The sequence below is a fragment of the Peromyscus californicus genome, unplaced genomic scaffold, assembly GCF_007827085.1.
Source record: "Peromyscus californicus insignis strain IS unplaced genomic scaffold, ASM782708v3 Scaffold_19__1_contigs__length_69161282, whole genome shotgun sequence".
Classification (NCBI taxonomy): Eukaryota; Metazoa; Chordata; class Mammalia; order Rodentia; family Cricetidae; genus Peromyscus; species Peromyscus californicus.
The window spans coordinates 33,331,236-33,475,414 of NW_026294491.1; the positions used below are offsets into that span (position 1 = coordinate 33,331,236).

At 42.7% G+C, this 144,179-nt stretch overlaps 2 protein-coding genes across 2 annotated transcripts in view; one reads left to right on the plus strand and one right to left on the minus strand.

Moving 5' to 3' along the window:
• Nucleotides 1-64,350: 64,350 nt before the first annotated feature.
• Tmem182 (transmembrane protein 182) lies at nt 64,351-114,656 on the minus strand. The gene is made up of 5 exons (XM_052743945.1): nt 114,136-114,656; nt 113,825-113,924; nt 112,288-112,386; nt 82,064-82,201; nt 64,351-66,417 (listed from the first exon to the last, which is right to left on the minus strand). The coding sequence occupies exons 1-5, from the start codon at nt 114,265-114,267 to the stop codon at nt 66,197-66,199; spliced, it is 690 nt and encodes a 229-aa protein (XP_052599905.1). The 5' UTR covers nt 114,268-114,656; the 3' UTR covers nt 64,351-66,196.
• A 16,993-nt stretch (nt 114,657-131,649) lies between these two features.
• Mfsd9 (major facilitator superfamily domain containing 9) overlaps nt 131,650-144,179 on the plus strand; it is a 24,383-nt gene continuing 11,853 nt past the window's right edge. Inside the window, exons 1-4 of the mRNA XM_052745003.1 lie at nt 131,650-131,837; nt 135,986-136,073; nt 137,241-137,284; nt 141,142-141,271. Of these exons, the coding sequence (XP_052600963.1) occupies nt 131,703-131,837; nt 135,986-136,073; nt 137,241-137,284; nt 141,142-141,271 (397 nt within the window). The 5' untranslated portion in view covers nt 131,650-131,702. The remainder of the gene's footprint in view (nt 131,838-135,985; nt 136,074-137,240; nt 137,285-141,141; nt 141,272-144,179) is intronic.

Below are 144,179 nucleotides of genomic sequence, written 5' to 3' on the forward strand. Positions count from 1 at the left end.
GTTCATACAAGATACAAGTGATCTGACTGGGGGAATGGGGAAAAAGAAGGAAGCTCTAATTTTCGGGGAGGGTAAATGCAGGAGAAGGAGAATAAAGTAACAGTAAGGATGTCTGAAACAATCATGAGGTATCATACTATTGACCACCTACCAAAAGTTTTAAACAACTGTAATATATGTAAATCTGTGTATAAATAAATATGTGCATATTATTTAAATAAAATTTTCTCATTTGAGCTGACAATGCTCTCGACAAGAGTCAGCGACCATCTAATAAAATCCACAACACTGGGTGTAAGAAGCCCTCTTTGGAATTGTTGGTCAGGATTGTCCAAGAGTCTCCCAAAATATTACAAACTATTGCTAGTGTAGTGCCCTTGGTTGGCACTAGTGGTATACGGTAAATCCCTGTTGCTGATGACACCATACACTTCAGACACAGGGCAAAGGGGTCCCTGAGCTGGAACTAACCTGACTTCCTCCTCCATAAGGACTAGCTTCCATGGTACCAGAAGACATCATGTAAGCTTCCAATGGAGGGAAGCAACCAACAATCCTACCTAGCTATGATGCCTCTAAAGAACATTTTCTTAATCAAAATCAAAAAAGATAGTGGTAAGTGCTGTGCTGGTTAGTTTCTGTCACTTCAATACAAACTGGAGTCACCTGGGAAGAGGGAACCTCAGCTAACAAACTGCCTCCATCAGGTTAGCCTGTGAGCATATCTGCGGGACATAGTTTTCATTGCTAATTGATGTAAGAAGGCCCAGCCCACTGTGGGCGGTGCCATCCTCAGGCAGGTAGGTCTGGGCTATAGAAGAAAAGCAGATGAAACGTTTAGCTAAGGAGCTATGGGACTTACATAATAATTATCCAGAAATGGACAAAAGGGGATTTTAAGAGTTCTGAGGGGAAACGAAATGAAAACGACAATCCTTACCCTTAAGACAAATGCTAGAATTGGGTTTGTGGTGATGTCACCGCTGGTTTCCTGTAGTCTCAATAAATTTTACCTATGGATTTAGAATTGTTACAGATTTTTAAAGGTCTTTTTTTTTAAACCACAGTAAAATATTCATTTTTCCTCTTACACATTATAGTAGTCGGTTTGGTTAATGCAATGAGACTTCTGCTAAGGAGTAACATGGAATGCTGTGCTGTTAACCTCCAAATGCTCCACAAGACACCATGCAGAGTTTCAGAAGCAAAGGGCACACTGAAAGGAAATCACCCTAAAGTGTTCTTACAGGTTTGTACCCTACAAAAGCAATCACCACGCTGGTTCAGCCGTTTCTTTGGAAGTACTCAGTAGCTGAGGTTAACTGCCCGGAGGCCAGTTGAAGGTCAACAGTGCCTTTCAGCTACTCATTAGTCCCCAGGAAATCTCCTGCTTTTTCGTGGTTATTGTTCAATCTTTAATAGACAATTTTGCAAGTACTCTGAGTACTTGCTCTCTCCTGGAACACCTGCAGCCAGCCAGATCCCGTTTGTATAGAGAAAGAACTTTTTTTCTTAAAAGGGGATTGAATTTCAGCTTTCCTATAAAGAACACTTACGGGCCAGTGGCTCAGAAAAAAGCCACTTTAATTGGGTTTTGGCTTTACTTTCTTTCTTAATGGGGAAAGGGGATGAAGTGAAGGGAAATGAAGGAATGGAAAAGAGGGAGGTAGGTGAGGCAGAAGGACCCAGCTCTCAGATTCTTGTGGGCTCCCAGAAATGTAAGGGCTCCCAGTAATGTAATGAATGCAGAATACAGTAAGGCTGCTTGGAAGGAACCAAAAACCCAGAGGCATACATGCTCTGGGTGGGAAGGTCAAGAAGGACCTCAGACAGGAAACTCTGGGCAGGACCCTGACAGCATGAGCACAGAGTAGGACCCAGGAAAACTGGAGTCCAGACTCAACTCTAATCACCTGATTCAGAAAACTGAGCAATCTCTATCAGGATAAGCCACAAATGCCGTTTTAATATTGTACTGGATAGCAAAGAGTCATTCATCGATAGAGGGTACTAAATCAGACCACAGTTTCACAGTCTCATCCAGGTAAGATGTGATCTTTTACGTTGGCATTTCATGTCTTCTAAGTCAAGTTCCAAAAGTTAAAAGCTGTGTGGATAAGAGAAACTGCTCCCTTACCATAGTCTAGCTATAGTTCTCCAGTGTGAACTGAACTCTCAACATGTTTTAATTACCATGTCCACAAGAACGCAGAATCCACCGAAGTCAGAGTGACCACTTCTGTTAATATACCTTACTTCAAAATGGCTTCCCTGATGCTTATATGCCCCATAAGAAAAAAAGACATTCTCCAATTAAATTACATAATTTCCTAAATATATACCAGGAAGAGTCAGTGCATCTCTATTCTGACTTCAAAAACTTAGATTCTCTCACTAGTCACTTACAGCCTAAGACAAAATCTAGGTCCACAGAGGAAAAAATAAAACTCATTATTTTGTCTATAAATATAAATAAACCAAACTGTAAGTGTTCTATTTCAAAGTAGCATCAGTAAATTTTCTCAAGTGGTCATCATAGATGAATCTCCAATGAGCCTTCTATAGAAATGAGAATGGCAGAGAAAATATTTACACATCAGATACCAGTTAGCCCAGATTGTCCCAAATCTATATAAAGATGATATAGGGATCAGACTCTTGCCCAGCATTTCTTAACTGGACTTATAAACAGCACCTCAAGTTACTTCAAAGCAGTCTAAGCTAGTCTTGAGTAGTCTAAATTAGTCTAAAGCAGCAAAGGAACACCAATTGGAGGACCTTTTACCTCTTATACAGGAGGAATTTAAAGTGCACCTGAGTTAGTAAAAGCAGAGGGAATTATGGGAGCTCCCTGCTTTAACACAGTGGAGTCCAATGAATTTTTTTTAGTATTTCCAAGCAAAATGGGATTCATTATTGCAACATTTTAGATGTTGACAGAAACACATAACAATTCAGCCTAACAACACAGCATTGAATCCAATCGTTGTCGGGTTGGTTTGGCATGCCTTTCATGTTAAAATGCCTTAGAGCTGCTGCCAAAGTCGTGGTCGAAGGAGACATTCCTGCACCATCAGGCTTTATGACTCCTGCCGTAGATAGAGGGAAGCGAGCAGTTCAGCTCAATTGCATTTCCTTTGCTCGGAAAACAACTGGAATCCTTGAGTTAGAAGGAGAAATACTGTCGGCAGCAGGCTTCAGTTTTACAGGAGGCCACAGTCTCCCTGGAGGCTTCTGGGTGACTAGCTGAACGAGGAGATCCTGGTGAAGCTGGTACAGTCGGTATAAAAACAGATGGACCAGGACTTCCGCAATTACTGTTTGGATGGGCAGGTATATAGTTAATTATTATGTTTTTCTTCACCCTTTCAGAATTCATAAACTGTTTCTCAAGGTCATGTCATGGTTGTTCTATACTTTTTAACAGGTCATTTATTCCTAAAATGTTTTTAGACATTTTTTTTTTAAAGAAAGCACAAGAGAAATAGCTTTATAGCTCTAAGGGAAACTTCAACAGCCCAGTTAGAAGAGACAACGAGGAACAAAAAAAAAAAAAAATGGAGAAAACACTCTTTGCTTAAATATTTTATTGTTTTGTCCTTTTATAAGCTGTGCTTTTTAAATTATTATTGTATGCCAATAACCCCACTAAGAACCCTACTAATAATCTTTATTTTCACTGAAGATTTACAAAGCATAGATTTTATTATCATTCTTGTCTCTCATACAAGTCCAAAAATATCACAAACCTTTAGTGAGGTCAAACACTGATTTTTTTTTTTTTTTAAGGTGAATAGGTTGATGTGATGGTGCATATTTTAACCCTAACACCTGGGAGACTAAGGCAGGGGAATCCAAAGTTTGAAGGCAGTCTAAAATAAACAGCAAGATTCTGCCCTCCCTACCCCCCAAAAAGAAAGAAATCACCAAAGCTGAGATTTGAACTCTGTATCTTAATTATTGAGGACTTTTACAACTGAATTGTATTTTGTGGTGGATTGCCTCAGACAACAAGATCATATATGTATCCCTCCCCCTAGGATCATGCTCAAACAAAAGGTGAATTCTAAATGCTGAAGCAGATGTATATTGGCCTGTCTATTATGGCCATTTGCACCTCAGTTCTGTTGGCCCTTAAAGGCGTGTTTTTTGTTTTGTTTTTTGTTTTGTTTTGTTTTGTTTTAAGCAAGAGAGTGGTGATCCCCATTTTTGCCCCAGTAAAATTCTAGGAAAACCATCACAGCTTTATAGAAGCACACTAAAATTATCTAGACTTTCTTCCCTTTTGGGGCTGGTGAAGTACATACAGATGAGAAAATGCAAAGCATCAGTGTTGAAGTTGAAATGCATAGAATGACTAAATTAAATACCATGCTCCTTTTGGAAATACTGGACTGTGTGCATCTTTGTAAGTAAAGCTTTTTTGTTTTTTTTTTCTCCAGGACTCCTTGAAATAATTATATTAATATCATCAAATCTCCACTCCCAACAGAAACACACACACACACACACACACACACACACACACACACACACACACGAGAGAGAGAGAGAGAGAGAGAGAGAGAGAGAGAGAGAGAGAGTGCTCATTCATAAGAAGAGAAACTATAGTATTTGATTAAGCAGCAGCTAATTAAATGCACTTAGCCTACATTGATCTCAGTTCTCCATTCAGCTTAATGTATGTTATAATCAAGGACTGTACCTCGGGCTGTCAACACCTCAGCCCAAATAATCAAAGTGTTTCCCACCTAATAAAGAAACAATATGCAAACAAACTATATCTTACAACCTCATGAATTTCTCTATGGCTAGAAGTTCTCCAATACTTTTTTTTATGAAGTTATGATGCTATTGTCATTGCCTTAAAAATACCTATATGGCCGGGCAGTGGTGGCGCACGCCTTTAATCCCAGCACTCGGGAGGCAGAGCCAGGCGGATCTCTGTGAGTTCGAGGCCAGCCTGGACTACCAAGTGAGTTCCAGGAAAGGCGCAAAGCTACACAGAGAAACCCTGTCTCGAAAAACAAAACAAAAAAAAAACAAAAAAAAACAAAAAAAAAAATACCTATATGATCTTGTATGCCAATTTTTAATACTATCCAAACATTTACTTGTAAGCCCTTTATGTGTTTTTAAAGAGTCCTCATAATAAAGTAGCACATGCAGAAGAGTGAAAACACATTCCTTTCTTTTCTCAAAGGATGTCTTCAAAAGGTAATAACCATTAGAATCACTGCTTCAGTTATTTTAATGTTTTCACTGCAGAAATGATTTTCTATTTGTTCTATAAATATATTTTACACTGATTGGCAGATCTTTATCAGCCCAAAAGGCATTGTTTTACCAATAGGTAATAATTTTAAAGTCAAAGTCATCCTTGAAAAATAAATGCATAATAAAAGGCATTTTGTGGATGCCTTGTGAGCCAAAAGCAAACTCGCTAGCTAACATGTGACCTGTGTGCATCCCGACAGTTCAAAGGCATGGGGAAGATTCAGTTGGTAGCAGATGGGAAGGAAAACTATAGGTTCATGAGACATGATGTGATATTTCTCCACTATGCCCCAAATATGAAAGTGCATAAGACAGTGTGAAGTGCTTCCTGATGAACCACTGACCAGCACTAATGAAAGAAACACACTACTGTCAGTGATAGCCAGGGGAAAACGGTCCTAGGGAAATTACTTTCTTAGATAAACAGTGCTGTGCAGGTTTATATTTATGTGTTTTACCGGTGTGGAGAACAGACTATGGTCTATGTACACTGCAAACATTCAGGGCACACAATCCTTTTAACAGGACGTGCTCTGCCCCAGGGACTTAGGCAGTGACATGAAGGCAAAAAAAAAAAAAAATCAGTGAAAGTCAATAATGCCTGAAGAAGTGTAAAACGAAATCCTAAGTTCTAATGGGCCACCTGAAATGATCAGCGTTAGAGGCTATCCCAAAATCAACCTCAGAATTTCAAAGAAATTCGATATCTCTCTTAGTGACACAGCATTTAAAAATGCCAAAAAGATTGCTCTTTGAGACCAATATAATAGACTCTAAATCAAGCTACCAAAACTACCGTTAGAAAGTTCTCTTGCGATTCTCTATCTTACATTCTCACTTGCCCAAGGACTATCTAGAAACCTTTCTATTCAATCACCTGTATTTTGAAGCATTCATCATCTCTTGTCTTGGGGTAACCACTGCAGCATAGAGCCTGGGGACTTTGACTTATGCTTAGAAGAACAAAGGAAACTTTGGTTCACTAGGCTTGGATGAAATGTATCCATATCATTGCAATATTAGAGCCTTTTAATCGTCTTTCCATAAGATAAGATTAAAATGCCTTAGTTACACAAGATTAAATGCTTACTCCATAATTGCAATGGACAGTATGCTTTCAAGGTGGGAGAATTAAATTAAAAGAAAGACAACTCTAGAAAATGTACTAGTGGTAGAATTAGAGACTGTTTCATCAGATCCTGATGTCTCTACAGTAATGAATCTGCCAAAAGATAATAATATTTTAGTGAAAGGTATGATTGGATAAGTCACATTATTTATTAACTGTTACCCTAAAATATCACTTTTGTCTTATTATTAAGAATGGTTAGAGGGCAGCAGGGATGCCTGACAGAAGGAATTAAAAATGGATTGTGTCTATCAGAGATCCTAGAGTTGCAGAACTGTATACTGTGTGACAGACAGCTAGCAAACTCACAAGCCAGCAACTAGAAACGTCTCAGCCAAGTTCTGGAATCATTCAGCAATCACTTGGTCCTTTCCAGTCTACCAAACAAGACCTTTACATTTCTAATATTTTTTTAAGTACCAAATGAATAGAAGTGTCCGAGAAGACAGAGAACAGGAACATGAAGATTCTGATAATTGATAGGAAAAATCTCATCAAAGCTATTTCCCAAGGTTATTCACACTCCCCTTCATACAAACAGATCAACTTACTGATTAGATTTTTAAAGAGTGTGTATTATAAGGATTATCATGGCAGAACACAAACCCAGTCAAGTAACAAAGATTATATACTAGTTTAAGGAAAGGGGGTCTGGAGGTTGAGGAAGCAACAGACAACCCACCATCCCTCAGGTTTCCAAGACCCCAAAACTAATGGGATACAGAGAGGTCACACACACACACACACACACACACACACACACACACACACCCCACCACCACCACCACCACTCAGGACTCCCTTTTGTGAAATATTAGATGTGTCTTAAATTCACAGAAGTCTTCCTCCAGTATGACATGCCTTTCTCTAAATTGTAGTGCAGGTCCAAATTCACAGTACTTCCTTGCCTGTGCTCTCTGGGTGATAGAAATGTAACCAGTTCCCCAGTGTTCTCCAGGTGGTTAGAGGCAAAGCCAGGCTACACTGTGTCCACCTGTGTTCTCACACTACTGGTGTTGCCAAGACACTGCACAACTACAGACCACAAGTCTGTTTTAGTCTTCCTGAAGTACCTCACATCTCAGAGTTTTGTCACACCTTATCCACACTACGAAATGTGCCTCTCACTCTCTTGGGTTATATTGTTAATGTGCCTCTTATCTTCATGTCTTTCCTACTGATCACAACTTCAAATATTGGCTTATACTTCAGACTGCTGGATTCTGGCATATATAAAATGCTAACTTTCATGGAACGGAACTCTTTAGTTAATCTGTGTTTATAGGTTGTCACATCAAGAGCCAAAATACTGAAAATACTAAATTAACTGGTCACTTCATGTAAAGCCAAACTGGACGAAGAAAAACCTATTATTTCTCTTTCCTGAGCATCCTCATTGTTGTGTGGCCTTTTGTTGACTTCCCCAATGTAGCCATTTTATATTTATTTTATTTTTTACATGTATGGTGCATAGATGGAGTGCACATCTATGCACGGTATGCATGTGTGGTGCCCACAGAGGCAAAAAAAATGGGCATTGGATCACATGGAACTGGAATTGCAGACAGTTGTGAGCTGCCATGTGAGTACTGGGGACCTGACCCAGGAAAGGAAAAGTATCCAGTGCTCTTAACTGCTGAACCATCTCTCTAGCTCCCTGGTACAGTTGTTTTAGAACACATCAGTATCAATGGGTCTCAACATTTCTATATCAAAGTTTCAATGTACTGCATTATCCATGGGACAAAAAAGTATTTTTCTGACAAATCTGTCTCCTAAACTACTTTTATTTAAAAAAAAATGAAGTTTTCTTCAATTATTTTCAAAGGAGCATCAGTTTTGATTGCAATGAAGCAGCCATGGCAATTACCATGAGAGAAGTTTCCACCAGGTCAACCATGTAATTTGTAGATTCTGGCACAGAAAAAAAAAAGTGAAACCTTGGTTCAAAACAGAAAACTAACTTCTTCTCTTCCACAGCCTTTCTCTTTAAATTTCACAGTATTTTAATGGGCACCATTATTTTATTATTGCTAATGTGGCAATAGTGATGCTTGCCAGCTGAGTGGAAACAAGTCTGTAGTTCTCTGGGGAAAAACGAGAGGTTGACAGCTTGGAAGGCAAGATGGTGGAATGAAGCCAAAGATAATCTTTTCACAGTCACTAGCAGCATACAATGAAGAAAGGACAGACAGACATACAGAAAAGTCAGGACTGGGTAGTCTGTGCTTACACTGACAGAGCAGCGCCAACTGCTGCACAACAACCCAGAACGTCAGCAGGTTGGCTCTGGACAGCACCAGAAGGAGGGGTTGGCTAGTCTTGGTGAGAGGTTTCTAGAGGGGAGCAGTCTCAGGCTCTAAACATCCAGGAGGAGGAAGCTGTAGTTGATGCTTTCTGTACACTCTGTCAACATTTGCACATGGACCAGAGGAAGGTTTTTCCAATTCCAGAGCATCTTTCTCTACATGATGGAAGAGGCCCTCCTCTCATTGGTAATATTAGATCAGGTTTTTATGCAAGAAATGTTGTGATATCTAAATCACTGAGATTGACTCCTAAAAAGTCACGAATAAGTATGTAAGCTCATATCAACCCCCTGAAAGAGCTTTAGACCAGATAGGAAGACATAGGCCTCTATGATGGAGCACCATGGCACTAACACTGGGACAAGAGCTCAAGCCTGTCAGGTGTCATACAGTCTCACATGCACCTCATGATGCCATGGATGGCACATCCCTATAGCACCTGAATGGTGGCCTTCTCAGGGAGGATTGAGCACTCCCAACAGAAAATAGTCATGGGTCAAGACCATGGCACATCCTGCAAGATATCTCAAAGTCTTCTGCTTCTTAGTTTAGAAAAGCACAGGAAAAAGGAAGGAGTATGTCCCTGGTTAAGGGAGAGAAAATACTATCCAGCAATCGAAAGTGGTAGGTGAAAGTCAATTAGGTCCCAAATCTAAAGGAAGCACTAATAAAAGAATTATAAATACATTTCATCAGAGATGACAATAAAAAGATCTTGTCATATGTAGCCACACAGTTGGATCTGGAGTCATTATACTAAGTACTGCAAAACTTTACAAGACCTACTTATTCAAGGATTCTAAAACAGCTAAAATTGTGAAAGAAGGAGGAGTCTTAGTCTTGGAGGAGACAAGAATGGGGAGGCCTTGGTTAAAGGATACCATGTCTCAGTTGCGCAGAATGGCGAGGACCTACTGAGCCACATCACACTGCAGTGCTGTTAGGTAATGATAATAGGTGATGGTGATAGGCTCACCAAGTGGATAAAAGGGAAGGACTTATGTTAAATGTTAGTAGCACCAAAAAGTAATAATACTAAACAAAGGAGGCAGAAATTTGGGAGAGAATATGTGCGTAGGGGATGATATTTGGGACATGATGGGCATGTAGGGGCATGTAGGGGCATGTAGGGGCTTATGGGTATATTTGCATCATACAGGTGTAAACAAACCTATCTCAGACTTTCCAAATCACATGTATTAAATACATACATATATAGATATCCCTATCACAATTTAACAGAAAAGACATTTTTGAGATCATTTGAAGTTTAGGGACAGACTTCATACTGTACCAGTTTTTTTTTTTTTCAGAGATTTCCTCAGATGAGATCATGGTGTAGTGATTGTGTGGGGAAATCTTAGTATGTTGTGGTGCTTCACTACCGTATCAATGATTTGATGAAAAACTAAGAGAGTCGGGGAGAAAGAGGAAGAGGGGCACGTGGGAAAAGATGCTCCAGGTGGCTGAATGTAGGAAATAACTGAGTTTCTTGTGTTATACTTTTAACATTCCTGTGTGCTTGAATATTTTCAAAAATGATAAATCAATAAATAACTAATTGAAGATTTAATAGCACTGAAAATTGTGTAGAATTGATGGTTTGTTTCTTTATACAACATTTCATTTTGAAGTTGTGATCTTTTAAAATTAGGCTTTCTTTAATTACATAGTATTTGATCTCTTTTCTGCTTAGGTCTGATGCCGTGTTCACCCATCAGCTCAGTGGTAAACTCATAAGAGATGGACTATACACCATGAAAAAAAAATTTTTGTCTTCTTAAGACCATAGATATTTCTTAACCTTCCATTCATTTATTTTAAATTTTACTCATTTTTATTTATGTGTGTTTGTATACCTGAGTGGGGGCTCTGTGTGCATCTCACGCATGCAGAGTCCATGGAGGACAGAAGAGAGCATCAGATTCCCCAGGATCTGGAGTTACAGATAGTTGTGAGCCTCCTGGTGTGGATACTGGGAACATAACCTGGGTTGTCTGGCAGAGCAGCAATCATTCTTAACTGCTGAGCCATCTCTTCAGCTCCAAACTTCCATTTATTTTAAATCATCTTGGGCATATTTACCACTGTTTACCTAAAGAAACATGTCCAATATGCCTTTAGAGATCAATTCCCCCACGGGTAATATTTTTCTTTCTTTATTGACAATCTTTTCTCATCTCCTTCCTTACATTTTTTAGAAAAGTCATCTTTCATAATGTTCAATTCACTATATTCACATTAATCCAACATACAATTATATTTACATATACAATTATGTATACGATTATACATATTATATACATTATACTCCGTACAATTATAACTCTATCTTATTGCTTATTCACAGACAATGAAGGCAAATACATGAGCTTACTGCTTACTGTGCCATGAACTTTGGGCTCCATTCAGATCATCTTACACACTGTAGACAAACATGCTAGAATGTTCATGGCATTTGTAGGATGGACCAGGTGGTAATCTGGACCTACTTAGGAATTATAGATTGACAATCCGTATGTGCAAGATACAAGCACATGTTTTCTTGCATCCCTGCTCCTAGAACCAGTTTCTAATTTCTTCATTCGGCACCAGGCAATTTGATGAGCTGCAGATGACCTTCCTGGTGTCACGACCCCTTTCTTGCTTCATAGAAGACTTTCCACCAAGATCTGTACTCTGTACTTAGTGCTCACCACATCCCCTCCATCAGATCCTGGCCCCAAATACTCTCCCCCATTTCCTGTGAGATCCAGCACAAGGACTATGTTCTCCACAAGTGGGTATTTTTTATGTTGGAAGCAGGGTGTGAGGTTTGGTGAAGCCAGTGAACATCCTGGAGCCAAAGACTTCCATCAGAAGAAACCCGGCTGTGGCAGAAGTACATTCACTTTGCCAGGTCCTTAACAAAGGAAGCCTATGAAAGCAGATCATGGCAGCTATGCAGTGACAGACAGGACAGCAGCTGGTCCCGGAGCCAAGGTCAAGTGAGCTCTTTGTGATGGGTACATTATCACCACCCATGCCATCTGAGTGCCAGCTTCTTGCCCTTTTTCAGCATGAGCAGCCCTGCTGTGAGTTTCTCTTCAAAAAAGCTTGTGTTACAAACATCACTCCTGTCCTTGGTATCTGGACATGCCAGGATCCACTCTGAGCTCCCCTGCACCCAAAGCGATGCCTCTCTCTCATTCATATGAAAAACCGAAACCATCCTCTGACCTTAGATGAGTGCTCCTACATCCTAACATTGGCTTCATGATTTTTTAAGATAGGGTCTTACTATATTACCTTGGCCACCCTAGACTTCACTATGTAGATCACAGAGATCCACCTGCCTTTGCCTCCCAATTGAGTGCTGGGATAAAAGGCATGTACCACCATGCCTGGCTGTGACTTTTCAGTAAAAATCCTGTGTATATTTGAAACAATAGTTGTCCTGTGACAGAGTCTAAAATGTTCAAATCAGGCTAGCTTTGAACTCAGGATCCTCCCACGTAAGTCTACAGAAGCTTTCAGTTGATTGAATGAGCCTCCACAACTCTCTGGAGTCATTCAGCTTTGTTCATGTCTGCCAATGGAGTATTAATATCTTCAAAAATTTAAAGCAGAGCAAAATAAAACAAGGATCCCTCACAGAAATACCAGTATCAAGAGTAAATTTTTGGCTAAATGTTTTTCTCCTTCTGGGACTGCATCTTGTGGCCTTTCCCAACCTCTTTCTATCCTTCCAGGGCTTTTTATTTCAAGAAATCTTTTGTTCATAGAACACCACATGTCTGGACAATGCATAAGACAGGAGGCTTGTGTTTTATAGCTTAAGAGGGAGGAGCCATGACCATGATAGATCAGAGTAATCTGGTTCCTAAGTCTTCATGAAAACCAGCTTATTTGTGTACAGTTGCACAGCTAAATCCGTACATCAATGAACCATCCAGCATTCAAACGTACTCATCACTTAGAAATGGGGTGGCTAAGTACCCAAAGCAGCACCCTCCTGGTCAAAAACTAAAATTAAATGAAAGGAAATGAAATTAACTTCCAGATTAAGAAGGACTCCTTCAAGTCTCCCAGATGAAGAAAAGAAGGTACCAGAAGACCAGGGTCTTAGAAAGGGAACTAGAGAGATGGTTCAGGATGCTTTTCCAGAGGACCTGCTCCACATGGGGTGGCTCGCAACTACCTATAACTCTAGTTCCAGGAGATGTGACACGTTTTGGCCTTCAAAGACACAAGTACACTTGTATCAGACACACACACACATGAGTATAAATAAAAATAAAAACAAATCTCTTAAAAAGATTCCTGCAAAATAGTTTTTTTTACATAAGAAAAGAACTTCAATTTTCCTCAAGTTAGATCAAATATGTAATGCAAAGAAAAAAATGTATTTTTATAAAATATTAAATGAAGCTCACCTATAATTTTGTGAAATTTTGTGATAAGCTTTGTTCTTTTCATTCTAAGTTGTGTGAGCTGTGGGCCCAGCTGATGAGTCCACCACAGACTGCTGTCTGCTAGAAAGTACAACCCATTCCCAAGAGTCCACACAACTGTAGTAACCAGTACAATAAAGCCTCTTTCAATTTCTCCCTCCCTCCCTCCCTCCCTCCCTTCCTCCCTCCCTCCCTCCCTCCTTTCCTCTCTGTCTGTCTCTCTGTCTTTCTCTCTGTGTCTCTCAGTCTCTGTCTCTCTGTCTCCCTCCCTATTTCTTTCACACACACACACACACACACACACACACACACACACACACACACACACACACACACAGCAGTTCTGTTCCTCTGGATAACTCCAAATAGTACAGATGGAGAGGAACTTATGGCATAGATGGGCCCAGTATTCAAAATGCTTTTTTTTTTTTCCAAAATAGATGTGATGCTGGTCCTTTGATATGTAGTTTATTTACTCCCATGTTACATAAGACATACTTCTCAACTAACCAATCCACAGTTCCAGGGGGCGCCAAGGACTCAAAGCACACTTTCTACACAATGGAGACATTTTAAGGGTGTCTGCATCTCACCGAGCAATCACATCTCTTGCTTCTTTACAGTCAAGTTGTTTTGCCACCTTTATCCTAAAATTATAACCCACTTACACTGTCACCAATGTATCCAACCAGTTGTGAGCTGTTACTACAAAATGGATTGGTAGGAGACATTCCCTAGCTGGCAGAATAAAATAAAAAAAAAAAAAAAAAAAAAAACATTTAGAGAGCATTTGCCAACCAACTTGCCACCTGATTCCAAACTCCAAAAGCCAGCTTCAAGCTAAAGATGATGTTTGTTCATTTGATGGGAAAGACTATTGAAGCAAGTTCCCAACTCAACTCACAGCGAGGTGCAGCCAAATATATGCATTCATGAAGTTATTAAAGATGTGTTTATGTGGGACGCTGATGTTTGCCATGAAAATTCCTACAATTAAAATTTGATTAAAAAATAGAAATATTTTCCCCTTTCAAAGTCAGTTTCAAGAAACCCTTGATAGGATCGGCTCATTAATTCCTGGCCCCTTTCACTAATACCTCGTCTGAAGTCATGTGTTATAAATCAGTTTCAGTTGAGATATTAAAATCAGATTATAAGAGAAAAGCCTTGTAAATATTTGCCTCCAAATGAGTTAGAGAATAAATATATATTCAGTAATCCGTCCATATTTAGCAGATATTAATAAGACAAAGCATAGCTTTACGTTCACTTATCATTTAATACAAAGAAGGAAATGGGAGACTGGGCCTGATTAGCTTGTTTGTTCTTGGGCTTGGTAATACCTAATTAAAATTTGAACTTCAAAATTGATATAATCAGTCAAATGTCAGCAGAAGTATTTATTCTGTAAATGAAGCTTTAGTTAATAGAACGTTAATGTGAAGTATTTTACATGCTCTTCCCTACAAGGAGAAGAATGGGTGTGGGATCCCTTGATAGGAATGGAAATTGGCTCCTGGGTTTTCCAGGTGTGTGCGGATACTAGAGGTCAGGAATCTTCCAGTGATGACACAGGAGTCAGCCTTTAAGAGATTTTGGATTAGAAAGCAGTTTTAATGCCCTAATTTTATGTCAGCTTAGAACTAAACAGATCTGCTGATGTCTCAGGGTGTGGCTATCCCACATTTATACATATAGAGGACTAAACTCATAGCCTAGTGTTGATAATGCACAGGAGAGATGATTGCAGTGGCCACCAGGATCCTGGGAATCTAAACGCAAAGTTCCACAGTTAGGAATAATTTGGATAGTGTTTGAAGGGACAGCGGCAACAAGAATAATTGGAGGGTTAGACAAGCACAGACCTTAGAAGGAACACTGGAATGAAAAAAAGCTGAGAACTATACAGATGGCTCAGGTGCCCACTGTAGAGGTGCAATTGGGCTCTTCTTGACCTCTTCTCCAGTGAGTTCCAGGCCTTAAACCTTGAATTCCCTTATTTCCAAGTCACAGAAAAAACATTTCATGGAGACATTGCCTCTAATTCCTAACTAGCTTGGATCTCTATGAGGTGGATGGCACTCAAAAGAGTCCAGGAGCCACCCATGTGACCTTGAGGCAGGACTTGCCATCTTGATGCATAGGAAGGTGGCACTTTTCTTGTAGATCAGCCAATCAGCTGTGATACCAGGCCCTCCTTTTCCGTGTCACATATCATTAATTCTCTTCAGTGGAGGCATCTGTAGAGATGGAGAAACGACTGCACGGGCTTCAGGCACCCAGAATCCACCTGAACACTGCCCTGGCTCTAGGTAGGCCATTTCCCTCAAGTTACAGCCTTTCCTTATTCAACAGACACATTACATACTCATAAAATAATGGTACTAATTGTATCATCTCAGATGGTTGTAGAATGATCACTAACCAAAATGTTTGGAACCAGAAATACTTTTGATTTCATATTCTTTCATATTTGGGAACATTTTCATATGCAAAATGAGATATTTAGGGAGGAACTCAGTTCTAACCCTGAAATTCACTGTGTTTTGTGTCTTTCCTTCCTAACCTGCAGATAATCTTATTTCCTGCTCTTGGTGCACAGGTATCTGACTGCTGCCTGGCACATGAAACCTGGTGTGGCATTTTCTACTGCGGTGCCAGATCACCATGTTGACCAAGTTCGGGAATCTGGAGGATTTTAAGTTCAGAATTCCATGGCTACTCAACTTACAGAACCGGGCTTCTCCATAACTGAAAGAAAACGGATTCAAAGTTTCCTACTAAATACCTACTGATTTAGTAGAGCGGGAGGAGTCTGGGCACACAGGTGCTGAAGGAGGACAGTCCCTGAGCCTCTGCATAGCACTTAGCTCATTCACGGACAGTTCCTGCAATCTACCCTCGATGGACACCTGGATAAAGAAGTGGAAATGTTGGGACAGGTTTGTGAGTGACCTACTGTGAGTCAGCAGATGACACTCGTCTTTGCTGCTGCTGCCCTTACTCTGAGTCACATTTCCTGACATCTTGGTCATTTCAGCAAGCTACCTGTGGCATTTTACTACAGAAAAGAAAACAGAGGTTCTTGCAAGTCAAGAAGTATGGGTCCATGAATGAGATAGTAGATTTGTCCTTGAATTCTCCCATCCTTCCTGTTTAGCTTAACTGATGTTTTTGTTATTTCCTCATCCACCTGACACTTTCTTTTAGAATTACAGAAGACAGGTTTTATTTTAAGACTTCTGAAAACAAAAGTTGAACACTATAAACTCAGATATTTGATGATGATGATTCTCAAAAGATAATTATCCAGTATCATAAGGCGATAAAGTCAAGTGAGCCAATTCGAATAAAAGTTACTGTTCAATTACGGAAGTGGATAAACTACAAGAAAGGTCAGTCATTTGATAAGCAGTTTTCCAGAACAATCCATACCTTGTACTTCTTGCAACAAAACATGAACACAGGGCTAGGAAGATGGTTCAGAAGATAAATGTGCTTACTGCCCAAGCTTGAAGACCTGGGTTCAAATTTCCAGAGCCCATGTAAATACCCATGAGCACATGTAGTGAGGGCTATGGTGGGCAGAAGGATCACTGTGGTTTGCTGGCCACTAGGCTAATTCCAGATTCAGTGAGAGACCCTGTCTCAAGGGGATAAGGCAGGGAGTGACAGAACAAGACCCCGGTGTCTTCCTCTGACTTCTGTACTTCTGTATGGATACACACACTTACACATATGCACACATGCACACACACACTTACACAGACATTATCATACACATGAAAGAAAGAAAGAGAGAGAGAGAGAGAGAGAGAGAGAGAGAGAGAGAAGGAAGGAAGGAAGGAAGGAAGGAAGGAAGGAAGGAAAGAAGGAAGGAAGAAAGAAAGAAAAGAGAGAGGAAGAGAGAAAGGAAGGAAGGAAGGAAGGAATAAAGGCCATCTCTGTTACCTTTCCATTCTCTTCTGAAATAGACAATAGATCACAAAAAGAGAAATACATTAGATTTGTATGGCTAGCCTCTCTACACAATCTTTTCTGGAATAAATGTACAAACTGACTTCAGTTTTAGTGAATTTGCATAACTTTCTCAATGGGTATGTGCTTTTCTGAGACAAAGTGCCTTAAGATTTGGTTATCATGCATTTATTGACATATTTTTGATTTCATACTTCTGCCATCGTTCAATGATACTGTCAGTTCAGTTCTGCTTTCTTGATTGAAAAGAAAGAATTTGAATAGAAGCAAGTTATCACTTTTCTTTGTAATATCGTTAGTGGGAGGAGTAGAGATTGCCATGCAACAAATCCATGTCTTAGTATAAGCACCACTTTATAGAATTCTCATATCCTACTTTCTCCAGGCATTGTACCCCACTATGTCTAGGCATCATATCCTACCTTCTCTAGGCACTATATTCTACTATCTCTAGGCATTATATCCTACCTTTCTAGGCATTTTACCCTGTGACGAGACTTGCATTTGTTTTTTTTGTTTTAATGTCTGTAATTCTTCTCTGAAACTATGCATATGTGAATTGTAAGAAAATCATATTACACTGAAAGTAATGTATAAACCCATTGCATACTGCTATCCAGGACTACAGTGTGACCTGCTCGAGAGGTCACAGCCTTAACTTTGAGTGTATTCATCTCTGATCTTCATAAAAAGTACTCAATTATTAGATCGCCCATGGTCAGAGTTGGGTAAAGTGTGCTGAAGTGAAGCAAATGATGTTGTTTCAGCAGAACAGTGCAAAGCTCATAAGATGGAACGCACGTAACTTGGTGACATGTTTGACTTAACATTTATATCACTAAAGATGGCATGGTATGGAAAAGCTCACGTTTGATATTTCTTGTATCACTGCCTTCACTTAAAAAAAAAAGAAACTAAAAATTCCAGTAACGCTTCTTCCCTACATCAGCTGTCTTTGAGTGTGATGTTTCTGGGTGGATTTTTGCTGCTTTTTAATGGTTTCCCAATTACAACAGAAGACAAAGGTAGAAAAAATATTTATCAACATGTCGGCCAAATGAGGGCTGAGCCCCAGGACTAAGCAAATGCCTACTTGTCAATACTTAGTGATAATACTTGGCCTCTGCTGCTTGGTGCCTCTTCTCAGAAATGGAGACGGTAGAACTTACCTTATACACTTTGTGGGAAGGCTACCTTGTGTATATTTAATCTGTAGGGATTATAGTGGACTCCTACGCTGTCTGTAAAACAGCCATCATATTTTCCTCACAGGGCTCCTTAGAAAATGATGCCTCGTTCATCCTATAGTCTCCAAACTGCTTCCCACCAAGGTCCCTTCCCAGCATCTATCTGCCACTGCTGTAGCCACAGAATCTAGTTCTGATGAATGGAGTGAATGAGTAAGTTTCTCGGTTTGGATTCTGCAAAAGCCTTTGCAGCGGTCGTCTATCTTTGGCCAGGCTTTTCCCTTCTTGGCCTGACACACTAGCAAATGTGCTGGAGAGCATAAGCCAGTAACAGCCGTGGGGAAGAGGACTGCGAGATACAGACAATGGAGCAGGAAGCTCAGCATCACTTGGCTCCGATGGTTTAAAAAGCCTCCATGCCATCCTCAGGCCTCCCAAGATTTTAGCAAAAGCAGAACTGTTTATTTAAGCTATGAGAAGCTTTATTTCTCAAATGACACTATAATACAAAAAGTGATAAAAAATGCTATTATTTGACCTTTATACATGATAAGTTTTTTTTTTCATGTATATGTGTGTACATTTATTTGTGTGCAGATGTCTTGGGAGGTCAGAAGAGGGAGTTACAGGTGTCGGTGAGCCACCTGATATGGGTGCTGGGAACCAAACGCTGGTCTTCTGGAAGAGCAGCCAATGCTCTTACCCCTGAGCCAGCTCTCCAGCCCCAACTGTAAGTTTCTTGAGGGTAAAGGCCACTTGTCACTTCTGTAGCACTGCTAGAGTAACACAATAATTCTATAGTCATGCTATATTCCTGGAAACAATTAATAGCACAAAATGAAAACCACTAGCTGAGAAAAACAAGCCCATGTCATTTCTTTCTTGAGAATGAGGCTTGAGAGAGATGGGAATTTAACATGTCTTGTGCACGTAAGGCAAACACTCTAGCTCTGAGCTGTATTCCTCACCTCAAATCCATGTCCTCTTCGAATTGAAACAGCTGACTTTGCTAAATTCAGGTATACTGCAACAGATCATGTTTGCTATCTACTGCTGCATAACAAACTCTGCACACCCCAGTGGCTGGCAAGAATGCATATTTACTGGTGTTCACTTCTTGTGCGCTGGAACTCAGGACTGTCTTCACTAGAGAGCTGCTGAAGCAGCAATGCAGGTAGTCCCTGGACTGCAGACATCACCAGACATCTAGAATCACCCATTCTGCTCCAGAGATAACGCCCATTGAGTCTCATGAGTCTCGAACCAGGCTTTCCTGTAACAAGGGAGCTGGCTTCCCTACATCAAGTAATAGGGTTGAGGAATAAAGAAAGAGATGGTGGGGAGGCTGGGAAGGTGGCTCAGAGTTGCCAAAGTGCCTGCCATGCAGCCGTGAGGACTGAGTTCAGATCCCCAGTGCCCGAGCAGAGTTCTGGCCTGGTGACACTCATCTGGAAGCCCAGCACTGAGAGACAGAGACAGACAGACTCCTAGAGCTTATAGAGCAGCTAGCAGAGTTGATTTGAAAGACTGTGACTCTAAATAAATAAACACATAATAAATAAATGAATAAATAAATAAAGATGGACAGTGATTGAGAAAGACATCTGACATAAAGTCTGCTTCAACATATATGTAAACATACCCACACACTCACATGTTAACACAAGCATACATGCACTATACGCACCCTAAAAAAAGAAAGGATATTGATCCAAGACAGAAGCCATTGTAGTTTGATGGTACAATCTCAGAAAGAGCCTCCCACCATGTCAATGTCCATCAGAAAAGAACCTGTAAGATCAGTAAGCACAATTAAACCCAGAGAACATATGAGGAAAAGGAATTTAGAAAATCCCCTGACACTGGGATATAGAATCCACATATTTACCATCATAGTGTTACTCCAGGGAGTAGTAGTGTCATTCTTGGATAATTCCAAGGTATACTACCAAAGTCAAAGACTGAGAATTCTTCCTGGCTGTTTCAGCTCATACATGAAGGGTTTCCCCAAAAGTCTCATATGTGGTGAACTAACTTCCCAATGCAGCAATGTTCATAGGTGGGACTTTGGGAAGGCATTGGACTGAGAGCTCTAACTTCATCAGTGGATAAATGCATGGATATATTCACAGTTGACACCATTGTTAGGAAATCACAACACACTGTGTGAAGCAGGAGATCAGTGGGGGCATCTACCACACACATTTGCCACAACCCACCCCCGACAAGGGCTACAGCGATGACTTAGCAGTTAATATGCTTAGTGCTCTTGCAGAGGACTCTGGTTCAGTTCCCATCACTCACAGTTCATACCCAACTGTAACTCCAGTTCCAGGGGAACTGACACCCTCTTCTGGTCTCCTCAGTGGTCCGTATAACATGTGGAAATAGACAAACTTATACAAGCACACAGATATACATGTAAATAAATAGTTTTATCATTTTTTAAGACACATAAGAAATCACTCTTGTAGTATATGACAATTCACAGATTTCTATCATCAAACATCAATCTGAATCAGTTCTCACAACTCCTCGGGGTTTTCTCTCAGTGACTACTACTCCAGGGAGAATGCAAGCGAGGGAACTAAAAGCCCCTGACGCTGGAATATGATTCCATGTATTTACCATCATGCTCCTATTCTAGGGAGTAGTAATGCCATTCTTGGATCATTCCAAGGTACACCATCAACAGCCAAGATGGAGAACTATTCCTGGCTGTGACAGCTCAGAAATGGAGCGTCTCCGCCAAGGTCTCTATGAGGCAGGCTCACTTCCTAATTCACCAGGGTGCATAGGTGGGGCTTTGGAAGGGACAGGATTATGAGAACTCTAACTTCATCAATGCAACTGATGCCTGGATAAACTCACAATTGACACCGTTGTTGGGAAGTTGTAGAAGCTTTAAGAAGTTCAGCTGGTTGCAGGAAATAGGTTACTTGGGGCAGGCCTTTGAGGACCATGTCTTACTCTGGACCCTTGCTCTCCCCGTCTATCTTTCTGCTTCTTGTCTGCCTGCCATGAAGTGAGCAGCAGCTTCTTCACACACACTCCCACTGCCATGACATTTGGTAGAGTCCCAGAAAAAAAAAAAAATGAAACAATGAACAAGTACAAACTGTAGTATTTGTTACTGACACCAAGTTCAGGCCTCTTTCTGCTCTTCAGGCACAGTTCATCCCATTTGAACTACCATGTGGAAGAGACACCCTTGAGCAGAGCATTATGTCCACATCCTTGCAGCTTCCCCGTGGACCAGCCACTTCCTACACCAGGCACCCCACCCTACACTTGAACTGCGGGGCTGAGGGACCTAAAGGCACCTCCACACTAGACTTCCTAAGCCCCCCTTCTGGATGTGGTCCCCAGGAAAGACAGCATGTCTACCTTTTGGCAGCTGCTATCAGCACTCATTTGCATCAGGCTGACGGAGGACCAGTGCACTGCATCCTCCACTCTCTGTCATCTCTTATCACATTAGTGCGATATCACATTAGTCTATTAGAGTGCCGTGACAAAAAGGTGTGAGAGCACGCAGCACCTGTCACAGTAGTGATTTGAAATACTGGGTTTAACCTGCTTCAGGTGGCATTAGTGCCAGGAACTCATCCGTGCAGACTAAGTTCATTTATTTGGACTATATAAATGAAGGTGTCACAGACAGGCTATCATTAAAGACAACTTTCTCCTAACAGAGCTGTTGGAGTCGGAAATCTCTCCTATTGGAGAACCTGCTGCGGTGTTCCTCTGCCAGGAAAGCTTACAGCTCCCTCCTTCCCTTCCCAGTGTTGAGCTCACCAGACACCTTCCCCATCATCACTTTCTGTACGTCTCTACCGACATAGGTGAAGATAGATACTGGCATTGCTTGCAAATAGAGACTTAAAGGTTTTCTTGTAATCTAGCTGCATCTGAACTTGGTTCCTGAACATGACTAGGGATACTTTGATGGAGTAGCAGGAATTGTTTTCTTCCTGTTCACCATAGCATCAGCCTCTGGATTTCCCGGGGCCAAGAGCATAGAGGGAACTGTGCTCTTGCCTAATGATTTAATAGTCTCTGCTCTAACAGATGAGGAGATCAGTCAGCATAAAAGGTATTGGCAGGTGAAGGGACTGGACAAGCCAATCATCCTAAAGTACACAGTTGCTTATTGCATTGAGTAATGGTCTCAGTCTTGGTGTGTGAGGATAGGAAGAACATAAATTAAGAACTAAAAGTAGGCCTTCAAATCTAAAAATGTGAGTAATGATATGAAGTTACAAATCAGGATTTTGAACAGTTTGGTTTGTAATCAGTATTATTGCTAGATCTCTCAGCAATAAAGGTCTGTGTTTACTTCTACACTGCATGCTAAAACATGGTGAAATACTAAGAAGTACCAGGTCCTCAGAGCTGACAGGCTATTTAGCAAATAATGCCATTGATAAAGATGGCTACCAAGCTGGCATGATGGTGGACAACTCAAGACATAAGGGGGAAAAATCTAGGGGCACAAGATACAGTCACAGTTGAATATAACCGTAGGGGAAGAGTCAGCAGTCTCCCTACTTGGTTTTCATTTTCCCATTCCGTGAGATTGAAATGTTTAGAAGGAATGACAAGTTATTTCCCAGCTCAGAATTTCAGAAAACTAATATTCTAGGTAAGTTTGAAAAAAAAATAGAGTCAGGCAATGGTGGTGCACACCTTTAATCCAAACACTCTGTTTAATCCCAGCACAGAGGCAGGCAGATCTCTGTGAGTTCAGGGCCAGCCTGCTCTACAGAGTGAGTTCCAGGACAGCCAGAGCTGTTACACAGAGAAACCCTGTCTCAAAGAACCAAAAAGGAAAAAGTAGATGTATCCTCCAAACCAAACTCCATATACCCCTCCATTCACTGTAATCTTCTTTAGATGTGTTACATACAATTTTATATTTAGAGGTTTGGGGAAATTCTTGTTTGATGAACTGTTATGTGCTGTTGTCCTAAATAGTGCTAGTGGCATAAGTCTACATGTGACAAAATTCATTTTAATGTTCTAATGAAATGTTGTTGGTAAGTAAGATGTCATGTATTTATAAATGTAGTATATACTGCAAGTACAGTTTTCATATTCATATGTCTATATGTTTTTAAGAACTGAATGACCCAATGATCCACATATGGAGCCTCAATAACCAATGTGAGTATTTGAGGCACAATCTTTGGAAATTAATGTCTTTTGACTTAGAGAAAGAAAGACACCACACACACACACACACACACACACAAAAAAAAAAAAAAAAAAAGAAATGACAGGGTGCTAAATGAAATGACAGTTTTCAGGTCAGGAAGCTAAGTCAGCACTCCCCAAGAGTCGTGTCTACCCACACTTCAATCTTGGACTCCCAGCCTCTGGAACTGGGTAAATGAATGGTATTTCTCAAGCCACCAGTATGTGGCATCCTGTTGGAGCAGCCAAAACTGACTCAGGCATATGCTACCCAAGGCTGAGCTTGCTTACCAATCTCATAAATGTCTCCCCAGATTCTCCTAGTAGTCTTCACATATGATCTTTTGATTCTATAGCCTTTTCTGTGTATACGTTTTATGTATCCTATAGCTCTTATTTACTGTCCATCCCCCCTCTACTGTGCAATTATATCCAGCATAATACTGAATCATAACGGAATCAGTAAAACTCTTGTCATTTTCTGATCTCTGGGGAAAGCTTTTACACTTGACTCCTAAATATAGTGCGTGCCATAGGCTTTTTATAGATCTTCTTCAAGTTAAGGAAGCTTTTCTATTCCAAGTTTGTTGAGTTTTTCTAAAATTATAAATGCATATTGATTTGATTTTAAAATGCCTCCATCTACGCAGATGATCTTGTGATTTTTTTTCTCCTTCTATTCTATTAATATAATGAATTACATTGCTTGATTTCTCCAATCTTAAGTCAATTTTACATTCCTGGAAAACACCCAACCTGCTGAACTGGATTCTCTCTTTTGTAATTTGCACGGTTGGATTGCACACTGAGTATTTCAGTTAGAAATGTCACTACTATAGCTACAACAGAAGAGTGACCTGTGCATCACCTTCCCAGTGGTGAGTTTATTGTGTTGTCGTAGGTTTCTGTGGGTAGTCCTGGGCCGTTTCTCTCATCCTCCCCTAGTATTTTGTTCTTGTTATCTTTTGATCGAGGGAGGGTCTTTTGTAAGCTAGGCAAGTGTTCCACCATGAAGTATATACGCTACACATGTATTCTTTCAGTGCCTGGACAGCCTACTGTCAGCCATCTGGATCTGGAGTTCTATTTGGAGAAGGTTTGGGATTACTCTTCAGCTTCTCTTAAAGATGGGGCGTTATTAAGGTTTTCTACATCTGCTTTAGTCAGTATGATCCCTTATATCTCCCCCATAATTCAACCATTTCACAACGAAATTCAAATGAATTGAGGTAAACTTGTCTGTGAAATTGCCGTGGCAGCCTGATAGCACAGGCTAGTACTGTGGACTCTTATTGTTCCTTGGTGTTTGCTACCTGCGCCCCACCCCCTTCTTCTCTAGCTCCATCCCAACCAGTGTTGGTGCCAATAAAGGCCCCTTTCCAAAGGAATAGTATCATGAGCTAAACTGTTTCAGTAAATTATTATCCTGTTTTAATTTCTTTCTTTACTGTGACAGAGTCCCATTCTGTAGCCCTGAGTAACCAGGCATTCACTATAAACTGGGCTAGCCTGGAACTTACCTCTGCTTCCCAAGTCCTGAGATTAAACACATGCACCACCACTCCTAGCCTATTTTTTTTAATTTTTAAAATGTCTCCAGCTCTATGTTCTTTGCTTCTCCATCCAAAATTACTTGGGTGTAAACTGTTATCCAATTCTGAGTGTTCAGCTGAAATGTCTAGTTTGTAGTTTTTGGAAACCTGCTTCACAAGGGGCTTAATGCTATAAATTTCCAAGTGTGGCTTTAGTTACATCCCATATAGAAATGTACTTATTTATTTTCTAATTTTGGAAATCTTTTTCTCTGATATATGAGTTATCCATAACTACATTTTTTTCTAAACTTCCAGACATATGGGAACTTTGCATTATATTTTGGCATTGCTTTCTAGCTTAATTGTATCATAGTAAATATAATTTATATGTATAAACTATATATATAATTATATATATAAATTATATATATATATATATATATATATATATATGTACATGCACACACATATATCTAGACATCTGTCTTAAATTCTCCAAGGCTTACTGAGGAAGACTGAATTAATGTTCAAACACGCCCTATTCTTTGTACTTACCTCTGCAGTAGAATTGAGTATAATTATCCTTCCTGCCCCAGTGATGTCATTTGGAAATCAGGTTGTCTGACTGATCCAATAAATGGCAAGCGGGGAGAGTTCAGAACACTCACTGTCCACCCTTATCCCAGACAGAGAGGTCTCTGCCAGTCTAATTCATGCAGTGATGAACACAGATAGAAGAGATCTCTGTGACCCTGTAGTTCATGTCACTACAGCATAGTTCAGTGTGCCTGAGGTGGGTGCTGGGAACGGAACTTAGGTCCTCTGAAAGAGCAGCAAGCCCTCTTAACCACTGATCCATCCCTCCAGCCCCTTGGATGGTTTTCTTAAATACGTATCAATACACAGGAATAAGCCCAATTTGTTTCTCTTTCACTTCCTCTTCTCTTTCTTGTCAAGTTCCAGTTCCAAATTCCAAACTTTGTGGTATAAATGGTACTTCATAATCTCCTCTATAATTTCCCTTATCTCTTATCTTTCCATGCTGTGGTCTGGAATTATTTTTATTGCGTGCTGACTCCAGTTTGTTCTCAAAACCTAGTAAATCGAACATTTTACTTATTACAAGTTCCCTGTCATGACAACCCTAATATGTGGAAACCCTAAAGAGTCTCTTTTCGTCTCTTTGGCTTTCATGCTCAGGAGACAGGATACACTGCAGGTCTCAACCAGATAAATTGATCCTGTTTGTATTATTTTTACAAAATTGCATGGAGAGATAAATCCAGGTCCCCATGGATGTTTTCTGCTTGGCTTTCTGAGGGACCCGGAGACTCTGGGACCCTGAGATTTAACGTTATTCCAGCAATTGCAGTGTCATTTTCACAAAGGATTTCTCTTCCAGCCCTAAAGGCTCTCCACTCAAACCTCAAGTTGCTCATAGCACACACCTTCACTTCTCAGATCCTGGATGATAGTCTATCCTGCCCTAGTACCAAGTTTGTCAAGAGCAATACCAAGGGTCTTCCTGTTCCATTACCTTCTTTATGAGTTTTCATTTGTCCTGTGGAGAAAAAAAATAATGGCTGAGCCAATGGGTTAATAAAAATGCCTGAGACAGTCAACTTAAAGGAAGCATTTATTTGCATCCTCATCTCAGAGGCTTCATCCCACATCACTTGGTCCTGTTTTAGGCCCAATGGTGAGGCAGAGCAGAATGGCTGAAAGAATAGTGGACTGAAGCTTCTCACCTCAGGTGGCCAGAGCAGAGAGAAGGAGAGCGAATCCAATATGCACTTCAAAGCCAGCACCTCATGAAGCTGCCTTTCACTAAGCCCACTCTTGAAGTTTCCACTTTCTCCCCAAATACCATAGACTGGGAACCAAGGCTTTAGTCCAGCTGCCTTTGTGGGGAACAAAGTCCAAACTGTAGCTAAGGATGTCAACTTTTTAGACTTCTTTCCTCCCTTCTCTCTTTCATCATCCCAAGTCAAGTCACAATGCAGATTCCTTCTCATTATTATGACAAAATCCCCAGACAAAAGCAATTTAAGAGAGAGAGGGCTTATTTGGGTGCATAGTTCCAGAAGGAGCCAGTCCACCTTGGAGTGGAAAGACATGGTGGCAGGCAGAGAAGGCTTGGTGGCGAGAGAAGGAGGCTGGAAGGTCCCCTTATATCCAGAGCCAGAAAGCGAAGTGTAAATAGGATCTGGAGCCCAACTCTGAAACCTCAAGTCCCTCCCACAGTGACTCATCACCCCCCCTCCCCAGGCAATGGTCCACCTTCCAAAGTTCCCTAGCTCCCCAAACAGCACCACTGGCTGTGACCAAGTGATCAAGCCAGTGAACCTACAGAGAACATTTCTCATTTAAACCACAGCACTATCTCATCACTGAGGTATTAATAATAGATGATACAGAAGGACAGAAACTACTTGTTCATGAGCATCTATTAGTTCATCCCTATTAAAGGTACTTTGCAAGCCAGTTCTTTCACCCTTTAAACAAGAAAAGCCTGAGCTTCCCAGAGACTAAAATCATGTCTGCTATCACATAGCAGAAGCAGAATTTGTAGCACAAGTGTTTCTGACTGCAAAGATAGTTCCTCACTCTCTATGTTGACCTTCCATGGGCTTGCTTCAATTAACATTAAGAAAGAGAAATCTTGGAGCTTGTGATATGCAAATAAGAAAGTAACAACCCTGTTTGTTGGGACACTAAGATTCACTTGTCTTAGAGTTCCCATATTTGGAAACTATCACATAACTCTTTGTGAGGAGTCCTTTTGAATTGCTCAGCCTTTAACAAATTGGTATTCCATTTTGTAGCATTATCTTGGTATTTTTGTAATAAAGGAAAAGACAAAGTGACCAATGTAAAACGTGGTCAAGCATAATCTATACTTATGCTACCCAATGAGTGGTCTGCCAACAGTCTGATCACGTGATCCTCTGGTAGTGAGGAGAGGACAGAGAGAGACTTGGCAAAATCTCCTGGGGCTTTTGTGGCACTTGGACATGCATGACATCCACATCTGTGGCTCTTGATCCTCCACTTCAGCAGCAGTAGACTCATCCAGGTGTTTCTTTGAGCCACACACACAGGCCAGCCCGCATGCCAGTCAAGCACAACAGGACAAGGAGGACAGGAATAGAGAAAACATCGAACATTTTAACGCCTGCCATTCACAGCAAATAATTTGGGATGCAGCGATCACAGAGAAAGTCAGGAGAGGAACTGCTCTGCTTTGGGCCCCCACATTCCTCTCTCGCTAGACTCATCTGGGCAATGGTGGGTTCTTTCCAGAATCCTGGGCAGTCCCTCTGCCACCTAGCTTGTGTGTTGTGTCTACATTTGCCTGTGAACAGGATCACATTCGTGGGGACTGACCCCTCCACTCGGAAAAGTACAGGTGACAAAGCCTGCTCTAGAACCAGGTGGGTGAATTGGAGATGGTAAACTGGGGAGAGCTGGTCGACAAATTTTCTTTGCCTTTTTTCCCCAGGAAACAGCTGAGTGTATACAGAGCAAGGATTACCTCCACAGCTCCATGACACTCCAATCTGGGTGCACTGGTGCCCTGCTCGAACTGCACTTCTTACACCGGCTTCCGTTTCACTGATTTTATACCTCAGTGAAGTCTTTAGGAGTGAGCTTCTCTTTGGGGCTCTGTTTTAGAAAACTAAGACAACGCATGTACCCTGGAAAACGGATAAAAGACAGTTGATTCTCACGCTTTAAACCAGTGCCCTGGCACCAGAGGTTTGGGCACTGTGAGAAATGGCAAATTGTGAGAAACACTTTCTTGTGTTGTGGAATAATCTTTTTGTACACTATGGAGATGTGTCTTTGCCAAGGCACTTTCTGATTGGTTTAATAAAGAGCTGAATGGCCAATAGCTAGTCAGGAAGAGGTTAGGTAGGACTTCCGGGGGACAGGGGGAGAAGAGGAGATGGATCTAGGCAGGGGAGAGATGCCAGAGGAGACAAAGAGGAAGCAAGACCTGCAAGAGGAGAGGTAAAAGCTACAAGTCACAGGGCAGCACGTAGATTAATAGAGATGAGCTCATTTAAGTTGTAAGAGCTAGTTAGAAACAAGCCTAAGCTCAGGCCGAGCTTTCATAATTAGTAATAAGTCTCGGTGTCATGATTTGGGGACTGGTGGTCCAAGAAAGCCTGCTACATTCTTGTGTGTAACCTGATCATAAACTCCAGGGATGGGACCCAACAATTTTGGTCTTGTCAAGTTCTGTAGCATGAATCTTAAGAGGTCTTATTAATAAAAACAAACCCGGAGCCAGATATTGTGGTGAATGCTGAATGATCAGAGAAACAGAACAAGCCACACCTACCTCACCTCACCAATTCCTGAGCTGATCCTGTTTCCTCAGACTGGAAGCTTCTGAGTCCTCATCCAAATGGATCTCAGCTGAACTGTTGCTCAAAAGCCTAAAAGCTTAACAAGGCTCTAGTTTCTGGTCCTCACACCTTATATACCTTTCTGCTTCCTGCCATCACTCCCTGGGATTAAAGGCTCACTTCCTGGGATTAGAGGCATGTGTCACCATGCCTGGCTGTTTCCAGTGTAGCTTTAAACTCGCAGAGATGTGGATGAATCTCTGCCTCCGGAATGCTAGGATTAAAGGCATGTGTGCGACCATTTTCTGGCCTCTATATCTAGTGGCTGTTCTGTTCTCTGACCCCAGACAAGTTTACTGGGGTGCACAATATATTGGGGAACACAATATCACCACAAAGTTCTAGGTGGTTTTTTTTTTTTTCTGGTTTTGCAAGTTGGAGAGCCCCTGCTTCACAAGCCTATGGAAACTGGTTAAAAAAAAAATGTGTTCCGTTTTTTTTTATTGGGGATTAAACCTCTGACCTTCGCAGGTGCTCCACAAGAGCCCTTCCTTCCACCGAGCCAGACCCTTCCAGCCCTCCTTTTATGTTTTCACTTTGAGACAGGTACCCCTAAGTTCCAAAGGCCAGCCTTGAGTTCACTCGCTAACCAGAAGAGAACCTTGAATGTGCCGTCCTCCTTCTGCCTGTACTTTGCTAGGACCTGGCACTGCAGACCTGTACCGCCAGGCTCAGCGCAGACATGCTGTAGTGATGACGAGGTGAACAATGGCCCAATTCCACAGCAATATTTCCAGTGTTAACTGGACGGTATGACAAAGGCAAGTCTGCTAGCTAAAACGGAGCATTCTCTTCATAGTACCCGACTAACTGAAAAACAAAGACATGTATCACACTAGTCACGACTTCTGCTTTCTTTTCTTTCTTTTTCTATCTTTTAAAAGCCATTCTTTCATTCCCTTTTATTGAAAATAGATATTTTTCATGAAATATACTCTGATTATGGTTTTCTCTTCCCCTCCTCCCGCCAGTTCCTCCCCCATCCCCTCCCCCCATCTAGATCCACACCCTTTTCATCTCTATTTCCTCAAGCCATCTCTCTTTTTTTTGATGCTATTTCTTCATAAAACCACACAGGGGACACCCAAGCCTGTAGATCAAGGATCTTTCAGAATGGAGATGCTCTACTTTTGAACAGTCAAGGATTGTTGTAAGTCTCATCCTGCCTGTTGGTTCTACACTTCCAGGTTTCTGTTTTAGGTGGAATTATTTTGGTTTTAGTGAAGCATTCTAAAATTAATTTTAGACTTCGGCAACTCAGCTGGAGAGTGTAACTCTCACCCGGGCCTCTGAAACCATCAAGGTTCCATGAGCACGCTCATCTTCAGACCTGACTACAAGCTCAAATCCCTAGGGGAACTTTAAGAACTCACCCATGCACTTAGCCCATCCTGAAGAAATTGATTTAGCCAGTAGGAAGAAGGTTTCCCAGTATTAGCTATGTCAGAATCCCTGAAGTGATATTCCAATGCGTGGCCAGGGACCACAAACACTTTGAGGACAACTCTAGCTCACTGTGTGTCTGAGTTTTGCTCCTTGACCTCATAAGCCCCAGGGCAAGCAAGGGCTGTTTCAGAAGCAGTTGCCTTTCAAAGGCAATTTAAAAAGACAGCCACGGTGGTGCTCCCCACCTCACAACGAACAGAGAAAGAGAGAAAGTAAAATTACATTCTAGAAGCCAAGTCAAAGGATGAATTCCAGTCTATTTAAAAGTACTCTCGAATGGCACCTGCAAACAGACACAGGACTTTGGGTTACAGAGAAATGGTTTGCAGTCTACCTGTAGAAATTGGATCGCTTCCTTCCTTCGTGTCCCCAGCTGTAGTCAGAGCAAACTCCTGTCTCTAATCATCAGAGCCCAAAGAGAGTTGTCTAGTGCTCTCTGAGGTACAAGACAGCATGGAGGATTCTGAGCGCATGCTCAGAACCCGAACTATCAGGCTGGATGCCTTCTCAGGGGACCTGAGCCAGCTCTGAGAAAGGCGCAAGGGAACGCAGGCTCCTGAGCCAGCACCCAAGGCTCAGCACCCCAGCCTCCAGCTTCCTCATGCAGTTGGCGTGTGCTGGAATTTCTGGTGTTTGAGGCTCACCTTCTATTCCCTTAGCGAAAACCCCATTATCTCAAACAGCTGTGTGTCAAGGAAAGACATGAATTTTGTGCCACAACAAAAGGATCTGATGCGTGTTTCTCTGGGTAGCCTTAGGCAAAAATCATTTTATCTCACTTTCTTCATTTATAATACAAAGACTTAACTTCCTGCTGAAAGGCATGGATGTCTACTTCAGGGTGGGAAAAGTCTGAAGATGGAAGCAAATCTGTGCAGAACAGAGCGAAGAAATTCATAATTACATAGCATATACAGGTATTCAAGATAGAAAACGTAAGCAGCCAGACCCCCTAAAAAAGTTGTGCAAATGTGACATTAAAATATTAGTTGAGGCCGGGCGGTGGTGGCGCACGCCTTTAATCCCAGCACTCGGGAGGCAGAGCCAGGTGGATCTCTGTGAGTTCGAGACCAGCCTGGGCTACCAAGCGAGTCCCAGGAAAGGCGCAAAGCTACACAGAGAAACCCTGTCTCGAAAAACGAAAAAAAATAAAAAAATAAAATATTAGTTGAAATTGACCATTTTAAAATAAACAGATAAAGGGAAAGGCAGAGAGGATGATCACGAACCTACCGCATAAACCTTGAAATTGATTTCAGAAGCATCAGAGCTCACTAGGAAAGAACTTCACTGTTTAATTAGGATGGCTTGGATCCAGAGTCTATATTTAGGATAAACTGGAAATTACAGTGTAGGAACGAGAATCACCCAGCAAAAGTCTAAATTAAGGGAGAGGGGACCCAGTGGAAGAAACACCACAGCTCTCCTTAGCAAACTAGAAAATGTCTGAACTTTCGTATTTCACCAAACACAAATTGAATAATTCCTAAAGTCTTTTTACCTCTTCCTCTGAGGAATGTATTTGGACTAAAATTCTCTAAACAGGAACTTTTCTATCTGCCCTCATCCGTGTGTCCCACGCTTCCCCTCCATACCTGAGATCTACTGGAGTCTAGATGGATCTGGCATCCGACCCATAACACATCAGAAGACTCTCATTAAGATTCCAAATGTATAGAAACATATTTTATACCATTAATATTTTGGCTTCTTTTTGTAAGTGGTTGGCAGAAGATCCATGGCACCATATCATTAATTTCTTAAATATTCTTGTTTTCTTCTCATCATTGATGTATCATCAAATAAATTAGTTCAGACCCAAAATGTGACACAGAGAAACATATGATTGATTTTTTTTTTAAGTTCAGGATGTGTTTTGAGTGATTTCATACAACTTACCCTGGCTTGCCACCCCATAATTTTATAGAGGAGCACATGGCTATCTATGCCCAGAACTGTGATTTTCAGATGTTGAGTAAGAATCTTTTCCTTTTTGCTCTTTTTTTTTTTTTCCCGTCTTCCCAGTGACCTGGCTCTGAATTGAAATACACTTGTCAGTAAGTTCACTAAACACAGTTTAAACAATCTAAGTAATATACTCGGCACTGTCAAGAAAATGAGTCACCAGCAAATGGACATTGTCAGGAACGATGCTGTAATGAATAGTGACCATACCGTCAGGAAGATTCTTAGAGGACTCAGAGCTTCGAGAGCAGAGCTTAAAATTCATTCAAATGACAGTTACTTCCCTGGGTTGAAGGTCTAATTTTCAATTACAAGGAAGAAGATAGACTAAGACCAATAGTTCTTAACCTAATTTTAACTAACATGAATTGAAGATACTGAGTTCGGAGCTTGTGTATTAATTCCTCAGTTTTGCCATAATCCAAACACCTCGTCTGTACCCCATCGTTCTCATACCGGGCCTCTCATTCAGTTTACAGTTCAGGCTTTTAAAAGCTTGGAAGTCACATGTTCATGGATGGGAAGACCCAGTTGACTTGACTGAGTTCCTTGCTGATGTATTCATTCCAGCCACCTAACAGCCGTACGACAGGGACCCTGAACAAGTCATTCAGTCTTCTGTCTGGTGCTTGTTGCTGTGTGCATTCTACAAAGAGATAAACTGAAGTATGATTTGGTGACTTGGTGCCAGAGAGCCCCCATGCAGATCCACACTTCCTGTGCAGTCAGGTCCCTGCACTGGATCTCCATTGAGACCATTTTGGAAAGGTGATGCCAACTGGTCCAGGCGTTGTCTAATATTCACATGAAGAGAAGAGAGCACTTCTTAGTGCCTTGGAAGTATTTTAAAAGCCAAGCTCATAGTTCATGGTTCTGTTGTGTGGGGATAGCAGGACAGTGATAACGCTGTGTGTTGCTGTTATTGTGACTATCTATCAAATTATCTGCTGTCTGAAGGCAAACGGTGCTTGTTTTAGTTCAAACTGAAAACCCCATGACATACACACATACCCACACACACACATACACACACACACACACACACACACACACACACATACACACGTGTGTGTGTGTGTGTGCCCAGTAACAATAAAACCAGCTCTCATATATTTTAGCTAATTAGTCAGAAAGCCAGGTAGTGAATTCCACAAAGGAACTGAACTAGGCTGTTGGGAGAACATCAGCCACTCATACACTACATACTGATCTATATACCAAGTGAGTAGAGCAGAGCCCCGGAGAAGAACCCTGTACCCCATGACCCACAGGCTGGCTAGAAAGACGCCTGTCCTTTTGCATGTGCGGTGGCCCTGTGTTTGACAAGAAAATGCTGAGAGCTCCAAGTAAAAGGAAGGCAAGGTCATTGCTAACACAGACTCCATAGGAGGAAATGTTGTGCCCAGTACTGCCCCCCAAGGTGGTCATTCTTGGAAGAGATTTCCCAATAGACAGCAGAAACCTCCAGGGAGGTTACTAATAATCGGAATGTAATCAACTCTCAGATCTAGTATTGGTTCACTGCTAAATGACATTGGAGGAGTCAATCAGCCAAGCCTAGAATTTGAAAATTTCCAGAAAACAAAGTATTCCATTGTCTTCAGCAAGTTAATGATAAGAAGGGGGGGGAGGGATGGATAGTGCTAGGAAGCCAGGAGAAGGGAAAAATACTTACTTCAAAAAACACTTAAGTTGGACACCAGTAAAACACACCAATGTCGAGGTCTCATTGGTATCCTGATTCCAACAAACAAACTGCAAAAATGGGAGTTTTTGAGGGGTCTGGTGAAATGGCTCAGTCAGTAAAGTGTTTATTGAATAAATATAACCTGAATTCAGAACTGCAGAACTCACATGAGAAAGTCCAGGTCTGCAATCCCAGTGCTGAGAAGGCAGAGACAGGCGGGTCCTGGAGGTCAATGGCAGGACAGCCTGGCCTAATTGATAAGCTCCAGGTTCCATGAAAGACCTTATCTTCAAAACTTAAATGATCAAGGGAAACATCTAACATTGACCTCTGGCATACACACATAAATGCATGTACAGGTGTACAAAGGAGAGTGTACCCACGTACACACACCATATGAACCAAAAATTTGGGGCAACTAATTGGGTCTGGATAGCTGATGATAATAGAAAAATGTTGATTTTGTTGATAATGGTGCTGGAGTTTACCTTTAAGGGACCACTTTGACTACTGGGGGGTTGGTATCCATTGGTGGATGAGCAAATACCAAATGCTTTAAAGCATTCCAGCACGGAGTGGGTTTAAGAATAGATAAAAAGAGACTTGGAGACTCTCACTGTGAAAGCTGGAGGATGCAGACCGGTTATATTGTTCTTTAGACTTCTATGATTGGAAGTATCTCTAATAGATATTATAATCTACAGGGGAAATTTCTGGTGATTCTAAACTTAGTATTACGACATATTAGTATCTTTTCACCCAGCGGGTGGACATTTCCTGAGCTTCCCATATCACTTCACATGCAGACACACATACGCGCCATATTGGCTCCCGCTAGCCATCTTGTCAGGTGGTATTCATCATTCATCAAATCTTACAAAAGAAAGGTGGCTTTTGGAAGATTGACAACTTAGTCAACCAAGGCATCCACAGCACCGTTTTAAAAGGCTAATAATGTTAAGATTCCATTTTGTCTTCTTTGCTTAAGGGCTTTTCTTTGGCTAGTAAGAAAATCAGCATAAAGGCAGCATTGGTCTGCAGCAATCAGAATGAAGTTGGGAATGTGGTCTCAGACGCAAAGCAGCTAGACTTTAATGTTTTTATTTGGTAGGCATACAAACCAATGGGTTCCTTTATGGAATGTTCTTATGTCATTGTGCTTTGCTCATATATATCCCATCACCCCTGCCTCCTCCCCCCTTCTGCCAATAATCTATATTATTCCCCCAAATACACTCCTTCTCACTTCTAGTCATTTACATAGTTACAGATAGATACAAACATAGATGATACCCAGATAGAGGTATTTGACTTTTCATGAATGAGAAAGAACAAGCAGCGTTTTTCTTACTCAATAGAAACATCGGCAATATGAACTGAGCTGCACACATATCCTCCCTCCATGCATGCTGACCTTCCCACAGGGTCAAACCACAGATTCCTGAAGCAAGGCTGACCTCTCCTCACCTCTGCCCAAGATGCCATTGGTATTTTGCCCAGACTACCCAGAGACTGAGATGGTACCCTGTCCCTTTCTTACAAAGCACCCCACCCAAGCTTTTATTTTCTTTCAGTATTTTAAAGTATGTATGTGAGTGTATGTCAATGTGGGGTTGTGTGCAGGTCAGTGCAGGTTCCCTGGGAGTCCAGAAGGGGCGTCAGACCCTTGCTAGTGGAGTTACAGGCAGTTGTAAGGTGTCTGACATGCGACATGTGTAGTGGGAGGACTCTGCAAGGTCAGCAAGCACTCTGATTGGCTGAGCCATCATCCATCAGTACCTCACCTTGCACTAGCACCATCAGAGGCCCTGCCTAAAACATGGCGTACTTGCTGGTCTCTTTGTTTTTGAGTTGTAAACACAGTCACCACTTTGTAAAATCCTAAGGTAGATTTGCAAGATGTCGTGGACATTGACTTCACCCCCAAGGGTATTTATTCTTTGTTCTAACTACATTGCATTGACTTAATTTTTGTTGACACTCTCTTTTAGAAAGGCAGGAAACAGGCATGTGAGTGAGACATCTATTTCTCATTTTAAAAAGCAATCACTCCCTAGGCTCATCTTAATATATTTTGCTAATCCTTGCGGAAACAAAACAAAACAAAAACTCTGAAAGTCAAATTGGCCTTTTATATTTAAACTTCAAGTACATTAATGCCCATGATCACTCCTTATTTATTGGTGCACCAGAAACCAAAGCAGAAGTCTTTCCATGAAATTGGGTGCCAGTCTCCTTTGACTTCCTGATTGTGTTTTGTGAGAATAGGACTCTAACTAGTGTGCATAATCATTAGTTAATAAAATGTTACAGATTGGAAGGCAGGAAAATATCCAAACAGGAAAAATAATAAAGATTTTTAACAGAGTTTTTTTTAATTATTGTTTAACTAAAATAGCTTCATAATGATCTCTAAAAATATTTCTTAATTTTTTGTGTTCTGTTTCATATGGCTTAGTGGGGAGGGGGTAATAAAAATACCAAATGCGGCAATATCCCTCATAAACTGAACATTTTATGTCGCTGAGTCAAGACTACTTCATGGGGCTGTGCTGGAAGATTACTGGATATTTTTTGACAACTAACAATGGTCATTTCAGTCTACCAACGAGAGGGTAAGTGGTATATGACCTAAGAGGGAGACTGTCCTGAGAGCTTCATTGACTTCTTGTTTTAATCACATGCCTAATCCATTATCAACTCAGGTAAGAGTCTCTACTCTACAGCCTGGGCATAGATCCCAACTCAGTCATTTCTAAGTTGGTGACCAGAAAAATTAATTCCATCTCTTAGTTCCTTATTTTAAAACTGCCATGAATCATACCAGCATGGATAAGATTCATGCAACTCTGTATCTTCAAAACAGAAATGGGGTGAGTGCATCAACTAAGGCCAACCAGCAGGGGGCATCCCTCCCTGTGCCACAGCATAGTCAGTCCATATCCACTCTCCAACACCCCTGCAGGGAGGACTCAACTCTACCTAAGAGTGAAAAATGCAGGCAGGATGCCTCTCTCCTACCTCATACCTGTGGGTACCTTCCTATTTGAATCCTCTACACCTATTCCCTCTGCCAAGGAAACACCTTCCTGTAGGGTCACACTGCCAATACCGCACATCTGTCATTCTTACCTCAGTTTCACTACCATTGACCCAAAAAGGCTTTTAACCCTTAACTAATCCCACTCTGAGAATATCAGGTCTCGCTGAGGTCTCCTTTTAACTCCTGTGCCATTGATGATCTTTGGGGAATGACCAGCAGGTATTGTACTCTATGCCCCCAGGTTCAAGAGGTCTGGGATATCACTTCTCTGCCTAAGATCACAGAAGGGATGGGACTACCTGTCATCATCCACTGTAATGCATGAATCTGGAACATATTAAGTCCAGAATAAACATGCATAACAGCAATGTACACCATGTAGAGAGTGGACACATTTCAACAACACCCTACCAGAGCAACAAGGCAGAGGTTGTGGCGGAGGCTATTGTTGGGGAGGTTTTCTGAAGGCACAAAGTACTTCTTCATGAGCTAAAGACAGCTGTAGAAGCCCAGAGGGATACAGAAAGATGAAGGCATCTGGGCATGGATGCTCAGTGTACGGACTCTATGGTGTGTCCACACTCCTCTCAACAGTCCTTACATGTTGCATTTGCACCCCTTACACAGGCAAATGACTTAGGGTTTACAGTTAGCACTCTCTGTAGGTAAAATGATCAAGATTCAGAGAGCTGAAAGTCAAGGTGACATCATTAGTGAGAAAGGGGCAAACTTGACAAGTCAGGGAACTGTTCTACCCACCTGTACCTCCGCCCTGAAATGCCTCCACCCACATGCGTGCCTACAGTTCATGCTGCACCCAGGAAAATGGATAGAAAGGAGGGCAAGGCCCTTCCCTAATATATAGTCTATGCATTTACTATTTTCTATTAGTTTTCTTCAGCCCATGTAACGGGGCTACCTGGTAATAAGTGCACAGTCGATCATTGGGAATTGACCAAGTTAGGTCTACAACCTAACATAATGCTGAGCTGGATCCAAAACGTGAATGTATGATTTGTGCCATTACTTCAGATGGCTGATTAGGGAGAATGCTTACAGGATTCTTTCTACTACCCTTATAAGGGTGCTTGAAGGAATAAATGCTATGGGAATTTATATAAGTCATTTGTGTTTTCAGTGAGGGCTGTGAGAAAACCTGTGATGTTACACCACTCTCATCCATGCGCACTACTATGCTGTATTGGCTCACCAGTATTAGCAAAACAGTTCTAGTACACCACCTCTGGCTCCTAAGAACCAGGGACATTGTCTGGACATTGACAGTAGAAGGATAGCACAGATCAAAGTCACTTGTCCCCACATAGAAGCTTCCTCCCAAACCTTGGCTCCAGCCATTGTTATTTTCCAAGGGACCAGGGGAGAAATAAAGCAAAATAGTTTTGGGGTTTCGAGGGAGAAGAACATATACAAAGGAAGGCAGAACATATACAACAGAATCAACATGTACATATACAACATATACATATACAACACAGAGAATGTATGTGAGGGCAGAAACAATAGCCATTGTGGGAAAAGGTAGGTTCTACTCTCCATTGCTGCCCCTGCTTGATCACCAAAGAGATTGTCAGTCTGAGATGTCAGGAGAGGTTACAGCAGGCCCGAGCAGAAGGCAGACAGCCACAAGGAAGAGAACACATTTGGCTCAAAGCTCTGGCCTAGAGTGACCATCCCATCCCCAGCTATGAGGGATTGGCAGGCAAATTGGATTTCCCGCCTGGATGCAATTAGCCATCGCCAGCCTCCAGGACTCCATATGCATAGATGCCCATAATGCAACCTTAGTTCCTTTGCAAAGACATCTTTTTTTTTTTAAATCTCATGTGGGAATAGAAATATCTGAGACAAGGTGGCCTCAGCTGACCAGTGGGTCACCATGGAGGCTCCTGGTCACAAACCACTATCCATTAATCACCCTGACAGGAGCAGTTACAAAGCATACATTGTACAAAGAGAACACTGCGTTCCCATGCTGTATGAGGACTGGTAAGAGGAAGGATAATTGAAAGCATTTTTGTGTGTGGGAGGGGAGGGGTGACTATACTCCACTTTCCAGCTCCCTTCCCCTAGAAATACAAATAAGTTGCATTTCCTACATTCACTTATAAGTATGTGTGAGACCTGGTGCAGGAGAGATACTCTTAAACAATAAGCATTCAGGAGGAAATGGAGTACACAAACATTCAAGCTTTGAGCAATTAAGAGGGAAAAAAAAGCATTTGAAAACAAATGTAAACTTTAGCGTCTGCTCCTGTGAGGCTTGTAACCAGTTGGACAGATGCGTCATATACAAGTGTGAGAATAAGCGAGGCTATCAGGCCGTATTCGGGAAATGTTGAGTGAATGGTTGGTCCTCAGCAATAGAATGAGAGTTTGGGAGAATGAGACTTCATCGAAGGCTAAAGGAAAGGCTGGGATATGAAGCCTTTAAGGACCTTGGGTAACAAAGAAAGAATTCCATGCAGAAACAAGTGAATTCTTATTGCGAGTTGCTTGATTTTTAAGACAAGAAATGACTACAGAATTATGAAAGATACATGAATGTGGTAGACCAGAACCACACTGTGAGCGGACTAAATCCTCAGCTATGTGTCAGGTTCTGCTCTGTTATCTGCTCACAAGAGAGAATGACTCTTGGTTTCAAGGTCTCAAGGGTAACCAGGGACTATCTGCTGGTGGCCCCTTATGGAGTACACATGCACACTGAGCTTGAGATGAGGGGCCCTTCGGGTGTGTCTGGGAGCCTCACCAAGGAGAACGCAGAAGCACATGGTCAGCACACTCATTGGAGTTGATGCTCCTAACTTCCGGTCCAAGCATCTCTACATCAGACTCTGCATTCTTTGCCCTGAACCCTGTATCAAGAGCTTTAGCTCCTGGGGCTGTGCCAGGGCCCATGCTTTGTGCAAGGAGGAAAGGAAAGTCCAAGGAGGAAGGAAATGGTTGTGCCAGGACAAGTGTCAATGGGTAGCTATTGTACAGAGATAGATGCCTACCACGGGACAGACACTTTTCCGTGTGATAGGTCAGATGCACGCTGTCATTGCCATCATTGAACCTAGAACTGAATGACTTCACCTAGCTGTGAAATGAAGTCCATTGTCCAGAAAGCAGGCAACATGGGATGCATAGTGGAGAGATCAAATGAGTGCTTTAAAGAGAGTTCTGTCGGTAAGGCTACTTCAAATTTGAAGGTGGATATGATTTGAAGTCAAAGATATAGGCAAACAGTGTTTCCTAACAGAGTCTAGAGTGTATGTTAAAGCTGCATTCTCATGGCTCCCATACACCTTTGAGGCTGTGGACCTGAGTGGAGCCCAGAATAGGAGGTTGGGACAAAATTTCTCAAGACACCCAGGGTATGTGAGGTAGGACATCTGACTATCAATCATGACAGAAAGGAATGTTGGGAACTGCATTATCAGTCAGGGTTCTGTTTGAATGTGGGGCATGGTGGTTAAGGAGACGTTGAGGCAAGCCCAACCTAGGCTCAGAAAAGAGAGTCCGCACCACCAAAGGGAACGAAGTAAACAGAGGGGCCTGGAATGCGATGGACAGGGCCTTTACCTGAGTCCCAGGGTCCAGCGCAGCAAAGATGGCTGGCCCTGGGGGGGGGGCGGTGCAAACGGGAGCTCAAGGAAACACGCATGGGTCTGCGGCTGGTGCTATCTACCATATTGTACACATGATAATCCTGAATAAAACAGAAGCATTGAGATCCCAGTGACGTGGAAACAAATTCATGGGTGTGTCTAAGTTCAGAACTGCCAACTGCATGGCCTTCTCCCATGAACATCACTGCCTTGAACCTTCCCAATTATCCTGTCAGGGAACTCAGTCTCAAAGCTCAGAATTATGCAAATTCCCCCCAAGCAACATGGACAGAGGGAAAGCAAAGCCAGAATCTGAGTTTATGCTTCTGGACTCCCCGATCCTTACCACAACATCTCCAAACTTCCGTTACCTGAGAAGTAATCCAACAAAAATTCCTTTGCAAGGGGAAAAGAAAATCTCTTACATGGTCATTGCCACTTCGAGATAAAGAGACCTATCTTTTTATTGCCTGGGAAGGGGCTAGAGAGGATGTTGGGCTGACTGTGGTCAGAGTATATTGTATATTTGTGTCAAAGTGTCCTAAAATCATTACTTTGTATGACTGAGGAACATCAAAAAGAATCGTCTGATAGATAATTGTTTATTCAGCTCCCAGATACCTTTTTAGAACTGGAAAAACGAAAAGGCATGAAGAGCTCAAATACAAGGCCAGATGTAGTGTGCATACAGCACTGGGACCCTGGAAGGAAGCTTTTGCTCAGTTTACTCTGCTTTGCCATTTGGCTTTTGAGACAGGTTCTTGTTGCACAGCTTTGGGTAACCTGGTATTCACGATGTAGCCTAGACCGCGCTCAAACTCACAGTTGCTGGGATGCGAGGCTTCCGACATGACACCCAGCTGGGAGGCAGGTTTAAAATCTACATCTATTACTGCTCCATGACCCTTATGCAGTTTGGGTTCACACTCCTTTGTTTGGGGCCCAGCTCCCTAAAGCACCAGCCTTTCTTCCCCATTTTAAAAGTTCCACAGTGACACCTGCTGGCCAAAGGCGCAGCTCAGGTCCGGGTCCTCTGCAGGAGCGCTCCCGCCGCCGCTGCAGAGTGGGTAATATTCAAATGGTGCGGCTGTGGCCACTATGTTTACACACTGGGCAGGCGATGGATCACATTGAAAGCTGAGCTCTCACAGGATAAGCACCCAGACTACGGGTCCTTAGGGTCTAGGCTGGAGGTCTACCCACATTTGTGACAGGAAGTCCTCAAAGGAAGGGCATCATCAGACAGCCAGGACTCTGCTCCAGCTCTGAGCGCCTTTTCTGCAAGCTGCTGTTAACTGTCCCCCCCCCTCAGCACACCCTTCCGGACACCTTGTTTGTTTCTCTGTGGATCTCTGGGGCTCTTGATGTAATAACAAAGTGAAACTGGAGTCCCCCCAGCATGAGCGAGAAGGCCACCACTTCTGCACAAAGTGCCGAAATGTTTTCGAAATAAAAGGCAGAAAACAAGAGTCTTGCAGATTTCACGAGGCAGGATAGCAATTTGTGTGACATATTTTTAACTGTGAGGATTGTTGGGGAAATCACTTAAATATAACGTGAAGATTTGTCAGTTCTGCAGTTAGGTCGTCGGCAGATAGACTGTGTGTGTGCGTGTGTGTGTGTGTGTGTGTGTGTGTGTGTGTGTGTGTGTGTGTGTACGCCAAAATCAGCTCTTATTTGAGCCCTGACTCCCCGGTGTTGCTGGAAAGTTTCTGTTGTTTTGCACCATCTTGAGAAAGAATCAGAACTTTGAGCTGTCTATCAAGTGTTTCTTAAGCCCTCTTCCTCCATTTTTGTTTTCCCTTCTTGTTGTTGTTTTGTTTGTTTGTTTTCTTTGCTTTTGTTTTTTGTTTTTTTTATCATAGACTCTGATGTTGGGACAGCAACAGCCTGACACCCAGGGCCTCTCCAAAAACTCTGCACCTAAACGTCATTTACCAGACTCAGAAATCCCTTGCTAACCTGAGTTCCTGCCCCACTTATCCAAAGGCGACCTTCGGACAGCTGGGGAGACTTTCCCAAGCCTGGATCTCTCCACAGGAGAGTCACATTGGAGCAACAAGGATGTGTTGTCAAAGCTGAGTTTTCATTACTGTTGGGAACACAGACTCTGAAAGCCCTGTAAACACTGAGGCACACACTTTCCGCAAGCCTTCCAAGGATATAAGTCTCTATCCCCACATATCCTTTTCCTGTTTGACCAGACCTCAATCATCCTTAGAAATGGTCTCAAAAGTCTTTGGAAATTTTCCTAAGGGAAGATTTCCTCATAGGTGCATCGCGCCCTCTTGTGGCGACTTTAAAAGTTGCAACCTGCGTTTATGTTTTATTTTTTATTTTTGAAGCTGTAGGTCAGTTGTTTTCTTCTAATGACTCATCAATAGCTAGCTGTCACTATGAACTGATGCCAATCTCAGCCCTGTGACTGCTTTTCCTCCAAACAAACCTATGACGTGTGCCAGTTTGCAAGCTCCCTAAGGATCTGTCTTTTGCCTAGACACCCCTCTCTCCCTGCTTTGTTGCCAGAGAAAACCATTGCAGTTTCAATTCTGGCTTCAGAAGTGCCCTGCTAAAGTGAGACTGCCCTGGGCAATCCAGGTGGGATACACACATCTCTCTAAACAGGGATGTGACTCAGTGATGGCCTCTTCCTAGGACAGGGTCAGCTGGCTTAGGACTAGAGCTATTTTGTATGCCATTTGGCTTTCTGTGGTGTTTCCATATTTACACCTGAGGTCCCGTCACCCCACGTGTGGGTTGTGTTTGTCCCTGTGTTTTCAAGGCCCAACAAGCAAAGAAGCATTTTGAAGATTTATAGCAGGTTCTGAGGAACAGTAAAAACTCCATAGATTTTTAAAACGGCTTGACTTAATTATTCCACAACCCTACTTGTGTCCCATAAATACAAGCGATCATTGCTTGTCAGTTAAAGTGGGAAAAGATAAAGCAATTGAGGCCTTCAGAATCCATAGCATATGAAGACAGTTCTTATCCAGACAGACTCGGCAGTGGTGGCGATTGCTGTGGCTTCTCATCTTCCGTGCATGTAAGTCAATATCGGAAATCCAAGTCTCTGCTTAAGAAGCTCTTACTTCCTCCTCGGGATCCCAGGCAGTCAGGGAAGTAGCATGGTGCCTTGAGCGTCCACTGCTCATGTCGCGTGACACCAACAAAACTGCTATGGCAAAGAGAATCCTACTCACCCCAAACTTGTGGTCAGACACAAGAGAGAAAAATCAAATGGTTGAAAGGTGTTTGAGAATCCGTCACTTAAAAGCACCAGCAGGATTCTCCCAGCAACTCCATGCTCTGTGGGGTGTCGCAATCAAAGGATACAGGCTGTCTATGTACACAAACACAGAACTTCCTTTAAACTTACCTGGAGAAGACAGTGGTTTCTTAACCAACCTCGACCGAGCTCTTTTCCTCTCATTCATGATGTGTTCCAAATCCATTGCCCTCTGCTTTTCTTTTGCCAGTGGCTTGGTTTCGTCTCAAAGTGTCTGTGTCTGAACAGTTGTGACTCCCCTGTGCGTTCATGTTTTCTACACTTATGTCACCCGGGCCATCCTGTCAGCCTCCATGGAGTGTGAAAACTGTCTTTCTATAAAGCACACCTCTGATTTGATCCCTGCCTCAGTATCTGTCTGTTCTGCACTCAGAAAGGTTTAGTCAAGTGAGCTACCCCTGCACGGCCCACTAAAAACAACCAGTCCAGAACACAGACAGCACCAAATGCGGTGATGATGTGAAGCAAGGGGAGCTCCGATCTCATGCTGGTTGGAGTCCAAAGTGATACTGGCATTTTCCAAGACAATTGGAACGTTTGCAACGAAATTAAACCTAGTCTCAGGGTGTGAGCCCGTAATTGCTGTATTTTTATCTATCCACAGGAACTGGAAATGTATGTCTCCAAAACACCTGACCATGATGCTTGTTACAACTTGATCTGTGACTGCCAAATTTTGCCAATGATCAAGATGTCTTTCAGTATAACGACGGATAGAAAGAACTTTGGATCATCCAGAAAATGGAATATTATTCACTGATAGTAAAAAAATAAGTTATCCTCAGATTATGAAAAGATTCAGGAAGGACTCTTGCCTAGCATATATGACCCCTTACTTTGATGCCTACCACCACAAAACAGAATGGAAAAGAATTAGGAAACCTCACAATTATACCAAGTAAAATAAGAATCTTAAAAGGACACACAATAATAACATTCTGAAAAAAGAGGTGGTGGTGGTGGTGGTGGTGGTGGTGATGGTGGTGGTGGTGGTGGTGGTAATGTTAATAATATAAAATACCCAATCAGTGATCCTCAGGCATTGGCAAGAGAGAGAATGGAAGAATAAATAGGCAGAATGGTTATTGGTTGTTTTGCTTTTTTGGGAGCCCACCTCCCAGCTCCCAAATAAATCACATAAAGGCTTATTGTTAATTATAAAAGCTTGCCTTGTTGCTAGTCAGCTGTTCTTAGCTTAAATTGTCCCATCTACCTTTTGCCTCTGGGCTTATTATCATTCTTACTTCTGTAAAATCTTACTTTCATTCTTACTGTGTGGCTGGCCCCTAGCATCCTCCTCTCCTTTTTCTCTTGTTCCTTCTTTCTTTTCACTCCTCCTTCCTCCTTCTTCCAGATTTCTCCTCCTATTTATTCTCTCTGCTTATCGGCCCCACCTGTCCTTTCTCCTGCCTCACTATTGGCCGTTCAGTTCTTTATTAGATCATCAGGTGTTTTAGACAGGCACAGTAACACAGCTTCACAGAGTCAAATGCAACATAAACAAAAGTAACACACCTTAAAATAATATTCTACAACACAGACTATAGGAGACTTCAGGGCAACAAGACTACTGTGCATGGTGTTATTATGTTATCATGAACGTATCTAAAATAAAATATACAGCACACCGTGAAGCCTGATGTAACTGTGGATTCAGATAGTGACACATTGATGATTGTTCTGAGTGCATGACTCTTGTGGGGGATGTGGGTCATGAGGGAGGCTATGTGTCTGTGAGGACAAAAGGAACATGGACGATTTCTACATCTTCCACCTTCTTTCTGCTCCATATTACCGTGAACCTGCAACTGATGTAAAGATAAGTGTCTGTCCCAAACTCCAAACTATCCTACCATCTCAAACCCCCCGTCCAACTACAGATTCTGATGATCAATGTCACCCATGTATTTGTTGGAATAAGTTAACGTTTGCCAACTGCTTGTATTCTCCTGGCTTCTGGGGCTCAGTTTACAGAGACGTCATAATTCCTACTAGTGCATGAGGCATTTCCATAATGCTTTTTCTCTCTTTTTTTTCCCTGTGGCTTTTCTAGGAGTTGTTACAATTACTGAGCATTTCCCATGCCAACTTCCAACACTGCTTTGTGCATTGCTGATTGCGCTCATTAACCTGAGTTTCCAAAGAAGGTGACAAGCAGAATGGTCCTCATCTAGGAAATGTTATTTGGGCATCAATAACACCTCAGGTGAAACAGGTGATGGGCAATTTTCACCTCTACATTAAATTAGAAGTAGACCCCAGGAACGTTTTATTACAGAGAAAACAACCACCAAGTGGAAGTTGGAGTGATTTACTAAGGATCCTTAGCTTTTGTAACAACCTGGTAATAAATTCAGAGTTCAAGCCACCTGCTTACATATTGGACCATTTTCTTCCTCAAGAGCCCTGGTTTCTCTTGCTGGCATGAATTGACGGACAAGCCAGTAAACTAAACCTCTGGGATCCTGCATCCCAGTGGCTCTGCACTCTTTGCCAGCTGACCTTGGCGAGTCTTTGAACCTTCCTAAGCAGTGGTTGCTTGTTTGGCTCTGTCTGTCTAGTCATTCATTCTTTCTTCTTTAAAGATTTATTATTTTCTGTGTGAGAGTGTTTTTTGCCTGCACGTACGTAAGTGCACCACCTGTGGGAAGCCAGGAGAGGGCATAGCATCCGTGAGAACTGAAATTACAGTTGTGAGCTTCTGTCTGGATGATGGGGATTCAATCCAGGTCCCCCGGAGAAGCAGTATTTACCCTTAACTGTAGAACCATTTCTCCATCCACCCTAGTATTCGTTGTTTTAATTTTACGTCATTTGCTTGTTGAAATGGAGTCTTCCTCTGTGGTCCAGGCTGCCTTTCCTCTTCAGAGTTAAGTGACTTCTCTGTCTCATCCCTCAACCTCCCAAGTAGTTGGATCCAGCCTAGTTTTCTTTCTTTTTCTTTCTTTTTTCTTTTCTTCTTTCTTCCTTCTTTCTGGTCTTTTCCTTTCCTTTCTTCTCTCCTTCCTTCCTTCCCTCCCTCCCTCCCTCCCTCTCCCTTCCTCCCTTCCTTTTCTCCCTTCCTTCCTTCCTTTCTTTCTTTCTCTCTCTTTCTTTCTTCTTTGTTTCCCCATTTGTAGAGATTATAGTGTACCCGACTCACCCACCTCCCAAGAACCATCTGTGCCCATTCAAATGAGAAAGCGTAATTGGGGTGGATGAGAGACTAGGGGGTGCTAGTCAGTCGGTATTGCTACATCCTGTGCTCCCACACTCTAGCTTCCTGTTGAAACTAAAGAGCAGCCAAACTCATACATGGCAACTTAACAGGTATTTCTTTCCTCCAGTGAACTATGAACACAAAGCTTATTGATGGGTAGGTTTCTCCCTTTACAGTTGGTGTCAAGGTAAAATAGGCTTGGGAAATAATCTGTTGAGCCATATTATACCCAGACATGCATGTAGACCTATTTTTATGCCTTGATGGCCCCAAGTCATAAAACATGGAAATAGAAAATGCAAGCCCAACTAATAAATCAAAGCACTTGGTTTTTGTTTGATGACCATGCCTGCTAATTACTTATATGCCCACTAACCTAATAGCAGGAGGTGCTTCTCTGAATCTGATCCATTCACATAAATGGGATAAGTTGTATGTCATTGACTTGGTACGTTCCCTTGTCATCTGTAGAACAATGTCATCATGGTTGATAGATAATATATTTTCACTGGGAGCCCTCTGACATGATTCCCTGAGAAGTATATAATACCTCCACAGTAGTCCTTCCCTAAATCCATAGCTCCAACCTCCCAAACATCAGATCAAGCCAAAACAAGATACATTTAGTAAGTCCTTGACTAGCATTCTCTAAAACTGTCAAGGTCACAAAAGACAAGGGAAAACAGATGAATTGTCACCGATTAGAGGAGACTAAGGGGACATTGAAGCTTTGTTCAATGCGAGATTCTGAATCTGATCTTGTACAGAATGTTGGAGACCAAACTGGGAAGATACTGATGAAGGTGCAGTCACACAGTATTAAAGTTCATACTGTTCCAAGGAAATCTCTTACCTTGGACAGAAACTTATACCCAAGTTTCACGAGCTGCCAACTCTGGGGAGAGCATGCAAAGTTGTATGGCCTGTTACCCCTCACCACGCCCCCCATCATACCCCACCACTACTCCAAAGGTAGAAACTTTGGAAACACAGAATGATCTGATTCTCTATTCTCACACACAGCTATCCCAGGGAGAAGGTGGAGCATGATTGGCTATGGTAGGCAGTGAAGAGCGCTAATGTAGCTGTCTCCATAATCTCGAGGTTCAAAAATAACACAGTTGTTCTTTCAACGAGAAGGATATCCGTGAATGATTTATATCCGACCGTGAAAGAATAATTGAGAATCTGACGAGCCCCCCGCTAGCAGCCCTCTTCTCCCCAGTCCACCTTCCACCTCCCTCAACCTTCCATGCGCCTAAAAGGGGGAGCGCCCCCTCGAAGTCCTCACATGCTCCACACTCTGTGTGAAAAACACTGCCACAGCACCCACTCTTTGCTTTTTACATTGTTCCCATGAAGTGTGCTGTTAGGAGCTCAGAATAATAAAGATTGCTGTCATAATTAAGCTCTGGGATGTATTTCAAAGACTCACAGACATTAGAGATGAGAAGCCCCAGCAGGTCATCCAAGCTTGTCTCTCTGCCAGCGCAGGAGGCTGTGTGCAATTTGTCGGATCTGTTATCAGTCTATAAAAAAATTCTAAACTATTCAAAAAATTACCACATTGTATAAATTATAATAAAAAGTTTACCTTATTCCTGAGCCATCCTTGGGGATGGGGGGGGGGTCACTGAATAGCTTTCTCAAAACAATTACTGTCCTATTTAGAATAGATTTTCCAAGGTGAAAATGTGGCTATTTTCCTTTCAATGTGACAGCCTGTGCTTATTGTTATGCAAGAGCTGCCTTCTCTGCATCTGATGGTTTAAAGTTTAACACTGACCCCAGCTGTCCCTCAAATGATATCATAAACACGGCTTGCAACGCTTCCAGCTTCTTCTGCCTTTTCATAAAAGGGCTGGACTTGAATGTAGCTGATATGGTACTGCCTGTGGGATGGGCATCCTAGATGCAAAACCACCACTTCCTCCTCCTCCTCCTCCTCCTCCTCCTCCTCCTCCTCCTCCTCCTCCTTCTACTCCTACTTTTTCTTCTCCTCCAACATCCCTACCTCTTTCTCCTCCTCCTTCTCCAGAACCACCCCCTCCCTCCTCTTTCCTTTTTTTTTTTTAATGAAGTGACATCTTCCAAGGGCCTCCCTACAATGACACAAGACTTCTGACATCTCACCTTGTTCCTCAAGTAGAATTGTCAAATCATGGACTGTCATGTCCATACCGATGTGTGATTTCAACAGAATAGGCCAAAGAGATCAAAGTTGAGAGTCTTTTGAGGGTACAGACCTCGGGAGAACACAGAGCCAATCTTTGAGATGGAGAGTTCATGCTGACCTAGCCCCACATTTCTGGCCTAAGTTTGCTTTGTGGGCAAAGTGGAAGCAGAGCTGAGGGCACAGGCAAAAATGCATTGAAATGTGTGACCACTTCCTTTACCCAGGTGTTCCTCTGTCACCATCATTCTGGGTGTGGACGGACTGGACCATGGTGACAGGAAATATACCAAACCATCCCAGTCGATTTCACTCATTGTGGCTTATGTTTGCTTGTTTAGGGTGATGAGCACTGAATCCAAGACTGTGTACTCTACCCATTCTCTTCACCTTACCCCTAGTACTTCTCAGCTTTGTCTGGAGTAGTCTCTATTTGGCATACACAATTAACCTTTATAGAATACTTCGGAAAATGTAGGTCCTGCCCTATGGGAAAGCAGCGTCGTGGCAAGAGCTCCCCCTAGCTCTTCTTGGCTGAACACATCATGTTTAAAGTAAGTCATGTTGGAAACCTCCATAGTGCAGCAGATCCCAAGACGTACTGGTTCTTCACTGGGCAGCCTTCACTGTTCTTTGTACAGCCGCATGAAAAATGTGCACGGGCTGAACGAGCCCTGTCTCTAAATGGAAAATTTCATTTGTCAGCTGGATGAAGCCCAGCACGTGCTTTCCCAAAGCCCCTGTGTTGTTAGCAAGGCTTATGTCCTAAGTTAGCTCACAAATCCAGCATTGGCGCTGGTGCCGTGGCCTTGACCACGGCCATATATGAATGCTTAATACCCATATACAGGAAAAAAAAAATACCCCTGTGATTTCACACACTTCTGAATACTGAGGTGCGACTCCATTGAGTAAAAATGGCCCATCGAATGAAATGTTCGTCCAAAATTGATTGGTCATTAAGTCTGAGGATTATGGTATTGAGAGTAATAGGTAAAGGTTTAGGTGAAACCAGCGACATGGATAAGGCATCTCCAGGGCCATGACGAAGAATGAGAGAATGATTAGAAGGCAAATCTGCCTCAAGACACATAAGCCTTTAGATAGAACAGAGCGAATCCCGAGTCTCTGGCTTACCTCAGTGGCATTCGGCAGGCACCGCGAGCATCCATGCTTGCCTTCCGAATCTCTCCTCCTTGCAGCCTGTCCTGCAGCCTCCTGAAGCTCACTGCCTCTGAGCTTCATCCCCCTCTCTGCTCTGGTCTGACTCTAGGACTTGCCAATTAGGGAGGGCACCCTCCGTGCGGTTGGATGGAACCCGGGAATTGATGGGACAGAACTCACGAGTTAAAACTGGAGTGCCCCCCACCCACACCCACCCCCTCACCCCCTCAAAAACAGACAGAGAAGAAGGTGACCATGCTGCCTAGAACCGGGGAGCTGGGAACCGCGGACCTCACAGAGAAAGACCGCCCCCTAGTGTTCACAGGCCTCCTCTGCGCTCTTGGTGGGTGGCTTGCTGACCCCTGGAAAGGCTTCTGGTGTTTTCTAAGCTCTGCCTGCCCAAGCATGCCCTGCATCGTTTTCTGCTTCTCCCATGGCTGCTGTAGGTACCTCTTTCAGGATGCTGTCATTATTTCTGACACCTTTGGCTATGTCTCCAGTTCATACCGGTGCCAGGGAAGGAGATGAAGAGGGATGCTGCCGAGAGAGTGAAAAGAACTTCCTGTGCAGCTCATCTTTAGTCTCATTGTCCTTGGATCCGGGCGCCTGGTGCAATCAGTGTATTGGCTATGCAGCTTTCGAGTGGGAAGTTGGAGGGCAAGGAGGGGTGTCTGTTCCCTAGAAAATGTATCTGACCAGCTCCGTGACGTTATCAGTACATTTCCCTTAGAAGTACATTTTCAACAAAGTGCTGTGAGTAAATAACCCTACAGAGTGAGCGCGGAGTACCACCTGGTAAGTGCTCCAGCTACTCCTCACCTCAGCTTTCTCCCCGAGGTTCCTTGTGCTGGGGAGGAGGGTCTGGGGGTGATTTGCTTACCAGGGTCCTTTAAAAGGGCAGGACAGCCGAAAGCAATGGCAATGGCCTGTGTTGTTTGGGTGCCTCTGGGGCCCCTCTGAGGTACTTCATGCCTGGGATTTTCATTTACTAACCCATGGCTTCTGGGAGCCAAATTGTTCACTAATGTGAGGGACTTCAGTGCAAACTCCTTCTAAAAAGAGTATATTTTAAATTAGTTTACAAATCAGTGAGGTTTCATAAGGCTTCTTCATGTGTTCTCAGTGTCGGTGAACCCACACTTTACCTCTCCCTCTTTCCTATTCTAGCTAAGACCTGTTCCAAATATATCACAAGGCCCTCCCTGTTCCAAATATATCACAAGTGTTCTGTCCCCTCTCATTATATTTTTTGCTTGGAATACAAGATCATAGGTTCCCAAGTCTTTTCTTGACCCAAGACCAAGCCAGTTAATAATACCAGCATGGGGGGGAGGGCTTCCAAGGTACTACTCCTAGCCAAGGAGCCGCTGGTAGTGAATGGCTGCTGAAGGAGCTAGAGTCACTTTTCTTTAGCAATGTGGCCAATGGGAGGTTGTCCATGTCCCAGTGGATGACTCCTGTGCCCATGTGCATACAGACAACACTAACTGAGAGAGTTAAGTAAATACATAATAAATGACATGAAGTTGGGAAGGAAATGTCATATGGGAATAAGAGAGGGGTGTGTCTTAGTTAGGGTTTCTATTGCTGTGAAAAGACACCATGACCATGACAACGCTTATAAAGGAAACCATTTAATTGGGGTTGGCTTACAGGTTCAGAGGTTTAGTCCATTATCGTCATGGCAAGAAGTATATCGAGACACAGACAGACGGTGCTAGAGAGGCAGCTGAGAGTTCTACATGCAGACCAGCAGACAGCAGGAAGAGAGTGCCACACTGGGCCTGGCTTGAGCATCTGAGACCTCAAAGCCCACCCCCGGTGACACACTTCCTCCAACAAGGCCACACCTCCTAATAGTGCTATTGAGTTCACTCCCTATGAGCCTATGGGGGGCCATTTTCTTTCAAATCACCATATAGTGGATACTTGACTAAGATTCATTTTATAAGTGTATGAAATCATCAAAGAATATATTTTTAAAAGAATATGTGAAAACAACCAAAATTTGATAAATACATTATTAAAGTAAAAAAGCTGGAAGGAGCATCCAGGTGTGACAGATGCAGTAGAAGAGTAGAAACTAAGAAAGCCACGAAAGGATTCATATGTGAAAGCGGTCAGTTTGCAGAGGGACACTGGAAGCCCTTCCTCCCCATGGCATCACCTAATGAACAGAGCATGCTCAGTGTAATGGACATTCTGGGTGGCAACTTGACTCCATCTGGAATTAACTCAAATCCAGAAGGCTGGGTACAGCTGTGAAGTATTTCTCTTAATTAGATCATTTGAAGTAGAAAGATCTACTTTAATCTGGGCCACCCCTTCTGGTGGTAGCTTATGTAAAGGACATAGAAGAAGGAAGCTCTTTGCTTTTTGCCCACTTGCCTACTCACTCTGGCTGGCAAGTCCATTCCTTCACTGGCATTAGAGCCTACCTCTTCTGGATTCCTGTGATGCTGAAGACCAGCTGAGATAGCCAGCCTCATTGACTGAACAATTACTGGATTCTTGAACTTTCCATTCATAGGAAGCCACTGTTGGGCCAGCTGGACTATGGTCTGATTGACTACTCTAATAACCCCACCACACACACACACACACACACACACACACACACACACACACACACACACACGTGTGTGTGTGTGAATATTTATGTACATATGAATATATGTGAATTTTTAATAGAATGAATATATATTCATTCATTCATTCAATCAGTTCTGTTCCTCTAGAGAATCCTGACTAGCACAGTCAGAAACAAAGCCCTGAGAGCACAAATGGGGGGTGACTATAAAAGACCATACCCCACACAGCCTGATGCCTTTGGGCTCTTTCCTCTGCCCGCCAGTCCATTTCCATTCTTGGAATCACATTTCCCTTTCTCAGTAAGCTTCCTACTTCTGGTCCAAGCCTAACTTTAAAGCTTGGACATTGTTATCCTCCTGGCTGCAGTCGGGATTTTCACTTACCCAGAACTGTTTTTCTCTTAAATTTTTTCTCTTAAACTGTTTTTCTCTTAAATTCTAATAAATTGTCATTGAGATTCCTTTTGAGTCCATCCCTAAATTCTTCTATTCATGGGGTTCCCAAAGGGAACCGCAGTGATGCTGGCAGCATGGGCATAATTGTCCGGTGCCTTTAATCTCAGCACTCAGGAGGCTGCAGGTTAGAGTTTAAGGACAGTCTGAGCTACCTAGGGAGACCCTGTCTCCTGGAGGGAGGGAAATTCACATTTACTAACTTCTGATCTGGTCTAAACTTTTCAAAGAACAATCTGTGTTTTCCTAAAGAGCCATACTTTCTTCACAGAAGTATTTGTACACCTCTTGTCAGAGCTCCTACACCCTAGAAATCCATGCCTCGCCAGTTCCGGGTACTACAGTCAGCATTAGAATCCCACCTTAGGTTTCCGCTCTGTCCTAAGCCGTGGGTGGAGGACTCTGCCCTGTGCTAGAACATCACAGCAGCGTGGTCTATTGACCTCATACTGACATTCATTCCATCAGCATTTACTGAGCACCCTTGTGACCCAGCCAGAGGAGGTTTAGATGGAAGCCAGGGGGAAGACTGGGGCTCCAGAATGCCATCGGCATTTGCATGCCCTTGATGATCGCCAGAAAGGGTGAACTGTCACATTGTGACTGTTGCCTGAATACCACAACCTGACCATAACATGACCATTCACAAGTAAGACAGGCAGGTCATATAGGACCAGAAATAGAAGATAGTAAAATGATCACACACCGTTTTCCTAATGGCTCTTTTGTAAACAAAACACACAACATGAGCAGTTTGCCGCCTTGTATTTCCAGCTCTGCAAACCTTTTCAATCTCACACAGAAAAGAATCAGACTATCTTCTCAGAGGCCACTACCTACATTAGCCTTGAGTGAAAACAGGGACCCCATTCCCACATTTTTTTTCAAGTTCTGGCAGTTCTTTCCATTTTTTTCCAACAGGGGTCTCTCTGTTGCATGTGCCCAAGGGGCATTTAATACCCATACTCCAGGGTTAGAGGTTTGATTTATTTTCCCTAGTTAACAACCAAGCCACATGCTAAGCTAAAATTATATGTGTGTATGTGTGTATAATATTGTAATATATATATAGTTGTGTGTGTGTGTGTGTGTGTGTGTGTGTGTGTGTGTGTGTGTGTGTGTGTATGTGTGTGTTGTCTGTGTGCCTATGTGTGGCTATGTGCATGTAAACGCAGTACCCTTGGAGGCCAGAAGAGGGAATCAGACACTCCAGTGCTGCACAATATTGGTGCTGTGAACAAAACTTGGATCCTCTGGGAAAGCTGTACTCATTCTTAACTGGTGAGCCTTCATTCTGCCATGCTTATGTATCTTTGTCTTCAACCTTCAAATCACTGTAATTTAGTGCAGGAATTGTTCAAATTTTGTGGAAGACCGCATTTTTTCTTTTAGTTATTACTGTTTTGTTTGGTTTTGGTTGGTTGGTTCGGTTGTTACCTCCCTCCTTTGATTGTTTTTGAAACAAAGACTTTTGTAGCCCAGGCTGGCCTGGAAATCTGATGTGTGGCTAAAGACCTTGATCTTCTGAACCACTTAAGTGCTGGGCTTACAGACGTGTGCCATCCTGTCCTTCTTAGGCATTCTCTGGAATTCCGCCATGATGTGTGATGATGAAGGAGAGGTTCAAATCCATTCTTTCTTTGCTCAACACTCTCGCTCCGACTTTCAAATCTCTCATCTGCTTCTTAAGCAGGGGCGACTGTGGTTTCTTTTCAAGAAATAATCTTCCCACATCAATGACATCCAACGGCCTTTGGGAAGAAAGGGGGGGACAGGGAGGAATGCAGAGCTCAGCTTTGAGGACGCACAGAATCTCAGCCTACAGGGCTGTGAAGCTGCGGACACTTTTGAAGTCATTTGAGAATGCCCTGTCTCCCCTTGGCAGGTCATTTCATTCTCTTTAGCGCTTCTTGTTCACCGCAATTTTTAAGTTCTTAAGCAAATGCAGAGGGAGGAAAAGCTAATGTTCCTGATAATACAGTCCATCAGAGTGACAGCCTAGCCAGACTTCCCCTGTGGTGTGAACAAGAGGCTGTGCCCAAAAGAAGTTCTGCATAAAGAAAGAAGGGGATCACAGAGACGGTGCCTTTAATTTCAGAGACCAGGACCCAGGGCGATGCTGTCTGTTGAGATCAGCCATGTACCAGTTCGCAACATGGGTACTTGGCACAGCCAGAGTAACATGAGCTGGGTTTTAATTAGCTACCAACTGGCCCATGGCAGGTCTGGTGGCCTGCTATGAGTGACAAACAGAGGACCAGCTTCAAAGCGAAGCCACATAACAGAGGAGCAAGGACCACTGATGGATAGCAGGGCAAGCTTTCATCATCTCCCTTGTTTCCCCTTTGTATCTATTCAGATGGACCCCCCCATTTTTAATAGCTGTAATGGTAATTTGGAATTATGTCTCGCAAGCCCTTCCAAACCGTATCATGGCTGATTGCTCTTCTTTGGTGGCCTGTTTCTGCAGGGCAGGTATCCCATGATTATAGTCACCCAGTCTTGATGTGTGGTAGGTTCTGGCCTATGATTATATAGTCTTGATGTATGGTGGGTTCTCCTCTATTTCCCAGGCAATCTGAGTCAGCCAAGGCCATGTCATAGATACAGATGTTCCCATAATGATGGTGGGAATGAGGGACAGGGGACGGTCTGGGGTAAAGATATGGCTGCTGGCCTCGGAAGGGTCAGAACCAGATCTGCAATTCCAGAAATGGGGTCATTTAAAGTGACAACAAGAACTGATACCCTTCCTGAAACAGTTACTTGGTGGCAGGCACTGTTCCGGGTACCTGGAGAGAATCATTCACTGTCCAGTTCCATGCATGAATAGACTGGACCACAGAGATGCTAATCACCCATTCAGCACCACACTGCTAAGCATGGAGTTACGATTCCCTCATGGGACCTTTTTCAGAGGTTTCCTGACTCTAGTGCCCACGGCTGTCATAACCATCAGCAAGTAGATCTTTGTTCTACTGGGGACACCTCACTAGGGGCCTTTGACAGTAGCACTGCTCAGACGGCAGAGTGGCTCAGTGCCTTGCTTGAGCGTGGGCTGTCCATGGACTGTCCCAGTTGAGAAGCTTATTCCTCTAGATGCCAGTGCTTCCAGCTGACATTTGCTACAGGCAAGGCATGCTTTCTAAGTAGTTGTCCTCAGAGTGGAAGATGTTGTCCAAGTGACTTTAGACTTTCTTCTGCCTCTCCTTAATGACTCACTTGGTCACTGGGCATGCCACACAGATGGACTGAGATGTTTCACTACCCGGTAGTAGCCAGTGTTTCACACCCCAATGCTGAATCACCATGAGTCAAGGATTTAAAAGGGACTTACTTCTGCAACTTTGCTTTTCATTCACGCAATTAATGTAATGTGACACCAAGAAGCCTTCATCTTGCTTAGAAAGGTCCGACACAGTCTCTTCCCAGAGAACGCATGGAAAAAGCATGGACCCTCAAACACCTCAAAACCTACTTCCTATCCTTCCTTGCTGTGTGGCTTAAAGCAAGTTACACACCTCTGTTTCTGTTTCCTCTCTCCAAAGAAAGTGACAATTTCAGACAAAGGAATCAGTGTCACAGTCACCAAGACGCTGCTCAAAACCTGATTAACCATTGGCTTCAACAGTGTTTTAGCTTTCATTCTGTGGACATTTACAAAGCTCCTTCTACGTTTCCTGTGGGATTTCACTAGTCCATACCTAGCTCACTCACAGTCTCTTTGGGCACAGCCCCTTGTTTTCTTTATAGTGCACAGAGACAGCAGCAACATAACTAAAAACATGAGCTCCCTAAGGACAAGGCTAAACTCAGGGCAGCCAGCACGCATTCAGGAGTACGGCTTGGCTGTAGTTGGAAAGCGCACGCAATATTTGAAATGTATTGAATGACACAAAAGTGTTAAAGCTGTAGTATCAAGTTAAAGATGAAACTGGAACTGGAGAGCTGGCTCAGCAGGTAAGAGCACTGGCTGCTCTTCCAGAAGACCCAGGTTCAATTCCCAGCACCCACGAGATGACTCACAACCAACTGTAACTCCAGTCCCAGGGTATATGATGCCTTCTTTTGGCCTCCCTAGGTACCAGGCACACATGTGGTACACGGACAGACATGCAAGCAAGACACCTATACACAAAATAAATAAATAAATAAATAAATAAATAATAGCACATAACACATGCATATAAAACACACATAAACACACGCAAACATGATACACAAAAGGCACACATACAATACAACATAACATATAAGCACACGCAAAACACTTAACACACATACACACATACACACTAAGTCTACAAAACTTTTCTCTGCAAAACTTCCTGGCTGCCTATTAGAACTGCTCCTGGCTCCTAGTGGCAGAGGACAGTGTCATTAGTCACCGCCCTGGTGTTCCTTTCCACTAAATATCTATGAATATGTATTACTTTTGTAAAGCAAAACAGCTTGGAGAATTAAAAGATTTGATTAACATTTTTTTTTCTATGTCCTATTGTGTGGATTAGGCAGTCACCTTGGAAACTGTATTTCAGAGAGCTTGGTAGATACTGAGATCTGGGCATTAAAGTTCAATATTTCACGTTGAAAACAACACTGTAATAAAGCAATTGAGCAAAACATTCACTCCGAATGTCTAGCTACCGGTGGACTGGAGAGCGTTAGGGAACCGTAACTGATGGAGATGAGTCAAAAGCTGTAACATGGCAGAGTACAGCCCTCCAGTGGCCATATAGACAGCCACACAGAGAGTAGAAAAACAGCTCTTCCTCTGCATTGCCTCCTAAGTATAGACGTGGTCAAGGCTAGACTTGGAGGTATGCCCTGCATGTGTGAGGCCCTGGTTCACCCTAGCCCTGTTCAAAAAGATAAGATAAGGACTAAGATATCTCAGAAGTACTGTGAATCCAATTTAAGCCCATATTTAAAGTCCTCCATCATACTCTTTCACCTTATCACCCCTTTTTAATAGGCTATATTTTTCCTTACATCTCAAGTATTTTCTTAGGTCACAAACGGGCAACTTACATATTACAGAATTCCAGGCACAGGGCCTATTATAGTACTAGAGCAAGTCTTCCAATTGTTCTCTTGATTTTTCTTTCATTTTTCCTTTTCATTTGGAGACAGAATCCCTCTAGGTGACCCAGGCTGACCTCCACCTCCTACCAAAGCCCCGTGAGACTCGCAGATGTGCCTTCAGAGTGTCCTCCATAGGAAGTTGAGACCTCTCATAACACCAGTGGGAGCCACTGTGATTTGTCTAGACAGGAATGAAACGCCAAACTTCAGAAGTAAACCCACAAATTTCTTCTTAAACACTTCTGGAGGAAAGAGGGTCAGGGAGCATTTAACTTCCTAAGGAAGATGGAATGTTTTGGCTCAGTAAGTGTCTCATACTGAGTCTTCTGTCAATTTCTGGTACTCCTCGAAACTTCAACAGATTTATCATTCAATTGTGTTGACTCTGGGACTGTATCGAAGTGCTTTGCCAATGAGCAATGGAGAATGTGATACTTTCTACTTCTTTTTCTTCGTGTGTTGTCTATAGCCCTTGTATGAGCCCTATGCATAAGAATGAAGATACCCTACATCAGCTTCATCTAGTATTATATACGCAGTACCTAGCACCATCTGTGAAACAGTGTGTGCTCACAGTTCATGCTGTTGAGTGAACTAGATAAAGAAACTGACCCAAAGTAGGGTGCAGCAACTTGTGGGTATAGGTTTAAAACCCAAGATGGGGAAGCAGGTCTTCAGACCAAGGTTTACTATCTTCCTGCATCCACCACACCAGCCTCTTTATAGGCACCCAGGTAAGCAATTCACCGAGACCCCAGCTGGCCTGATCTTCTGCAGAGGGACTGAAAAAATAAATGAGCCAGATATGGTGCTCGGGAAGGAATTTTGTGCCCAAAGAGTTATAAGTCTTAAGTCAATATTTATTAGCCATCAATTGCTAGTCATTTGCACTGGAAAATTATAGGCCAATTGCCTACGCAACATCACATTTGTCTGGACCAAGGAGCAGAGAAATGCTAGGATTAACGGACACTGCCTCACTCCTCGCTCACCACCAGGACAGGCACACAGGAGCACAAGATGCTCTCCACTTTAGTGAAACTCAAGAAGTTCCATAAGGCCTGAGAGATATAGATATTTGGGTATACATACATATATGTGCATATATATATATAAAACACATAAGTATTTCTTACATATAAACTCATATATATGTTGGTATTCAGGCATATATGTGTATATATATGTACATATGTATATATGTACCCCATGTAAGCATTTGTTATATGCAAATACATTTCAGTGTATAAGATAGTTATATAAATACATATGTAACAAATATTTGTTTTAATCATATACATCTATATGTACATAATGTACATATATCTAAGTAGACATCTCTTATATGTAAATATATTCTAGTAATCAAAATATTTATATGAATACACATGTAACATATAGACCTTGGTATTCATCGATATACATAGGTATGCATATTGTGCTAGCCAGTTTTGCATCAACTAGACAGAAGCTACAGTCACCTGAGAGGAGGGAACACCTGAGAAAACGCCTCCATAAGACTAAGCTATAGGTAGGTTTGCAGAACATTTTCTTACTTAATGACTGATGGGAGAGAGCCCAGCCCATTGTGAGTAGAGCCATCCCTGGGCTGGTGGTCCTGGGTTCTCTAAGAAAGCAGGCTGAGCAAGCCATGGGGAGCAAGTCAGTAAGCAGCACTGGTCCATGGTCTTTACATCAGCTCCTGTCTCCAGGTTCCTGCCCTGTTTGACTTCCTGCCCTGACTTGCGTCAATGATGGACTACAGTGTGGAAATGTAAAGCAAATAACCAAATAAACCCTTTCCTTCTTGCCTATAGTCATGGTGTTTCATTGTAACAATAGTAACTCTTCCTAAAACACACACACATAAATATACCATATATGTATATGTACATATATATATATACTAGCCAGCACAATATGCATACCCACATATATAACTGAATACCAAACTCTATATGTTATATGTGTGTTTATCCAAATCCATACATATTTATGCATATACATTAAAGCCTTCTATGTATATACATAAATGTATACATCTACATACACACCTAAATATGGATAGACTGCAGGGTATACACACACACACACACATATGCATAAACACAAATTAACCCAACTTCATACCTAACCCTTTTAAAGATATTTACAAATATTTTTCCTTAAGATGAATTTCCCTTGTCTTTTTGGAAAGTGAGACACTGTATCAATATTTCTTTTATTGTCCCTCTATAGAGCACACTAACATACAAGGCTGTGAATGTGATTCTTTGTATGTAATTCTTTTTAAGATGCCCACTTTAAACACCTAGATGCTTAGGAAGTTTTAATGCCAAGACAACCTGAGGCATTGACAGAGTGTTTCAACATTTGCAGCCTCAGTTTGGAATTAATGAAAAAAGAAATTCAAAGAGAGGGAGAAAGAAAGAGAAGAGAGAAAGAAAGTAAGGGAGGGAGGGAAGACCTGTCAGGTAAAGGGAGACTGTCATGTGCTCAACTGATTTAAGTCACAATAACTCCTGGATGCAAGGATGCAGAAGAGTATTAAGATCTTTGCTGTGTTTGCTCTTATCTTATCCCAGTGAATCACCCAACCTAATGCTGGGATCAATGCAGACTGATGTACTCCCACCTGCCTGCTCTCTAGAGCCAATTTGAACTCTTTGTCACATGTATGAAGCAGGATACCAGTCCTATTCCCACTTAACCAGGAAGATGCAATCATCCTAACCAGCGACTTACGAAGACACTTCATAAACATTATCATATAACTATGGCTAAATTGTACATAACTCAATTTTTCTGTATGCAGACCAAATTATATATAATTTACATAAATAGCTGGAAGTAGAAGACCTATTAGATTTACCATATGCTTCTATGCACAGGTGTGACATTTGTGAAAGCTCAGTCCCCCAAAGCCTTCTGAAAAGTGCAAGATTAGAACTAGGGTCCCAGACACAGTTTTCTTACCTTCAGCCATGCCATCCAAAATGCAGGTGACCAAAGAATGAGCTCACAGAGCCCAGCTGGCTTCATACTGCCACAGGGGAGAGAAAGGGGAAGCTTAAAAGCTAGTTGGTTGGCCAGAGTGTTCTGCTGTGATTTCAGCCTTTTCTCTAGTATCCACCACCACACATGCCCCACAGTGACTTTAATGCTGAAGATGGAACCAGAGCTCTGGCTTTTGTCAACCAGTTCAGAAACTGTGAACCCTTCTCCAACGTTGAACAGGACTTAGAACAAACTATGCAAGACCTCTACCACTAAGCTATACCCCAAGCCCTCCTTTTCCTTTTTATTTAAATCAGGATATTGCTATGGTGCCCAGGCTGGATTTGAACGACCTGTGTGGTATAAGCAGGCCTCGAACACTGAGATCCTCCAGCTTCTGCTCTGAGAAGTTGGGATGGCAGCGGGTAACACTGCTCTTGTCTATGGCTACCCTTGAGTAGAAGTTTTCCTCTCTATCCTCTTTTTCCTGCCAACTAGTTTAAAGGATCCATTGCTTAGTTTGTGTGTACATTATAATATGAAAGAAACTATCTCTTTGCCCTCCCTGATTTTGAACATGTAAAACGACACTGTCTTCCCAAGTTCTTTCAGGAATTTCCCCCCTACAGTTGACCATCACTGAAAAGTCTTCACATATTTAATTCCTCCTAACCATCAATGAGAATTCAGTTTTCGGCCGGGCAGTGGTGGTGCAAGCCTTTAATCCCAGCACTTGGGAGGCAGAGCCAGGAGGTTCTCTGTGAGTTCGAGGCCAGCCTGGGATACCAAGTGAGTTCCAGGAAAGAAACCCTGTCTTGAAAAACCAAAAAAAAAAAAAAAAAAAAAAGAGAGAGAGAGAGAGAAAGAGAGAGAGAGAGAGAGAGAGAGAGAGAGAATTCAGTTTTCTAGTCATCTCTGTTTATGAACCTCCCATTCCCACTGGAGGCCCACCAAAAGCAAATTTGGGGTTGATTTTGCTCATTTATTTGTTTCCCAATACTACTGGTATTTTCCCACCATTCTCCCCACCTGCAGACTCAGGCTCAGCTATCAATCAGTCATTGTGTTTGCCTCTGGCATTCTAAGTTCTTTTATAAGCCCTGTATAAAAGTATGGCTGTAATGAATAAATCATCATCAGTTGAGTGATACTGTTAAGGTGGCATCCAGAGATGACGGCATCACTATAACCTGTAAAGCTAGCCCAGCTCACAGACATTGATGACACTCATCAGGTCGCCTTTCCACCCAGGCCCTATCATAACAATACTATGTCTGTGTCTCTCTGTCTCTGTCTCTGTCTCTGTCTCTGTCTCTGTCTCTGTCTCTCTCTCTCTCTCTCTCTCTCTCTGTGTGTGTGTGTGTGTGTATGTGTGTGTGTCTCTGTCTCTTTGTCTCTCTCTGCCCACTCCCTCCACACCTCACACACACATACACACCTGTACATTTGAATGGTAATTGCCAAATGGTGCTATTTTCTCTACTGTGAATTTAACCTTCAAATTCAACACAGTAGTTCACAGATTCATGGTAAAAATGACCACAGAGAGCACGCCAGATAGTCCATTATTTTAGACACCCTTACCATCCAAGCCTAAGCTGAACACCATCATTAAGTTGCCCCATGTAGTTTCTCCAGCCGGCTTTAATTCATGTGTTATCTGCCACTGATTGACCCAAGCCCACTGAGAAGGTCCAATACACAGAGCTATCCCAGCTGCTGGAAACTGCAAGCCGTTCCTCACAGTCTCCTTACTCCCTCTTCTCACTTGAGTCACTGAAGAAGCATCTTATTTGTTAAATGGAAAAGTCATGGTACAAAATCAACACTCAAGCAATTTTAACCTTTCCCTTGACTGTTTCCAAAACGAGCTAGTGTACTCCAAACAGAAATACATAGCGTGGACAATCTGAATACAGTGCCCCTCAGACATGAAGCTGTTACACTCACTTTCAAGCAATAGTTTATATATCAAATCAGCAAACACTACTCACCCGCATCCCGTCCACTTCTTAAGCAGTTGAAAATGGTACTTAGCATCAGTGTGAGTGTCACATTACAACTCAGAAAGACTTCTGCTGGGTGGATCTGTATGAATTGTCATACCCATCAGCTATTTGGCCAATTGCCTTATGATAAACACACAGTAGCCACATAAGTGAAATAGAAAATAAGGGCAACCATCTGAAGTTTATAAATATTCAAACTTTTACTAGAAACAGCTTGCATGTGAAATTTAAATGGCATACAGTCCGGAAAAAAGGTTCCATTCCAAAGTTCTACAAAAAAGAATTGTATGTTCAGATGACACAAACTAACCAGATACATCTAAGCATCGTCTGGAAAACTTCATCGCATGCCATAGCTTAATATCACGGGCAATATGCACAACAGAACCCAGAATTATTTTTCCGATAACCAAGCCAAAGAAAGCCAAGGAGTAAATGAAGCAATATCAAAAGGAAACAGAAGACGACAAAGGGGGAGTAACACACACACACACACACAAATGCATCGATATGGTTTGAGAGACGAGCTGAACACCCTTGGAGCTTTACAAACAGCTGTTTCTATTTCAGGCAAGTGCGGTCACTAAAATGCCTCCTGGGTGAGTAGATAGCCCAGGCTCCCCCATTCTTCCAGTTCTCCCTCTGTGTATAAAGCAGGCTGTGAAGAAGGCTGAAGCAGCATCACCACTGTACCTTCAACAGGCCAGCAGAGCTAACCCCTCCTTCCCAGAGCACCTTCCAGGTGGTCATCCCCCTGCCTCAGTGCTGCCTTTCCTTCTTGCTACAATGGCAGAAGGCATCGCTAGGTCCCCAACAAAGCTCGAGTGCTCCGTATTTCTCTGCTCATCACAAACACCAAACTCCTCCTTCATGGAAACTTCCAGAATGCAAGTACCAGCGGAGGGAAGCCTCTCAGAAGGGCTTGATTTCAATCAACAATCCTGGCAAATGAACCTCTTTGATATGCAAAATGTCTGTGCTGACGAATAATAAAGAGTTATATTTCCCCACAAAACCTTTCTCTTGCAGGAGGTCAGAGGAAATTGTGGGTCTGAGAGTGTTAATGCATCTACTGCAAAGGAAAAAAATTGAGGGACAATATGGGAATCAGATGATCAGAAGAACTGGATCCTGTAAAATGTCGGAGCAAGTTAATATGCCAATGGTCTTCATAAAGCAAGACTATTATAATCCTACATGGAAGTATCTGGGATCTTTATAGCCGGGGAATATTAAAAGTACGCTCTCTCAATAAATTCAAATGTGCTGAACATCTTAGCCATTTAAGTTTTAAATGGGAATTTTAAAATATCAAATAGAATTATGTGCTCAGATGAGGCACTTGGTTTTAACATATTTTAAACCGTATTACAATCCAGGGTTAGCCCGCTGTAACTTTCTGCGGTTCTAATCTGCATTACTGCTTTCCAACAGTGTGAGGTTTCTGTAAGCATGCATAATTAAGAAAGAAAACTCAGGTGATGCCGCTGGTAATAAACTAGAATAAGTACATTTGGTACTATTGCTGTGTCCCACTTGAACTCTGGTTCTGATAGCAGGAACAACAGTTATCTATTTTTAAATAGTGAATCATTTGCTCACAGAAGTCAGTGGATGAGTATGTGTCTGTGTATGGGCATGTAGGTGGAGAAGAAACAAAATCAGTCATCTGACATTTGTTTTCCATTCTCAGTTATTCTCCTTATTAAAAAATGAAATAGCAGAAGTGAATGTCAAGGAGACGTTCAGCCTAAACTTGGTTTGCTGTGGATGATCACATTTGTACCCAGACTCTATGATGGGCCCACTACCCACTCCTTAGAGAATTAATTCCTCACCAGCACAGACAGCTTTAGGTTCTGGAGAAGTCAAAGGACTTCCTTATGAGCAGAAATCACAAGTAAAATGATTCATTAAAAAATAACAACTCTTGATGTACATCAACGGATTTTATGTTGATATCATCATCAACAGAAAATAGAAACTGGAGGCACGGTGCTTTGAACACTGGAGGGGCAAATCTTAGTGATGTAGCTGAATATGCCGTCCGACGACTAGAAAGAGTAACCCGGCCAGCAGAGAAAAGAAGATGCCAGCCGGGGCCAGAAAGAAGGACCAGCCGTACAGAACAGAAGGGGTGAACTCCCAACAGTCTTTCATTTTCATGGCTCTGTAGCTCTCCATGTCAGCCACCGCCTGGACCCAGATGACGTACAGCATCACCACCAGGGAAAACAGGACACCTGAGGAAGAGAGAAGACCATTAACCTTTCTGGAGGTACCATCCCCCTGAACTGCCCTAAAGCATTCACGTGTTTAAGGGTGAATGCCTCAACTCTGAGCTGAATCAGACACTGTCTGTGTTACTCTTTAGGAGCTAAAACAGCAGTTCTCAACATGTTGCCTAAGACCATTGGGAAACACAGGTATTTACAATGTGATTCATAACAGTAGCAAAATGACAGTTAGGAAGCAGTAATGAAAATAATTTGATGGTTGGGGGGTCACCACAGCATGAGGAACTGTATAAAAGGGTCACAGCATTAGGAAGGTTGAGAACTACTAAGCTGAACAGACATGCTGTTGTCCCTCATATTTTAAAGCATTCTGTGGAGAACTTTGCCTGAGAGACAACGACCACAGCTGATATGCATTTAAGTGCTTACTGTTTGTCAGGGACTGTGCTGAGTCTGTGGACATTTGCATTTGACATCTATACACTTTATAAAGTATATAAGTTTTGAAGCAAGCATTGTAACCCATTATTACTTCTTTCGATACATGCCACGGGTCAGTGGAAACAGTACCGTCATCCCCAGGGCAGTGTGTATGGGCACAGCTAGTGGTTTTCAGCCTAGGTTCTTCAAACTCTTGCTACACCATTGAAACTCAGCTAACCGTATAGAGCCGCAACCAAGCATGACCACTAAAACAAAAGCTAAGTGAGCACCACACAAGGACAGATATGACCACCTGAATGTGGAAAACGTGCAATGACAAACGTACGTGAAAATTTTTAGCCTTTGTTTTTATTTTATGTATATGGGCGTTCTGCCAACATGTATGCCTGTGAACCTTGTGCCTTCAGCCAGTGCTTGAGGAGGACAAAAGAGGGTGTTTAATCCCCTAGGACTGGAGTTACAGGTAAGTCTGAGCCGCCATGTGGGTTCTGGAAATCAGAAGAGTAACTAGTGCTCTTAACCAGTGAGACACCTCTTCAGCATCCCCCCTCTGGTCCGTCCAATATATATATGAATGGATATATGGATATATTATATATCTACTCAAGACATACATACATACACACACATATAATGGAACCATTGTCTTGAAAGAACATTGATAACAAAATAGTCTGAGAAATATAAAACCATAGATTTGAGATCACAGATTTTATTAAATGAAAGTAACGTAGGAAGGTGAAAAGGAGGAGGGGGGAAAGGGAAAGGAAGAAAGGATGAAAAGAGGGAGAGAGGGAGGAAAAAGGAGGAAGAAGAAGGAAGAAAATATGAAGGAGAAGGGAAGGAGGGAGGAAAAAAGAAAGGCAGAGAAGAGGAAAGGAAGAAAAGAAGAAAGAAGAGAGGGAGAAAGGGGAGGGGAATGGAGAGAAAGGCAGAAGAGAAGAGAAGAAGAAGAAACAAGCAGGAAAGGAGGAAGTGACAAGGGAGGGAAGGAGGTGAAGGACGCACAAAGTGGATGCAGGGGAAGAAGAGAGGGAGAGGGGGGAGGAAGAAGAGGAAGGGGATGGGTGCAAGAGGAAGGAGGGAGGGAGACACAAAGGAAGAGGCAGCATCACACAGTTTATGAGCGGTTCCACATGATCCATCAGTTCAAAACACTGTGGAATTCTGAGAGTGGAGAATGTGTCACCCCGATGAGCCCTTGACCTTAACCACTGAGAAGACAGAAGCTAATGAAGAGTGGCATTTGAGAGCAGCTGTGGGCACATACTCTTCAGATGTAGCTGCTCCTGTAACTATCAGGCAAAAGCACATGAACAGCTTCTGATGATGACATCACAGCTTCTGATGACATCACTGGTTTCTGATGCCCTAGGGAGTAATTTGCTCCACACAAACTGCATAGCCTGAAGGATTTGGACTAGTCCTAGAACTTGGGGGCATTTGCTGTTGGCCAAAGGTCAAATCAAGCATGACAGTTACAGTTTTGCTCATTTTGACTTAGTGGATGGAATAAATTATTGGTATTGTCTCAAGTCCACTGACATGTCAATAAACCTGAGATAATCAATTTCTAAACAGAAAGCGCTTATTTTGGCTCACAATTTCAGAGGCTTGTCCCTGTGGTATCTTGACTCTGGCTTTGGGACCTTTCACAAGGTAAAGCATCATAGTGGAAGCTCTTGGCTGAGGATACTGTTTATTTAAGAAGAATGATGAAGCACCAAGAGAGAGGAAGGTGCCAGAGTCCCAACATCCCCTCAAAGGCATGTCCCTAATGACCTAGCTTTCTTCCCTTAGACCCTGTCTCCAAAAGCTTCTACCACTGACAGTAGAGCAATAGGCTGGTGTCTAAGCCTTTAACACACATCATTTGGAGAAGACTTCAGATCCAAATGATAACAAGTGTATAATGTTCATATTTTGACTACTACATTTCTGAAAGCTAACTGCATTTCTATTGCGAAGGGCAGAAATGGCAGCATATTGACAGAAGAGAGCAGCTTTTCAGAGCCCAGCCATTCAAGTTACTCAGCACATTTCATTGTTGGCTTACTGCACAGAGGGTGATACCCCACCACCAGGCCATCAAGTTCAGAAAGAATCTTGAGGATTAGACACAAAAGAAAGGTTTGTAACCATGTCAAGACGCACTGGTATCTGAGTTTAAACCTACTCATAATGACCATTCCAGCTATGGATAAAAGAATATGTTTCCCTAATACATGAAATCAAGCAGTTTGTTTCCCTAGTAAGAGAGAATCTTCACTCTATGATCTGTATTGTATGTGCATATGCTGGCCCACAGGTCAGAGCAACTATCAATGAGTAATGACTGTATCAGAGAAACTGCAGAGACGTAGCTGAAGAGCTTTACTTGAGGTTTTCTGACAACGATATGGCTGTAGCATGTGTTATGCAGTTATGCAGTGACTCTGTGCCTTCAAACACATTTTTACAGCAACTGCATACACAGTATTCCCTTAGTGTAAAGGCTTGGGCACTTACATAATGTCCTTTGCCTCCTGAAAACATAGTACAAATCTCCATGCTATTTGTTGATATGGTTTTGATCTTCCCTCCATCATGTTTTCAGATATTCTTATTTAAAAAAATGAAATTGCCTTTATGAAAAACCAGTCACCCTATCTGTATCTTTTCAAAAGTCGTTATTAGATTGAGAATGTTAAAAAGTACATTGTGGGCAATAATGTAGATGATTATTAATGAGAAATAACTTATACTTAAACAATGCTGTTATTTAAAGAGAAATTGCATCATGAAAGCATTAAAAATATTCATTTCTTTAGTTCCTTAATCTGTTCATTAATTGATGACACAGACCATTTAATGTATATGAAATCAGTTTAGGTTTCTCTTACCAATGGGGCTAAACACTCAGTACCTCCCTACCCATTAAATTACAAATAATAAGTAGGGATGAGAGGTGGGTGTGAACTATGGGGAAGGTATTCACACCATACCACAATGCTTTAACTGCTAATGCAATAAGAGTTAGTCACAAGAACCTGTACAAGGTCTGTGGGCAAGAGGGGAGTCAAGTAGCTGCTATATAAAACTAGACTAATTAATCAAACCAACAAATCATCAATTCTAATTAGAGCCATATGAAAAGAATAGACATCAAGGATGATCTCTATCATGTCAAACTGAATCCACAGTAGTCAACAGGTGGATATAAGAAATGCAGATGAAACAGTGAATACTCCACAGACTCAGACCTTCCACAAAATGCTAACTATAAAGAAGCAAAGGGTAACTTTTTGCTAAAGATACCTGCCTAATGCCATGCTGTTCAAAATGATCAAAGTTAACATCACCAAGGCTGTCTATGTCAAGGTGATGTGTGTGTGTGTGTGCGGGGGGGGGGGGGTGTCACTGAATGGATCTGGTGCTGCACCAAAATGCAGAGCCTAATCCAGTCATGAAAAGGCATCAAATCCAAATCCAACACCACTCCAAAAACTCAGAGGCCTGTGTTCTGGAAAAATTCCAAGGTCTGGAAAGTCGAAGAGCTAATTCTGGCTTGATGGAGACTCAAGTAAAATACAACTAAATACAATTCATGGTCCAGGTTCAGATCCTTTGTGATTAAAGAAATTAATGGGAGCCGGGCGGTGGTGGCGCACACCTTTAATCCCAGCACTCGGGAGGCAGAGGCAGGTGGATCTCTGTGAGTTGGAGGCCAGCCTGGGCTACAGAGTGAGTTCCAGGAAAAACTCCAAAGCTACACAGAGAAACCCTGTCTTGAAAAACCAAAAAAAAAAAAAAAAAAGAAGAAAGAAATTAATGGGATAGTTGCAAAAATGATAATGGCAGGAGCTGGGTGAAAGCACTCACAACTTCTGTGTAACAATGAAGGCAGTCCCCAAACTAAAGAAAAAGGAAACGCCTTAAAGGGAAAAATAGGGCAAACCTGTGGCCATGTGTGCTGGGAGGAATATGGGTGGAGAGGGAGGAAGGCAACATGTGGATCCATCAGAAAAGACATCCATCCCTCTGGCAGGGCAACTGTGACTCTTCATAAGCAGTCACTCAGTGACTTGGTCGATGCTGAGCAAAGTGTCCCCAGGGGACAACACTACTTACACAAACCCTCTCTTATCTGTTTACAGTTGAGAATTTATTTACAGAACATAACACCAACAAGCTTGAGTAACAAAGGTGCCACATTTCAAGCCCATCTGCCACCCTGGCTTCAGCAGAATAAAAACCAATGCTGAGCTCTAGGCAGCCTTTTGTTTTCAAATAAAATGTTTATTAAATGTGATCATCTATTTCAAAAGCCCAAATTTATTTACTAATTTTATGAGGCCTGTTTTCTGGAGTCCAACTTTCAAAATCAAGAAATGGTCACCGAAGGAAAAATCCGAGAATGGTCTGAATTAGGATTTATGGTCATGCTGAACAATGGCTAAGGAACTGAGTGACCTGAAGGGTACACTGAATCCCTCCTAGATAACGTGTCCAAGTGTCATTTAAATCTATACATTTTACATGGATCGTCTCACAAAGTTATTTTCTTTTATATGCATAAATTCAATTTGAAAACCTATGCCCTATGCCCCAGAAAAAAAAGGGGGGGCATAACATTCCATTACAAATGGACATTGATCATAGTCATCTATGATAGAAGCAAATTATGTGGACTCCCTCAAGGCCAAGGCAATCTCCTCCACATAAAAAGAAAGCTGGTTCTCTCTCTCTCTCTCTCTCTCTCTCTCTCTCTCTCTCTCTCTCTCTCTCTCTCTCTCTCTCTCTCTCTCTCACACACACACACACACACACACACACACACACAGAAAAGAAAAAGATTCACACTAGAAAACCCTTTTCACTATGCTATAAAAACAGATTCAAAAGCATGTTTGGATGCAGAAAGTTGAGGCAAAGAAATGAAGTTTCTTTTTGTGTTTGTGTGTGTGTGTGTGTGTGTGTGTGTGTGTGTGTGTTCTTTTAAGAAGCAAAGTAAATTGTAGAAGTTCTATGTTCTTTTCTAGCAGTATGTGTGTGTGTGGTAGATTGAAAGATAATGTCCCTCATAGGCTCAGGCATTTGAATACTTGGCCCCCAGTGGGTGACATTTTCCGGGGGAGGTTTAGGGAGTTTGATCTTGCTGGAGGAAGTGTGTCACTGGGGGTGGGCTTTGAGAGTAAACCGTCTCATCTACTCTCACTCCGCCCTCTCTCCTTCACTTGCATCTGGAGATGCAATCTCTCAGCTTCTTGCTCCTGACACACACCTGCCACCTGCTGCTGTGCCGCCCTGGCGTGGCAGACTCCTATCCCTCCGGACACGTTAGGCAAAATAAACTTTTCCTTTGGTAAGTCATCGAATTTGGCCATGACATTGATCACAACAGCAGAAAGGTAATTGATACAGTGTGCACGACGTTTTTAACAATGTTTGGGAGTGACTTGACATGATAAACTTGATCTTCAACCCTTCATGTAAAACTACATTCCCTGTGTTTTCATTTAAACCATAGGTGGTGGCGGGCTACTTTGGGACGAATTATGAACGCAAGATCATTCTTTGATATCTTTTTATTCTCCTGATAGGCAAGTTCACTGACAAATCATTTCAACTTTTAACGGACATAGGAAAGACCACACAATGCCATAATTTTAAAAAGTGTCAATCCAAGGAAGTTAAGGTAAAAAGAAAATTAGAATCAGAATCAGGACAAATGGGTTTTTTTTTTTCTGTACTTGGAGATGCACATACTCTAGAGATGGGGCAAGACTGAGCAGAGACCTCTACAGAGAACGAGGAGGTAAGCGTAGCTAAGTCTGGGCATGCAGACTCAGGTTACCTTGGGCCTCCTTTTGAGGATGGAAATGATATCTGTAAGCATGCAGCGAGGCCCATGCCTATAACTAGTACTCAGGAAGTTGAAGCAGAAGGTTTGCTGCCAATTCAAGTTTGGTTATGTAGTGAGTACCAGACCAATGAAAGATAAACAGCAGTACTTCACCCCACCTCCCAAAGAAGGAGGAAGGAGAGGAGGGAAGGGGGGAGTGAGAGAGGAAAGGGGGAGGAAGGCAGGGGGGAGGGAGGGGAAAAGGAGGTCTATAGTAGCTAAATCTACAGTAGCTTGGACAGATCAAACACTATCCAAGCGGATAGCTCAGACTGAAGCCCAGTGGTACGTGTGCCCCATTAGTCTGGAAATAGCCTCAAAGTCCCAAGAACAAGGAAAACATTCCCAGAAGCTCCAGAGAGACACGGTGATCCTGAAAGTTGAGCTGTCCAGAAGGTGACAGAGACTTCCACTAAGAACAGGAGCAAAGAAAAATCTGGACTGGTGGGCCTGTTAGGCCGAACGAACGGCAACAGAGAACTTTCTTTAGCCAGCGTGCCCCCAAGGAAGACCAAAAGGGAGTCATCCACTGTCAGTTCATAGTGGAGACACTGATTCACCATAGGATGAAGTCACATGAGAGCTGTCACAAGTGCCTCCCTTAGGTATGTACAGGGGCATTAAATGCCTTTGGGGAGGAGGGTAGCAACAAGAAATGTTTGCAGAAAATATACAGACAACCTTCATGTAAACATGTATTAACTCAGCTCGTACCTCATATTAAACTCTGGGACTTTGAAACTCTTTCTAACGAATAAATCCCTTCCCAGTTTGGTGTTTCTTTTCCCCATCCCTTTCATCAATGCACACTTTACATTTTGCAAAACGTACAGGTTTAAAATGTATGATGTGATGAGTTTGGAAAAAAAAAAGCAAACACCAGGGAACTATAACATATTTCTCCGTTGGAGAAATCCTTTATGCCCTGTCTGTCCATAGCCCATCCCTAATCTACCAAATGGTGTGTCTCACTGTGGCTTCGTATAAACTTTAGAAGATCTTGCCAGTGAAGGCCCTGCAGCATGTGGGTTTTCCTGGCATACTTCACTAAGCATCTCTCAGTTCAACCCTTGTCCCTGTGGTGCATGTTAGCAGTGAAGCCCAGCTTGTTTATCCATTCATCCACTGGCGAGCACTCATTGAGGGATTCTAGGTGTGGACTGTTATGAAAGAAGCTACAATCAATGAATTGTTTTGTGGTACTTTGACATATTCATGGAGCTTTGAAATGATGGATAGCATTTGCTTAGGCCAAATAGTTTTCAGGGGGAAATGGCAATATTTTATGGAGGAGCATCATGGCATATTGAGCTGACATAATGACCCTGGGTTGTGTTGATGCTTGGCACAAGCTGAATGCACCTTCTCTCAGACCCCAACACCCCAGCTGCCCTGCTCAGTCCCACTGAAAACACAGCTCTTGGGGGAAAAAACCCCAGCAGAGTACAACCTTAATTATCTACACTAACTCTGATTTCTAAGCAGAGCTCTCAATGGTCATTCAATGGTGCTACTGAACAATTACATTGTTGAAAGCCTGTAGCATAGGGGTCCTTTTGTGATCAGTTGGTTTTGGTTCCTTCATTTAAAAAAAAATTTCAACATTTCAGACTTGGGAAACAAAAAGTAACATACAAAGCAGTATGAAATATGATGAAGTTTAATTGTAAAACACCTGTGAACTAATCTCCAACGTAGTAATCAGGAGACGACTCATGCCTGTGCCCATTTATCTGGGACTCCTTTGGAAGAAGACACAAGTCTTCGACAGTTAAGGACCGTTTCTAGCCCTATGTTTAAAAAATTAATATTTATAACTATGAAAAAGAACTAGATGGCATGAGGCTGGATGCCTGAGAACAGGCAACCAGTGGAACCCAGCTGAATGGAATCTCAGAGTCCCTTCATATCAGCACATTACATTCAACATTAGCATATTGCATATTATCATCTGAAGAGGAACACAATATTTACTAGCCTGTTGTCATGTGATTTAATGTGTGATAGCCTGGGTACCTGGTAAATGTCAGTGTTCGAGGCTTCTATGCATTTCCACAAAAGGGACTCATGCAAGCTGAACCACCTCACTGCTAGTTCTACTGCCAAGTTCAACACATCTCTTTTATCTCTCTATGTTATGAAAAAGGGAAAGGGGAAATCTGCCAATTATGCGTTTGCTAATAGTAATACTTCTCATTATATTCTAATGCATTTTCAAAGTAATTTCATGAATATTGCATTCATTAAAACTAAGACTGTTTTTCTGGGCAAACCAGCTAAATGTCCCTTAAAATATGTTAGATTGTGCTTTGTAATGATTTGTTGTTTCTTCTTTAGACTAATGGGCGATTGTTTTCTCTTAGCATCAAATGATGCTCTTTTAATGTATCCTATTTCGGAAGCTTAAAACAGCTAATGCATTGTGCCCAGTTTCCTCCACTCATTTTCTTAGATTTCCCCATTGTTGTCTCTGAGTCTTGTGATTCAGTCCTAATTGCTCTGGCAATACAGTCAATATACCAGCCTATCTATCTGGCATTCACCACTACACACACCACCCTACCACTTTACAAATACATTTACTGCCTCTTCCTTTCCTTCTCTGCAGGAGTCATGATTTTATCTGGTTAGCTGACCCTACATGTTACATATAGGAGTATGTATCCCAAACACTCGACGATAATTTTCAGCATTAAACATCCGTGTGCTCAATACAATGAACACCATTGAGAATGCAGGAATTAACAGAGAATGATCTGCAGGCATCTAGGATTTCGCCTGAGAAGCTGAGTTTCATTCAACCCTAAGGGGGATTTTATTCACAATCCCCGAGTTTCAGGGTATGTTTGAAAGGCACAAGTCTGGATTCTGACCACCCTGGCTTTCATCACACGTCACTTGGCTGGAAAGCTTTCCACTGCTGAGTAGTCCTGAGCATGTGTCTTGGTTCTCCATCTGTTACTTCACTGGTAAAGTGGTGATCGTATGTGATCCCAAATAAGAAAGAGGTCATGGGGAATGAGATGAGACACAGCACCCAGCACTGTGCTGGGAACATGTTATTCTTAAGAAGCACCAGCTATCATCATCTTCGTCCTCCTCCTCTTCCTCCTCCTCATTGGCATGCGTTTCTGCTAACGGCTAAAGAATGTTATCTCCAGTGTTCTACAGCATCAGAGAGTCTCATGTGACCCTGCTGTTTCAGGACTGGTCTGGACGCCAAAGAATCAACTCCTCCTGATTCCTTCCAGCTCTGAGACCTAGATGGAACGTTTACCTCTCAGGACTTTTCAGAATTGACCAGCAGATGGCACCAGTGTCCCCCATAGTCTCACCCAATATGTCAAAAAGCACAAACCAATCCAGACTGGGACTCACCCATCTGAAGGGTGTTTTCTGCTTTACATTACCGGTTTATCAAATCTTCTGGCCGTCCCCACCAGCCCTGTCATAGGAAGTAAAAATTCTTTGCACCGCAGCGTTCTAGCATAGGTCAGTATGGTTGTCACACTGGGTCTCTACTAAAATGTGCTTCTCCTTACCGTCACTCCCAACTCCCAGGAGAACGGAATAAGAGAAAAAAGTGTCAGAAGTTATAAAAGTTAGCGAAGAAACAAACACAATATTCCTCAATCATTTACTGATTGATTCTCAGCAAAGCGACTGTTCAAAGGGAAATTTGGAATGATACAAGGTATCTGCAGAGCAATGAGATCCCTTACTGTCCAGAGTAAGTCGATGCAAGGGATACTCACTCTCTGGAAAGCAGAATAAGGCATATGGGAACAAGCCTAATTACAGACAAAACACACTACTTAAAGACCAGAAAAAGCCTTTCTGTTTCACACATCTGACAGCCCCTGAAATAAATGATTGATTATATAACAGAATAGTATGTGAGCTGAAATAAACGGAGAAGCCTTAGCTGTAGTTCTCAGAACAGTGCCACTTTTCAGGGGGATGCTGACGTGATGGGAAGCATGATTCCAACTTGAAGTTCAAGGTTTTCCATAAATGATCCTCCCAAATTAATATTGTGCTGGCCTCTTGAGTGCTAGATATGCTGAGTCAGAAACTAAGCCGTGACTCAGATTGTCCCCAACATATACAGGCGGAGGTGTGACAGCTCTCTGGAACACCATCCTGTGGCTCATCTCCTCTCACGGAAGCATCTGGGGGATGGTGGTAACATTTTAAAATATTTTTGAAATAAAACTCTTTGCAGATCGTTCCCAGATAGGATTGGATGAATCTTGCTTACTCTAGCTAGCACATGGCATTTGTGCAAAATGTCAGACCCAGGATAGCAGACAGTGTAATTTGAAAGAAAGCTTCCCCACATGACAATAGTATCACACTCAGGAAGCACATGTAGGCACAGTCCCCCATAATGCAACCGAAGGCACCATGAAGATTTCTCTCCATGGAGCGTGAAGGTGGCAAGGTCTTTATGGTCTCCCAAGAGTGCTGTTCTAGGAACATCCAAACTACTGCTCTGCAGATGACCAACTGGAGGGCTGTTTCTACTCCAAGGCCGTGTGGCAGGTACATGTCAGTACACACAGCTTCTCCCAAGCACTCTTTCCACACCCACCTCCAGCACAGCAGCACTCGGAGTGAAAATGGAGCCCTGGGCTTTAGAAAATACTCTGCTCCCTGATGGAAGTTTGGCTTCTAGCTTCTTCTGGAAGCCTGTCCAGTTCTTGCACAGTAGGGAAGACAAGTCTGAAAGTGACTTTAGCAAAGTCCCCATAGCCACATATTTGTTCCCAACTCTTCTCACCACGCAGAGCCCCCTTGTGCTCGTCAGGCATAGTCACTGTTTACAGCCTGGAACTTTCAGAATACAGGCACTTGGGCAGCAGGTGCAGCTTGCTGGCAAGCAGTTCCTTCCTAATCCCTTCCTGCTCTGGGTCTCCTGTCGCCTCCTGCTCTTATCAGAGCCTCTCCACACACTTCTCCCTGTTCTTTATATGGAAGAGTATGGCTGGAACAAGGTGTGCACAGCATACCCCTGTGTGAACCTTAGGTTCCGTCTCAGCCAGAGAGAAAGGAGCCTCTGAGCTAAATCCACGGCTCCTAATGGCTATTTCTCCTCACACATCGGAGAACATCTCCAGGATGAGGTTGTTATGAGTGTTCCTATCACGTGCAGAAATAAATGTGATTTCTTAGGAAGCTGAACATCTCCAGGATGAGGTTGTTATGAGTGTTCCTATCACGTGCAGAAATATATGTGATTTCTTAGGAAGCTTTTGCAATACCCTTGATTTTTCTGGAGGAAAAAAGCCACAAACCCTACTGTCTTCCAAGCCAGCCTTTGCTGACACTGCATTCCTAAGATGGCTCACATCCAAACTCTTTTCCATGGCAATTCTTCCAGAGCAGGAGGGGCCCTGGCAAGCCGTTGAAGGCTGGGATTCAGGCTGTTTGTCCTGCATGATGGAAGACTTATATAATTCATGCCAGCTCACTCTGCATATGTCCCTGGTGAGCAATGCTAGCCTGGGAAATAGCTGTCCTGGAGGAGGAGGAGGAGGAGGAGGAGGAGGAGGAGGAGGAGGAGGAAGAGGAGGAGGAGGAGGAGTGTGCTATGAAGTCAGAATGAGGCAGAGCACACGGGTAGGACTCAAAGTGAGCTCTGCCTCCATCTGTACGCAGAAGCTAGATTCTCGTAGCAGGGCTATCCCCTGCTTCCGTTCCAATTGCCTAGGCTGTCACCCTCTGATTGGCAGGATGATGATGACCCAAGAGACCAGCAGGAGTTCCACCAAAACTTAGCTTCTTGCTACTCCACCAAGCAGGTGTGAAGCTTTGTTTGCTTCTAACCATCAACACAAGAGCTCCGCAGTCAGCCAGGGTACCGCTCTGGACAAGGCAGGTTACTGTATAATGGGAAGAGAGCCCGCTTATTCTGACTAGCTGGTGAAACAGCTTCCTGTTACAATTTAAAATGCATTTGTTTTTATTTTCAGTGCATGGTATTTTGCCTGCATGCACGTCTGTGTTACAGATGATTAGGACCAGCCATATGGGGGCTGGGCATCCAACCCAAGTTGTCAGGAGGAGCAGCCAGTACTCTTAACCAGCTGAGCCATATCTTCAGTTCCCTCCTTCTAGTTATGGTGGCTTTCCCCTCCTGCCATTGCTGTGGGTTGTCCAGATGATGTCATTGCACTTTCTCCCACACCTCAGTGTCTTGCTCATTCATTGCAATAACTACTCTGGCTATTTTATGCTAATGCTGGGATTATGGGCACTCACCTCTGTAATGTTCTCCATATAACCTGAACATTTAGATTTCCATGCCCGCTCATTTTAGTGCCTCCTCTGTCTTCCTTCCACGTTAGCATCCAGAGAGAGGTAGATACTTGCTTTCTCTTTATCAGAGCCCTCCAGCAGTTTTGCTAAGGCTTTCTCGGGTATGTGCATCACTGAGGCATAGACTTGCAGTTACTACAGAATTTGTTCTGAGCCGCACCTTCTCAGGAAACACATGGCCTGGCCTGCCCAAGGGAGGATCTGCCCAAGTACCGGGTGAGGCTACACCTGCTCTACAAGCCCTGCCCTGAGTTGGCACAGCATAGAGATATCATGGACCAACCCTTTGCTCCCACCGACAGCTGCAACTTCAGTGTCCCTCTGCCAAGCACAGAATGCCCCACACAGGCTTCTGCTAATGACAAAGAGCCTTTGTATGTGCATACACCCCAGAACGGCCATTTGGAATTCGGTTGTGCCCTTCCCTAAGATTCATCTGCCCAAATAAATAAAGTGCTCAGTCCTGTTTGTGGCTGAGTTATCTAGCTAGCACATGGCATTTGTGCAAAATGTCAGACCCAGGATAGCAGACAGTGTAATTTGAAAGAAAGCTTCCCCACATGACAATAGTATCACACTCAGGAAGCACATGTAGGCACAGTCCCCCATAATGCAACCGAAGGCACCATGAAGATTTCTCTCCATGGAGCGTGAAGGTGGCAAGGTGCCCTAGGACCAAGCTGCACCTGTTCCTGGGTGCCTGGCAGAGCACAGCAGTAGAGCAGGCAACCAGGAGAGTCTCACTCATGGAAGTGATGGTCAGACAAGCCCCAGAAAGAATGGGAATTTGGAAGTCTCAGCCCATAGACTGAAAGTTCTTCATTATTGAAATTTATGAAATCTAACCAAATAAAGCATTAGAAGCTCAATTCAGTGCCATTCTGGAAATGACAACTTGTGGCACTCTGCACTCAGCATGGTGCAAAGAAATCCTTCCTAGCTAATGAATCTGAGGCAAGAAAAGCAGCCCATGGCTGGAGAGATGGATCAGAGGTTAAAAGCACTAGCTGCTCTTCCAGAGGTCCTGAGTTCAATTCCCAGCAATCACAGGGTGGCTCACAACCAACTATAATGAGATCTGGTGCCCTCTTCTGGTGTGCAGGCATGCTTCCAGACAGAACACTATACATAATAAATAAAGGAAAGCAGCCCATGTTTCCTACAGTTCCCCAGAAAATGGCATGTAACTTCGAAAAGATAAAATTGTAAGATTATTAATAATAGACAGGTGTCAGACTCGAAAGTTCTTCAGTCAGCAGTGTTCAAGGCTAACATTGATATCAGGATTGCTTAAAGACTGTGTTTGGTGATAAAAACTTCCAGTGGATAGTTAACTTTAGTTGTCTCTGAACATGTGGCTTTTGATACCCCAAATGATACCATGAACTATGGTGTTCTGTTTCATGCAATGTTAATTTTCTTATTGTCCTTGCAAAATCATGCACACTGGGTTTATGATTGTGCCATCAAGGAAGTTAAAAGTCCACAGATCTATTGTCATAATCAACAACTTTAGTAGCTTCCAGGATAGGCACTGTACAAGCTTGGAGGAAAATAGCATTTCTTTTTTGAATCTCTTCTGAAAAGCATGTGTTATCCTTTACATAAAACACTCCAAATAGATAAACACATAGAAACAGGAAGGAGATTAGTAGTTTCTGGTAGAGAGGAGGAAGAGGGAAGATAGGGTTCCTTTACAATATGATTAAAATATTCTGAAAGCACATGGTGGTGATGTTTGTACAAGCCCACAAATGTACTAAAAATTCCACTGAACTACACAATTAAAAATGGTAGAATGAACAGTATGTGGGTTATACCTTAGTAAAGATGGGAAAAGATGAAACAGCCATGAGCTCTAGCAGGTGCATCCAACTAAAGAGAGGCATCAGAACAGAATGTAAAAGAAGGACAGAACCAGTTAAACCGGCTGCTCCTCAGAATGATGCCGCGTTAGGAGAGGAACCGTATGTGATCATTATCTTTATTATGAAGAGCTACGCACTGTGTTATGTAAAAGGGGTATTGCTAACTGATCACTGAAATTTGAAGAACATTATCCTGTGCTGTCATGCAGTGATTCTGAAGACATCAAAGCATCCTCAGCGTTTTCCCTATGACTTCCACTATGGTCTCACATAGAAACACTCCATTCTCATGATGCCACAGTGAGTTTGGTAAGTCATGCTCAAATCCACCTGTCCTATTGGGTTTTGTGATTTTTTTTTTAATTTTTTATTTTGGTTTTGGTTTTTGGTTTTTTTTTTGTCAGCTTGACATAAGCTAGTTATCTGAGAAAAGGAAATCAGAATTGAGAAAATGCCTCCATAAGATTGGCCTATAGGCAAGTCTTCAGGACATTTTCTTAATTAGTGTTTGACAGGGGAGACCCCAGCCCAGTATGGATCGTGATAACTCTGGACTGGTGGTCCTGGGTTCTACAAACAAACAGGCTGAGCAAAGAGGAGCAAGCCAATAAGCAGCACTCCTTGGTGGTCCCTACTTCAATCCCTACCTTGAGTTCCTGCCTTGACTTCCTTCAGTGATGGACTTTGATATGAAAGTGTAAGCGAAATAATTTTCTTTCCTTCCCAAGTTGGTTTTGGTCATGGCGTTTCATCTCAGCAATGAGAATCTTAACTAAGATACCATCTCCCTTCTAGAAATTTTGTCATCGTCAATACCATCCTTCCATTTCTATATTATGGTATGAGTAGAGAAGACATGTTACAGATGAAAAATTATAGACTATATCCCTTACATCAGGGTGAATCATTAGCCTTGATGTTTACATCTGTCTGTAGGGGTTCAATAGGCAAAGACTGCCAGCTCATGGAAAATGGGAAGTCTATAGAAAGTGACAGGCACAAAGTGAGGAATTACGGTATCTGAGCATCACTGTATTACCATTAATCAAAGTCTGAACTTGAGACCTGTGTCTAAAACCAAAGGCAAAAATACAGGGGAGGTGGCTAGAGATCATGCCCTGGGTGCTGTACCTACCTGCGGCGATGTAAGAGCCTCCTCCAGCTTTATAAAGGAAGTGACTGGCAAAGGGGGCTGCGCAGATGATCAGGAAGCTAGCCGTCAAGGCGGCCACGACCCCCAGAAGCAGAAGGACTGCCCAGAAGCCACGGTAGACTGGAAGCCAAGAACAAAGGAAGAGAAAAAAAAGTCAGCCCTGGTTGTAGCAGGCTGTCCCATGGGGAGTTCTTTCCTCACTATTCTAACTTCGTTCAGGGACTGCTGGGTAGAAACTCACACAGGGGACCAGGAATGATCTTCAATAGAAATCCTTAGCCGGAAACCAGGCTCAGCCCATCCTGACACACTTCAGTAATGCTTCTTGCTCAGCATTTGTACCACGCAAATTCTAAATGTGCCCCAGGAGCTCATTTCTCTGGCCACGTTTTTTTCCATTTTGGAAGTGGGAATACTTAAGGATCTACCCGGTGTGATCACAGATTGGTGATTCACACTAGCTATCCAAAAGCCACACAAAAGGTTACCCCGTGACACACAAAACACTGCCTCACCCCACTATTGATATTTGTACAATGGTGAGCCTCTGATAGCCTTAACCAAAAAAAAGCTGGCTTCTATTTAGACTGTGGCTCTCATGGGAACTATTCTTAAGACAATAAAAGTTACATCATTAAGAAAAGTTTGTATCAGAAGAAACTTTGTATCAGATATGTATGGAATATGGCTTTTATTAAATATTTGTATTAGAGGAAGGAAGTGTCAACATGAAGTTGTGTGGGAGTCGTTTACTCAAGGACAGACAGGGCTGAGGTACTGCATGTAGCTAGTGATTAATGGACTGTGGGGCTAGTGATTTACAGTAATCAAATGAAAAGGCGTCCTAATGATCATTTTTGAGCTGGATAATTACCAATCTATTAAACAAATCCATCATTTCCCTAAGGCAAAAAAACACCAAAATGAGTTCTCTTTTGTATAAATGGGGGTGATCTCAGGGAGACATATTAGTCAAATTACCATTTTCTTAAGGAAAATATAGAATTTTTATTGGGAAATAAAATGTATGTGTCTCAATCCTGCCTGTACGGAATAAACATGTCAATCAACTGCCATCCTAAGAAACAAAGGACAGGATTATAGAAAGCTGAGAAGAGGGGCCATCACAGTTTGGGGGGAAGAAAGACTGTTATTGGTTGGGGGTGATTGCAGGGGCGGAAACGTTAGCTTCCATCTTACTTTTCAATGCTGACCACTTGGACATAGCTCCCAGACCTGCCATGTTATGTATCTTGTAACTCTGGTCAGGCTGGCAAAATATTCAGTAGTCAGGAAACACAGTTCTCCCCAGAGTGCATCTGGGAACTTCTACCCCAGTGAGGCAAAGCACCCAAGATCCAGGAGATGATCCATGCTTCGCACGGAGGAACCTGGAAAGGGGATCTTTGTTTTCCCAGCAGTGGGGAAATCTTCATTAAATATTTCCTTTTGGTTCCTGCTGTTTTTGCTGTATGGCAGAATTACAGAGATCTATACCATAATCCTGGAGGCTTAAGCTGGACTAGAACTCGATCTGGAAGTGAGAGGGGAGAGAGGAACTGCACAGGGGAGAGAGCTGGAAGACTGCAGTTCTTTGTTCCGACCCACACTAACATCAAGCTCACTCCCGGGTTCCTCAGGCCCAGAGGCCCAAGAGAGTGTGACAAAGTCTCTGAGAAACAGATGACACTGTGAAGTCTCCTGAGCCCCAGAGCCAGCCCCTAGGTAGGACACACCAAGAGCAGGACCCCAGGGCTTCTGCAAGCTCCGTTGATGTCAAAACTGCCACCACCGACATAAGAGACAGAATGAAAAGAATGATTTACTGTTGAAACAATAGGTTAATATTGTCTGGATTTTTAAAAAACATATGAAGTCTGAAAATTCAATATTCAAACGGGTCTAGGTTAAAAGCTAAAGTTATTTGATATACCAGGACCATGAAACTCTGACCAATGCTTTAGAGAACAGACCATGAGTCAGCAAATAGAAAGCCACTGAGTCACGTCTAAGTCCTTAGATTTCAAACTGGTATTAGAAGCACTGTGAACTGCAGTGAATGCTCTGGAAAATGTTGAGGAGGAAAGGAAGAGTCTATAACAAATTAACTAAGCTGAATTTCTGGATTTGCAGTAATAATTTTTGAAAATGTAAAATGCTGAGATGTGCTTGAGAGGAGACTAGGAAGGAGAGAGTGGGTGGGTTGTGTGGTGAAGCAAATGGAATTTTCTAATACGAATGAGAAAGGGGAACACACACTGAGAAAAATGAATTGAGTTCCAGACCCTGTGTGATGGAATCAAAAGCTCTCATATATTGTATCTGTAGAAATCCCTAAAGCAGAGGCAAGAGATTTGGGTATAGAAACAAAGTCATTCATAAAGCAAAGCTCATCAACTCGACAAGTGTTGACGAATTTATAGACCCAAGAAACTCCCAAGTTTATAAGGTCAAAGAAATTCTCTCAGACAGCTGAAAGGAAAGTGGCTACAAACTCTAGATGTCTTCAACGTATTCAGAGAGAGAAAGACGTGTGCATGTCACATGCAGGGAGCAGTGACCACAAATTCCTTACCAGGAAGAACAGAGAGTAAAAAAAATTATAATCTCAAAAAGTAGAAACAATTAGAAAAACACCATAGAACACCTCAAGTGCCAGAAGGAAAGACCCCCTAGCCTGAGATTCCGCATCTAGTGACAATGTCTCAGAGAAACAGATGAGAAATAAGGCCATTTGTGACCCAGGAATGAAGCATTTGCCTCAGCAGACCCATCCCACAGGAACTTCTGAAGGAGGATCTTGAGGTCAAGATGATTCAAAACAAGACCATGCATGAAAAATCGAAAGTAAGAAAGGAAAACGTGATTAGTATCTGTGAATAGAGTAAACTATAATTTTCTCCTCTAAATTCCTTAGGATGAATTTAAATATTAAAGTTTAAAATTATTGTCAGCAGGTGCTAAAGAGATGACCCAGCAGTTAGGGTCACCCGCTGCTCTTTCCGAGGACCTGAGTTTTGTTCCTAGGACCCATATCAAGTGGCTCACAACTGCTGGTAGAATACAGCTTCTGCAGATCTGAAACGCTCTTCTAACCTCCTTAGGTACCTGCTGCACACTTGAGGCATACACACAGATAGAGAGAGAAAGACAGACAGCAGACACACACACACACACACACACACACACACACACACACACACACACACACACTTTAAACTGTTGTCAACATAATGTAGTAGAAAATTGTAGGTATTAGAATTGGTGTCCTGCGTGTCTGTCACTACCTCAATGAATAATAATAACCTTGAATCGATAGCTGGAGGTTCCTGAGCCACTGTCTCTTCTGTGAAACAAAGATGTATGTATCCACCAATGAGAGCTTCTAGAAGGTCACACTACAGAGTTTGTGGTATATAAGATTATAAATGATGGTAGGGCTTCTTAAAGGTTCCCAAAAAACTTTTATGCAACCTTACTATATAGGTATATAAAATAAATATACAAACTAGACATTTACTGATAATAAATTACTAGGAAGTTTATTATTTTTCTTTTTTTAATAAATTTTCCTTTTATTTTACTTCCCAAGCACAGTTGCATCTCCCTCCTCTATTCCCATTCCCTCCCCTCACCTCCCATCTATCCCCCACCATCCACTCCTCCTCTGTTCAGAAAGGGGCAGGCCTCCCATGGGAGTCAACAAAGCTCCTCCCCCTGCATCAAGACCAAGCTCTTCCCCCTGCATCAAGACTGGGTGAGGCATCCCTGCATGGGGAATAGGTCCCCAAAAGTCAGCTCATGTGCCAGGGACAGGTCCTGATCCCACTGCTAGGGGCCCCACAAACAGACCAAGCTACACAACTGCCATCCACATGCAGAGAGACTAAGTCAGTCCCATGCAGGCTCCCCAGCTGTCAATCCAGAGTAGGACATTTATTTTTAAAAAATTCTTCAGGGGCCAGTGATAAAGCTTAGCTGGTAGAGTGATTGCCTAGCATGCACAAAGCACTGGGTTTGATTCCCAGTGTAGCATAAACTGGGTGTGGTGGCGTCTTCTTCTAATCCTAACACTTGGGAGGTAGAAGCAGGAGAATCAGAAGTTCAAGATCAAACATGGCTACATAGCAAGTTGAAGTACATAGTGATTTCATTCTAGAAGATTTGGACTAAAAACCATCAGCCCTGGTTGAACCGAACCATATGCTCTGTAATGTTTCATGTTCGTATCTATATATCCCCCTTTGTGTGGCATCTTTAGCTTTCATTTGGACAGCACTCTGCTACTACTCATAGAGACAAAGAGTCACCACTTCATTAGAGACTGTCTAGCTCCTTGACAAGTGTGCAGGTAAAATGTAAGGCTGCTCATAATGTCTCCCTGCTTTTCATAACCCATACCACAAAGAGCACCGGCCACTGCACCCTCACATCTCAACAAACACCAAGGTACCCATGCCTTGAGTAGACCTAAAGAGACGCATTCCAAACTAGCATAAGTAGGAAGCATAAGGAAACATTTATTAAGAACTTCTTAGGAAGGAACCATAAAAATTACCCCAAAGAACGGGACAGTGAAGATCTCTAAACATCATGGACAATTAATTCTGCACAATAGTATGTGTTCAGGTGGGAAGTATGTACACGTGTGCCTGTGTGTGTCTATGCATGTGTGTCTGGGTGTGTGGGCTTGCATGTGTGCATGTACTTATGGGTATATCTGTGCACATATGTAAGTTACCACAGACAGGAATTTAATACCACAATTAGCATAAATTCTGAATTCCTATGTAAAGAAAAAAAACACAAAATTCCAGGTACTTATTTTCCACTATTAATACAATAAAAAGGCACTAAAACCTCATTAATGTGAATGATGATTGGCAAAATCAGCCCCAAGCTTTAATTGTGAGTTGCTTTAGAGTAAATTCCATGCCTAGCATTCACATCTACCAGGAACCCCCCAAAAATACTCCTGAGGTTGCTGATAACCAGAAACCACCTGATTTAGCAAATGCATGCTGAATGCTGCTTACATACAAAGTGCCCCAAATTGATAAGGCCAGACACAATCCTTTCATTCACAAGTTCATTACAGCTGGGAAAAACATACTCATTGAACACTGTGATAAGTGCTCCAGTGGAAGCAGGCTTTAATATATACCATGGTGTCATTTCAAAGCTGAGCAGCAGCAAGAAAAGAAAAATACATTGTGCTTGGCCTTAATGTCTTACTGTTTCAGGCAGCAACAGACGGGGTCAGGGTCATTCTAACTGGAAGAGGGGAGAATTCTGTGGGAGAAGTAAGAGTAAGCATCTCCCACAGATGCCATTCTGGTAGAATGAGACAATGAGGGACCAGGAAGGGCAGTGAAGCCTATATGGCATTCCAAGTTGGGCCTGTATCTTCCCAGTGCTAGAGAGCCCCTGAAGGTCATTAATCAATCATCAATGAAATGGTACCAAAATGCATGCACCTTTAAACTGATAGAAAAAAAAGGACAAACAAGTTATTGTAGCATTACAAGTGGGGGTCATGAGGGGCTGCCCTACAGCTGAACCATTGGAGCAGGAATGAAATAAACAGGGATAGCACTGTTGTACAGGTAATGAGAAACCAGCAAGAAAAATGAATGTCTTCCCCATCTTTTACCCATATACCCACACAGTTCATTCTGTCAAGTTACAACTACCTTCTCGACATTTTGTAACATTCTCATTTAGATAATAAGACTTCTTTTGTCCAAAGTACAGAGGGAGAAGTCAATCCAAATGGCCACAATCTCAAATCTGTGGTGTTTTGTTATTCAGTTACACACACATACCCAGTTATGAATATTTTACCTGTAACTCAAAGATACCTGGTGTGCACTCTTCAAACCTTGCTCTGTGGCCTCAGAAGGACACAGGGCGAGTCCAGTGAAACCTGTTGAGCACAACTCCAGGAGCTTCAAATGCTGCCAGTGAAGCCAATGCAAATCCCACAGCCCCACCTCCCTCCAGCACAAACAAGGACTCAAAGATATGTTGCTGCCGCCTGAGGCAAGATGCTTGTCATGTAGTAATCCTGTCCTTCATCTCCTTGAGCAGCTTGTCTTGGCAGTAACAAACAGGACTAAAAATACAGGAACATCTGCCCCAAGGCAGGAGGACAGTCTGTACGGTGTGTCCATATCTGTGGACTGATCTAGCTTAAGCAGCCACTCGTCACTATCAATGGACTTGCTCAGGACTAAAGGTACAGTGGGAGACCTGGTGAGCTTATTAATCTCCCTGGGGTAAAACTAGCCAAAGTGCCAAGGAATGAGCATGCTGGGCAAGGGAGCAGGGCTCCCCCTCCATTTTGGCTTGGGGAAGATTGTGTTTCTTCCAGAAGGGTAGAGAGTATTCAGGTATGAATGCATTCACACCTATTAACCCACTAATGCCTCCTAAGGAGACAGAAGGTGGAAAATGGAGCCTTCTCTGATGCTGGGACAGAGGACTTTGCAGAGTTATTGATGGTAATAGCAGTAGCTACAGTCATAGGACTGTCTGGTCCCCAACTTACAATGGTTTCACTTGAAATTTTCCCAATTTAACCAGGTGCTAAATGGTCTTCAGTCAGTAGACACTGTAATCTGAACTGATCTTTCCCTAGGCTAGAGCCATGGATCATCTCTATTGATTGATTGCAGCATGAGCCAGCTGCAGTTTTCAATCAGATCTATTGTCACAGAGAGAAATCAACTAGTACCTACAGCTGGCCACATTTCTGAACTAGGATGGTGAGCACACACTTTCACCATAGGATGGCTTCATTAGGACACACCTCCTTGTAAGTAAAGGAGTGTCTGTGATAGTAAAGTACAGCTTGGTAGCAGCAGCATCCAGAATGCTGTCATCTAGGGCAGTGAAGATTAAGACGGTGTGTACAAACTCCTGTGTTGTTCAATCCAGGAGACCACATGAGTGTCCTGGGCTTACCCTTCAGCTCAAAGGAGGGCCGGTGTTATCATCAGGCTTCAAGGATCTTGCAAAGCTCTTTATAGTCACAGCGTTCCTCCTTGTGGGAAACTGCATGTCTGTGTCTTTCCTGCCCCATACCCATGTGCTGAAGGTTTAACCCCAGACCCAGTGAGAGATCATTGGAAGGTAGGGCCCTTTGGAAAGGAAATGGGTTTGGCTGGGGTCATAAGGTTGCAGTCCTCTAATGGAATTAGTGACTTCATAAAGTGAAGAAAACGTATCTGGTTCCTCTCTGCTAAGTGAGGAGAGTATAAGAAGACAACCAACCAAGAGAGATCCTCTCTGGAACCCAGGCACACCTCACCCTGACTTCTTCCCTCCACAACAGCAGCAACAAACAAACCTCTGCTTCTTCAGCCACCAGTGTGTGGTTGATATATTGTGTACCCTAATAAACATATCTGGGGATCAAAGAACAGAACAGCCACTAGATAAGACGTAGAGGCCAGGCAGTGGTAGTACACACGCCTTTAATCCTATCACTCGGGAGGCATAAAATCCATCTGGATCTCTGTTAGTTCAAGGCCACACTGGGAACAGAGCCAGGCACAGTGGCAAACACCTTTAATCCCAGAACTTGAGATCTCATGTCTTCGCTTGGGAGGATCCATGCCTTTAATCCCAAGAAGTGATGGCAGGAAGCAGTAAGGTATATAAGGCATGAGGACCAAGAACTAGAGGCTTTTAAACTTTTAGGCTTTTAGCAGCAGTTCAGCTGAGATCCATTCGGATGAGGACTCAGAGGCATTCAGTCTGAAGAAACAGGATCAGCTGAGGAATTGGCGAGGTGAGTTTGGCTGTGGCTTATTCTACTTCTCTGATCTTTCAGCATTCACCCCAATATCTGGCTCCAGATTTTTCTATTAATAAGACCTTTTAAGATTCATGTTGCCCCAGTGCGGTAGTATTTGTTACCGCAGCCTGACTGAAGGCACGACTTGCCCTCTAGAACTGATCACCACCCTTCTCTCTTTGCAGGGACAGAGCAAGTTACGTCCTTGCCTGCCCATAAAGCCAATGAGTTGGTCAAGAAGAAAAGGGGACAGATTCAAGAGATGGAGTGCCCATCCTTAGTCATGTGACTTTGAGCCAATTTCCTGGCCTCTCCAGGAGTGGTTCTTTCCTTAATATGTGACAATAGTGTTCCCTGTTTTCTGGTGCTGTAAGCTTGAAGCAGAACACCTGACCCAAGGACTCATTTATGTTCTTGATACATGCCAGTCTCTAGAATGAATACTCTGCACTCCAGTCTCTCTGTGTGTACACTCGCCCTACCTGTGGGCCATGAACTCCTTCTAGGGCAGAGACTGGGACTCCCTCATCTTTCTAACTCAAGTGGAAACTTTGGCTTGACATGAAATAGATGCTCAATAAAATATGAATGAGTAAATGATCATTAACTCTTCAGCTAATCTTCATTGGAGTCTCAAGATTGATGGGATATGCAGTGCTGAGAGAACACAGTGGAGCTAATTAGTTCAAAAGGAACTAAATCTCCTGTCTAGACCTCTTTGTCACAGTGGCTGAATTTGCACTGGGAAGAAAGACCCTCATGTAAAGGAAGGGCTGAGGAATCAAGCGAACAGATGCTAACACCCGGGGCCTTGGAGCTATGGCTTCTGTCTCCATGTTTCCTTGTTCCCATACACAGCAGTGCATACCTATGAATCCAGAACAGGGATGTTTGTAGGACCTCCTGTCTTGATTCCTGCCCCACTCTGAATGCCTAAGGCAGGCCATATTTTCCACCCACTGATCTCCTTTACATTAAACATAAAATTTCTGATGGACCTCTAAAAAAAGACCTGGTGGCCTTCACAGCAAGCCATGAAGGAAATGCTTATAAAACTACTTTATTACACATTTTTAAACACAAAATTGTAATATCCTTGCCTGAAACTGTTGAGTACATCCTAGGAGATCACCAGCAGACGCTCACTAGTGAGGATTCCTTTCTAAGCGTCCTGCCTCTGCCTCCTGAGTGCTGGGATTAAAGGTGTGCACCACTACCGCCCGGCCAAAGAGAACATTTTTAAAGAACTACACAGTGTTAAAATGCTTTGCTGTTTTCCTCTGTGTGTGTGTCGTAAGATCCACAACAAAAGAAGTGATCAACAACTAAACGGAATCCCATTTTTGCAGTCACCAAATTGAAATTCTATCTTATGTCAGCTGTGGCAGGTAATCAATTACTGGTATTGCATTATATCATTGAAAATGCCTAAAATGTAGAGAAATCCTCGATGGGATGGCAGTCGGTGATCAGCCGTGCCAAAGATAGGTGTGACAGGTGGATGGGACATTACACAGACTGTAGGAAGGGTACCAGGCCCCATCTTAGCACATTGCTTAAGGCTTCCTGGGGAAAGTGACTCTGAGAAGAGGAGAGAGCAGGAATGGCTGGGAAGAACGGCAGTCCTGAGACAGCACAAGCAAGGGAGATGGAAACGGAAGACAGAAATCCAGCAGGACCTGCCAGTGGCTTGGCATAAAGGGGCAGGACAACGGCAAGCTTCATGCTAGAGAAGGGATCCAGCGTGATCTAGTATCATTAAGAGATACTCAATGATGCTCCTGGTAGAGTCCAGTAATTTTTCTAAGTAACAGGTATGCCTTAAGTTTTAGGCCTTTCCCCCAGAAATGTTTTTTTTTAAAAAAAATCACGAATTAGCTCTTTAAAACTTGGCTACAGAGCCCCTCTATGTATTGTTGTCAAAACCATCAAGGAAACAGTTTGGTTTTGCATGAGAAAAAATACATAAGGAAAAGGCCAAAGTCTCGCATCCATTTTGCCTTTTAGAGAACTTTACTTTCCCTTGGAGGTTAAGTATTTTGAGATAAAACACCAAAAACCTGACAATACTTCATGGAAATGAAAGTGTCTTATGAAGAAAGTGAAATGAGCTGGAAGCCATTCCCAAGGAACTGAAGCTAACGATAAAGGACCATAGAGTTTCAGGAAGAAAGAAAAGACAAGCAGAAGAGGCCTTGGCTGCTGAGGTGGCATTTCGCCAGCCCCTGTGGCATGAGCCCACCAGCTGATGTCCCTGAAAGAGGCTGGCCAGTGCAGAAACAGGAGTGGGGTGGATTTGGATGTGGGCCGCATGCGCAAGCAATGTAAGCCTTAGAGAAAGTAATGGAAGACAAGTGACTCCCACAACAAACAAGACAGCTGGGACATCTTGGACACACAGTTAACGAGCTTGCCATCCTAATATGAAGTGCTCGGGTAAATTGATCATTTTTTTTAAGTTAAAGGGGCTCAGAGAGCATAGCAGCACATGCCACCGCAGGGGACCCCTGTCATAACTCCCTGCCTGGTAAATGTGTGGAGCCACCAAGGAACAAAACAATTTCTTCTAGTTCCGTCCCAGAATTTTCACTTCTCGAAGCTCTTACAACAAGAAGAAATCACAATTTTGCCAGAGCACTTGGATAGGGTTTCTTCACACACAATAGTCCTGTATTTAGGTCCCATTCACATCCTGAAGACAATCATTTGTAATCCGGTGTCTATTATGCAGGCTCCGCCGACTTTTGTTCCCAGCTATGGGGTGTTTCTGCAAAGCCACTGAATTTGTCTAAAAACCATTTACTTCTCCTCCCCTGGAATTCACCTCAACCCCTCATTCTCCTCATCCTTTGCAGAAAAAGCACACAGAATTTCTAAATCATGCTGGGCTGCTGGGGAATTGCACATTTCCCTCGCTCCCTTTCATTCATGGGCTCAATATGTCCATCTTTTCTTCCACTTAATCTTCTGTCAATTCACATCAGCAAACTTTAAAGGGCTAAGGAAAACCTTTCCCATGATCCCCACAGTGAATTCAGTGTCACACTTTCCCCACTAAGCAAGAAGCATGCTCCCGGACCTTCAAAGTCAGCATTTACTAACCACAATCAGAAGGACCTGCCAGGGATCTGCCCTTTTTCAGGGGTGGACGGACCCTAAGGGATGCAATGGAAATACTCAGTGGCAGCCTTGGCTCACTCTCCTCTTCCTCACTGGCTGTTCTGACACTACTTGTCATGCGCTCTTCAGAAGCCAGCCTCCCTGGCTTTCTATTTCTTCTCATAAAGAGGCTGAAGCAGCGGCCTCACAGGTCACCTCCAGCTCTTCTCTATAGAGTCCCAGCAAGCACACTGCCAATACACCCCTTTGTAAAGATCTGTGTACACTGAACATCCAACTCGTGGCTGGAAAGAAGCAGCTGTCTCAAACTGCTCATTTGGAGAGTGGAGAAACTCATGTCTCAGTGGAGGAAACCATTGCAAAGATCCAGCCCAGGATTCCCACAGCTTCTTCCTGCACATTTGCAGAGCTTGCTTTCCCCACGTATCTGCTGTGAAAGGACACATTTTTGGAAGACTTCCTTCCCTAGCTGCTGGACACCACGAGCTGTTAGAGCAAACACCCTCTGATTGAGGAACAACTGCTGTTGCTCTGGAAACAAATTAGCAAGTTGACTTTCACAAATATCCCACAGGACATCAACAGCACTAAAGCGAAAAGACTGTGGATGCAAACATAGCCTTGGCCATGAACTGATAACGCCACACACGCCTTTAATCCCAGCACTCAGAAGGCAGAGCCAGGCGGATCTCTATGAGTTCGAGACCAGCCTGGTCTGCAGAGCAAGATCCAGGACAGGCACCAAAAAAAAAAAAAAAAAAAAAAAACCCCAACTACACAGAGAAACCCTGTCTCAAAAAAACAAACAAACAAACAAAAAAGAGGCAATGACTTAAAAAATGCTATAAACCCACTTTAGATAAGGCAAGCCCATTTTTAAATACTTGTATTTACATCTCAGCTTCCTTTTATCTCAGTACCCCAAACTAATTTGTGAAGAGTAGAATTATAGCAAAAGACAGAGCAACATTGATTCACTATACCAAAACTAAGAAGTAAAAATTGAGAACTTACTGAATCGTCTAAATTAATCAGCATGTTTTGTATGAAAGTCTTTATCATTATGAGGAACACACAAATGGTTTTCCTTACAGTGTTATAGAGAACTGAAGTTTCCTGGTTTTAAGCCACACCCATACTGACGACTCTAAAGATATCTCAGACTGTGGAGAGTTAGAATATTGCAGATGAGTAGCCAGATCTTTCATGAGTTATCTATAGTAGCCATATATTGTCTGCTTCTGTATCTAATCTAACGCTCTCTCTACTATTATATAAAAACTATTTTTAATATATTCATTTAGCAGATCATTAGCTTCCCCCAATCCAAAAGCTAAGAATGTTACCATTATTACCAGAAACCTGTATTCTGCTGTAACCTTATTACATGAAGTCCCGCCAATCTATTTGGTACTTATTATTATTATTAATTACTTATTATTACTTTCTTTTGTTCTATGACTATAAACGTGCGTGTAATCCCCCTCGAGAGGAGAACATGGTGTCCAGAACCATCTGAATCCATGTTCTTGGGCCACTTTTATTCATTTATGGAGCAGAGTTAACTATCATTTATTCTTTCAGGAAGGAGAGCTTGTTCATGTTGATATTAATTATGAAGCAAGTAACAGGCATGGAAGAGGCTGATAATTCAGTAGCATCATTGAATGGAAAAACCGAAACCTTATTTCTTTGGCTGCCAACTGGCTGCTTCAAGTGCTCTCTTGAGGCAACTGAGATTCTTACATGACACACAAAGGTACAGCGGATGGGCCAGCATGAGCACTGCGTTTCATGTTAGCTTCATGGATGTTTCTGTTGCTCTATAAACTATAATGAGAAAGGAAATAGATGCCTTTAATCCCAGCACTCAGGAGGCAGAAGCAGACAGATCTCTGTGAGTTTGAGGCCAGCCTGCTCTACAGACCAAGTTTCAGGACAATCATGGCTACACAAAGAAACCCTATCTTGAAAAACCAAAGGAAAAAAAGGCAAAAAAGTTTTATAAATAAAAACTAAAAACTGCTGTGCTTTTTTTTATACACTACCAGTGTTAATAGGCTTCTACAAGCAGATAAAATGAAAGAACAATGTAAGTAACTAACTATTAAGAAAGTAAGACGGTGTCACTTTGGCATTTTTTGCTTTGGGCATTTTTGCATTTTCCAATTATTGCTAGTTTCTCAAGGTCAGAGGCCCTGTAATTCCAGCAGTACTCATGTTTATTATGTTTTATGAAACTACAATAAGGACTAGAGGCTTCGAGGCTGCTCTTCATAAAAAGCACTAACTCCTCACTAGAGCCATGATGGGCAGCCATATGCATTTCTGCCTTCATTTTGAATCTGTCTCCTTTGCCCCCTTAGACTCTGAGTCAGATTCCTACTCACCTAGAAATTTAGGCATGCCAGTCACCTAAGGAGGTATGAACTAAAGATGATAATCCTCTACCTTCAAGGCTGAAGATGTTGAGATAAGAAGAAGTTATTTCCAAGATGTGAGGGGTCATTATAATCAACAGAGTTTCAATTGCCAGCTTTATGATATTCTGTTCCAGATCCCGGGCCACATGAAGAAGCCTCCAGTGATTGTCCTAAACCCGAAGGCCAGCCATCTCCATTCTGTCTTTCTGGCTGCTTCTTTTCTCTGAGTCATTCTGTCCTGCAGTCACTTGAATGGATGGATAAATGTCCTGTGACAAATCAAAATGCCTCACCAGGTAGCAGCTGCTATCTTACTGAAGACAAGCCACTCTCTGACCCAACCTGGCACCACAATCAGGCAGACTGTCACCTGACCAAGATGACCAGCTCTGCAAGCCCCTGACCCTCACAACATCACCCTAAAACTTGGTTAGTCTTTCTAAGAGATGAACTTCCAGCCATGACTCTGCTGTTTTTCTCCTATGCTGAGAAGAAATGACTTTTCTGTCTTTATCATCTTCTCCTCAGTTGGCTTTTGGGAACTAGTTAGCTGTTGCTGACTCATTAGAACCCCCAGAATTGGGCCCCTGGGCTGAGTGCAGTTAGATAGTGGGCCTGACTAAAAGAAATACAAGGTAAGCCATTTCATTAAACAGTCTTTGCTTTTGTCCTGAACAAGATGCTAAGCTCCAAGGTTCACTGTCAGTTCCCTGGGCTGGCCCCTGCTCCTCTCTCTGATTTCATCAATGGAACATCTTAGGGCTGTCCCTGCACTGACCTGTCGTCCCTCTGTCCTCATTCTGCAAAGAGCTTCCTCTTGTTTTGAAGCTTTAAAGCTACCTCCATACAATGATTGGTAAATATGTATTTCTTGCCTTTAACCCCAGACTCCCATCCCAAAGCTGACATAACACTCACTTAGCATGCTCAAATGCTTGCAAAGCTTGCCCAGCCTTCCTCATCCCTAACACTTACATCTCCATCTTTCCGGTTGCTAAGGACAAAAAAGAGTTATCACTCAGTGTCCTTTCTGTTACATCCCACATCTAATCCATCAGTAAACCCTGCCAGCTGTTCCTGCATGATATTCTGTTCCAGATCACAGGCCACATGCAGAAGCCTCCAGTGATTGTCCTAAGCCTGAAGGCCAGCCATCTCCATTCTGCCTTTCTGGCTGCTTCTTTTCTCTGAGGCATTCTGTCCTGCAGTCACTTGAATGGATGGATAAATGTCCTGTGACAAATCAAAATTCCTCACCAGGTAGCAGCAGCCTTCTGCTTCCAGGAAGATGAGGTAAACACACTTGTTTCTATTATTCCTGTCAGGCACAACTAAACACCCTGGAAATCACACGTAAAATGAGCAGTAAAAAGATCCATAGAGGTGGACAGCAGAAGGAAGGCAAGCTAGGGACACTGGAACTCAAGGAACAGCACAGGGATGAGTTGCCAGGGCTTTCTCATTTTCCTGCGTGTCCCAAAGTTGGAGTCAAGAAGGTACACAGATAGAGTAAAAAGAAATAAACATGCCCTACTCAAAAGACTAGACAAGCCGTTGTGCAGTGCATTCAAACAAGCCTTCTCTACTTTGGCCAAACGCTAGAGGAAAAGCAGAAAAGCTCAAGAGTCCCTTCCACCAAACACCATGGCAGAGATGTTATCTCAGCTCATCCACTCTGCATCCAAGAAGCCCAGACATTTATTTATCCCCTCCAAGCATCAGTGAGACCACCCTCCACGATAACCGTGGAGAGCATATGGGGTGTCAGGACTTCTAATCATCAGAGATGAAGCATAACTTTTCCTACCAGGATGGAGTGATGGGAGGCCCACCAGAGAGGCAGAGCATTCACCATCTTGCTGCCCACTTCTCCCAAGCCCTACCCTTGTGAGTGAAGGCTGTGGGTGGCATTGTAATGCGGCCTCACCCAGCCAGGACAGAGTCAGAGGAAGCAAATGTGAGACCAGACCCTCACTGTCTGTCAGCAGAACAAGGCACATACACATACAGGTGTCACAGGTTAGGGATGTAGAAGCTTAGAGACCACCTCTAATGGGTGCAAATGAAGCCATGCTTTCCCTCTCCAGAGCAATATCAAGAAAATCTGACTTAAATAACAATTTTAAACAAGGTCCATGATCATATAATAGTCTATTTACTGATTCAATTCCTATTTAAGCATCTTCAGTAATGCGAAAGATCAGGGAAATTGCGACATTAACGAAAAGCAAAGTCCTTAGACACCAAGGCCATGGTGCAGAGGCTTGTTATCTGATGAGGGCTTTGAGGCCGTTGCTATGGAAACGCTTCGGGAACAAATTTGAAAATCCCTGAACCAAATAAAAACTGGATGGTACAATAAGCATTTTAAAATGAAAACTGAGTCACCTGAAATAACTAACACAAGAACAATTGTCAAATACATTAAACAGCAGGATGAAGAGAGGGAAGGAAATAGTCGACAGGCTTTGAATGCAGTAACAGAAATCCCCTCATCTGTACAAGACTGGAGACTGACTTGCAAAGACAATCAGAGACTAAAAGAGCTGTGGAGCCATGACAAAATATGAAGGATGTATGTCTTCTGTGTCTCGAAGGTTAAATGAAATAGGACCAGGCTGGAAAAGCCATTCAAAGAAATGATTGCTGAAAGTTTTCCAAGTCACCAGAAGATGTAAATGTACAGATTAAAGTAGCCAAGCACAGCCCAAGCAGCATGAAGCCAAAAAAAAAAAAAAAAAAATCAGAGTAAAACTGTAACAACAGCAGCAAATGCATCATCAAACTTCTGGCACTTGCCAGGAGGCAATGAAAGGCATCACTGAGGCAGTGGTGGAGGAGATAACTCCTTATGTAGACAGAAAAAAAACGATAACAGTGAATATCTGTCACAAGCAAGAGGGTCGGGAGCACGGGCATGTTCTTCAAACCCTGAAAGGTTAAAAACTCTGAACTTCAGACTTAACACCTAGCATGAGGACAGCGTTGCACAATGAAAGGGACACCACCACACTATCAGATACCTGAAAATAGTGGAATCTGTCGTCACCAGAATTGTTCAGAACCACAGAGGGAATCTTCTGCATAAAAACAAAACAGCAGTGCTCTATCCAAAATAATAATAATACCGATCATAAAAATATGAGTGAGTACAATACCTATTCTTTCTCCTCTTGAATTTTCCTAGTCATGTTCGATGACAAAAGTTTTTGTAAAGTAACTTACTGCATGTGACTCTCAGGATATGTGAAACTTGAGAGACAATTGTCCTTGCCATAAGGTAAAGGATTATAAGGAAAATAAAGTTTTCTGCTGCCAGTTTCACACTTGACTATGACAACATATTTCAGGTGGATAATGAGTAATGACCATAGAGGTATATAAACAGGTCAGCTGAAAACCACTAGAGGCTGAAGACATAGCTCAGTAGTTAAGAGTACTTGCTGCTCCTCCAGAAAATCCAAGTTTAGTTCCCAGCCCCTTTGTTGAGTAGGTCACAACCACCTGCAAATTCAGCTCCACAGGATCCTACTTCATTTGCTTGCCTCTGCAAGGGTGCAAACACATGTATATGTGGCATATATTTGCACATACATGTAAATAAAAAAAGAAAATTTAATGCTGCTATAAATAAGCCTACAATAAATGTATTTATTGGGGTTCTGGGAGATGGGACTTAGTACACAGAGCACAAGGAGTTTACAGGACAGTAAAACAACTCTAAATCACATAGTAATGATGGTGTGGGTCATAATACATTTGCCCAACCTCATAGAATACATAAACATAAAAAATAAATCTTAATTAAAATGATAGGTTTTAATTACTAATGATGTATATATTGCAACAAATGTGCCTTATACGGAATGGAGTAGAAGGAGATATTGTATAGATAACAATGAGAAAATCAGTACTTTCCACTCATTTTTTTCTGAAAATATGACACCACTCTACAAATACTCTATTAAATACCTATATACTAGCAATGAACATATGAAACTGAAATGTATAGCATTCTCAGCACCCTGGTAATACAGGCAGAAGGATCACAAGTTTGAGGCCTCACTGGGCTACATAGAAAGCCCCAGGCCAGCTTGGACTACAGAGTGAATACAAGGCTATCCTGCACTGAACAGTGAGATTCTGTTTCAAAAATCCAAAGGCTGAGGATGGAGTTCAATGGTGGGATGCTTGTAACATGCATAAGGCTCTGATGTAGTATTGGCAGAGAAACGTGTACACGGATGAATGAACCAGAATCCATGATGCAGAAGACCCAATCAAGAACATTCAACAAAATTTTTACACCAATGCAAAGACTAGAAGGAGGAAGGACAGCATTTCTTTTTTGTTGTTGTTGTTGTTTTGTTTTTTTGTTTTGTTTTGTTTTTTTGTTTTTTTGTTTTTTTGAAGGACAGCATTTCTAACAAGGAGAACTGAAACAATTGTTCATCCACTGTCAAATAATCAGCCCCAGACAGCAGCTCAAAATGTATCACGACTTCATTCTAAATTTGAAAATGTTCAGCTAGTAAAAGAAAACATGAAGTTCCCCAAGATCTAAAGACTAGGGAACAGTCCTTACACATGACACTAGAATCATGGTCTTTAAAATTAAATCATTAAGGTTAGCTTCATCAAAATCTGTCACCTTCATCTTATAGAAGTTCCTATATATCCCATTAAAATAAATAATTTATACAACAGGAAATATTTAGAAAGGTCTAACCAATAAATAACTCATATTTTAAACAATAAAATAGTTCCAACATCCAATGGCAAAAGGCATATAGCCCAGCTGGAGATAGGGGAAAACAGAGAGACAGCTTGTGGGTGGAGACATGTGGGTAGTGCATCCCAGCACATGGAACACTGAGGACATGGCAGTTAGGGACAGACAGGATTCTGTCGCTATTAGAATGTTCAAAGGCAAAACTAGTGGCAAAGTGTTGATGAAGATACAGAGACCCTGTTCCTCACCACACTGCTTCTGAGCTTGTGAAATGGCACAGCTGTACAGGCAAAGAGTTTGGTAGCTTCTGAGAAACTGGAACACTCATCCGCTAGGGTGTGCACACCTGAGGTCATGGCACTTGAGAGGCTGAGACAAAAGAATATTAAGTTTGAAGCCAGCCTGGACAGCATTCTGAAGCCCTATAGCCAAAAAAATAAATAAATAAAAATAAAAATAAATAAGCTTTCACTTACTGTATGGTCATTGTACTACTGGGCTAAAAGTGTTTAGCCATGCAAAATAATACACATTCTTTTTAATCACCCCAAATTCAAAACATCCCAAATGCCTTGAAGTTGGATATTGATTAAACAAAGTACTTAGCAATAAGAAGGAATGAACTATTGATGCATGCAATAATTGATATCAAGCAATCAAAATGCAAAAATGAATATCAAGGGCATGAGCATTAAATAAATGAAGCAAGTATTAGGTTATATATTGTATCAGTTCCTTTAATAATATTGAAATGATAAAAACATAATTATATATAGCATATTAGCATTAGCGAATGCTAAGGGGCTGGGATGATTAGAGATAAAAGACTGAAGGAGTAACAGGGTGAAGAACCTCATAGGAATAGAGTGTTCCTGGATGGTGATTGTGGGTGGTGTTCATACCATGCAGATCTACTCATGTGATAAATAATGATATGTACACACAAAGTCTATCTATCTATGTCCATTTCCTGGACTGGACTTGCATTATTCCAATGGAAGATGCTAATGAGAAAGGAAGTCAAGTTGAAGGAAAGAGGGAGCCGCTGTGTTATCCTTGTGATCACCTGCGGTAGTATAGCATCTGCCAAAGATGTATACTGATATGTTTATCATAGAAAATACATAATGTTTGGAATTTGTTTGAAAATAGTGCTGTGGTGGTTTGAAGAAGAATGGCCTTTATAGGCTCATGTCTGAATACTTGGTCCCTCATTGGTAGAACTGTTTGGGAAGGATTACGAGGTGTGGCCTTTGGGAAGAGGTATGCCACTGGGGGTGGTCATTTTGAGTTAACTCTCTCTGCCTCTGACGTGCATATCAAGACATTAATTAGCTTTCAGTTGTTCCTGCTGCCATACCTTTGCTCTGTCATCATGGATTCCAACCCTCTGAAACCATAAGCCCCAAATTAAACACTGTCTTTTGTAAGGTGCCTTGTTCATGGCATTTTTATCACTGCAATAGAAAGTAACTAGAACAAGTACACTGGATTATTTCTAGAGAGGGGACAAATACAATAATTATCAAAGTGGGGCAATGGCAACCTATTTATGGTCATTGTACTAGTTCTTTATAAATATCTGAAAATGTTCAATAAATAAAACAGTGGCATATGCCTATAATCCCAGCACTCCAGAGATGGAGGCAGGTAGATCAGGAGTTTAAGGTCATTCTCGAATTCATAGGAAGTTTGAGGACAGCTTGAGCTCCATGAAACTCTAAAAACAAATTAAAATAATAAAATTCTGAAATATAACCAAAATCCACCACCACAGACTGATATTTTAAGTTACACAGCTTTCCAGACACACAAAGGTTTTGTTGTTGATGATGATATTTTATTTGGTTTCCTTTTCTTTTTATGAGATGTTTGTTTAAATGGTGCAGTTAGTGTCTGTTAAATGGTGAGCATAGGGCTATGCAAGAATTAGACATGTGTTCACATCTTAGTATTCTGCTTCTAATGCTCTAAAATACAGAAAGCTTCCTAACTAGGGCACTGAGCTCAGTTATATCTTCCAACTGTTTGTAGAACTGAAAACTCTTTAACCTTGTAAGTCTATAGATATATGTCTTCACTCCTTCTTCTGAAGCAAGCATCCTCTCCATGCACACTCTCTCACCCCATGCAGCACTGGTCTTCCCATGATGCTCTCACTCGCTCTCATCCAACTGGCTCTCTCTTGTTCTATGTACTTCAGGTATACTCTGGCCTTGGTCCTGTTTCTTCTTTCTGAAAGGCATTTCTCTGGGAACAGGTCACTCACAGGCTTTCTTTTTTATTATTTTTTTAAATTTATTTTACATACCAACCACAAATTCCCCTCCTTCCTCTCCTCTTGTTCCCTCCCCCATCTTTTCTTTACTCCCTCTCCCGTCCACTCCTCAGAAAGAGTAAGGCCTTGGGAGTCAACAAAGCATGGCCTATCAAATTGAGGCAGGACCAAGCTTCTCCCCACTGCATGAAGGCTGAGCGAGGCATCCCACCATAGGGAAAAGGTTCCAAAAAGCCAGCTCATGCACCAGGAACCGGTCCTGTTCCTACTGCTAGGGGTCTCACAATCAGTCCAAGCTACACAACTGCCACCTACATGCAGAGGGCCTAGGTCAGTCCCATGTAGGCTCCCTAGCTGTCAGTCTAGAGTCAGACCCTCAGCATCTTCTTTCCCATCTCCACTCAGAGATTACTGTCTCAGAGGCTTTCTCCCAACTCCATGAGAGTTATTAACCATCTCTTCAGGTCTGTTCATCTCTAACTCCTCCCCATTTTTGGCTTCTCCATAGGACCTGTCATTATGAGCTAGATGGACATGTAATGACCTGTTCACATACTGGCCCACCTCCCTTCACGAGAATGATAAAGATTTCTTTTGTTTTTGTTGCTTTGTTCCTAAAACCACCAGAACCTACACAAAAGTGCCTGACACATAATAACATCTATCCAACAAACATTTGCTGAATGAATTTCAACCAATATTACCAGATAAGGAGTGCCACATTTTAGCCAGGACACATGGCATACTATTAAATGATGATGCTACTAGCAGAATGGTGATTGAGCTGACAACAAGAACACTTTACTCTGTCTGAAAACTCGACTAAATGTCCGATGTGAACACACACATGTGAGACAGCAGGACAGGAAACATCCCACTAGGGAGAAGCTATGATGTATGCTTATGGCCTGATGGTGTCCTACTCTGGGAGTTCTGAACAGGGAGAGGATCGTAGGAATAGCTGACATTTATTGAATAATGATCTGACAACTGTTTTTGCTAAGTACTTATGCTATTATCTCTATTCATTTTACTCACAACTATATGAAGTGGTTTCTATTTTTATGGCCATTTTCCAAACCAGTGTGTAAAAGAAGCTGCTATGCGTACTCTTAGCTCAAGTACAGTGCCAGAGACTAGGCACTGGCTAGAAGCTGGGCTTGTAACTCCCACAGAAGCTGGCCGCATGCCAGTCCCTATGTGACACCCACTCTGTGCAGCGTATCTAGTCCCCAAAGGAGGCTCTTAGGGCCATGGAGACATTTCAGCTGCCCAGGAGAACCCATTCCAGCTGAGCCTTCCTCTTCCCATTGCTTATAACTTATATTCCCCAACTACCTGTACAATCTTTTATGTCTATCTGAGTTCTGCTCTGAAAAATTCTGTTTCTGTATTTAGTTTTTCATTTAGTGTTGCCTTATGTATACATCTATGAGGGCAAGAATTTCAGGCTTATCCTGAAGCATTCAGAATAGTGCCAGGTATACTGTAGGCACTTAGTAATTTTTTTAAAAAAAAAATGTTCCAGTTAATACTTTGATACTCTCTTCAAAGGAAAGGCCCCAAACTGTGAAGAGAAGCAATAACATTTAAAGATAAGAGGCCTGGGTGAGCTCTGTTCCCTTTGGAGTTGCATATTCTGATGAAGGAAGACAAAAGGGGAGTAACCATTACCATGTGGTTGTGGGCTAAGGTCTGCAACCAGGTAGCATGCAGAAAGGATGAGCACACAGGACTCAACCTTGCATCAAAGTATTCAGGAAAAAGGCAATAACTTTAAGGGAATAGAAATAGGAACAAAATTGTATATGTCCAGTGCAGATACAAAACACTTCTATTCATTCTTTCCAAACAACACAGCATAGTGAGTACTGATAAACCTGTTACATCACATTAGAATTATAAGTCACTAGGAAATCATTTAAAGAATATGGAGTGATGTGCATCATTTCTTTGAAGAAAAAAAAAAGGACATGATTTTATATAAAGGACTTAAGTAGCCATGGACATTGGTGTCCATGAGCGGGGTCCTGGAACCAATGTTCCCATATTATTGAGGAACAAATATGATTCCAAAAAGCTTATGCCTTGGGCTGGAAGTATTGGGAATGGTTGTCTAAAAGTCCCCAGAGATCTTGTCAAAAGACAATTCATGTGTGTGCCAACCCCATCTCCACTGCCCAGGATATTTGTCAATATCTAGAGACTATTATTATTATTATTATTATTATTATTATTATTATTATTATTATTATTAAGAGATTTTTTTCTATTCACTTTACATACCAATCACAGATTCCCTGTTCTCCCTCCTCCCACTCCCTAGCCTTCCTCCCTAACCCACCCCTCATTCCTACCCCCTCCAAGGCAGGGTCTCCCATGGGGAGTCAGCAGAGCCTGGTACATTCAGTTGTGGCAGGTCCAAGCTCCTCCTCCCTACACCAAAGCTGTACAAAGTGTCTCACTATAAGCACTAGGCTCCAAAAAGCCGGCTCATGCACTAGGGACGGGTTCCGATCCCACTGCCTGGGGACCCCCTAAACAGAGATAATTTTTATGGTCACAAGTGAGAGGTCCCTACTAGTGCGTAGAAGCCAGGCTTCTTATAAACCATCTAGCGATGCACCAGATAGTCTCCACAGCGAAGGATCAGCCAGCCCTCAATACAAAGATGCCAAGATTGAAAAACCCGGCTGTGCGGCTCATCCTGAGAAGGGGATTCCACTTATAAGCACAGCAGGCATTTTTTTTTTCAGATACACATAGAGCCTAGAGCCTGTTCTCCCAAAAGCAAGTCAGCCTACACTGCTGTCTGAGTCTTATTTTTCAGAAAGCAATCACCTCCCAATCTGAGGAACTTGAGAATAAATCACAGGTAATGCAAAATAGCTTCCTCTCAAAGAGTAATTGTTAACTACAACTTTGATGCTGGGTCCTGGATATGCATAGCTGATTCTATCCTCAAGGGCGACTGTGTAGAGAAGCTCTGTGCAGGGTTGTGGGAGTATTACTCACACCAAATCCACTGAGAGCCTGTGTTTGGATGGGGGTTGGGGGATCACATGAAAGATCAGCTGTTAACCAGCCACTGCAGAATCCCTTACAATATATGATGAATCTGTGATCATGGCTGTGTGGGGCCAGATGTTTGAATAAATAGCAGAAGTTCAAGTTGATGTTAACATACTTTCAAATTCTAAGTACTTTGCATTATGGGAGATAGATACACTTTCTATTCAATTTTGCAGTGTGTATCTTTTTTTCTGCTTAGGTAAATTAGATGTGTTTAAAATACTGGTTAGATTTAGAGTCATATCCAAAATTGACATCTATGAATGTGCAGAAAATTAATAAATAAACCAGAGACATATCCAAAAGTTGATCTACAAGTGGGGGATGAGAGAGATCCTGATGAGATAATTAGATGCCAAAGATTTGCCACTGTATCTCCTAAATACTTGAAGCATTTACCTTAACTCCACTCAAATTGAATTCATTCCTGTGCTAGATCAAAAAGTCAAATGCCAGGACATGTATCTCTAAATGCTGTTTTGCTTCACGCTGCACAGTAAAATGAGTTTGTATGTGTGGTTGTTTTGGTAAAGCCTCTCCATCATTCTCTTCTTTTGGTGGCTATTCTAAGCCCCAGCATTGGCTAACTGCATGGCTCTCGACTTTCTTGCTGCACATACCATAGCAATCCTTGGCAGGTTCTGCATTCCCAGCACTCTGAGCCCCACCCCTTTATGAGGGACAAGGCTTCCTAAGCTGTCCCTTGGGAGAAGGAAAAGGAAGGGCCAGCCTAGAGTGGGACTTGGCTCTCGGGTAGATTAGGAGGTGATAAAATGTTCAGGAACTGGAAATGAGTTCCCCAGGGCGGGTGAGAAGGGCATTACCAAAAAAAAAGAGCCCCGGGTTCAGTCTCAGAATGGGCAATGAGTCAGAATGCATTGTAGAGCAGAGGTCTGGACATCCAGGGTAGAACTAGCAGGGCAGGCAGGTTGAGGAGAAGAAGGCCTCAGAAACAGCAATCTTGATGGGCATCTACCAGCATCCCTTGGTGGGGAGGGGCTGTTCCAGTCACTTGAGCAGCTGCATCATTAGCTCCTGATCCAGTTCCTTCCTGTGCCTCTTGATCCCCCTTTTGTCCTGCTTGCTTCATTAGAGACCACACCTCCCTTTTCTCCCCTCTTGCTGGCTCCTTGGACAGGGTGCTATACTCATCATGAATGTGTCTGCAATTCTGCTGGGCCCCTGCTTCTTGCCCTGTGTACAGCTTACACATACTGCCTGTGATTATTTTCTGAAAGATTGCTCATGATATCAACACTCTCTCCTGGCCTTTCTCACCACTATAACCTGAAGAATTAATGAAATGACAATAAACTTTACATACATATAATTATTTTTCATCTACAGGCAGCGGCAAATGCTTAAATTTTTGGGAAATCTTTAGGTAAAAATATGGAAAAATGTGAGCTAGCATGAAACCGGGGGTGAATATTTACCTTAGAATTTACAATGCATAAAACCATGTAGCATACAAGCATCGAAAAAGGACTAGAAAGAAAAAACAATGTCAAAGGGCACATTGGCAGGAGGCAAACACCATATTGCCTTCTGTGTACATTGTTTTAGACTCTATCACATCTTTTTCTCTTGTCATCCTAGAGCCCCCCAGCTTTCTTTTGTTTAGTGACCAACATCCACAACTTAATCATGTTGGTTATTCCTTTGCAGAGTTCTCCTATATGCTTATTCTACCCTGGTGATTTTTCAGCAGGATGCCATCCCCACGGGGTGAATTCTTTCAGCTGGCTCACACAAACCCTCACCTCCTGCCTTTCTTTCTTATCCTCCTCTGCTACAGTGGCTAGAAAAGCCCAAAGCTCTATGTCCCCACCTTGGGAACATGCAACAGTTTGATGAATAAGGATTGACCAGGAACCCACAAGCAGATTCTTGGCACAGTTGGCTGATGTGAGTAAAACATGAAGTGACAGATGAATGTCCGCTTGCAAAGGAAAGGGGAAGCCTGGTTCCCACACAGCATCATCACAGCAGCAACCTTGACCTTCTTGTTGCATGAGGATATTTAAAGCACAGCTTTAGAATGGATCTCTTCTGTCTTTCTACTGCTAGTTTCCCAGCATCCACTTCAGTTTACATTTTACATGACAACAGAAGAGGCAAGACTGGAATAGAATATTCAATAAGTAAACACCGACAATGAGGCAAAGGACAGCTGATGGTTGAAAACCGTGCTGGACACTGAGAAGTACAAAGAAGAGAAAAAGCAATGTAAGAGGCGTCTGGGTCTATTTAGTAAAGAGGCAAAGCAATATGCATCCACAGATGCTTAGACATCAGCATCCACATACAGGAAGGTATAATGATGCAGTGGATACTCTACAGTCCTGAGCTAAACAGATGAGACTCCCATTCTGTGGAGCTTAGGATAGAGCTGCAATGAAATACGTTCAAGAAATGAGCACACAGGTAAACATGAAAAGTGTGTGTTTTCAATGAAACAGTTCAAGAATGTTGTTAAGTGGGGGGAAACTGGCCTAGTCCATGTGCACAGAGATCTGCCAAGGAAAGTCTTCCTAGAAAATCTTTGATCCTGCATCTGTGTTAGAGAATGGGGGGCAGGGAGTGAAAAACATTAGTGCACAGGGCAGAGAGAAGCACAGATTCCGCAGAATTCAATGGTCCAGTAACTAGCCCATATTCAAGAAAACTTGAAATAGTGCACAATATATGATGCTTAATTAGAAAACAGGAGGTGGGTGTGGTAGGTATATCTGTAATTCTAGCACTTGGAAGAATGAAGCGGGAGGATCACCAATTCCAGGCCAGCATAGGTTGCATAAGAAAATCCTGTAGCACACACACACACACACACACACACACAGAGAGAGAGAGAGAGAGAGAGAGAGAGAGAGAGAGAGAGAGAGAGAGAGAGAGAGAGAAGATAGAGGGGGAGGGAGGGAGGGAGGGAGGGAGGGAGGGAGGGAGGAAGGAAGGAAGGAAGGAAGGAAGGAAGGAAGGAAGGAAGGAAGGAAGGGAGACAGAGAAGGAAGGAAGGGAGACAGAGAAGGAGGGGGAAGAGAAGGAGGGGGAAAGAGAGGGAGGGAGGAAGGGAGTCAGTGTGTAACTCTGTGATAGTGTGTGAGCTTAGAATGTATAAGGCCATGAGTTCTAGCCCCTGCAACACCAAGAAAGAAGAAAACCAAGTCTGCTATTCGTTTTTTTTTTTCACCTAAAAATAACTAAAGTGGTTTATTACTGAAAGTATTTGATTGATTCACTGATGATTGTATATACTAGGAAAATGCTCTACCACTGAGCTGTCTCCAGCTTCTAAATGTGAGTTTATATTGTTATTCTCCACAAAATTATAAGCATTTCCCAGTTACAAAGCACTACACTAATTTCTAGAGACATCAATATGAATAAAAATGAAAATAAAAAATAAAAGTAGACTAGTCTGTTCTGTGCTACTGTGGATCTGGAAGAAGCTGAGGGAAGTGATTACCCTAAGCATAATAACAGCACCCAGCAGTGGATAGAAGTGCTGGAGACTATGGGGACCCCAATGAAGGGAAATATTAATACAATCAGAACTGAATCATCTTGAAAATTAGTGTATGTCCAGTCTGTCATCACCAGATGATACAAACAAGTGAACCATGATGACTGTAAGCTGAAACAGCCAGCAAGTCTAACCCCTGGCAGATCTCCAATGGTGTTATTTAATGGACTTTGAAATTCACCAGCCTGTTTCAAAAACTGAGAATAAAATCCCTCACTCACTGGGCTCAGGCAATCGTTCTGTTATCTAAATTTGAGAGCGAATGAATCTCAGACTCTGTCTTTGAGAGTTAAAAAGTATTCAAAGGCAACACTGAATTAGAACCAAATGTACACACAGGTTCAATTCAGATGAAAAAGCAGAAACCATACATTCTTAGTGCCGCTTATTTGATTTTCTTTTTGTTTCTCTGAGATGGGGACTGGCTGGGTAGTTCAGACTAGTCTTGAATTCTCCATCTGCCTCCTGAATGCAGAGGCGTGCCACCAAGCGCAGTCTCATGGCTCTTCACACTAAGCAACTGTGCCCAGTCTTTTCTTCCACTGTCATTTTATCAAACTTACAATCAAACAGAAGCCAGAGCCTTAAGATCTTTGTGTTAGTTCTGCCAGTGACCGGCTGTGCGAGCATGCGCCGCTACGTTTTCACACACAAGTCAACCCCGACCAACAGTCATTCTAAAAACTCAGGTGAGTGGAAACTCATATTAACAATTTTCCAGGCCACGATATTTCAAATTTTATAAACAATACCTCCAATTTACTGAAAATGGCTGTAATACCTGGTAATTATGAAGCTACATAGAGCTGCCTACAAAGTAGCTTTGGGGTCTGGGGAAGACAAGTGGAGTCTCATCAACTAGGAAACACAAACACAAAAGTCAGGTTGGCTGCTGTTCAGGAAATCTATGCCATTCTCTTGGATGTCGGACACAAAGGACAACCTTGCTCATCATCATGAGAATAAATGAAATGTCTATCTTATTCCTGTTCTAGAGCATATCTTTTTTTTTTTTACTCAGTGTTCAATAAAATTGCTTAAAGTGGATGTGGAGTTACATATGGATGCCAAACAAGAGTCTGGTAATTTTTTAAAAGTTGGATGCAATTTTGTCACTGGATCCAAATTACTGGCACAATAATTACACGCAATGCTACATAATAATTCTAAGCATAATTGCAGTGGGATTTCCATGACATGCATTTACTCCATCTCCAGCATAATTATTATGCACAGATGATGATACTTCATCTTCCTATTCTCCAGTATCTCCTTAAGGTGCATAGGTTTTTGAATATATGGTGTCTGTAATACCTCTCTCACTGATGGATCTCAACATGTGAATGATAACAACGATACTAATATTAATGTAATGACCCTAAGTTCTGGAAATCTAACCCCATATAACCCCTTAGTTCATTTTATAAGACTAAGAATGGGGATGAAAGGACAGCTTTGTGACTTTCCTGTAAGCAGAATAAGTCTCTGTGCTGTTGCACCCATCACTTCTGATATCAGTGAGAGAGTCTACTTCCTGCAGGACATGGGAGCCTTGTACAGGTATGGAGGAGATGCCTTCCTAGCTTTTCAATGGGAAGGAGCACACATCATGTCCGTTGCTCAAGGCCACAGTCTTTTGGACTGTGTGGACAAGCACAGCCACAGGTAACCTCATCTTCCTTCCTATCCAGACTGGACACTGATTCCATAAAGTGTCATGGGACTGCCACAAAGGTGAATGACACTACCTTTCATAAATACAAAATCATAATGTATGCATTTCTGACAGAAAGAAGAGAAGTAGATGAGCCAGGAGTCGTGTGAAGGTCTCTAAAGTTTTGGGGGTAGTGGATGCTGTGTGTCAGACTATGGTGTCTGGGCCAAAGAAGAGGTTAGATATCCTGTAAAGGATCCCTTTTTAGATTTGAGTAACACCTGTGATCAGCTGGCTCTGGTTTGAGTAGAGCAGATCACTCTCCATAAATGGGTGGGGCCTCATTCAATAATGTGAAGGCAGTAAGAGCAAAGATGGGGTTCCCGAGAAAGAAAAACTTTTGTCACACAATATGTAAGCTTGATGGGAGTGTCCATCCTGCCAGCTTCCTCAACAGACTTCAGACTTCTCAGGCCCACAATTACCTGAGATAAATCCTTAAAATCAATAGACAGACATACAGCCAGACACACAGGCAGGCAGGCAGACAGACAGACAAATGACAGTCATAGAAAGTGGATAGATAATATATAATATATATACACACATAACACACACACACACACACACACACACACACACACACACACACACACACACACACACACATATATATATACTCTTTCAGCCCCAGCTTCCACATTTATGGTTTCATCAACTGTGAGCTACAATTACTCAGAAAAGCCATGTGCCTCTACCAACCGTGATCATACTTCTCATTCTTCTTGTCAGTCCATAAATGATACAGCGTAGCAATTACTTAAATAGTATTTGCATATTTATTAGGTATTATAAGAACGCTAGACATGGCCTAAAGTATAAAGTTGATGTGAGCAGATTGTATGCAAATGCTATACCACTCTATGTAAGAGACTTCAGTATCTGAGGATTTGGGTATCTATGGGAGTTTCTGGAACCAATCCGGCAAGCATACAGGAAAAAATAGACATTCAATTGGTTCTGCTCTGTAGAACTCTGGCTAATATTATTTTATTCAAAACATTACACAAATTAGGATTCCTTTTCAGAACAATACATTTGACTCTTTGTAAGGTATTGATAGTTTGTACCAATTCTTCATTTAATTATCAAAAACAATGTTTTTAATATGATTTCCAGTTAATTCTATCGATGGTCAATCATACTCAACAGAGTAAAGTCACTTTTTAGGAAAAAGGTATTATAATCACATTTCATATGTAACCATTATGGAAGAAATTTAAGTAGGATGTATACTATAATACTTGAACTAGCTATACTCGGGAAGCAGCTCTTCTTGATAAACATCACTGTCTTCCAATTCAAAACTACATTTTAAATTATTTGCCTAAATCTCGAGTAAACCACAATAGCTCCAATTTAGAACAAAGCTGTATTCTAATTAAACGTATAAATGGTGTGTTAAAATATTAATGTTTTACATTTAGCAAATTAATATCAGATAAAGCATTATAATTATAGATATCAAACTATTTTTAATTGTTTGTAAAACTTTTGCAGCCAGGCCAGTCTTGGGAGACACCTGGAGGTCAGGGATACTTACTAACTGCAGAGTCATAGGAAGTAGAGTTGTATTCACCCCTCATGAAGGGGTATGGAGACAGGTAAGCATGTGTGCAGTTCTTGGACGGTGGCTGATTGGCTAGGGAGAAAGGCAAAGAAATGGTGTCCATTACTGAAGATTCAGACATGACTCACGCCTAATGAAACAGGAACCCGGGAACCAGGGACACACAAGCAAAACAAGACTGCTGGCCTACCAACAAGTCCAGAAACCTGCCAGGAGAAGAAAACTCTGCTGAAAAACACGGGGAACTTGGAATGAGAGTTTTCTAAAGCAGCTAGAATTCAATGGGAGAAACACAAATTCCCAGAGGGACCAAAAGCATAGGCAAAACGCTGTACCTGTTTTCAGATATTCTTTCTACCAATAGGATGCCTGGCACCTAGGAGATATTAAAAATGGTTGTTTTCAAAATGTAGTAAAGTTAGGTTTGACCTTGACTAGTTCAGATGAACAGAAAGTTCTCTCTACACTCCTTCTGATGTTAGGGAAAAGATACAAGTGATGGAACATTAAACTTAAGAATTCAAACAAAATTCCAGCATTTGGGGAAACCACAAGAATAACTTTTATGCCCTATGAAAACTTAAAATTTATTCCATGTGCACTTAGATTTCGAAATCTAAGTCTGTACTCTAACCGTGGTCAATGATGACAGAGTATCTCAGAAGGACGTGAAGTCACTGGAGACTTAAGCAATCTGGTGACAAGTTGCAGGACATACAAGGAGCAAGGGGGGGGTGACAGAATTTGAAAATAAGACTATAATCTCAACCCTCCCTAAGCTTTGAGCTAATAACTAGTTCTTTTATTGTTGAAGATAATAAAGTGACTGCTAGCTATTTTCAATGAATTGTTTCTCTAAGATAAATACAGCAGAAGAAATACAGTTCAAGGAATGCATCATAGTCTTCAAGTTCCTGGACTTCAAAAGGGAACTTTAAATTTCTCTATAAGGACATGAACATAAAAGGGAGGCATTTCTCCATAGTGCCTACAAACTTGGGTGAAGCCCAACTAAGGCGGCTTTCATCTGCTACCACTGGTAATTAAGTTTCATTACAAAAAAATAGATTAAAAAACTTTTAAGCTATGAATATAAAATAATACCTCTATTTCTGGGCTTTTGTATTTGAAATTTCAGTTTATAGCCAAATGAATTTCCAAAACACTTATTCGAAACATACCAATAATAGACACTTGAAAAGAAACTACCATAGACAAAAATCTGCTTTTCTCTTTTTAATTAGAGGCAGTATATTTTAAATATGGGCAGAGAAACAGCAGGTACTCCAGTTTTATTGTAAATATTCAGACTCTTACTTTTATGAGAGAAGAGAAATGATCGATAGAGACATTTCTCCTGTAAAGGATTCTGTTCGTGACCCTTTTGATGGCATCGTGCTGAGACTGCACTATTAGGAACCCAGTCCACTTGAACGTGACGGGTACTAGATAAGAAGCGGTTTGCTTCTGTCTCAGACAAAGGGGGCTGAACAAGGCCAGCTGCACTTACTGTACCAGAACTTCCAGATGTTGGAGTTGTTCTCTTCCACAATGCCACTGAACCAGCACCTCCAGAAAAATCCTTCGTGGTGAAAAGTGATGTTCTCTATCTGCACAGAAGACAAATGACTTGCTGTCAAACCCAAGAGTATAACTATGTCTCCTATGTCTTAATGCCTGTGATCCCCAATAATGATAACCACTAGCTCCCTACAGAACTCTCCCATGAAGAAATAGACACCCCACGGATATTCTACATACAGTGCCTAAGGCTGCCCTCATGGCTACTAAGTACAGCAATATTTTGAAGAAGAAACGCACATTCTGTTCACCTGAACACCTGCCCACTTCAGTCGCAAGAAGCCAATAATCCGATCCAAAAGCCACCAAAAACAACAAAACCCCCAAAGCTCCGAAGAGAGCCCCAAAGAAAATGGCAACATTCAGTCTCATTTTCCAATTGACTGGTTTCCTTTCAAATAAAAGAACAAATTGTAAACAGTCAACTTCTCAATAACAACAGCAGAGAAAGAATGTCACTCTTGAGTCTTGAGTCGGCAAGAACTCCGGAGCAGGTCCTCGCTTGAGCCGTGGTGGCTTCTCATTTCCACACTGTTGTCCCTTTGCTCTCCCTGGAGGGGCTCCAACCCAGCAGCTGAGAATGGCTGGCTATTTTAGGATACTGATTGAGGAGCTTTCTTCTCCCATGGGGATCAAAAAATAGCTGACCTTCCCCTCACTATAAAGAGACAAACCAGGCAGGAGCAGGCTGGGATTATCATCCCGCTGTTGGGTAATCCATCCAAGTGGAAAGGACAGGGAACCAGGAGGAAGCCGTTGGGTTCTAGCCTCCTCTGCTTGAGAGTCTGAACAGGCTGCTCTTAGGCTAAAATGGGCATGACAACCTGGAGAAACTTGAGAGGCTCTTGGAAATGTAAATGGCCACTACTGGAGCCACAAAGAGCTCTCAAAAACAATAGAATTTGTAATCAAAGTCTTGATTACTTGTGGACGTTCGGGGGAAGAGGGAACCTAGGTTTGGTTCAGGTTCATAACTCATCCATTCAAATGGCATCTAAAAGATCATTTATACATGACAGTAGAATTCCGGAAGGAACAAAAATTAATGTTATTCAGCATCCTGGAGGGACATAAAAGCCTGTTCTTCGGTGACTCAAGCCAATTTGTTCTAAATAAGTAGCCTGAAGCTGAACTGAAGTCTTAGAAATATATTGTTTTCTGGATTTCTTTCTTTCTTCTTCATCTTTAATATCTGATGTTTTTTAAAAATGTAAAACCTGCCTGCTATCCATACAGACCACACAACAGAAATAACTGTGTTTCTTTCGGTCCCCGTTGTCTCTTTGAAATTCATTTGCTTTGTTTTCATATCTAAATATGCCAGTGTGTCTTTAAAACGGATCTGGGTGCCCTTTATGATTCAGAAGGTCTGTTTGCCTGTTGTCTGATTGTTTCTCGAGAACAACATGGTCCCTTCAATCATCTAAGGAGCTATTTATGGACACAGTTTCCTTCACCCCTGCGGATGATAGACTCTGATGAAATTTGTGAGTGTAAAAAAATCCTGAGAAAGGATGAAAAGTCCTGATTCGCTCTTCCTGTGCGGAACCAGAGGTATCCAAGGCCATGAGAAGTAGTAGGCTCAGCCCAGAATCACTAACCGGAAGGGTCAAACTGAACTGAAAGCTTACCTGAGCTGACCCTTGCCTAATGCTCAAATTGGGTTTTTGTTAAGACTCCAGCACCAATTGGCTATGGCCTAACTTGCCTGTGCATCATCTAGGAGTATTGATAATGGCTGCACAGCTAGCTCTGCTATATATATATATATATATATATATATATATATATATATATATATATATATATATTGCCCCAAAGCTGTATCTTGGCGTTTGCCGATACCAGTCCCAGTCTGCTCTCTGAGATCATCACACAGTGCAAGTTTAAAACCCTCTGTTATGGGACAGAACTCCTGGATACTTTGCAATTATGCCTTTCCTCCTTAAACCACAGTCTCCACACCAATCCCAAATTCAGTCTTTTTTTTTTTTTTCCCTAAGCCAGTTAATTGTTCCCTTAAGTATCCTTAGACCACCACTGCATCAAATATCTGCTTTGGTTCTTCTCTACACTTTCCAAGCACCCAGCTGAAATAAGGTGTGACAAAGTAAACCTAACTGCGGACACTGTGGTTGTTGCCTGATCTGTCAACATGCTCCATTAGCCAGGTGGGCCCATCTGATTACAGGGATGCTCACATGAACAGGAGGGAAACTCTCCTGGCCTGAGCTTGCTGGAGGATTATTCATGCTCTCAGAACAGCTGCTGAGAGTTCATATGTACAGCTGCCCCTGGTATGTCCAGAAAACATTGTCTCCTTGCGGTCACCCATCACCTCTGGCTCCTATAGTCTTTTGCTGGTTTCATCCTCAAGGATTCCTGAGCTTTGGGAGGAGAGGTTTGTGATGTAGCTATTCCATTCAGGGCTGAGCACTCTGCTGTCACTTACTCTAGGCACTTTAAGTGGTTGTGGGGCTCTGTGTTAACCGCCATGTACTGCAAAAAGAAGTTTCCCTGATGAGGTCTGAGAGCTATTAGTATAGAGATAGGAGTTGAGAGGGTGGGTTCATGCCTTTGATAACAGTAGTATGTTCACTCTAGGGCCCGTGAGCTCCCTAGCCATGGGTTCTTGGCCAGATTTATAACCCTGGCATGGTTCCCTTGTGTGGAACTGGCCTATGAATCAAGCAGGAAGCAGTTGTTGTTACCCCTTACCCAGCCGCTAACCCTACAAACTATGTAATAACAACTGGTCTGGCAGCATATGCCCAGGGGTAGAGTAGTGGCACAGTCAGGGGTTCTCGTGCAACACCCTCCTCTCCGTTGTGGTCGGAGAACAGACACTGGAGTCTGATAAGCAAGATTACCATTCAGTGGAAATCAGTTTGCAGAGGAAGACAGTTTGTCCCCTGGGCGTCATTTAAAGAAAAGAGCGTGCATGAGAAAAGTCATCAAAATACCAATGGAAGAGGGAGGCACTATGTAAAAGTCCGGTAAAGAATGTATGCCCCGTGGTCCAGTGCTTGTCTGCACTCTTTCCTCGGCTCACTAACCCATTCCCATTCTGTGCTTTTCGCTTTTTAATCAACTGTCTCTTCTTCTAACCATGTGTCCAAAGTGCAGTCCTTCGTCTCGAATCGGGTGTCCTCTGAACTCGTTACGAGCATATTTTTCCTTTTCCTTTCTTAAGCTCTTTCTTGAAGACCAACCTAAAGCTTCAGACTGCTTTGGGCTTTCTCACCGTTTCTCCATGCCTATCTTAAATGGGTTTTTCTCTCCCTACCCCTTCCCTACTTCCCAGGAGCTGCTGAAAACTTCAGCTTGCTTGTTGTACTGCTTTCCTCTGAAATTTTAATAAAAATTATCCTTGAGCTTCTGTCTGAGTCAATTTTAAAATTCTTTTATTAATGGGACTAAGTGCTTAATAAAATTAAGAAAGTTCTTTTATTAATGGGATTAAGGAGACCTTGGTTTCCCCGGTACTACCATGACCACATCATACCCATTTTGAAGTACTCTTCACTGACTGTTATACATGATAAAACAATAACAAATAAACTCTGCACGGGCAACCCCTGCCTCTGCTGCATCTCTAACACCAGGCATGAAACCATAAGCCACTGCTCAGCAAATCCTTACTGTAGACCTGACCGTATTGACTGGAAGTGGTTTGAGCACTGCCATCTGCTGTTCATAGGCAAATACTGCATTCTATTGCTGGCTAGGATCAGTGGAGATTGTATTTGAACACAACTCTGGCAAGGGTTCTAGATGCCTTCATTTCAGTAAGTCATGCTAGTCTCCATTGAATTAGGAGTTATTCTAATAGCTCACCCAAAAGGAGTTCCATTACAGAAGTACGTTTCACTTTTTGAAAACAGTTGGCTGCCTATCGAGTACTAGAATGGTTAGGATCAGGGTTTGGGCCCTGGTAGCACTAACAAGCTAGGCCTTGCCACCCATCCTCAATAGGTCTATTAGAGAAATAACAGAAGCAGAAAGAGGAGGTTTGTTCAATGTAGCCATATTGGGAAGAGGAACAAATACACTCCCAAGGCCACCTTTCCAGCCGTGATGGGAGGTTTAAGCTTAAATAGAAGACAACAAGCATGCGGAGTTAAGTTCTCCTGGTCTTAGATCCAGTCTCGCCTGCAATGTGTCTGGTAACGTGTCTGAACAGTGTGAAATCCCTTTCTGGGAGACAAGATCTTTTCTGGCTGGCACCAGTCTGCCGCCATTTCCTCCTCTAAAGATGAGATTCCACAGGAAAATCCAATTTATTATTTTTTTCTCTTCATTAGTTCTTTGAGAATGTTGTAAAATGTAAGACTGTCATAGCGCTGAAAGGTTGTAGCAAAGCTGTTGCAGGAGAAAAGCAATCACCAATCTTAACCAGACGTGAACCCTACAAGCTACAATAATGACTGGCCTGACAAGATATGCCTGCAGACAGACTTTTTCATCCCGCTAACCAGCTCCCAAATCACAACATGGATACTTATTATTAATTATAAAAACTTGGCTGGAGCTTAGGCTTGTTTCTAACTAGCTATTATAACTTAAATTAACCTATATTTTTATTAGTCTATGTTCTACCGCATGGCTTTTACTTCTATCCCATTTTCTGTGTCTGACTCGTTCCACATCTGGCTGGCTTCTCCGTCCTTCTTCTTCTTCCCAGCATCCTCTGTGCCTGGAAACCCTGCCTAGCTATTGGCCATTCAGCTTTTTATTGAACCAATCACAGTGACATATCTTCACACAGTGTAAAGGAATATACATAATATATTATACCGTACACAACATATACCAACTGGTGCAGTAGCTGCACAAATGTTATGGGGGTAATCCACTAGTTTCTAACCAATCCATGGTCTTCTTCATGAAATGGAATCCTTTCCTGGCACAGAGCCAAGAACCTATGGATAAACATGTATTAGGCTCTAGGGGAGAACCTAATCCTACTATTCTTCTAAATGATGAAGTAGTAACATAACTACTCCTGACTTTTGCTATACCCACAGAACAGAATCTCTCAACTCTTATCAGAAAAGCTTTTCCATGAAGTAAATGGTAATTAGAATAGACAAGTAAACACACAGAGGTTTACATTACTTACAAACTGTATGGCCTAATGGCTCAGGCTTCTCATTGGCTAGCACCTATAACTTAACCCATTTCTATTAATCTATAAGTTGCCATGTGGCCATGGCTTACTGGTACTTTTACATCTTGCTACTCCTGGTGGCTGCTGGCCTCCTCTCTGCCTGTGCCCCTCCTTTTCCTGTCTCTGTCTTGGATTTCCTGCCTGCCTATAAGCTGCCTTAACATAGGCCAACACAGTCCATTTATTAACTAATGGGAACAACACATATTTGCAGCATACAGAAAGACATACCCCAGCACTGCCCCACTGAGCCATCCTTTTCTATAAAATCCTCTTTGTTTTCTAGGTTGGGAATTCCCTATTTACTTTTCTGTAAGTCCTAAGCTTCTTTCAGAGGTGGAATCAGACTTATGAATGAGTCCCTCAAAGGCAATGCCAACACTATTATTGACTCTCTTCTGTTTTAATGCTCCCGGTGAGTTTCTAGGTAATTACATCAGCTCACTGATGCTCACATTATTATCCACTCTTCCTTTAGACTATCAATATACTAAGCATAGCTATTTCATGTTACCTGTCAATTCAATGACCTTTATTGTTTCTGAATCTGGCTGTAATGCTTGATGTTTCTCTTCTGTGGTTTCTCTTATCTTTCAACATTATGATTTCTGTTGAGGACTAGATGAAGTGGGCAACAGAACCTCAGGGGATTGGGTTTGCACTGCAAGGTTTCATATTGATCTGGGTAAGAGCTAGGCTATGGATAATATTTTTATTGGAGATGTGGGAGACGTCGGTTTCTTCTTGTTCCCTTCATCTGCTTTCTCTCCACTGTAGTCTTACATTCCCAGGAAATCCCTTTATAAGAAGAGTCTTTGCTTTACGCCTTTCTCACTTATTCACTCTTAATGCACTAGAGTCCTGCTGATATTTTCAGGAGATATTCAGGAAGGAAAATACTCTGTAATATCATGATTACATTTCAGGGGATTAAAGTCCCTGGGTTGTGCCCTTAGAAACTGTGTGTGTGTGTGTGTGTGTGTGTGTGTGTGTGTGTGTGTGTGTGCGTGTGTGTGTGTGTGTGTGTGTGTGTGTGTGTGTGTGTGTGTGTGTGTGCCACAGAGGGGTCATTCCTTGGGTCTTGTCCACCTTAACGTTTCTATTAACCCAGAATTACAGGCTCGGTTGGGTGGGCTGGCCAGCTGACCCCAGGGATCTTCCTGTCTTTTATCTATGGTACTGTAATTGCAAGTGTTCACCACCAAGCTCAGATCCTCAGTCCTGCTCAGCAAGCTCCTTACCAGCTGAGCTCTCACCCTGGTTCCACCTTAGAATTTTTTCTTAGCATATTTTCTTCCTCTGGTGTGAAACAGAAAGGTTAGAGGAAGCTCACGCTGTGGGATTTCCTCTTCACTGGCTCTCTCTCAGGGAAGGGAAAGTATTCCAGATGTATTTCAAATGGTTCATTTACTACTGGGTGTATTTTTATAATTTTTATTTTCCTGTGTGTGTGTGTGTGTGTGTGTGTGTGTGTGTGTGTGTGTGTGTGTGTCTGTCTGTCTGTCTGTCTGTCAGATGTGTGTATAGGTGCCTCCAGAGGACAGAAAAGGATGTTGGATCCCTTGGAGCTGGAGTTACAAATGGCGGTGAGCAGCCTGGTACAGATGCTCAGAAGCAAACCTGGGCCCTCTGCAAGAGTCCCGAGTGCTCTTAACAATCTCTCCAGACCCTGGACTTGTTTGAAACAATCATTTCTCTCCTCATTCTGCAGGAAACATGAGACTTCTCAGCTCTTCACCCTGAGGACCTTGTGGAGCTTAGTAGTCAAACTCATGAAAAGTACAAGGCTACCTACGCTAGAGCCCTCAGGGAGATTTTTCTCTTTTTTTTCATTCTTTTTATTTTTCCTTTCTTTCTATTTTTCCTTCCTTTCTTCTCTTTATTTTTTAAATATTACACCGTTCCCCTCCATTCCTTTTCTTTCCTCCAATGCATTCCATGTTTCCCTATCACAACCCCTCTCAAATTCCTGACTGCCACTTCTTTGAGATGTACACTACTGCGTCTACTCAGTGTTGCTTGCGTGTACATGTACATGATTTCAGTGACGACCACTTCATATTAGATAACCTATTATGAAGTTCCCATCTAGGGGAAGACCATTTCCCCTGCTCTCAGCACCCCTTAGTGGCCTGTAGCTCTTTGTCCAGGACTGAGATCTCCCCATTCCATGTTATCATATCTCTTATCGTGGTCCGTGTTCAGATCTTGTTTAGGCAGCCATATTTTTGAAGTATCACGAGGTATCATGAAGCTTTCTTGTCAGTTCTGGGATACATAGTCTCATAGCAGATTTCATGGTCCTATGGCTCTTGAAATCTTTCCTCCACCATTCTCTTCTCTAATGAGCCCCCAGCAGGAGTTGTGCTGTAGATGATGTACTATTGGTTCTGGGCAGCTCATGGTCAGTTGTTTTCTGTATTTTAATCAGCTGTGGCTTTCTTTTATGGCCTTTATTGCAAAGATTGGTGAAAGTAGGGGGCTACCCTTGTCTGTGAGTAGAAGGATAAGTATTTAGAATGCATGTAGGAATGACACTGGTCTAGTAAAGTGGTAGCGGTAGGTCCTCAAGATCCAGAACCTCACTAGCTCTGGCTAGTTCACGGGGTTAATGCTCCTGTGGGTTCCCATTCAGCCACCAGTCCTTCAGCACATTATCATTGAAGTATTCGTGCTCCTTAGCCATTGTAGCAGCATCTTTTCCCACAAAGCTTGGCTGCAAACCCTCTCAGGCTTTCTCAAGATTTCCAGGTGGTGGACTGCCCTGTGACACACTTCTCTGATAAAACTATGAGAAGCTGCCTGGCTTCATTGTGTCTATTTCCTCCTTTTGTTGCAGGGATGAAATGGAACTTCCAAGCTCTTAATGTGTTGGAGCAGAATCCAGAAGTCCTCTGGTTTTTTGTTTTGTTGTTGTTGTTGGACGGAAGCATAGAAGTGTACACATAAAAAAAAAAGTGTATTCTTTTTTGTCTGGCTTCTTTACTCAGTATAAGTATGCTGACACATCCCTGCTTTTATAGGAATTCAGAATTAATGACTTTTGTTGTTAACAACACTCAACTTTACAGGTCTACCACCTTTGTTCATCCATTCATTTGTGGATGAATATTTGGGTGGCTTCCATCATAGACCTCCTACAGATTAAGCTTGTATGGACAGCTGTGGATTTAAAACCTTGTGTGTGCACTCTTGTGTCTTTGAAGTAAACACATCAAGGTATAATCAAAGGCAGGTGTAGGGAACCTTGAAGTTGGCTCAAGATACCCCAAGACCATGTTCTCAGCACAAAGGAGATTCATTGTCACAGAGGGACAAAAGGCAGGCATAAGGGAGAAAGACAGGAGACAGAGTAAGAGGGAGAAGAGGAAGAGAGGCAAGCAAGGAGGGAGAAAAGAACAAGGGAGAAGCATAAGGGGTATTTGTCCCAGGGTAGGGGGACTGGACAAAGGTCTGTCTCTGGACAGAGAGGAGACAGACCAGACATGGCCCATAGGAAAATGGCAGTTTGTAAAGGTAAAAGAGGAAACTTCATGTTAGGATGAGGTATTTAATTTTAATTGAGCATCTTAATTAGGTGCTTCAAAGGGGGACTTCATGTTTGATAGCTGCAAGTTGGTAGTCAGCCTTGGGAGCAGGCATTAGCCAAATAAGGGAACAGACCTTGGTGGCTAGCTTTAGGAATGTAACCTAATGGTTTTTAGCAAGGCAGAGGAAATGGGGAGAAGGGCAAGGCCTGCCAGAGCTATCTGCTGGAGTAGGCTAGTGTCCCTTCAGTAGGTGTGTTTCTAACTTTAACTTCCTAAAAGATTTCAAACTTCTTTTCCAAGCTGGTTTTCCCACTCTGCAACCCAAGCAGCAGAGTGGCAGATCCTCCCAAATCTAGATAAAATCTTTTAAACTTTCATTAAAAATGCTCTAATATATAATGGTGTATATACATATATGTATACATCTATACACGCGCACACACACACACACACACACACACACATATATATATATATATATATATATATATATATATATATATATATATATATATATATATATATTGCTCTAAATAATAATGGTTACTGTAGGTGTTGCAGGGATTGCTCAGTCATTAAGAGCTTGAACTGGCTTTGAAGAGGGCCCAAATTTGTTTTCCAGTTCCCATGCCAGGAGGTTCTCATCTGTCTGGAACTCCAGCTCCAGGGGATCTGACACCCTGTTTTTGGTATCCACAGGCACTTACACTTATGTGCACAAACACACACAAATAATTAAAAATAAAACTAAATCTTTATAGTATTCAGTTGTCTGTTATTATAATTTTACATATGTTTATTTATTTTGATCTTTTAAATTATTTCTTTCCAATATTTTGCAGAGCTCAGTGTAGAGATGCCTGTTGTGTCTCTTTAATTTATCATATAATAACTAAAATCTAAGTTAGAAATCCTGGTCTGGTAGTTCCTGCCTTCCCAACACCTGCAAAGTAAAGACAGGAGGATGATGAGTTTATGGCCAGCTTGGGCTACAGGAGATCCTGCCTCAAAAATATATAACAAAGTCAATTAAAACTAGACTATTATAATTTCATAGACACCAGCAGAAAAGATGAAACCACAGGGTCAGAAACAAAAGCCAGTTCTTCCCAGCACAGCCAACAGCAGGAACACTCTATTTGCATTGCATCCCTTTACAGTGCTTCTGCCTAATGAAGCAGACTCAGATGAATGCTAAGCATACCATGCAGCATAGGGATCCAGAATCCTTTTCTGAACAGGAAGTTAGCTTGCTTCCTGACAGGTCGAGAGACATTGCCTCATCTTCCACAGCTATAAGGTGTATAATCGTCTTAATTAGGGGTTCTATTGCTGCGACGAGACAACACCATGACCAAAACGCAAGTTGGGGAGGAAAGGGTTTATTTAGCTTACACTTCAGCTTTGCTGTTCATCACTGAAGGAAGTCAAGGACAGGAACTCAAACAGGCCAGGATCCTGGAGGCAGGAGCTGATGCAGAGGCCATGGATGGGAGCTGCTTACTGGCTTGCTTCGGATGCCTTGCTCAGCCTGCTTTCTTGTAGAACCCAGGACCAGAAGCCCAGGGATGGCACCACCCACCATGAGTTGCCCCTCCCTCATCGATCAGTAAATGAGAAAATGCCTTTCAGCTGGATCTTAAGGAGGCTGTCTTTGATGTACTCCCACGAAGTGTAGGCTTCTCTAAAGCCAAGGAGGGTTGCTTGTCTGCATGTTTTTGTCACTTTAATCCTCAATCAATTTTCAGTGTGATTTTTGTCTTTGAGCTCCACTTTCTAACTGCACACATGACTAAAGAAAGCTGCATCATAGTCACTCTGCAACATTACCTCATTTACCTTAGTTCTAGTGCAATGTTTTTATAGATTTCCTTGAACTTGCTACATAGATGACTATATTTTATTTCTATTTCTTCTTTTTGAACTTAAACATTATTTGTTATTCATTCATTCCTTCATTCCTTCATTCATTGTCTTTCTCTTGCTTATTTCATTCATCTGGAGCAGTGACAAAAATTCCTGGGAAGCCACCAGCCTGAGGAAATAGCTTGGAACCACTTGCTGGGTATTTGGAGGACAGAAGCTGCCTGGGAGAATAGCCGGCATGTCAGTAGAATGTGTTGCCCGCATGGTGCTCCTGAAAGCCACTGGAGATGAAAGATCACCATAGGCCTTGCTCTGTCTTGGCAGCCACACTCAGGTGAAGTAAGAGAGATGCACACTCTGGCTCAGGCAGTCGCCCACAGCACCACCTGTTGGCCAAGCTTAACACCACACCCTTCCATAAAGGTGAAAGGGATGGGTACAAGGGGCAGTGCCACAGCAGGGCAAGGAGGCATCTCACTGGAGCGGAGGACAACCATTGATCACTGCCCATCTTTTGTCTACAAAGCTGCCAAATGCATTCTCCAGTTCACTCTTTTCTTGTTTTGCTTTCTTAATACAGGGTCTCATGTAGCCTAGGCTGCCCTCATACTATGTAACTGAGGATAAACTTAAATTATTTTTAAGGATATTTTTTAGCATTTGCTAATAATACATAATAGTTGATTTCAATCTGGTATTTTCTTATATGTTTATGTGTAGTTTGGTCATATTCACTCCATGTTACTGTCTCTTGCTCCCCCCCCCCCAACTCCTATTGATCCTGTTCATCATTCCAACTACTCCCCCCTCCTTCCATACCTTTTATAATCTGAACTCTTGATCCTCTTGGCTCTGCGTCCCAAATACAGAGATTATGGGTGTTCACTGACACACCTGTGTTCACCTCTTAGTTCTATACAACAATTCTGAGTTTGCATTAACGAAGAAGGTTGATCTCAGTGCTCGTTAGTGTCTATGTTAATTGGTCCTCAGATATACTCAGTCTGAATTGTCTGCCACCTCATCACCAAAGTCAAACTCCAAATACTTGTATACAAAATTATATTTTAAAGAAGACAGGAGAAGGCCATTATTGTCTGTAAATAAGTATGTGTATATAATAAACAAAACAGAAATATTAACACTTATCACTTCTGTAACTAAACATAAGGGCATAGTCACTATCTATAGCTCCTTTTCATGGTTTGTACTTCACTTGACCTCAGTCGAAGTACCATATGGCTGGCATGATTCAGTTCATTGAGTGATACAGGCCTTTGTTCATGGAAGCCTTGATTCCTAACTACTTGTATGACTTTCATTAGGTTTGTATGTTTGTGTGCATGTTCATGGGTGTGTGTGTCACACATGTGCACATATACATGTGAAGACCAGATGATAACCTAGGATGCTACCCTCAGTGGCCATCCTTTTCTATGACACAGATTCTCACTGGCTTGGAACTCACTAAGGAGGGTAGGCTGGCTGGTCAAGGAGTCCCAGGAAACCCCAGGGAGCCATCTGTCTTTCTGTCTCTGTTTCACCAACACTGGGTTGACAAACTCAACAAGTCATTTGTGTGCGTGTGTGTGTGTTTGTTCGTTTGTGAGAATTCACTGAATTCCTTGCGTTTTCAAGGCAAACGCTTTCCCTTTCCAGCCCTGCCCACCCCCCAGGCCCATTTTTCCATATGTCATCCTTTTCTCCAGTTGTACAATGTGAATTCAATTTTTTTTGTGATTATTATCTATTACTCCAGCTAATAGAGTAATCTTATCCACATGTCCAGACTGTGGTCTGATCCTCTAATTCAATACAACCTTTGCTCTGACAGCCTGGGATCTAAGATTCAAACCAGCAGCGCTCACTGTTGTTAGGTTGACTCATCTGTCAATGAATTGCTAGCTATAAAGCTGGAAAGAGTCACTGCTTTTCACCCTTTCCTGTTCAAACTCATGGATTGTGGCTATGAAGTAGAACAGACCATAAATGATCTCTCACCTAAAGTGTATTCTATGTGCCCCAGACATAACATACACTCTATTCTTTTTAGAAGATTTCCTCCCTCTGCCATTATAACAGAGACATTCATAAACAATTCCTATACACAGAAAGGACAATCTCTTCTGGGTGACAGTGAGGGAACCAAAAGCAACTTGAGGAGGAAAGCGTTTATTTCATCTTACACTTTCAGGTCACAGCCTATCATTTAGGGAGGTCAAGGTAAGAACTTGATGTAGAAACCTAGAGGCAGGAACCATACGGGAATGCTGTTTGCTGGCTTGCTTCCTGCCTTGCTTTCTTATATGTTCCAGGACCAGATAACCTACCCAGGGATGGCACCGTCCATAGTTGTTGTTGTTGTTGTTGACTCCTTTTTGGGAGGGCCACCACCCAGCTCCCAAATAAATCAGACATGGAGGCTTATTCTTAATTATGAATGCCCAGCCTTAGCTTGGCTTAGTTTCTGGCCAGGTTTTCTTATCTTAAATTATTCCTTCTGTCTTTTCCCTCTGGGATTTTCCTGTTCTCTTACTTCCATAAATCTTACTCTTACTCTGGGACTTGCTGTGTAGCTGGGTGGCTAGGTCCTGAAGCCCTCCTCCTTCTCTGGCTCCTTCTTCCTTCTTCTCCCTCCTCCCAGATTTCTCCCTCTATTTATCCTCTCTGCCTGCCAGCCCCGCCTATTTCTCTTTCCTGCTTTGCTATTGGCTGTTCAGTGCTTTATTAGACCATCAGGTGTTTTAAACATGCACAGTAACATAGCTTCACAGAGTCAAACAAATGCAACATAAAACAAAGGTAACACAGCTTCAAATAATATTCTACCACATATAGTGAAATGGGTGCTCTAGTATCAATAAAGAATCAAGACCATCCCCCATAGATTGCCAATCTGATCTGGGCAATCCTCTAATTGAGACTCCCTCAAATGACTCTGGGCTGTGTCAAGTTGACAGGTGTCCCTAACTAGGACAGGAGATTAACCTGGATCATCCAGTGTACCCTAAATGTAATCAAATGTAACCTTAAAAGACGGGGAAAGTGGAAGACAGGACACATACACGAAAGATTAGACAATGAAAGTACAGGGCACTGTAGATGTAATTCTGAATTGTTTTATTAAATAAGAAACACAGAGCCAAATTCAGAGTTAAAAGCCCCAGAGGTCAGAGAGCAGTAGCTAAGAGCTGAGACCAAGACCACCTTCTTACCCCTCGCTGCCGTCCTTCCCCTGAGAAAGAGAGCTACTTCCTGTGTGTCTGTCTTTTTATTGACTTTCTGTTCTGCCTTCTCATTGGTTATAAACCCAACCACATGACCTCCTCATCACTGCCTGCCTATACAGACCTCCAGGTCTCTATGGTTGGTATTGAGATTAAAGGCGTGTTTCTCCATGCTGGTGGTGTCCTTGAACACACAGACTCTGCCTGTCATGTGATCAGGATTAAGGGCGTGTGCTACCACTGCCAGAGTTCTACTATGGCTTGCTATTAGCTCTGACCCCCAGGCAACTTTATTTTTAACATACAAATAAAATCACATTTCAGCACAAATAAAATATCACCATAGGGCACTTCATGCAGCTTTTGCAACCACTAAGTCTGTGGCAGTTTATTATAGCAGCTAGGAGAAACAAGTACAGAGACACAGAAAAGCAATTCCTGAAGAGGACATCTCACTGTTGATTGTATATTTGCCACTAAGCAATCCAAAAGAATATGTATCTGCTAAAGAAAGTGTGTCTTGGCCAGGACACCTCAGAGAACTGTTCTGGGCATCTCATACTAGAGTTTTAACAAAAGAACTAGGCAGCACTGTGAAGAGCAATTACTAACAGAACTATAATAATATAAGTTAGAAGAGAAAGTGAATCAGGTACCTTTTGGACTTACCAAAATAGGATAATGGAATTATTTTCTCTGAATTTGTCAAATGCAAATGGACTATACATTGTTTAGGTATTTATTGCTTGTATATATTGTATATAGTTATTGTACTTTTTGTGTATAGTTTTTCTTATGTTAGTTATCACTTTTTTCCTTTTTTCTTTTTATTAGAATAGAAAGGGGAAATATGGTGATATTCTATTTGTGCTGAAATGTGATTTTATTTGTATCTTAATAAATAAAAGTGCCTGGGGGTCAGAGCTAATAGCAAGCCATTTAGCAGAAGTCTGGCAGTGGTAGCACATGCCCTTAATCCTGATCACATGACATGCAGATCTCTGTGTGTTCAAGGACACCACCAGCATGGAGACACACGCCTTTAATCTCAATACCAACCATAGAGACCTGGAGGTCTGTATAGAAAGGCAGTGATGAGGAGGTCATGTGGTTGGGTTCACAACCAATGAGAAGACAGAACAGAAAGTCAATAAAAAGACAGTTACACAGGAAGTAGGTCTCTTTCTCAGGAGAAGGACGGCAGCGGCAGTGGGTGGTAAGAAGGTGGTCTTAGCTCTTAGCTACTGCTCTCTGATCTCATGGGCTTTTAACTCTGAATTTGGCTCTGTGTTTCTTATTTAATAAAACCGTTCAGAATTACATCTACAAAGAGCATCATGCATTACTGAATTATGCAGCCCAAATAATAGAGTGGCTTGCATAACTGCACAGGCTTTCTCCAGTGCAGTGGTTCTCAACCTTCCTAATGCTGTGATCCTTTAATACATTTCCTCATGTTGTGGTGATCCCTCCAACCCAAAATTATTTTGTTGCTACTTTATAGCTGTAGTTTTGCTACTGCTATGAATTGTAATGTAAATATCTGATATGCAGGATATCTCATATGCGAGCCCCAAAGAGGTCACAACCTACAGGTTGAGAACCGCTGCCCTAGATGATGTACTGTAACTGTAGGCTGAAATTTTCTTTCCTCCCCATGCTTTTGGTCATGTCTGTTTATCACAGCAATCATTGTTACAGAGTAAAATTAAGCCACAATTTCAACTCTATTATGAGGTCTGTGACGTCAAGATTTCTGAATCTGGGGAAATGGACTAGGGGACTCCCAAAATAATTCTGCCTTGACTGATGGAACATAACAGCATTCTGAGCCCCAAGCATGAGTGCCAATTCAAAGATGATGTCTAGTAATTCTCACCACCCCAGAGCATTCTTTTTTCACACTAGCCTGCCAGTGCCACACTTTGCACCATGCATGTCCCTCAAAGGCTCTTAGTAAGACTGTGGAACCTTAGCACTTTCCTTGCTCACTCTTGCTTCAGATCCATGAAGTAATAGCTTTGCTCTATCACACTCTGCTCTGATGATGTGTTGTCTTGCACAAGCTATCAGCAACAGGGTCAAGTGAGCCTCAACTAGTGTGTCAGAAGAATAGGAACCTGAAAGAGCCACACCAAGATATGAAAGAAGCCAGCTGACAAAAAAAGATTGGAAACTCTCCCCACCCAGGCTATGTGTAACAAATGGTGCTTGAATGAGTAAAGCCCACATGATAAAAATGTGGACCAGGTACACACCGTGTCAACTGTCATGAATCCACAAGCCTCACGGCCTGGTGCTTTTGAGCATAGGCTTTTCTCCACATCACGAGGCCCCTTCTTTTTCCTCCCTCAGTAAATTTTCTGTTTCTATTTGTAATTGTGCATTCCTGTGCAATCCTTTGTCCTGGGACACAAGAATCTGGACACTTTAGCAAGTGCTCTCTGAATCCATATCCCTGTCCATTATCACTAAAACGTTCCAAACTGTGTGCCTAAGGCAACTGTTCCTTTTATAATTCTCTCGGGCACTTTGCTGTAATGATGGAGAGCTAACTAACAAAGTCACACTCCTAAAGGGCTGCAATTTTTAAGTGTGAAGGTTTACGGTCTAGAGCCATGTGAATGCTACAAGATCCTAGCTGGTCTCTCCAATCAGAAGGCTCTGTTTTGACTGGAGTTAGTTGAGTGTGGGTGTGATTCCTGTCAATTGTGAGGAATCAAGTCAGACTTTGAACTAGTAATTCTAGTTTCTTCAGTGGTAAAACATGAATTCTGTAGTAGGCACTGGGTTTTTACTCTCACAGATCCCATAGCCAGTCAACCACAGCCAAGCCTACAGGTCAAGGCATTTTTATCTGATATTAACATATCATGCACACACACACACACACACACACACACACACACACAAAGTGGAGCTACTCGTGTTCAGTTGATATCACTGGGAGGCCTGCTCTTTTCTGAAGGTAAATGGAGGAGCAGTGGATCAGGGGGAGAGGGAAGGAGGCGGGTAGAGATTGAGAGGAGTGGAGGCAGGGAGGCTGCAGTTGGGATGTATTATATGAGAGAAGAATAAATAAAGATGAACAAACAGAGAAATAAGAGGGGCTACTAAGAATGGTTAACAGTTTACTACCTGCCACGGTATGTTATTTAATACTCCACATCCTTTCATAGCTCTCAGAATGAAACCACAGAGTTCTGCTGAGGTCTTTTAGGTCCTAGGTGACTGAAGCCCCGACTGTTCCAGATCTCTCTGTTCAGACGTCTAAGTCACACCCATCTTGCTGCAACTCTCCTCAGCTTGGATGATTGAGCTTCTTCCAAGGAGCCTCTCTACATCATTCCAGACTCTACCTCGTTGGTCTGCACACCAAGGCCCACACTCCCATATGCCATGTGTCCTATAACTTCGTGTACGTTTCTATTGTACGTTTATCACTCGTAATTCTTCACGCTCCTTCTGTGCTGTTACTCTGTGAGGCCATAAGCCCAACGCAGAACCCATTTCTGTCCTGTTCCCCTTGCAGAGCGACAAGGTGCTGGCTAATCCTGGATAGACTTCTCAGATCTAGACTTCTCAGATCAACATTACTGCCCATTGATTTTCAAGCGCACAACAGAGCTCCGACAGCCACCTTTATTAACTTGCTCCAAGTCTGTCAAGCCAAAGAGGAAGGAAGTAGGGCTCTGGGTCTGTGATCCTTCAAGCCAGAGAGGGCTACCACTGAGGGAAACCTCCTACTAGCAAAATGACACGATTCCCTCCTGCTTTACACCACCAGGGAGCAAGGAAACATGGCATCAGTCGTCACAAAGGTTTGTCAACGTTCTCGAGTTAGGATGCCTGCGGTACAGCAGCCAACCAGCAGCCCGCCCGCGCCACGGCCTTCCTTATGCGCAGGCGCACACCGATCGCTTCCGCTCTAGGCGGGGCAAACTCTGGGCGTGCCCACCGCGGGGGCGTGGCCTGCAGGCGGCAGGGGCGTCCACCTCCCCGGCCGGCACGGGGATGGAGCTGGGTCTCCGTGGGCGCCCGGCCTCCGGGCAGGGGCTGGCCTCGGAGACCCCAGCGACTGCAACAGCAGCTTCCGGTGCAGTGGATTCCCGCGGCTTCCTGTTGTGTCTCTACCTGGTAGGCTTTTTGGTGAGTGCCCTCCCTGGGGTTGGGAAATAGCACTGAGTCTGTGTAAAGACAAGGGGTACTGGAAGGGCTGCACTTCCCTCGAGTTCCTGGGGATTTGTACATCTCCGCCCCGGAACCTGAATTGTGTCGTCAGGTGACCTCAGGTGTGGCTCCGTGACCCAGACACTTTGGAGGGTGACTCCAGTTGCTGTGTGCAGCGGCCGCTGCAAGGGCAAAGGACAGAGGCTGCAGCCCCTAGTAAGCTAAGGACACAGGCCTTTCCTCCACAGCAGGGGTCGGGAAGTCGCTGCTGATAACCCCATCTACACGGGCAGCCTTGAAGTTTGAAATTGAAAGTCACAATGAATTGCACACAACTGCCTTCTGGCAAAATGGCACGTGTTTTTGTTTGGTTTAACTTACATGCATGTGTATATTGGTTTGGGTCACAAGTAGTCCTTTCCTTTGTAGAATGACGTCCTAGTTAGGGTTTCTATTGCTATGTGGAAACACTGACCAAAAAACAAGATGGGGAGTAGAATGACGTCCTAGTTAGGGTTTCTATTGCTATGTGGAAACACTGACCAAAAAACAAGATGGGGAGGAGAGGGTTTATTTGGCTTACACTTCAGCATTGCTGTTCCTCACTGAAGGAAATTAGGACAGGAACTCAAACAGGGCAGGATCCTGGAGGCAGGAGCTGATGCAACTCGGCTATGGAGGAGAGCTGCTTACTGGCTTGCTTCCGATGGCTTGCTCAGCCTGCTTTCTTATAGAACCCAGGACCAGCCCAGGGATGGCACCACGCACCATAGGCTGGGTCCTCCCCCATTGATCACTAATTGAGAAAATGCCTTACAGCTTGATCTCAAGGAGGCATTTCCTCAGCTGAGGCTCCTTCCTCTCTGATGACTCTAGCTTGTGTCAAGTTGACACACAAAAACCAGCCAGTACAAATGAGAAGCTTAAGAAGAAGTCATTCTCCAGCCATCCATTCTCCTATTAATTTAATGTTCGTGAAATTTCTGGATGCCCGCTATGTGATACGTGCCCTGGAGCTCTGATGCCATAGGCAGCTTCTGCTTTCAGAGAATTTTACAGTCTTAGTAGTAAGGTTAAGTTGGTAATCTTGGACCATTTAAAGTGTATGGGGGGGGGGGACCCTAATTCACCCTCATTCCTCTTTCAAGCATAGATTTGTTTGCTTGGTTCAATAGGCCTGGTTAGAAGTTCGTCAATGGCAACAGCTTGAAGAAGCACTCCATAGGATTTCCTCATCAGGCAAAGGATCCATTTTGTTGAAAGGTCAAAGGGAGACGCTTTGTGGCTAGTATCTGATCAGCACTGGGCCTGATAAACAGGAACTGTTCTCTGCCCAGATGAAGTTAGCCTCCTATTTTTTCCCAGACTCATGGTTCTCTAGAATTAGGAGTTAGGATGCAGAACCATGTAGGTGAGGAACAGAAAGGCAGTTTCTGGTCAGTTAGTAGACGTTCAATTAATATCTATTAGAATCTTAAAGAAACGGTGCCTAATGTTCTTTACAGAGCCAGGAGACATTGAGGACCATGCCTTAGAGACGTCTCTGTCTACAGTGAGCTTTCAGGTTCTGAGACACACAATTTCCCTTCCTAGGTTCCATGCCTTTGACTTGAGAGACTAAGCTGCACCCCCCACCCCACCCTTCATTTTTTTTTTTTTTTTATTTTTTGGTTGTGTTTTTAGAATATAGATGTTGCTTACTTCCATTGTGTGTGGTCTAGTTATTTGGAATTCAAAGGTAGTGATTGTGCCTTGTTCTGAGAAAGGTTTTTGACTGCCATCTACTTGGGGTGATGTGTATCCCCAGCCAACTGAGATGCCATCCACCTGGGGTGATGTGTATACCCATCCTACTGAGGTGCCTTCCACCTGGGGTGATGTGTGTCCCCAGCCCACTGAGATGCCATCCACCTGGGGTGATGTGTATCCCCAGCCCACTGAGATGCCACCCACCTGGGGTGATGTGTATCCCCAGCCCACTGAGATGCCATCCACCTGGGGTGATGTGTATCCCCAGCCCACAGAGGCTCTATTGCAAAGGGCACCTAGCTTACTTTTGCCAGATGAAAAGGACTCAGGTTATCACTTGGAACATCCAGACTTTACCCAGAGGGTAACATCAACTACCAGGAGCCAGAATTGAGAATAGTTTGAAAATTACAGTGAAATCAAGTAGTTCATACATCATTTATTATGTGCAGCCTTCCAGCACAGACTTGGATAGTCACAGCCTCGCTTATGCTTTCCATATGCTGTGCACATGGTAAATCTAGTCTGATATAACATTTTGAGAAATGTAATAATAGATTCAAGAGAATAATATATTAGTATATCTTGAGGGAAATACATATGCTTTCCAAATACTTTTTAAAAAAGATTAGGGATTTTTTTCAATGAAAAATGTTGTATAGAATTTGATCATATGCAGCTTTATATATCTTTGAAGGAGCTAATGCTGACTTATTAAGTAACATCCATGGGGTATTATGCACAAGTTAGTTACTACTTTCATATATTTAGTGACCCCAAAAGCTTGAGACACTGATTTCTAAGTGGAAGAGGAAGGGCATGAGATTAGAGAAGTCGTTTGCCAAATGTTCTACTTTTAGCTCTTGACATTTTGAGGTTTTAATTTGTTTCACGGGGAACAGTAAGCTTATGGATTTGGCTCATTTTGCTAAGATGGTGCTGTGTTGCAGGAGAATGTTTCGAGATACTTGATTACACTGTGTAAAGATATGTCACTGTGATTGGTTTAATAAAATGCTGAACAACCAATAGCTAGGCAGGAAGTATAGGTGGGACTTCCAGGAGAGAGAACGGAAGGAGAAGAGATGAATATAGGCCTGGAGAGAGGCTCCAGAGGACACAGAGAGGAAATTGGTGGTACAAGATGGAAGAGAAGCAAAAAGCCATGAGACAGAACATACATTAATATAAACGGGTTGATTTAAGTTATAAGAGCTAATTTGAGACAAGCCTAAGCTAAAGGCCAAACTTTCATAATTAATAAATCTCCCTGTCATTCTTTGGGGCTGGAGGTAGAAAAGAAAGTCCATCTACGGTTCTAAGGTCTATGACTTGATCCCCTTTTCTCTAGACACTTGCTCAATTTCTGTCCCCTCTTTCCAACCCGTAGCAGGTGACAGTCCATCTTCATTGAGATAACCCACCAGCAGACAAACACTGGGTTTCATTCCCTGTGAAAGGCCCTGAAGCTTGAATATATTCATCAGTTTCCATTGGGAAATGCCAATGCCCAGGGAAAGGTTAGGTGGCCCCACCAAGCTGACTTCCCTTATGAATGGTTGCAACAGGTATGAAAAAAATGAAGGTTCTGTAGAAAGTACAGATCGGGAAGGAATTGCTCATTGTAGGAAAGGAGAAGAGAGTTTAGATTCCAACTTCCTGAGAAGAAGGAGTCTGCAACCAGCTTTCCTGGTTAAAAAAAAAAAAAAAAAGAGTTCTTTTAGACTCATAAGGTGCTAAAATGATATCAGTAGCTGTTGCTGATGAGCCTGTGTTTTCATAATTACCATAGTCTATGGATATCAATAGTTCACCAACCTTCTGTTTTCCTCATGCTTCCCTGAGCTTATCAGGTATTGACATGTGTTAGATCTAAAACCTAGTCTGGTGGAACATGCTTGTAATATCAGTGCTCAGGAGACTGAGGCAAGAGGCCATCCTGGGCTCCATAGTAAGACCATCTCAAAAAGTGCAGGCTCTGGTCCATTAGTTTCTTTCAGTAACTGGAGGTTCTTACTGAAGCAAAAACCCGAAACAGTCCCTCCTTCCTTATCCACATAACACCAGGTTTCTTCAGTTCTTTCTTGCTTTGTTTCAGAGGAGGGGCTTCCGTGGCACATCGTCCTCAGGCCAGTCACAAAGAGGCTGCAATGAAAACTGATCCTAGATCAAGAAAGCTCGGGGGTTGTAGACTTACCTGGATTCCATCGTATACCTAGCTATTGTGGCCTACTATTATGGTTCCTTCTTGGCTGCGAAGTTTAGATATGGGTTTGATGTTGGCATCTGATCGACAGCTTTAGAATCACCGGTTGAAATCCTGCTGAGCTTCAGCACTAACTGGAATTCTTTAGACTTTGGACTTTGGTTTCTCACAGGACTTGTTCGGTGTCAGTATGGTTGTCCCACTGTTGAGCCTTCATGTCAAGTCCCTTGGAGTGAGCCCTGCAGTTGCTGGAGTGGTGTGTAAGTGTTGAATACTGTTTATTTGCAAAACACCGACTTTCCAATCCTCTGACAGTAACTCACCCAAAAGTAAATAGGAAATGAAATGACTTGCCAAAATATTTCTAAATACCACCGTGGAGTAAATGGAATTCATCTTTTCCCGGACCACCTGTATTCAGAGGGGTTTTGATAGTTGAGTGATTTCCACATTCCACACTGATGGAAGCTCTGCTTCCTGGGCCTCTGATAATTTGGGCTATATATGTCGAAGGCGAGGCATGGCCTCCTGTCCACAAGCGTAGTTCTGGGACTTAATATGAGACCAAAGGGGCAATCTATGAAGTCATACCTGATGGCCAAGGGTTTCAGTGGTCACCTTGGGAAACCAGTTCCAAGCCTCCCACACCACCAGCACATCTCAGAAGCCCATGGAGTTTCTGCCCATGCAGCATGCAGTTCTGTCCCAAAGTTGTTGAATTGTGAAAGAGGCAGGAGTATCCAGGGCTTAGAACTGTGCATGCTCAATCCTGAAAAACCCTTTAATGCCAGCGGCCCTTGAATCCTTCACAAGTTGGAAAAGAAATTAGGCATTTTTCTACAGCACCTTTGTTGTAGCCTGATCTCTTCTCTATTTATTAATTCCCTCAATGTATGTACATTGAATTATGCTGACCACCGGGTAGCATATAGACCTTTAGGAAAAGCCAAACAGGAGGAGGGGGAGAAAGAACTTTAGTTATATAACTAAAGCTTCTTCGTTTCAAATTTTGCTCATTGTTTAACTGCTCTTTGTTATTGTTGTTTCCATGTATTACTTCTGGCATTTCCACTCATGGATCTAATGGCCTCGCTTATCCTCTTACCTCTAAAATACTTGAGATCTATGAGATGGTGAAAATTCAGCGCCCGGCCGTGGTTTTCCGGGGTTCTGATTTTCACTAGCTAAGACAGCAGGGCTATGTTCAGGGTCCCTCTGACTGAATGGCCCTTGCCTTCATTCTCCTGCTTGCTCTCATTTTATTTTGAAGACTGTTAGAATTTTTTGCAGGAAGGTGTAGGGCAATTTAGCTTCCTGAAGATACCCTTTCCGGTTAATTTTCTGCTGCTTTCTACCTGATGCTTACCACAGCCATTTAGCCACGCCCAGCTGCCTTTTCTAATATTACCGATGTGATTGCCTTTCAGGCTCCTCCTATGGCATTCTGCAGCTCTTCTCCAGCACCTTTGTGGTAAGTTGTCCCCTATCTGGCAGCCCGTCTCCAGTACGTAGTCACATGCTGTGGGTCGTCCACTATGGTGCTTATAACATGGAGGGCTTGAGGGTTACTGAGTAGTGGATGTACAGGTGGTTAGAAAATAGCCTTGTTAGATAGGAGACAGGTAGAGTCCTGTCCTCCGCCCTTCTTTGTCCCATGGGAGGATGTGTGCTTCAAAGACTGAAATGGCTTCTTCTGCGGGGCACACCGAGCCACTAGTACACCTTGGGGAGAAGGGGAATTACATGTATAGCATGCTGTCCCTGTGCTTCAGGGCTGATTTTCGTACTGGAGAAAAGAGTGTCAACAGAAGTTACCACCCCCCTTATTTGCTTCATGTTATCGACAGCAGTCAAGCCCACCTGCATTGCTAGCCTCCAATATGGAAGTGTGTATGGACACTGAGCTAAGTGCCCCGTTATATATATATGAGAGCACTCGGTAGAAACCATTTTAATTGATTGATTAGACATCCGAAAAAAAATGGAGAAGAGGGATTCAGAGGTGGTTTTCTCCCTCTTCCGAGCCATTTGGTAGTCTGACATCCAGAGACTGTCATTGAGCATCCCTGTCTGTCTCCCTGTGCCTGCCCACTGTGGGCATGCTGAAGACCTCAGCGTCCATCAGTTCAGGAGGTTCAGGAGTCATCTACTTATTCTCATAGATGGGCAGCCATGGCCGATCGAATCAGCCGGCTAGCAGCTCACATTTAGGGAACTTGTGTTTTCCCTGGCGCTTCCTTGTTAAGGGATAGTTAATTTAAAAGAAATGGAATGACATTCTACAATAAATTGTTAAATAGGGAAACAATTACTCCCTGATTTATCTTTCTTTCAAGTTTTTAAGACACTGAACTGGTAGGTACTGAAGAGAGGGCTCAGCAGTTGGGGGCACTTTCAGAGGCCCCGGACTCAGTTCTTAGCTTTACATGACAGCTCAAACCTGCCTGTAACTCCAGGGATTTCCAGGAAATACAATGTCTTTTTTTTTTTTTTTCTTTAACACAGGTTGTCTCTATGTAACTTTGTGTCCTGGAAGCTCCTAGTAGACCAGGTTGGCCTTGAACCTACAGAGATTTGTCTGCCTCTCAAATGCACTCTGCCTAGCCTGATCCCATGCCTCCTTTTGCCCTCCTCAGACACTGCATGCAACTGTGACACAGACCTCTGTACAGGCAGAACACTCAGGCACATACAATAAAAATAAATACATCCTTTAAAAATGTTAAGTTTACGTAACACTCAAGTCTGTTCTCATTTGAACTTTGTAACATTCCAGTACATACCTCCCTTTTATAACCGGAGGAAATTAAGACTCAAGGTTTAAGTAATTTAACTCCATCACCTAATCTCAGATTCCGGAATGAATTTTTTTTTTCCTAAAAGTCTTCAGCCATAACTCTGCTAGCAGAAAAACGTGAATAACAGGGCTGAGGTGTAGTGTGGTGTTCACGTGCCTTAGCATGCTGGGCTCTCCCTGGGCACTCCTCGGACACAGTCAATAAATAGACAGATGACTAGAGTCACTTGTCAGGCAGGATGTGTGTTTCACACTCTTGTGAGGAGAAGATTTAGGGAATTTTAGCAAATACTCTGCTGCTTCATTTGGAAACTCAGTCCCAAAGACTTCCTGTGTCTGGATCTCAGATCTAGGAGCAGAGTCGATGGTGCAGGCTAGTCATACAATGTTCCTCTCCTTCCTCGGCCTCTGACCTCCTAGGATGAAGATCAGGCATGGTTAATCAATTGGTTTCTATCTCTAGTGCTTATCAGAGCAACTGGCAGAGAACTGGCATTTATGAATGTGAGCTTTCATTGTGGGCTCTGCCCATACCTGCACTTTTATATTGACCTTTCATTGTGTGTCTTTACTTAGAAAGTACATCTCATATATCATATGGCTGGAATTTAATGAAAACCTTCCTTAGAGAATTTTAAGGTAGGATACCTAGTTTAAATGCCCCCTTTAACCAATAATTTCATTAGTACATATACATATTTTAATTATACATTTTATAAAAACATTTTAAGAACAGATCTTTACAAAGAAAGATGCTTTGTCGAATTAGGTGAATTTTTTAAATCTATGCATTTTCATAAAAAATAACTAGCATTATCAAGCATGTATAACTGTGAGGCCCTGTTCAGAGTATCTCATTTAATCCTCCTAACTGTCCCCAGAGAGTGGCTTGAGGTCTTTACGGGTTATCCAGGAGTCAGGCAGGAGCAGTGACCTCCCTGACCCTCCTTAGAAAACCCTCATTTCAGGCTTATAGTAAGTGTTGAGGGGGCAGATCGTTCCTGGGGTAGATGTTAATGGTGGCGAAACTGAGGTTTAGTGAGGTTAGCCTGTGTCTCAGGTCATAGTCTAGGGAGTGATAAGTGTTCAGGGATGAACCCAGACAGCCTGGCCCGGAGCCCAGGGTGTGGAGCTATCTGATTATGCCGCTAACCCATGACACAAGGTGACCTCATGCTTGGAAGAATGTGGAGGAATCTCTGAAACCCTTTGAAGTAAAGACCAGGCCGGTGGGGGAGGGGGGGGGTTGATGACATTTGTAGGGTGTCTGTGTTTGGGAGGACTTACCATTGGAATGTTTTACAGAGCACTGTGAAGGATTTAGTAACCATTTATATCTTTGTTTAAGTACGCATTTAGACTTCCTAAGGTGATCAGGTATGCCTGGCTTTTGGCAAGAAGAAAGGTGGGCTGAGGTTCCCTGATTAACTGGGCAGGGTGGGGAGGGTGGCTCCTCACTATGTCTTGAAGGAAGCAGGACACAATGTCAGCTTCTTCCCAGCCCGGGCAGAGGAAGAACAGGGCACTGCTCAGTTCACCAAAGGTCATTGGGGGGAGGGGGTGTCAGTGCTCTGTTGCAGTTGGTGTTTAGTGAGCTTTATTTGAAGGCAGATGTACTTTCTTGAAGCAAGGCCTCACTCTAAGTCTCAGTGTGTTGGGGTGGGGGGGGTGCGCAGGATGAAGACGTCCTGTTTTGCTGAATTATTTTTGATTGATCAGATGGGTATGGGCCTGCTGGTAACAGCTACTTTCCCAGTGGAAAGGGAGAACTCGAAGCTTGCTGTGGCAAGCTGTTAATGGGTCTGAACAGCCACCAGACACCTGTCTGCTGCTCCTGCTGCTGCTCCTGCTCCTGCTCTCCTTATTCAGAACTACTCACACCCCAACACCTTGGGGATGTTCTCTACAGGAGGAAGAGAAGGAAGAGCTAACAGGCTGACAAACCCTGGGGCGGTGACTTCCCACACGCTGACTAGCTCTTTCATCCACTACAAGGCTTGATTTTTTTTTTTAAGCTAGTGTATGGCTGGGAGGGAATGGAGGAAGGATAAGAACAGTCAGAGAGCTGGTCTAGACCCCCCGCCCAGCTTGCCCTTCACCCTAGGCAGGACGCCATCCCCCTCTGGGCCCTCTTTCTCCCACTCTGGCCTGTGATTGCATAGGTTTGGGACCATGATGGTTTTTTTTTTTTTCCTATTCACTTTCTTTTTCAGTATTTTTTAAAATTTCTAAACAACCTGGTTTCTGAGAGGAGTGTAGTTTCATAAAACAATAAAAATGAAGACAAAAAGGAGGCTTGGGAATTTCACCTCTCATTGAATTTCTCAGCTACTGGATCGTCGGGCATCATGTTGGATGTGGCATTTTTTTGTTTCACTCACCTTGTGGGTGGCTAGAGGAAATAACATGTGGGGTACATGCCATGGCAGAACCATATCCATATCCAGCTCCCTGACGTTTCCTTGGGCCATAATGTACTGGTATCTGTGTGGTGGTGGTTGCTATTGGAGACGTTTGCTTGTTCCTGTCAGGGCTGCTGGAGTGATGTGGTTGGAAGACGGTCCTCCTTGCTGGTGTGCATTCTGCTCAGTGCCCTGGGTTATCTCCTCCTTGGAGTATCCACCAACGTGTTCCTGTTTACACTGGCTAGAGTCCCTGTGGGTGAGTTCTGAAACTCCCTCCCCCAGAAGTGTATTTCCCTATGTGAACCTGAGCCTGCCTGATAGTGCCTCTTCAATCAGAGCTTACCTGCAGAGACCAATGGCTGCCATGATGACGGTGGCAGTAACCGCTTGACGGGTGGTTGCTGTTTATTGAGCATTTGCTATGGGCAGGCCCTCTGGTAACTTACCCAAAGCTCCCATCACAGCCTGTGACAAAGCCTATCAGAAACTTGTTAGTGTGAATTACTCTGCTGCACCTGACCTGTCTCTTTCCCATTGCCCTGCCTCTCCATGTTTGTTCAGGCAATCAAGAACATGTGAGACGCTTTGCCTAGCACTGTGATTTACCCTGAGACGTAGCTCAGTAGCTGTGCTGCAGCCCTCTGGAAATCTGCAGTACTATGTTAAGAGGACCTGGAGCTGGTGGTTCTCCTCCTTCCAGACTGCTCTTGACTATTTCTCACACCTTGAAATTGCTTTCATCTTCATTGGGATGTTTTTATCCACGCTGGGAAACTGCACCCTTAGGTGTGTGGTATGTGGGGACCTGCTATGGAAACTGTATCCATCCTTGCCTTTCTTAGCATCCAGAGCCCCAAATCTCACCCATTTTCTTTCCTTAGCTAGTGTAGCCTGGACAGACTTCGCAACCCTAGTCCCAAGGCTGCCTCACCAGACATCTGCTCTCATTAAGTTAGCTACTTGCTCTACTCCTAGCATACAGTGAGAATCAGTTCATTTGAGATCATCACACCATTTCTTTGGCCTGCATTTAGAGCATGGATGCTATTGAAGGCACCTTTCTACATTCCCACTGGTGGTTTTACATTTAGAAGTTCTCTAAGTGTGGTCCACAATCCTAACAAAGCCCACCAGTGCATTCGGGTTTATAGTTAAGGCTGTTCACATGCATCTTGGCGTTGCATTTATTGTATTATTCTTTGGTTCACAGTGTGTCTCTCAGTACTACTCCACTCACTCTATGCTATGTCCTGTTCCTAATTCTCTACAAACTGGTGAGGGAGATGAGAACCTGAGTTTGTTTGCAAAACAGGTAGAGATTTAAGGGGAAGATGGGATTGTTTTCATTTAGTATGAGTGGCCTGGTCCAAACAGCTGTGCTCCTAGTATATGGACACCATGATCTTTGCAGACAGCAGTAATACTGGATTCCTTCTTGTCCCCACCTGACCCTTCGCAGTGTTTGGGGATCATGAATGAGAGGGAACGCTGGGAACTTTGCCAGGTTTTCTGGTTTTGCTGTCAGGTGTAGACTCAGATCCTGTGTCCTGAAACTTACCCTGACATTGTGCCTGCACTGGACATCTGCTCTTCCCTTACCTTCCTCTAAAGAACCCTCCCCTGACTTGTTTCTGGGACATTCTCCCGATAGTCATCTTCCCTCATAAGGTTACCCTAACATGGATGTCATTTCAAAGAAGTTCGTGAAGTCCCTCAAAGAAATCTTGTAAGTTTTCTCTCACCCCAGCCCTTCTTCATGCTTCCGAAAACAAGGCTCGAAAGAGTCTATGTAATTGTGAAAGGGGTTCGTCAGTTTGTTCCCAGATGAGCTGCCCGGTGTGTCCAGTGCACATACTCTCATTGTGACCCAGAAACTTGGAGTTGTCAAACTTGGAAACTTGTCAACTCAGTGTGACAGCACCATGCTGGGCCACACAAGATACTGTAAGGAGGCCAGCAGAAGCCTCTGTGTCGTCACAGCTTGGAGTGATGGGCAGTGATCTGCAGGGAGCTCATACTAGTTTGTATTCCATGTCAACCGAAGTGGCTGGCAACCCGTTCCCAGGGTTGGTCAGTGTATTCCTAAGTATTCCTCACAGGTTTGTCAAATAATCCTGTGGAGCGTACAGTCATGCTGAAGGCATCAGGGAGTTGGAAGACAGATTTACAGGTCTCAAGACTAGTAGGAAGCGGTCGGCATTGGTCAGATGAAGCCACCCACCATCATTGACTAGTGTCTTCCTCGGGTGTGGCAGTCAGTGTTGGTTAGATGAAAATGCCTCACGTTCCTTCTCACATGTGTCTTCTCTGCTATCCCTGCCTATACCCCTCATGACCTCCTGATATAGTGTGTGTTTTACCCCAAGACAAACGCGTCTTCCATGAGGGCGGATTTAGCCGTTTGTGTTTGTTTTATTGTTGCTGTCTTTTTGTTTCAGTTGCTAAGCTCGTTGCTTTGTCCCCAGGTTAGGCTCAGTGGGGGCACAGGGCAGGTGTGCAGTCACGGTTTGCCATGAGTGAGTGGAGAGAGCATGGTAACCAGGTAACCGAGGAAGCCACTGTAGGCTAGGGGGCACAGTAAAGAAACTGCCAACCTGCCCATCCCGTTGTATGGTTAAAGTTTTCGTTACAGGTAAAAGAGAGAAAACCTCCCGGGAAGAGAGAGAAAGAGGTAGATTGAACATGGCCAGCAGACTGGACACAGCCAGGGTGAAGGGAGCCGGGGGGGGGGGGGGGGGGGGGGGGGGAATAGTGGAGACAGTGAGATATCGAGAGATAGAGAGGGAGAGTACAGTGGGAACGGTGGGGCAGTGGGGGAAACCTTGCCGTTAGAAAAGGAGGAGAGAAGTGAGTAGGGTGCCAGCGTGGACTTTGAAGTGTATTGCAGGTGCTTAGGATACTGGGGGCAGCTGGAGACCAGCATGTGCTTGGAATATGCCAACCACATGTAGCATTTGCCCCATCTGCCAGAGGTAAGGGGAATGACTCCTTTGGCAGATGGGGACTGGTTTTGGTTTCACAAGTTCCTGAGGAATTCTGGCTTTTATTTAACTGCCAGAAATCTTCCTGTGGCTCATGCTGACCCTCATTTCTGGATATTTGGACTGCCCGAGACCTAACAGCCACCAGGAATTTCAATTGGATGACAAGGATTGTTGGCCATA

Bases quoted from the DNA above. Each gene is read 5' to 3' on its own strand.
- Tmem182 (XM_052743945.1), bottom strand. From the start codon at position 114,267: ATGAGACTGAATGTTGCCATTTTCTTTGGGGCTCTCTTCGGAGCTTTG. The intron at 113,925-114,135 runs GTGCGTTTCTTC...TCTTCTGTGCAG, and splicing joins GGTGTTCAGGTGAACAGAAT to ATAGAGAACATCACTTTTCA. The intron at 82,202-112,287 runs GTAAGTATCCCT...CTTGGCTTCCAG, and splicing joins TTCCTATGACTCTGCAGTTA to TCTACCGTGGCTTCTGGGCA.